At 40.3% G+C, this 144,179-nt stretch overlaps 1 protein-coding gene across 2 annotated transcripts; it reads left to right on the plus strand.

Annotated features, from left to right (window-relative positions):
* The first annotated feature begins 28,598 nt into the window (after positions 1-28,598).
* On the plus strand, positions 28,599-109,617 carry NDUFB7 (NADH:ubiquinone oxidoreductase subunit B7). Of its 2 annotated transcripts, XM_053715511.1 has the most exons (4): positions 28,599-28,758; positions 55,639-55,807; positions 57,949-58,010; positions 109,460-109,617. In XM_053715511.1, exons 1-3 carry the CDS (start codon positions 28,662-28,664, stop codon positions 58,007-58,009), a joined length of 327 nt encoding a protein of 108 aa, XP_053571486.1. In that variant the 5' UTR covers positions 28,599-28,661; the 3' UTR covers position 58,010; positions 109,460-109,617. The 2 variants fall into 2 exon arrangements, with proteins under 2 accessions (XP_053571486.1, XP_053571485.1); XM_053715510.1 differs by lacking the exon at positions 57,949-58,010.
* Positions 109,618-144,179: the final 34,562 nt, after the last annotated feature.

Here is a 144,179-nt window from a genome sequence, read left to right on the forward strand (position 1 = left end):
CTGCCTTCCAGCGTGTTTGCCAGGCCCACTTGCCAACTAGTGCCACCACTCATATTTGTTATAACAGTAGTGTAAATATTTAAAAAAAAAATTTGACTGTGAAACATCAGTCTGCTATTGTAATCTAATTGAAGTTGCCTGCCTGCCAGCGTGTCTTCCAGGCCCACTTGCCAAGTTAGTGGCACCACTCATATTTGTTGTAACAGTAGTGTAAATATTTAAAATAAAAACTTTTTGACTGTGAAACATCAGTCTGCTAGTGCAATCGAATTGCAGTTGCCTGCCTGCCAGCGTGTGTGCCAGGCCCACTTGCCAACTAGTGCCACCAATCATATTTGTTATAACAGTAGTGTAAATATTTAAAAAAAAAAAAACTTTTTTGACTGTGAAACATCAGTCTGTTAGTGTAATCTAATTGAAGTTGCCTGCCTGCCTGCCAGTGTGTGTGCCAGGCCCACTTGCCAAGTTAGTGGCACCACTCATATTTGTTGTAACAGTAGTGTAAATATTTAAAATAAAAACTTTTTTGACTGTGAAACATCAGTCTGCTAGTGCAATCGAATTGCAGTTGCCTGCCTGCCAGCGTGTGTGCCAGGCCCACTTGCCAACTAGTGCCACCAATCATATTTGTTATAACAGTATTGTAAATATTTAAAAAAAAAAAACTTTTTTGACTGTGAAACATCAGTCAGCTAGTGTAATCTAATTGCAGTTGCCTGCCTGCCAGCGTGTGTGCCAGGCCCACTTGCCAACTAGTGCCACCAATCATATTTGTTATAACAGTATTGTAAATATTTAAAAAAAAAAAAACTTTTTTGACTGTGAAACATCAGTCTGCTAGTGTAATCTAATTGAAGTTGCCTGCCTGCCAGCGTGTGTGCCAGGCCCACTTGCCAAGTTAGTGGCACCACTCATATTTGTTGTAACAGTAGTGTAAATATTTAAAAAAAAACTTTTTTGACTGTGAAACATCAGTCTGCTAGTGTAATCTAATTGCAGTTGCCTGCCTTCCAGCGTGTTTGCCAGGCCCACTTGCCAACTAGTGCCACCACTCATATTTGTTATAACAGTAGTGTAAATATTTAAAAAAAAAATTTGACTGTGAAACATCAGTCTGCTATTGTAATCGAATTGAAGTTGCCTGCCTGCCAGCGTGTCTTCCAGGCCCACTTGCCAAGTTAGTGGCACCACTCATATTTGTTGTAACAGTAGTGTAAATATTTAAAATAAAAACTTTTTGACTGTGAAACATCAGTCTGCTAGTGCAATCGAATTGCAGTTGCCTGCCTGCCAGCGTGTGTGCCAGGCCCACTTGCAAACTAGTGCCACCAATCATATTTGTTATAACAGTAGTGTAAATATTTAAAAAAAAAACTTTTTTGACTGTGAAACATCAGTCAGCTAGTGTAATCTAATTGCAGTTGCCTGCCTGCCAACGTGTGTGCCAGGCCCACTTGCCAACTAGTGCCACCAATCATATTTGTTATAACAGTAGTGTAAATATTTAAAAAAAAACTTTTTTGACTGTGAAACATCAGTCTGCTAGTGTAATCTAATTGAAGTTGCCTGCCTGCCAGCGTGTGTGCCAGGCCCACTTGCCAAGTTAGTGGCACCACTCATATTTGTTGTAACAGTAGTGTAAATATTAAAAAAAAAACTTTTTTGACTGTGAAACATCAGTCAGCTAGTGCAATCTAATTGCAGTTGCCTGCCTTCCAGCGTGTTTGCCAGGCCCACTTGCCAACTAGTGCCACCACTCATATTTGTTATAACAGTGGTGTAAATATTTTTAAAAAGTCTGCTAGTGTTATTTAATTGCAGTTGCCAGACCAGCCTGCCACTAGTGCCAGCCTGTGTGTCAGGCTCCCAGCATATACTGTGCCTACTTCCATCCTCAGTGCCACCACTCATATCTGGTGTAACATTAGTGTATCTTTTTTAAAAAACATTTTTACATCAGTCTTCTAGTGTTATTTAATTTTAGTTGCCAGGCCAGCCTGCCACTAGTGCCAGCCTGTGTGTCAGGCTCCCAGCATATACTGTGCCTACTTACATCCTCAGTGCCACCACTCCTATCTGTTGTAACATTAGTGTAAAAAATTTTTTAAATTTTTTTTTACATCAGTCTGCTAGTGTTATTTAATTGCAGTTGCCTGCCTGCCAGCGTGTGTGCCAGGCCCACTTTCCAACTAGTGCCACCAATCATATTTGTTATAACAGTAGTGTAAATATTTAAAAAAAAAAACTTTTTTGACTGTGAAACATCAGTCTGTTAGTGTAATCTAATTGAAGTTGCCTGCCTGCCAGCGTGCGTGCCAGGCCCACTTGCCAAGTTAGTGGCACCACTCATATTTGTTGTAACAGTAGTGTAAATATTTAAAATAAAAACTTTTTTGACTGTGAAACATCAGTCTGCTAGTGCAATCAAATTGCAGTTGCCTGCCTGCCAGCGTGTGTGCCAGGCCCACTTGCCAACTAGTGCCAAGAATCATATTTGTTATAACAGTATTGTAAATATTTAAAAAAAAACTTTTTTGACTGTGAAACATCAGTCTGTTAGTGTAATCTAATTGAAGTTGCCTGCCTGCCAGCGTGCGTGCCAGGCCCACTTGCCAAGTTAGTGGCACCACTCATATTTGTTGTAACAGTAGTGTAAATATTTAAAATAAAAACTTTTTTGACTGTGAAACATCAGTCTGCTAGTGCAATCAAATTGCAGTTGCCTGCCTGCCAGCGTGTGTGCCAGGCCCACTTGCCAACTAGTGCCACCAATCATATTTGTTATAACAGTAGTGTAAATATTTAAAAAAAAAAAAACTTATTTGACTGTGAAACATCAGTCTGCTAGTGTAATCTAATTGAAGTTGCCTGCCTGCCAGCGTGTGGGCCAGGCCCACTTGCCAAGTTAGTGGCACCACTCATATTTGTTGTAACAGTAGTGTAAATATTTAAAAAAAAAACTTTTTTGACTGTGAAGCATCAGTCAGCTAGTGCAATCTAATTGCAGTTGCCTGCCTTCCAGCGTGTTTGCCAGCCCACTTGCCAACTAGTGCCACCACTCATATTTGTTATAACAGTAGTGTAAATATTTTTAAAAAAAATTTCACTGTGAAACATCAGTCTGCTATTGTAATCTAATTGCAGTTGCCTGCCTGCCTGCCAGCGTGTGTGCTAGGCCCACTTGCGAACTAGTGCCACCAATCATATTTGTTATAACAGTATTGTAAATATTTAAAAAAAAAACTTTTTTGACTGTGAAACATCAGTCAGCTAGTGTAATCTAATTGTAGTTGCCTGCCTGCCAGCGTGTGTGCCAGGCCCACTTGCCAACTAGTGCCACCAATCATATTTGTTATAACAGTAGTGTAAATATTTAAAAAAAAACTTTTTTGACTGTGAAACATCAGTCTGCTAGTGTAATCTAATTGAAGTTGCCTGCCTGCCAGCGTGTGTGCCAGGCCCACTTGCCAAGTTAGTGGCACCACTCATATTTGTTGTAACAGTAGTGTAAATATTTAAAAAAAAACTTTTTTGACTGTGAAACATCAGTCAGCTAGTGCAATCTAATTGCAGTTGCCTGCCTTCCAGCGTGTTTGCCAGGCCCACTTGCCAACTAGTGCCACCACTCATATTTGTTATAACAGTGGTGTAAATATTTTTAAAAAGTCTGCTAGTGTTATTTAATTGCAGTTGCCAGGCCAGCCTGCCACTAGTGCCAGCCTGTGTGTCAGGCTCCCAGCATATACTGTGCCTACTTCCATCCTCAGTGTCACCACTCATATCTGGTGTAACATTAGTGTATCTTTTTTAAAAAACATTTTTACATCAGTCTTCTAGTGTTATTTAATTTTAGTTGCCAGGCCAGCCTGCCACTAGTGCCAGCCTGTGTGTCAGGCTCCCAGCATATACTGTGCCTACTTCCATCCTCAGTGCCACCACTCCTATCTGTTGTAACATTAGTGTAAAATTTTTTTAAATTTTTTTTTTACATCAGTCTGCTAGTGTTATTTAATTGCAGTTGCCTGCCTGCCAGCGTGTGTGCCAGGCCCACTTTCCAACTAGTGCCACCAATCATATTTGTTATAACAGTAGTGTAAATATTTAAAAAAAAAAAACTTTTTTGACTGTGAAACATCAGTCTGTTAGTGTAATCTAATTGAAGTTGCCTGCCTGCCAGCGTGCGTGCCAGGCCCACTTGCCAAGTTAGTGGCACCACTCATATTTGTTGTAACAGTAGTGTAAATATTTAAAATAAAAACTTTTTTGACTGTGAAACATCAGTCTGCTAGTGCAATCGAATTGCAGTTGCCTGCCTGCCAGCGTGTGTGCCAGGCCCACTTGCCAACTAGTGCCACCAATCATATTTGTTATAACAGTAGTGTAAATATTTAAAAAAAAAACTTTTTTGACTGTGAAACATCAGTCTGTTAGTGTAATCTAATTGAAGTTGCCTGCCTGCCAGCGTGCGTGCCAGGCCCACTTGCCAAGTTAGTGGCACCACTCATATTTGTTGTAACAGTAGGGTAAATATTTAAAATAAAAACTTTTTTGACTGTGAAACATCAGTCTGCTAGTGCAATCAAATTGCAGTTGCCTGCCTGCCAGCGTGTGTGCCAGGCCCACTTGCCAACTAGTGCCAAGAATCATATTTGTTATAACAGTATTGTAAATATTTAAAAAAAAAACTTTTTTGACTGTGAAACATCAGTCAGCTAGTGTAATCTGATTGCAGTTGCCTGCCTGCCAGCGTGTGTGCCAGGCCCACTTGCCAACTAGTGCCACCAATCATATTTGTTATAACAGTAGTGTAAATATTTTTAAAAAAAACTTATTTGACTGTGAAACATCAGTCTGCTAGTGTAATCTAATTGAAGTTGCCTGCCTGCCAGCGTGTGGGCCAGGCCCACTTGCCAAGTTAGTGGCACCACTCATATTTGTTGTAACAGTAGTGTAAATATTTAAAAAAAAAACTTTTTTGACTGTGAAGCATCAGTCAGCTAGTGCAATCTAATTGCAGTTGCCTGCCTTCCAGCGTGTTTGCCAGCCCACTTGCCAACTAGTGCCACCACTCATATTTGTTATAACAGTAGTGTAAATATTTTTAAAAAAAATTTCACTGTGAAACATCAGTCTGCTATTGTAATCTAATTGCAGTTGCCTGCCAGCGTGTGTGCTAGGCCCACTTGCCAACTAGTGCCACCAATCATATTTGTTATAACAGTAGTGTAAATATTTAAAAAAAAAACTTTTTTTACTGTGAAACATCAGTCTGCTAGTGTAATCTAATTGAAGTTGCCTGCCTGGCAGCATGTGTGCCAGGCCCACTTGCCAAGTTAGTGGCACCACTCATATTTCTTGTAACAGTAGTGTAAATATTTAAAAAAAAAAAAACTTTTTTGACTGTGAAACATCAGTCTGCTAGTGTAATCTAATTGCAGTTGCCTGCCTTCCAGCGTGTTTGCCAGGCCCACTTGCCAACTAGTGCCACCACTCATATTTGTTATAACAGTAGTGTAAATGTTTTAAAAAAATTTTTTGACTGTGTAACATCAGTCTGCTCTGACACTATATTTACCCTATAAGTATTATAAGCAGATGACATAGAATAGGACACAAGGGCACTATATAGCCATCTGACACTGTCACTATATAGCCATCTGACACTGTCACTGTATAGCCATCAGACACTGTCACTATATAGCCATCTGACAATTTCACTATATAGCCATCTGACACTGTCACTATATAGCCATCTATTAGAAATTGTCACTATATAGCATATATTAGACACTGTCACTATATAGCCATCTGACACTGTCACTGTATAGCCATCTGACACTGTCACTATATAGCCATCTGACACCTTCACTATATAGCCATCTGACACTGTCACTATATAGCCATCTGACACTGTAACTGTATTGCCATCTGACACTGTCACTATTTAGCCATCTGACACTATATTTACCCTATAAGTATTATAAGCAGATGACATAGATTAGGACACAAGGGCACTAAATAGCCATCTGACAATGTCACTATATTTACCCTATAAGTATTATAAGCAGATGACATAGAATAGGACACAAGGGCACTATATAGCCATCTGACACTGTCACTATATAGCCATCTGACAATGTCACTATATTTACCCTATAAGTATTAGAAGCAGATGACATAGAATAGGACACAAGGGCACTAAAATAGCCATCTGACAATGTCACTATATAGCCATCTGACAATGTCACTATATTTACCCTATAAGTATTAGAAGCAGATGACATAGAATAGGACACAAGGGGACTATATAGCCATCTGACAATGTCACTATATAGCCATCTGTCATTGTCACTATATAGCCATCTGACAATGTCACTGTATTTACCCTATAAGTATTATAATTAGATAAACAAGGGCACTATATAGCCATCTGACACTGTCACTGTATAGCCATCTGACACTGTCACTATATAGCCATCTGACACTGTCACTATATAGCCATCTGTCACTCTCACTGTATTGCCATCTGACACTGCCACTATATAGCCATCTGACAATGTCACTGTATTTACCCTATAAGTATTAAAATTAGATAAACAAGGGCACTAATATAGCCATCTGACAATGTCACTATATTTACCCTATAAGTATTATAATTAGATAAACAAGGGCACTATATAGCCATCTGACAATGTCACTATATTTATCCTATAAGTATTATAATTAGATAAACAAGGGCACTATATAGCCATCTGACACTGTCACTGTATTTACCCTATAAGTATTATAATTAGATAAACAAGGGCACTATATAGCCATCTGACAATGTCACTATATTTACCCTATAAGTATTATAATTAGATAAACAAGGGCACTAATATAGCCATCTGACAATGTCACTATATTTACCCTATAAGTATTATAATTAGATAAACCAGGGCACTATATTTACCCTATAAGTATTATAATTAGATAAACAAGGGCACTATATAGCCATCTGACACTGTCACTGTATTTACCCTATAAGTATTATAATTAGATAAACAAGGGCACTATATAGCCATCTGACACTGTCACTATATTTACCCTATAAGTATTATAATTAGATAAACAAGGGCACTATATAGCCATCTGACAATGTCACTATATTTACCCTATAAGTATTATAATTAGATAAACAAAGGCACTATATTTACCCTATAAGTATTATAATTAGATAAACAAGGGCACTATATAGCCATCTGACACTGTCACTGTATTTACCCTATAAGTATTATAATTAGATAAACAAGGGCACTATATAGCCATCTGACACTGTCACTATATTTACCCTATAAGTATTATAATTAGATAAACAAGGGCACTATATAGCCATCTGTCACTGTCACTATATTTACCCTATAAGTATTATAATTAGATAAACAAAGGCACTATATAGTCATCTGTCACTGTATTTACCCTATAAGTATTATAATTAGATAAACAAGGGCACTATATAGTCATCTGACAATGTCACTATATTTACCCTATAAGTATTATAATTAGATAAACAAGGGCACTATATAGCCATCTGACACTGTCACTATATTTACCCTATAAGTATTATAATTAGATAAACAATGGCACTATATAGCCATGTGACACTGTCACTATATACCCGTCTGACACTGTCACTATATAGTCATCTGACACTGTCACTATATAGCCATCTGACACTGTCACTATGTAGCCATCTGTCACTGTATTTACCCTATAAGTATTATAAGCAGATGACATAGAATAGGACACAAGGGCACTAATATAGCCATCTGACACTGTCACTATATAGCCATCTGACACTGTCACTATTTAGCCATCTATCACTGTATTTACACTATAAGTATTATAAGCAGATGACATAGAATAGGACACAAGGGCACTGTATAGCCATCTGACACTGTCACTATATAGCCATCTGACACTGTCACTATTTAGCCATCTATCACTGTATTTACCCTATAAGTATTATAAGCAGATGACATAGAATAGGACACAAGGGCACTAATATAGCCATCTGACACTGTCACTATATAGCCATCTGACACTGTCACTATTTAGCCATCTATCACTGTATTTACCCTATAAGTATTATAAGCAGATGACATAGAATAGGACACAAGGGCACTGTATAGCCATCTGACACTGTCACTATATAGCCATCTGACACTGTCACTATTTAGCCATCTATCACTGTATTTACCCTATAAGTATTATAAGCAGATGACATAGAATAGGACACAAGGGCACTGTATAGCCATCTGACACTGTCACTGTATTGCCATCTGTCACTGTATTTACCCTATAAGTATTATAATTAAACAATGGCAATATATAGCCATCTGACACTGTCACTGTATTTACCCTATAAGTATTATAATTAGATAAACAATGGCACTATATAGCCATATGTCACTGTATTTACCCTATAAGTATTATAATTCGATAAACAATGGCACTATATAGCCATCTGACACTGTCACTATATAGCCATCTGACACTGTCACTATATAGCCATCTGACACTGTCACTGTATTTACCCTATAAGTATTATAATTAGATAAACGATGTCACTATATAGCCATCTGTCACTGTATTTACCCTATAAGTATTATAATTAGATAAACAATGTCACTATATAGCCATCTGTCACTGTATTTACCCTATAAGTATTATAATTAGATAAACAATGTCACTATATAGACATCTGACACAGTATTTACCCTATAAGTATTATAAGCAGATGACATAGAATAGGACACAAGGGCACTGTATAGCCATCTGACATTGTCACTGTATTTACCCTATAAGTATTATAATTAGATAAACAATGGCACTATATAGCCATCTGACACTGTCACTGTATTTACCCTATAAGTATTATAATTAGATAAACAATGTCACTATATAGCCATCTGTCACTGTATTTACCCTATAAGTATTATAAGCAGATGACATAGAATAGGACACAAGGGCACTGTATAGCCATCTGACACTGTCACTGTATTTACCCTATAAGTATTATAATTAGATAAACAAGGGCACTATATTTACCCTATAAGTATGATAATTAGATAAACAAGGGCACTATATTTACCCTATAAGTATGATAATTAGATAAACAAGGGCACTATATTTACCCTATAAGTATGATAATTAGATAAACAAGGGCACTATATTTACCCTATAAGTATGATAATTAGATAAACAAGGGCACTATATTTACCCTATAAGTAATATAATTAGATAAACAAGGGCACTATATTTACCCTATAAGTATAATTAGATAAACAAGGGCACTATATTTACCCTATAAGTATTATAATTAGATAAACAAGGGCACTATATTTACCCTATAAGTATTATAATTAGATAAACAAGGGCACTATATTTACCCTATAAGTATGATAATTAGATAAACAAGGGCACTGTATTTACCCTATAAGTATGATAATTAGATAAACAAGGGCACTATATTTACCCTATAAGTATTATAATTAGATAAACAAGGGCACTATAACTATATTTACCCTATAAGTATTATAGTTAGATAAACAAAGGCACTATATAGCCATCTGTCACTGTCACTGTATTTACCCTATAAGTATTATAATTAGATAAACAAAGGCACTATATAGCCATCTGACACTGTCACTATATAGCCATCTGTCACTGTATTTACCCTATAAGTATTATAATTAGATAAACAAAGGCACTATATAGCCATCTGACACTGTCACTGTATTTACCCTATAAGTATTATAATTAGATAAACAAAGGCACTATATAGCCATCTGACACTGTCACTATTTAGCCATCTGTCACTGTATTTACCCTATAAGTATTATAAGCAGATGACATAGAATAGGACACAAGGGCACTGTATAGCCATCTGACACTGTCACTGTATTTACCCTATAAGTATTATAATTAGATAAACAAGGGCACTATATAGCCATCTGACATTGTCACTGTATTTACCCTATAAGTATTATAATTAGATAAACAAGGGCACTATATAGCCATCTGACACTGTCACTGTATTGCCATCTGTCACTGTATTTACCCTATAAGTATTATAATTAGATAAACAAGGGCACTATATTTACCCTATAAGTATTATAATTAGATAAACAAGGGCACTATATTTACCCTATAAGTATTATAATTAGATAAACAAGGGCACTATATAGCCATCTGACACTGTCACTATATAGCCATCTGACACTGTCACTATTTACCATCTGACACTGTCACTATATTTACCCTATAAGTATTATAATTAGATAAACAAGGGCACTATATTTACCCTATAAGTATTATAATTAGATAAACAAGGGCACTATATTTACCCTATAAGTATTATAATTAGATAAACAAGGGCACTATATTTACCCTATAAGTATTATAATTACATAAACAAGGGCACTATATTTACCCTATAAGTATTATAATTACATAAACAAGGGCACTATATTTACCCTATATGTATTATAATTAGATAAACAAGGGCACTATATTTACCCTATAAGTATTATAATTAGATAAACAAGGGCACTATATTTACCCTATAAGTATTATAATTAGATAAACAAGGGCACTATATTTACCCTATAAGTATTATAATTAGATAAACAAGGGCACTATATTTACCCTATAAGTATTATAATTACATAAACAAGGGCACTATATTTACTCTATAAGTATTATAATTACATAAACAAGGGCACTATATTTACCCTATAAGTATTATAATTAGATAAACAAGGGCACTATATAGCCATCTGACACTGTCACTATATTTACCCTATAAGTATTATAATTAGATAAACAAGGGCATTATATTTATCCTATAAGTATTATAATTAGATAAACAAGGGCACTATATTTACCCTATAAGTATTATAATTAGATAAACAAGGGCACTATATTTACCCTATAAGTATTATAATTAGATAAACAAGGGCACTATATTTACATTATAAGTATTATAATTAGATAAACAAGGGCACTATATTTACCCTATAAGTATTATAATTAGATAAACAAGGGCACTATATTTACCCTATAAGTATTATAATTAGATAAACAAGGGCACTATATTTACCCTATATGTATTATAATTAGATAAACAACAAGGGCACTATATTTACCCTATAAGTATTATAATTAGATAAACAAGGGCACTATATTTACCCTATAAGTATTATAATTAGATAAACAAGGGCACTATATTTACCCTATAAGTATTATAATTAGATAAACAAGGGCACTATATAGCCATCTGACACTGTCACTATATTTACCCTATAAGTATTATAATTAGATAAACAAGGGCACTATATTTACCCTATAAGTATTATAATTAGATAAACAAGGGCAGTATATTTACCCTATAAATATTATAATTAGATAAACAAGGGCACTATATTTACTCTATAAGTATTATAATTAGATAAACAAGGGCACTATATTTACTCTATAAGTATTATAATTAGATAAACAAGGGCACTATATTTACCCTATAAGTATTATAATTAGATAAACAAGGGCACTATATTTACCCTATAAGTATTATAATTAGATAAACAAGGGCACTATATTTACCCTATATGTATTATAATTAGATAAACAAGGCAGACATCCCAAGTCTCCCTGAAGTTCAGGGAGTCTCCCTGATTGCAATAGTGGCTCCCTGATGCCAGCAAATGGAATGCAATCTCCCTGAAACTCCAAGTACCATGAGCCAATGTGGCCCAAATCCAGAAAAAGTGCTTCTTTAAGGAATGCCTTTAGTTGCTGGGACGTTATAGAACCCTCAAAGAATGCATCAGTAACCAAAAAGCCCCCACTGATTTTAATAAAATAAAACGCAAATACTACCTTATTTACTGCATGTAATTAAACTTCGCATTATAAAATATTTGAGCATTCAACAAGCGTACGATCACTGGAAAATAGGTTTGTTGTATGTGGTTGTGCAATAAAGGTTTTTTTTTGTTTTTGTTTTAAATGTGACTTTAGTTGGAAGCTAATTTAATAAGTCCCTATCTTATTTAGGGTTTCAAGGTGTCCAATATTATATAACTGGGAGGGGGGGGGGGGGGTGTGGTAGCGCAATAGCGGGAGAAGCCACCTACCTGAAATGAGTTTTTGCAGGTTGGGATGTTTGAACAAGGGCACTATATTTACCCTATAAGTATTATAATTAGATAAACAAGGGCACTATATTTACCCTATAAGTATTATAATTAGATAAACAAGGGCACTATATTTACCCTATAAGTATTATAATTAGATAAACAAGGGCACTATATAGCCATCTGACACTGTCACTATATAGCCATCTGACACTGTCACTATATTTACCCTATAAGTATTATAATTAGATAAACAAGGGCACTATATTTACCCTATAAGTATTATAATTAGATAAACAAGGGCACTATATTTACCCTATAAGTATTATAATTAGATAAACAAGGGCACTATATTTACCCTATAAGTATTATAATTACATAAACAAGGGCACTATATTTACCCTATAAGTATTATAATTACATAAACAAGGGCACTATATTTACCCTATAAGTATTATAATTAGATAAACAAAGGCACTATATTTACCCTATAAGTATTATAATTAGATAAACAAAGGCACTATATTTACCCTATAAGTATTATAATTAGATAAACAAGGGCACTATATAGCCATCTGACACTGTCACTATATTTACCCTATAAGTATTATAATTAGATAAACAAGGGCACTGTATTTACCCTATAAGTATTATAATTAGATAAACAAGGGCACTGTATTTACCCTATAAGTATTATAATTAGATAAACAAGGGCACTGTATTTACCCTATAAATATTATAATTAGATAAACAAGGGCACTATATTTACCCTATAAGTATTATAATTAGATAAACAAGGGCACTATATAGCCATCTGTCACTGTCACTGTATTTACCCTATAAGTATTATAATTAGATAAACAAGGGCACTGTATTTACCCTATAAGTATTATAATTAGATAAACAAGGGCACTATATTTACCCTATAAGTATTATAATTAGATAAACAAGGGCACTGTATTTACCCTATAAGTATTATAATTAGATAAACAAGGGCACTATATTTACCCTATAAGTATTATAATTAGATAAACAAGGGCAATATATTTACCCTATAAGTATTATAATTAGATTAACAAGGGCACTATATTTACCCTATAAGTAATATAATTAGATAAACAAGGGCACTATATTTACCCTATAAGTATTATAATTAGATAAACAAGGGCACTATATTTACCCTATAAGTATTATAATTAGATAAACAAGGGCACTATATTTACCCTATAAGTATTATAATTAAACAAGGGCACTATATTTACCCTATAAGTATTATAAATAAACAAGGGCACTATATTTACCCTATAAATATTATAATTAGATAAACAAGGGGACTATATTTACCCTATAAGTATTATAATTAGATAAACAAGGGGACTATATAGCCATCTGACACTGTCACTGTATTTACCCTATAAGTATTATAATTAGATAAACAAGGGCACTATATTTACCCTATAAGTATAGATAAACAAGGGCACTATATTTACCCTATAAGTATTATAATTAGATAAACAAGGGCACTATATTTACCCTATAAGTATTATAATTAGATAAACAAGGGCACTATATTTACCCTGTAAGTATTATAATTAGATAAACAAGGTCACTAAATAGCCATCTGACACTGTATTTACCCTATAAGTATTATAATTAGATAAACAAGGGCACTATATTTACCCTATAAGTATTATAATTAGATAAACAAGGGCACTATATTTACCCTATAAGTATTATAATTAGATAAACAAGGGCACTATATTTACCCTATAAGTATTATAATTAGATAAACAAGGGCACTATATTTACCCTATAAGTATTATAATTAGATAAACAAGGGCACTATATTTACCCTATAAGTATATAATTAGATAAACAAGGGCACTATATTTACCCTATAAGTATTATAATTAGATAAACAAGGGCACTATATTTACCCTATAAGTATTATAATTAGATAAACAAGGGCACTGTATTTACCCTATAAGTATTATAATTAGATAAACAAGGTCACTGTATAGCCATCTGACACTGTATTTACCCTATAAGTATTATAATTAGATAAACAAGGTCACTGTATAGCCATCTGACACTGTATTTACCCTATAAGTATTATAATTAGATAAACAAGGTCACTATATAGCCATCTGACACTGTATTTACCCTATAAGTGTTATAATTAGATAAACAAGGGCACTATATTTACCCTATAAGTATTATAAATAAACAAGGGCACTATATTTACCCTATAAGTATTTTAAATAAACAAGGGCACTATATATACCCTATAAGTATTATAAATAAACAAGGGCACTATATTTACCCTATAAGTATTATAAATAAACAAGGGCACTATATTTACCCTATAAGTATTATAAATAAACAAGGGCACTATATTTACCCTATAAGTATTATAAATAAACAAGGGCACTATATTTACCCTATAAGTATTATAAATAAACAAGGGCACTATATTTACCCTATAAGTATTATAAATAAACAAGGGCACTATATTTACCCTATAAGTATTATAAATAAACAAGGGCACTGTATTTACCCTATAAGTATTATAATTAGATAAACAAGGGCACTATATTTACCCTATAAGTATTATAATTAGATAAACAAGGGCACTATATTTACCCTATATAAGTATTATAATGAGATAAACAAGGGCACTATATTTACCCTATAAGTATTATAAATAAACAAGGGCACTATATTTACCCTATAAGTATTATAAATAAAAAAGGGCACTATATTTACCCTATAAGTATTATAAATAAACAAGGGCACTATATTTACCCTATAAGTATTATAAATAAACAAGGGCACTATATTTACCCTATAAGTATTATAAATAAACAAGGGCACTATATTTACCCTATAAGTATTATAAATAAACAAGGGCACTATATTTACCCTATAAGTATTATAAATAAACAAGGGCACTATATTTACCCTATAAGTATTATAAATAAACAAGGGCACTATATTTACCCTATAAGTATTATAAATAAACAAGGGCACTATATTTACCCTATAAGTATTATAATTAGATAAACAAGGGCACTATATTTACCCTATAAGTATGATAATTAGATAAACAAGGGCACTATAACTATATTTACCCTATAAGTATTATAATTAGATAAACAAGGGCACTGTATTTACCCTATAAGTATTATAATTAGATAAACAAGGGCACTATATTTACCCTATAAGTATTATAATTAGATAAACAAGGGCACTATATTTACCCTATAAGTATTATAATGAGATAAACAAGGGCACTATATATACCCTATAAGTATTATAAATAAACAAGGGCACTATATTTACCCTATAAGTATTATAAATAAACAAGGGCACTATATATACCCTATAAGTATTATAAATAAACAAGGGCACTATATTTACCCTATAAGTATTATAAATAAACAAGGGCACTATATATACCCTATAAGTATTATAAATAAACAAGGGCACTATATTTACCCTAAAAGTATTATAAATAAACAAGGGCACTATATTTACCCTATAAGTATTATAAATAAACAAGGGCACTATATTTACCCTATAAGTATAGATAAACAAGGGCACTATATTTACCCTATAAGTATTATAAATAAACAAGGGCACTATATTTACCCTATAAGTATAAATAAACAAGGGCACTATATATACCCTATAAGTATTATAAATAAACAAGGGCACTATATTTACCCTATAAGTATTATAAATAAACAAGGGCACTATATTTACCTTATAAGTATTATAAATAAAAAAGGGCACTATATTTACCCTATAAGTATAGATAAACAAGGGCACTATATTTACCCTATAAGTATTATAAATAAACAAGGGCACTATATTTACCCTATAAGTATTATAAATAAACAAGGGCACTATATATACCCTATAAGTATTATAAATAAACAAGGGCACTATATTTACCCTATAAGTATTATAAATAAACAAGGGCACTATATATACCCTATAAGTATTATAAATAAACAAGGGCACTATATTTACCCTATAAGTATTATAAATAAACAAGGGCACTATATTTACCCTATAAGTATTATAAATAAACAAGGGCACTGTATTTACCCTATAAGTATTATAATTAGATAAACAAGGTCACTATATTTACCCTATAAGTATTATAATTAGATAAACAAGGGCACTATATTTACCCTATATAAGTATTATAAAGAGATAAACAAGGGCACTATATTTACCCTATAAGTATTATAAATAAACAAGGGCACTATATTTACCCCTATAAGTATTATAAATAAACAAGTGCACTATATTTACCCTATAAGTATTATAATTAGATAACAAGGGCACTATATTTACCCTATAAGTATTATAAATAAACAAGGGCACTATATTTACCCTATAAGTATTATAAATAAACAAGGGCACTGTATTTCACCCTATAAGTATTATAATTAAATAAACAAGGTCACTATATTTACCCCTATAAGTATTATAATTAGTTAACAAGGGCACTATATTTACCCTATATAAGTATTATAATGAGATAAACAAGGGCACTATATTTACCCTATAAGTATTATAAATAAACAAGGGCACTATATTTACCCTATAAGTATTATAAATAAACAAGGGCACTATATTTACCCTATAAGTATTATAAATAAACAAGGGCACTATATTTACCCTAAAAGTATTATAAATAAACAAGGGCACTATATTTACCCTATAAGTATTATAAATAAACAAGGGCACTATATTTACCCTATAAGTATAGATAAACAAGGGCACTATATTTACCCTATAAGTATTATAAATAAACAAGGGCACTATATTTACCCTATAAGTATTATAAATAAACAAGGGCACTATATTTACCCTATAAGTATAGATAAACAAGGGCACTATATTTACCCTATAAGTATTATAAATAAACAAGGGCACTATATTTACCCTATAAGTATTATAAATAAACAAGGGCACTATATATACCCTATAAGTATTATAAATAAACACATGGGCACTTATATTTACCCTATAAGTATTATAAATAAACAAGGGCACTATATTTACCCTATAAGTATTATAAATAAACAAGGGCACTATATTTACCCTATAAGTATAGATAAACAAGGGCACTATATTTACCCTATAAGTATTATAAATAAACAAGGGCACTATATTTACCCTATAAGTATTATAAATAAACAAGGGCACTATATATACCCTATAAGTATTATAAATAAACAAGGGCACTAATATTTACCCTATAAGTATTATAAATAAACAAGGGCACTATATTTACCCTATAAGTATTATAAATAAACAAGGGCACTATATTTACCCTATAAGTATTATAATTAGATAAACAAGGGCACTATATTTACCCTATAAGTATTATAATTAAACAAGGGCACTATATTTACCCTATAAGTATTATAAATAAACAAGGGCACTATATATACCCTATAAGTATTATAAATAAACAAGGGCACTATATTTACCCTATAAGTATTATAAATAAACAAGGGCACTATATATACCCTATAAGTATTATAAATAAACAAGGGCACTATATTTACCCTATAAGTATTATAAATAAACAAGGGCACTACTATTTACCCTATAAGTATGATAAATAAAACAAAGGGCACTGTATTTACCCTATAAGTATTATAATTAAATAAACAAGGTCACTATATTTACCCTATAAGTATTATAATTAGATAAACAAGGGCACTATATTTACCCTATATAAGTATTATAATGAGATAAACAAGGGCACTATATTTACCCTATAAGTATTATAAATAACAAGGGGCACTATATTTACCCTATAAGTATTATAAATAAACAAGGGCACTATATTTACCCCTATAAGTATTATAATAAACAAGGGCACTATATTTACCCTATAAGTATTATAAATAAACAAGGGCACTATATTTACCCTATAAGTATTATAAATAAACAAGGGCACTGTATTTACCCTATAAGTATTATAATTAAATAAAACACGGTCACTATATTTAACCCTAATAAGTATTATAATTAGATAAACAAGGGCACTATATTTACCCTATATAAGTATTATAATGAGATAAACAAGGGCACTATATTTCACCCTATAAGTACTTATAAATAACAAGGGCACTATATTTACCCATAAGCTATTATAAATCAAACAAGGGCCACTATATTTACCCTATAAGTATTATAAATAAACAAGGGCACTACTATTTCACCCTAAAAGTATTATAATAAACAATGGGCCACCTATATTCTACCCTATAAGTATTATAAATAAACAAGGGCACTATATTTACCCTATAAGTATAGATAAACAAGGGAACTATATTTACCCATCATAAGTATTATAAATAAACAAGGGCACTATATTTACCCTATAAGTATTATAATAAACAAGGGCACTATATTTACCCTATAAGTATAGATAAACAAGGGCACTATATTTACCTTAAGTATTATAAATAAACAAGGGCACTATATTTACCCTATAAGTATTATAAATAAACAAGGGCACTATATATACCCTATAAGTATTATAAATAAACAAGGGCACTATATTTACCCTATAAGTATTATAAATAAACAAGGGCACTATATTTACCCTATAAGTAATATAAATAAACAAGGGCACTATATTTACCCTATAAGTATAGATAAACCAAGGGCACTATATTTACCCTATAAGTATTATTAAATAAACAAGGGCACTATATTTACCCTATAAGTATTATAAATAAACAAGGGGCACTATATATACCCTATAAGTATTATAAATAAACAAGGGCACTATATTTACCTTTAAGTATTATAAATAAACCAAGGGCAACTATATTTACCCCTATAAGTATTATAAATAAACAAGGGCACTATATTTACCCTATAAGTATTATAATAAACAAGGGCACTATATTTACCCTATAAGTATTATAAATAAACAAGGGCACTATATTTACCCTATAAGTATTATAAATAAACAAGGGCACTATATTTACCCTATAAGTATTATAAATAAACAAGGGCACTATATATACCCTATAAGTATTATAAATAAAAAAGGGCACTATATTTAACCCTATAAGTATTATAAATAAACAAGGGCACTATATTTACCCTATAAGTATTATAAATAAACAAGGGCACTATATTTACCCTATAAGTATAGATAAACAAGGGCACTATATTTACCCTATAAGTATTATAAATAAACAAGGGCACTATATTTACCTTATAAGTATTATAAATAAACAAGGGCACTATATTTACCCTATAAGTATAGATAAACAAGGGCACTATATTTACCCTATAAGTATTATAAATAAACAAGGGCACTATATTTACCCTATAAGTATTATAAATAAACAAGGGCACTATATTTACCCTATAAGTATTATAAATAAACAAGGGCACTATATTTACCCTATAAGTATTATAAATAAACAAGGGCACTATATTTACCCTATAAGTATTATAAAATAAACAAGGGCACTATATTTACCCTATAAGTATTATAATAAACAAGGGCACCTATATATACCCTATAAGTATTATAAATAAACAAGGGCACTATATTTACCCTATAAGTATTATAAATAAAACAAGGGCACTATATTTACCCTATAAGTATTATTAAATAAACAAGGGCACTATATTTACCCACTATAAGTATTATAAATAAACAAAGGGGGCACTATATTTACCCTATAACGTATTATAAATAAACAAGGGCACTATATTTACCCTATAAGTATTATAAATAAACAAGGGCACTATAATTTACCCTATAAGTATAGATAAACAAGAGGCACTTTAATTTACCCTATAAGTATTTATAAAATAAACAGGGCAACTATATTTACCCTATAAGTATTATAAATAAACAAGGGCACTATATACTACCCTATAAGTATTATAAATAAACAAGGGCCACTATATTTACCCTATAAGTATTATAAATAAACAAGGGCACTATATTTACCCTATAAGTATTATAAATAAAAAGGGCACTATATTTACCCTATAAGTACTAGATAAACAAGGGCACTATATTTACCCTATAAGTATTATTAAATAAACAAGGGCACTATATTTACCCCTATAAGTATTATAAAAAAACAAGGGCACTATATATACCCTATAAGTATTATAAATAAACAAGGGCACTATATTTACACCTATAGTATTATAAATAAACAAGGGCACTATATTTACCCTATAAGTATTAATAAATAAACAAGGGCACTATATTTACACTATAAGTATTATAAATAAACAAGGGCACTATATTTACCTTATAAAGTATTATAAATAAACAAGGGGCACTATATTTACCCTATAAGTATTATAAATAAACAAGGGCATATATATACCCTATAAGTATTATAAATAAACAAGGGCACCCCATATATTACCCTATAAGTTTTATAAATAAACAAGGGCACTATATATACCCTATAAGTATTATAAATAAACAAGGGCACTATATTTACCCTATAAGTATTATAAATAAACAAGGGCACTATATTTACCCTATAAGTATTATAAATAAACAAGGGCACTGTATTTACCCTATAAGTATTATAATTAGATAAACAAGGTCACTATATTTACCCTATAAGTATTATAATTAGATAAACAAGGGCACTATATTTACCCTATATAAGTATTATAATGAGATAAACAAGGGCACTATATTTACCCTATAAGTATTATAAATAAACAAGGGCACTATATTTACCCTATAAGTATTATAAATAAACAAGGGCACTATATTTACCCTATAAGTATTATAAATAAACAAGGGCACTATATTTACCCTATAAGTATTATAAATAAACAAGGGCACTATATTTACCCTATAAGTATTATAAATAAACAAGGGCACTGTATTTACCCTATAAGTATTATAATTAGATAAACAAGGTCACTATATTTACCCTATAAGTATTATAATTAGATAAACAAGGGCACTATATTTACCCTATAAGTATAGATAAACAAGGGCACTATATTTACCCTATAAGTATTATAAATAAACAAGGGCACTAATATATACCCTATAAGTATTATAAATAACAAGGGCACTATATTTACCCTATAAGTATTATAAATAAACAAGGGCACTATATTTACCCTAAAAGTATTATAAATAAACAAGGGCACTATATTTACCCTATAAGTATTATAAATAAACAAGGGCACTATATTTACCCTATAAGTATTATAATAAACAAGGGCACTATATTTACCCTATAAGTATTCATAAATAAACAAGGGCACTATATTTACCCTATAAGTATTATAAATAAACAAGGGCACCTACTATTTACCCTATAAGTATTAGAATAAACAAGGGCACTATATTTACCCTATAAGTATTATAAATAAAACAAGGGCACTATATTTACCCTATAAGTATAATAAAAAAACAAGGGCACTATATATACCCTATAAGTATTATAAATAAACAAGGGCACTATATATACCCTTATAAGTATTATAAATAAACAAGGGCAACTAATATTGACCCTATAAGTATTACTAAATAAACAAGGGCACTATATATTACCCTATAAGTATATAAATAAACAAGGGCACTATATTTACCCTATAAGTATTATAAATAAACAAGGGCACTATATATACCCTATAAGTATTATAAATAAACAAGGGCACTATATATACCCTATAAGTATTATAAATAAACAAGGGCACTATATTTACCCTATAAGTATAGATAAACAAGGGCACTATATTTACCCTATAAGTATTATAAATAAACAAGGGCACTATATTTACCCTATAAGTATTATAAATAAACAAAGGGCACTATATTTACCCTATAAGTATTATAAATAAACAAGGGCACTATATATACCCTATAAGTATTATAAATAAACAAGGGCACTATATCTTACCCTATAAGTATTATAAATAAACAAGCGGCACTAATATATACCCTATAAGTATTATAAATAAACAAGGGCACTATATATACCCTATAAGTATTATAAATAAACAAGGGCACTATATTTACCCTATAAGTATTATAAATAAACAAGGGCACTATATTTACCCTATAAGTATTATAATAAACAAGGGCACTATATTTACCTCTATAAGTATTATAAATAAACAAGGGCACTATATTTACCCTATAAGTATTATAAATAAACAAGGGCACTATATTTACCCTATAAGTATATATAAACAAGGGCACTATATTTACCCTATAAGTATTATAAATAAACAAGAGGCACTATATTTACCCTATAAGTATTATAAATAAACAAGGGCACTATATTTACCCTATAAGTATTATAAATAAACAAGGGCACTATATTTACCCTATAAGTATTATAAATAAACAAGGGCACTATATTTACCCTATAAGTATTATAATAAACAAGGGCACTATATTTACCCTATAAGTATTATAAATAAACAAGGGCACTATATTTACCCTATAAGTATTATAAATAAACAAGGGCACTATATTTACCCTATAAAGTATTATAAATAAACAAGGGCACTATATTTACCCCTATAAGTATTATAAATAAACAAAGGGCACTATATTTACCCTATAAGTATTATAAATAAACAAGGGCACTATATATACCCTATAAGTATTATAAATAAACAAGGGCACTATATATACCCTATAAGTATTATAAATAAACAAGGGCACTATATTTACCCTATAAGTATTATAATAAACAAGGGCACTATATTCTACCCTATAAGTATTATAAATAAACAAGGGCACTATATTTACCCTATAAGTATTATAAATAAACAAGGGCACTATATTTACCCTATACAGTATTATAAATAAACAAGGGCACTATATTTACCCTATAAGTATTATAAATAAACAAGGGCACTATATTTACCCTATAAGTATTATAAATAAACAAGGGCACTATATTTACCCTATAAGTATTATAATTAGATAAACAAGGGCACTATATTTACCCTATAAGTATTATAAATAAACAAGGGCACTATATTTACCCTATAAGTATTATAAATAAACAAGGGCACTATATTTACCCTATAAGTATTATAAATAAACAAGGCACTATATTTACCCTATAAGTATTATAAATAAACAAGGGCACTATATATACCCTATAAGTATTATAAATAAACAAGGGCACTATATATACCCTATAAGTATTATAAATAAACAAGGGCACTATATTTACCCTATAAGTATTATAAATAAACAAGGGCACTATATTTACCCTATAAGTATTATAAATAAACAAGGGCACTATATTTACCCTATAAGTATTATAAATAAACAAGGGCACTATATATACCCTATAAGTATTATAAATAAACAAGGGCACTATATATACCCTATAAGTATTATAAATAAACAAGGGCACTATATTTACCCTATAAGTATTATAAATAAACAAGGGCACTATATATACCCTATAAGTATTATAAATAAACAAGGGCACTATATTTACCCTATAAGTATTATAAATAAACAAGGGCACTATATATACCCTATAAGTATTATAAATAAACAAGGGCACTATATATACCCTATAAGTATTATAAATAAACAAGGGCACTATATTTACCCTATAAGTATTATAAATAAACAAGGGCACTATATTTACCCTATAAGTATTATAAATAAACAAGGGCACTATATATACCCTATAAGTATTATAAATAAACAAGGGCACTATATATACCCTATAAGTATTATAAATAAACAAGGGCACTATATTTACCCTATAAGTATTATAAATAAACAAGGGCACTATATTTACTCTATAAGTATTATAAATAAACAAGGGCACTATATTTACCCTATAAGTATTATAAATAAACAAGGGCACTAATATATACCCTATAAGTATTATAAATAAACAAGGGCACTATATTTACCCTATAAGTATTATAAATAAACAAGGGCACTAATATATACCCTATAAGTATTATAAATAAACAAGGTCACTAATATATACCCTATAAGTATTATAAATAAACAAGGGCACTAATATATACCCTATAAGTATTATAAATAAACAAGGGCACTAATATATACCCTATAAGTATTATAAATAAACAAGGGCACTATATTTACTCTATAAGTATTATAAATAAACAAGGGCACTAATATATACCCTATAAGTATTATAAATAAACAAGGGCACTATATTTACTCTATAAGTATTATAAATAAAAAACTGGCACTATATTTACCCTATAAGTATTATAAATAAACAAGGGCACTATATTTACCCTATAAGTATTATAAATAAACAAGGGCACTAATATATACCCTATAAGTATTATAAATAAACAAGGGCACTATATTTACCCTATAAGTATTATAAATAAACAAGGGCACTAATATATACCCTATAAGTATTATAAATAAACAAGGGCACTAATATATACCCTATAAGTATTATAAATAAACAAGGGCACTATATTTACTCTATAAGTATTATAAATAAACAAGGGCACTAATATATACCCTATAAGTATTATAAATAAACAAGGGCACTATATTTACTCTATAAGTATTATAAATAAACAAGGGCACTATATTTACTCTATAAGTATTATAAATAAACAAGGGCACTATATTTACCCTATAAGTATTATAAATAAACAAGGGCACTAATATATACCCTATAAGTATTATAAATAAACAAGGGCACTATATTTACCCTATAAGTATTATAAATAAGCAAGGGCACTAATATATACCCTATAAGTATTATAAATAAACAAGGGCACTATATTTACCCTATAAGTATTATAAATAAACAAGGGCACTATATTTACCCTATAAGTATAGATAAACAAGGGCACTATATTTACCCTATAAGTATAGATAAACAAGGGCACTATATTTACCCTATAAGTATAGATAAACAAGGGCACTATATTTACCCTATAAGTATTATAAATAAACAAGGGCACTATATATACCCTATAAGTATTATAAATTAACAAGGGCACTATATATACCCTATAAGTATTATAAATAAACAAGGGCACTAATATATACCCTATAAGTATTATAAATAAACAAGGGCACTAATATATACCCTATAAGTATTATAAATAAACAAGGGCAGTATATATACCCTATAAGTATTATAAATAAACAAGGGCACTATATTTACCCTATAAGTATTATAAATAAACAAAGGCACTATATTTACCCTATAAGTATTATAATTAGATAAACAAGGGCACTATATTTACCCTATAAGTATTATAAATAAACAAGGGCACTATATTTACCCTATAAGTATTATAAATAAACAAAGGCACTATATTTACCCTATAAGTATTATAATTAGATAAACAAGGGCACTATATTTACCCTATAAGTATTATAATTAGATAAACAAGGGCACTATATTTACCCTATAAGTAATATAAATAAACAAGGGCACTATATTTACCCTATAAGTATTATAAATAAACAAGGGCACTATATTTACCCTATAAGTATTATAAATAAACAAAGGCACTATATTTACCCTATAAGTATTATAATTAGATAAACAAGGGCACTATATTTACCCTATAAGTATTATAAATAAACAAGGGCACTAATATATACCCTATAAGTATTATAAATAAACAAGAGCACTATATTTACCCTATAAGTATTATAAATAAACAAGGGCACTAATATATACCCTATAAGTATTATAAATAAACAAGGGCACTAATATATACCCTATAAGTATTATAAATAAACAAGGGCACTATATTTACCCTATAAGTATTATAAATAAACAAGGGCACTATATATACCCTATAAGTATTATAAATAAACAAGGGCACTATATTTACCCTATAAGTATTATAAATAAACAAGGGCACTAATATATACCCTATAAGTATTATAAATAAACAAGGTCACTAATATATACCCTATAAGTATTATAAATAAACAAGGGCACTAATATATACCCTATAAGTATTATAAATAAACAAGGGCACTAATATATACCCTATAAGTATTATAAATAAACAAGGGCACTATATTTACTCTATAAGTATTATAAATAAACAAGGGCACTAATATATACCCTATAAGTATTATAAATAAACAAGGGCACTATATTTACTCTATAAGTATTATAAATAAACAAGGGCACTATATTTACTCTATAAGTATTATAAATAAACAAGGGCACTATATTTACCCTATAAGTATTATAAATAAACAAGGGCACTAATATATACCCTATAAGTATTATAAATAAACAAGGGCACTATATTTACCCTATAAGTATTATAAATAAACAAGGGCACTAATATATACCCTATAAGTATTATAAATAAACAAGGGCACTAATATATACCCTATAAGTATTATAAATAAACAAGGGCACTATATTTACTCTATAAGTATTATAAATAAACAAGGGCACTAATATATACCCTATAAGTATTATAAATAAACAAGGGCACTATATTTACTCTATAAGTATTATAAATAAACAAGGGCACTATATTTACTCTATAAGTATTATAAATAAACAAGGGCACTATATTTACCCTATAAGTATTATAAATAAACAAGGGCACTAATATATACCCTATAAGTATTATAAATAAACAAGGGCACTATATTTACCCTATAAGTATTATAAATAAACAAGGGCACTAATATATACCCTATAAGTATTATAAATAAACAAGGGCACTATATTTACCCTATAAGTATTATAAATAAACAAGGGCACTATATTTACCCTATAAGTATAGATAAACAAGGGCACTATATTTACCCTATAAGTATAGATAAACAAGGGCACTATATTTACCCTATAAGTATAGATAAACAAGGGCACTATATTTACCCTATAAGTATTATAAATAAACAAGGGCACTATATTTACCCTATAAGTATTATAAATAAACAAGGGCACTATATATACCCTATAAGTATTATAAATAAACAAGGGCACTAATATATACCCTATAAGTATTATAAATAAACAAGGGCACTAATATATACCCTATAAGTATTATAAATAAACAAGGGCAGTATATATACCCTATAAGTATTATAAATAAACAAGGGCACTATATTTACCCTATAAGTATTATAAATAAACAAAGGCACTATATTTACCCTATAAGTATTATAATTAGATAAACAAGGGCACTATATTTACCCTATAAGTATTATAAATAAACAAGGGCACTATATTTACCCTATAAGTATTATAAATAAACAAAGGCACTATATTTACCCTATAAGTATTATAATTAGATAAACAAGGGCACTATATTTACCCTATAAGTATTATAATTAGATAAACAAGGGCACTATATTTACCCTATAAGTAATATAAATAAACAAGGGCACTATATTTACCCTATAAGTATTATAAATAAACAAGGGCACTATATTTACCCTATAAGTATTATAAATAAACAAGGGCACTATATTTACCCTATAAGTATTATAATTAGATAAACAAGGGCACTATATTTACCCTATAAGTATTATAAATAAACAAGGGCACTAATATATACCCTATAAGTATTATAAATAAACAAGAGCACTATATTTACCCTATAAGTATTATAAATAAACAAGGGCACTAATATATACCCTATAAGTATTATAAATAAACAAGGGCACTAATATATACCCTATAAGTATTATAAATAAACAAGGGCACTATATTTACCCTATAAGTATTATAAATAAACAAGGGCACTATATATACCCTATAAGTATTATAAATAAACAAGGGCACTATATTTACCCTATAAGTATTATAAATAAACAAGGGCACTAATATATACCCTATAAGTATTATAAATAAACAAGAGCACTATATTTACCCTATAAGTATTATAAATAAACAAGGGCACTATATTTACCCTATAAGTATAGATAAACAAGGGCACTAATATATACCCTATAAGTATTATAAATAAACAAGGGCACTATATTTACCCTATAAGTATTATAAATAAACAAGGGCACTATATTTACCCTATAAGTATTATAAATAAACAAGGGCACTATATTTACCCTATAAGTATTATAAATAAACAAGGGCACTATATTTACCCTATAAGTATTATAAATAAACAAGGGCACTATATTTACCCTATAAGTATTATAAATAAACAAGGGCACTATATTTACCCTATAAGTATTATAAATAAACAAGGGCACTAATATAATGATTAAATCACCCTCAGGAATAAAATAAACAAACCACACAAACAGAATACAAAGCAAGCAAATCATTTTCTTCTTCCTCTCAATATCATTAGTGTCTCCAGCTTGTGATTGGCTGGTTCTATATGAGGGCGGGTCTCGTACACAGCACGCCTCTGCTTATTGGTCACATGACACACCGGAAGTTGCGTTTGACAGTCTGTTGTGACTTCCGTTCTCGGAGGTGACCCGTGTGTCCGCAGATCATGGCTGCTCATCTGCTGAGACGGTACCGGGGAGACCCTGAGCCTGATCCGAATCATATTCCCGGGCCTGAGCCTGGGGAGCGCAGTAAGGAGAGAGGTGAGTTTCCTGCTCAGTGAAGGACTGGCACCAGGGTGTAATATAAATATATATGGGGGGCTGCTGGTACCCAGACCCGGTGGTACCCAGACCCGGTGTGTAATAAATATATATATGGGGGGGGCTGCTGGTACCCAGACCCGGTGTGTAATAAATATATATATGGGGGGCTGCTGGTACCCAGACCCGGTGTATAATAAATATATATATGGGGGGGGCTGCTGGTACCCAGACCCGGTGTGTAATAAATATATATATGGGGGGGCTGCTGGTACCCAGACCCGGTGTGTAATAAATATATATATATGGGGGGCTGCTGGTACCCAGACCCGGTGTGTAATAAATATATATATGGGGGGCTGCTGGTACCCAGACCCGGTGTGTAATAAATATATATATATGGGGGGCTGCTGGTACCCAGACCCAGTGTGTAATAAATATATATATATATATATATATATATATATATATATATAGGGGGGCTGCTGGTACCCAGACCCGGTGTGTAATAAATATATATATGGGGGGGTTGCTGGTACCCAGACCCGGTGTGTAATAAATATATATATGGGGGGCTGCTGGTACCCAGACCCAGTGTGTAATAAATATATATATATATATATATATAGGGGGGCTGCTGGTACCCAGACCCAGTGTGTAATAAATATATATATATATATATATATATATATATATATATATATATATATATATATATATATATATAGGGGCTGCTGGTACCCAGACCCGGTGTGTAATAAATATATATAGGGGGGCTGCTGGTACCCAGACCCAGTGTGTAATAAATATATATAGGGGGGCTGCTGGTACCCAGACCCGGTGTGTAATAAATATATATGGGGGGGCTGCTGGTACCCAGACCCGGTGTGTAATAAATATATATGGGGGGGCTGCTGGTACCCAGACCCGGTGTGTAATAAATATATATGGGGGGGCTGCTGGTACCCAGACCCGGTGTGTAATAAATATATATATATATATATATATGGGGGGGGCTGCTGGTACCCAGACCCGGTGTGTAATAAATATATATATATATATATATATATATATATATATATATATGGGGGGGCTGCTGGTACCCAGACCCAGTGTGTAATAAATATATATATATATGGGAGGGCTGCTGGTACCCAGACCCAGTGTGTAATAAATATATATATGGGGGGCTGCTGGTACCCAGACCCGGTGTGTAATAAATATATATATATATATATATATATGGGGGGGGGCTGCTGGTACCCAGACCCAGTGTGTAATAATTATATATATATATGGGGGGGGCTGCTGGTACCCAGACCCGGTGTGTAATAAATATATATATATATATATATATATGGGGGGGGGCTGCTGGTACCCAGACCCGGTGTGTAATAAATATATATATATATATATATATATATATGTGGGGGGCTGCTGGTACCCAGACCCGGTGTATAATAAATATATATATATGTGGGGGGCTGCTGGTACCCAGACCCGGTGTGTAATAAAAATATATATATGTGGGGGGCTGCTGGTACCCAGACCCGGTGTGTAATAAATATATATATATATATATATATATGGGGGGGGCTGCTGGTACCCAGACCCGGTGTATTATTTATATATATATATATATATATATATATATATATATATATATATATATATATAATACACCGGGTCTGGGTACCAGCAGCCCCCCCCCCCCATATATATATATATTTATTACACACCGGGTCTGGGTACCAGCAGCCCCCCACATATATATATATTTATTACACACCGGGTCTGGGTACCAGCAGCCCCCCACATATATATATATTTATTATACACCGGGTCTGGGTACCAGCAGCCCCCCACATATATATATATATATATATATATATATTTATTACACACCGGGTCTGGGTACCAGCAGCCCCCCATATATATATTTATTACACACCGGGTCTGGGTACCAGCAGCCCCCTCTATATATATATTTATTACACACCGGGTCTGGGTACCAGCAGCCACCCATATATATATTTATTACACACCGGGTCTGGGTACCAGCAGCCCCCCATATATATATTTATTACACACCGGGTCTGGGTACCAGCAGCCCCCCATATATATATTTATTACACACCGGGTCTGGGTACCAGCAGCCCCCCACATATATATATTTATTACACACCGGGTCTGGGTACCAGAATGAATATATATATATATATATATATATATATATATATATATATATATATATATATATATATATATATATATATATATATATATATATATATATATATATATATATATATATATATATATATATATATATATATATATATATATATATATATATATATATATATATATATTCTGGTACCCAGACCCGGTGTGTAATAAATATATATATGTGGGGGGCTGCTGGTACCCAGACCCGGTGTGTAATAAATATATATATGGGGGGCTATGGGGGTACCAGAATATATATATATATATTCTGGTACCCAGACCCGGTGTGTAATAAATATATATATGTGGGGGGCTGCTGGTACCCAGACCTGGTGTGTAATAAATATATATATATGGGGGGGGGCTATTGGTACCCAGGCCCGGTGTGTAATAAATATATATGGGGGGCTGCTGGTACCCAGGCCCGGTGTGTAATAAATATATATATTTTTTATATATATATTTATATATATTTATATAAAAGAGAATCGATATCGGAAGAAATTCAGCGCTACAAATATACCAAATGTAATTGTGTATAAATGATAGTATGTCAAATATATCAAATGTATCAAATATTATTGTGTCAAAAACATATACACAGCGATAAATGTCTCTAAAACGGTGTAGAAAAATGTCCTTGATTACAAAAAAGTAATGCAAATAGTCTATTAGGATAGAGTCTGTTAGATATACGAGTTCCTGGTTATTTTCGCATTTAGGCAAAAAAATATAAAAAAAAATATCAATAGTAGTAATAAAACTGCGACAGAGGGCACTAAAAGACAAGTGGTAGTCCCTTACCAGAGGGTACCTCAATCATATGAGGTAATGTCTGCGCATCTGGTTAAATATCTCCGGTCTGTCTTGGTTTCTCCTCCTGTCTTAGAAGATATCCTGGTATTTGTCTTCCATGCAGACTTGTGTATGGTACTTTCACCCTTGAAGAACTCCCGGTCTTTGGTATTGCTGACTTGGTGAAGAGCCTCTTCATTCCAGATCAGCAATTGGGAAAGAAGCTCCCGCCCTCCCTCCTTGAGAATTTCTTCTAGGGTTCAGTTCCAGTTGGCGGAGTGCTTGCCTGTTTTTAAGGTATCCTTCATTGAATGAGCATCAACGCACTACTGGGCGATAGCTGAACACATTGAGCCAAGATCCTGATTGAGCTACCATACTGCGGGTAGACACCAAGTCAGCAATACCAAAGATATTTGTAGCGCTGAATTTCTTCCGATATCGATTCTCTTTTATGTAATTTTTCAAACAGTGTCAGGGGTACACTGAATCGTACATTCATGCAGCTCAATACCTACACCCATCAAGTCTAAAGAGTTCGCAGGGAACATTTTATATCCCACATTTTCACACTTCTTAGACAGGCACAGAAATCTACCTACAACACCTATAACAGGTGCTACATTTGGTTATATTGGTTATTTTTGGTGGTACGACTGAGCGCTGGTAACACTTCTATCTGAATGAATTAAATATTCTAATGAAATACTTTGTTCTTTACATAGTTGAATGTGCTGACAACAAAATCACACAAATTAAAAAATGCAAATCAAATTTTTCAATCCATGGAGGTCTGGATTTGAAGTCACACTCAAAATTAAAGTGAAAAAACACACTACAGGCTGATCCAACTTTGATGTAATGTCCTTAAAACAAGTCAAATGAGGCTCAGTAGTGTGTGTGGCCTCCACGTGCCTGTATGACCTCCCTACAACGCCTGTGCATGCTCCTGATGAGGTGGCGGATGGTCTCCTGAGGGATCTCCTCCCAGACCTGGACCTAAAGCATCTGCCAACTTCTGGACAGTCTGTGGTGCAACGTGAAGTTGGTGGATGGAGCGAGACATGATGTGCTCAATTGGATTCAGGTCTGGGGAATGGGCGGGCCAGTCCATAGCACTCAATGCCTTCGTCTTGCAGGAACTGCTGACACACTCCAGTCACATGAGGTCTAGCATTGTCTTGCATTAGGAGGAACCCAGGGCCAACCGCATCAGCATATGGTCTCACAAGGGGTCTGAGGATCTCATCTCGGTACCTAATGGCAGTCAGGCTACCTCTGGCGAGCACATGGAGGGCTGTGCGGCCCTCCAAAGAAATGCCTCCCCACACCATTACTGACCCACTGTCAAACCGGTCATGCTGGAGGATGTTGCAGGCAGCAGTATGTTCTCCACGGTGTCTCCAGACTCTGTCACGCCTGTCACATGTGCTCAGTGTGAACCTGCTTTCATCTGTGAAGAGCACAGGGCGCCAGTGGCGAATTTGCCATTCTTGGTGTTCTCTGGCAAATGCCAAACGTCCTGCACGGTGTTGGGCTGTAAGCACAACCCCCACCTGTGGACGTCGGGCCCTCATACCACCCTCATGGAGTCTGTTTCTGACTGTTTGAGCAGACACATGCACATTTGTGGACTGCTGGAGGTCATTTTGCAGGGCTCTGGCAGTGCTCCTCCTGTTCCTCCTTGCACAGGCGGAGTAGCGGTCCTGCTGGTTTGTTGGCCTCCTCCACATCCACAGCATGTGACATTGATTGTCACTCAGTATCTATCTATCTATTGGGTTCTTGTAAAGCGTGGCTATTCACCCGTGAGGGTCTCAAGGCGCTGAGGGTTGCAGTTTAGTCGAAGAGCCAGGTCTTGAGGTCCTTTCTGAACTTAGTTAGGGCGGTAGCTTGTCTAAGGTGCAGCAGGAGGGTGTTCCAAGTCTTGGCAGCCAGGTGAGAGAAGGATCTGCCTCCCGCTGTGGTTTTCCTGATGCGGGGGATGACAGCGAGGGCTTGGTCGGCCGATCGAAGTTGTCTGGCAGGGGTGTAGAAGGTAACGCAGTGGTTCAAGTATTCGGGACCAATGTTGTGGAGGGCCTTGTATGCGTGGGTGAGTAGCTTGAAGGTTATTCTTTTGTTGATGGGGAGCCAGTGCAGGTCCCGCAGGTATTTGGAGATGTGGCATTGACGAGGGATGTCAAGGATTAGTCTGGCCGAGGAGTTCTGGATGCGCTGTAGTCTCTTTTGGAGCTTGATGGTGGTGCCGGCGTAAAGTGCGTTACCATAGTCCAGTCGGCTGCTGACGAGGGCGTGAGTGACAGTCTTCCTGGTCTCGGTTGGGATCCATTTGAAGATCTTTCGCAGCAGGTGAAGTGTGTGGAAGCATGCAGAAGAGACGGCGTTGATTTGCCGGTCCATGGAGAGTGATGAGTCCAGGATGACGCCTAAATTTCGTGCATGGTCGGTGGGGGTTGGAGGGTGTCAGAGGGCTGTGGGCCACCAGGAGTTATTCCAAGCGGATGTGGTGGGACCGAGGAGGAGGACTTCGGTCTTGACTGCGTTCAGCTTTAGGCAGTTGTAGTTCATCCAGGTGGCGACTGCTGTCAGCCCTTTGTGGACGTTTCTCTTGGCGGTGGTGGGGTCACTGGTGAGTGAGATGATTAGCTGGGTGTCGTCGGCATAGGAGACGATGTTGAGGTCGTGTCGTTGGGCGATGGCGGAGAGAGGGGCCATGTAGATGTTGAATAGGGTGGGGCTCAGAGATGAGCCTTGGGGTACACCGCAGCTGATTTCTGTGATCTTGGAGGTGAAGGGTGGGAGTCTAACTTTCTGGGTTCTGCCGGTGAGGAAGGAGGTGATCAATTCCAGGGCTTTGTCGCGTATGCCGGCATTGTGTAGTCGGTTGCGGAGGGTGAGGTGGGAGACAGTGTCGAATGCTGCTGAGGTCTAGGAGAATGAGGGCGGCGGTCTCTCCTCGGTCGAGTAGGGCGAGGATGTCGTCTGTGGCGGCGAGCAGGGCGGTCTCGGTGCTGTGGTTGCTCCTGAAACCGGATTTGGAGGGGTCCAGGATGTGGTTGGCTTCGATGTAGTCAATGAGTTGCGTATTGATGGACTTCTCGATGACTTTGGCCGCAAAGGGGAGCAAGGAGATTGGGCGGTAGTTCTTTGGATCATTGGGGTCAGCCGTGGGTTTTTTCAGTAGGGGTTTTAATTCTGCGTGCTTCCAGTCATCCGGGAAGGTGCTGGTTTCGATGGAGCAGTTGATGGTGCTGCAGTGTTGCTTCCTAAGTGGACAGTTTGATTTCACAGAAGTGTGATTGACTTGGAGTTACATTGTGTTGTTTAAGTGTTCTCTTTATTTTTTTGAGCAGTGTATATGGGGGGGGGGGGGCTGCTGGTACCCAGACCCATTGTGTAATAAATATATATATGGGAGGGCTGCTGGTACCCAGACCCGGTGTATAATAAATATATGGGAGGGCTGCTGGTACCCAAACCTGGTGTATAATATATAAATATATAGGCTGCTGGTGCCCAAACCTGGTGTATTATTTATATATATATATATATATATATATATATATATATATCTCTATCTATCTGGTGCCCAGACCCGGTGTGTAATAAATATATAAGTAATTGCAATACAGGAGTCCCCGGACTAATCCGTAAACTCATGTAACAGAGATCAGCTATATACGGATTATTTTTGTCCCAGAAAGTTATAGTTATCCTGGACTGAAAGTCTTAAGTAGCAATAGAGTGTCCTTTATCTCCCCCCCCCCCCCAAGCATACCTCTGCTTCTGCCTATATATGTAAAAACTCTGCAAGGTGATGGTATAATCTGATACCTGTAGATTGGTCAAGCTCCTTATTGCTGCTGTCACTTTCCACAAAGTTCTGGGTAATCAGTGGGATGCCAGGACTCACTATGGACTTCTGTTCCAAACAAATGATGAAACCCTTTCGGGAGCAGTTCCGGTCTGTTTGTCCTCTGTTAGGCGTGCTGATTGCAGTGAGCGTGTTGACAGTCGAAAGCTTCCTGGTGCGATGATAGGCTATTGGTAGGAGGAAGGCTCGTCACTTAGAGGAAAAGAGTTCCAGGTAGTCATTCAGTGGACCAAAAAACAGTATTCCCAACCGTATTGAATATAGAAAAATAAAGCAAATAGTAGTCACGCTTGAACAAGGAGAGTCTTATGAACAAGAAAAAGGTTTATTGGATATTAGTACTGCTGGGGCGTGTGTCTGGGGTGTCCTTGTGGTATATAACTGATATATTAGTACTGCTGGGGCGTGTGTCTGTGGTGTCCTTGTGGTATATAACTGATATATTAGTACTGCTGGGGCGTGTGTCTGGGATGTCCTTGTGGTATATAACTGATATATTAGTACTGCTGGGCCGTGTGTCTGTGGTGTCCTTCTGGTATATAACTGATATATTAGTACTGCTGGGGCGTGTGTCTGTGGTGTCCTTGTGGTATATAACTGATATATTAGTACTGCTGGGGCATGTGTCTGTGGTGTCCTTGTGGTATATAACTGATATATTAGTACTGCTGGGGCATGTGAACGCAGACAAGACTGAAGTCGTCCTCCTCGGTCCCACCACATCCGCGTGGAATAACTCCTGGTGGCCCACAGCCCTCGGACACCCTCCAACCCCCACCGACCATGCACGAAATCTAGGCGTCACCCTGGACTCAACGCTCTCCATGGACCGGCAAATCAACGCCGTCTCTTCTGCATGCTTCCACAAACGTCACCTGCACGAAAGATCTTCAAATGGATCCCAACCGAGACCAGGAAGACTGTCACTCACGCCCTTGTCAGCAGCCGACTGGACTATTGTAACGCACTCTACGCCGGCACCACCATCAAGCTCCAATAGAGACTACAGCACATCCAGAACTCCTCGGCCAGACTAATCCTTGACATCCCTCGTCAATGCCACATCTCCAAATACCTGCGGTACCTGCACTGGCTCCCCATCAACAAAAGAATAACCTTCAAGCTTCTCACCCACGCATTCAAGGCCCTCCACAACATCGGTCCCGAATACTTGAACCACCGCGTTACCTTCTACACCCCTGCCAGACAACTTCGATTGGCCGACCAAGCCCTCGCTGTCATCCCCCGCATCAGGAAAACCACAGCGGGAGGCAGAACCTTCTCTCACCTGGCTGCCAAGACATGGAACACCCTCCCGCTGCACCTTAGACAAGCTACCGCCCTAACTAAGTTCAGAAAGGACCTCAAGACCTGGCTCTTTGACTGAACTGCAACCCTCAGTGCCTTGAGACCCTTACGGGTGAATAGCTGCGCTTTACAAGAACCCAATAGATAGTGTCTGTGGTGTCCTTGTGGTATATAACTGATATATTAGTACTGCTGGGGCGTGTGTCTGGTGTTCTTGTGGTATATAACTGATATATTAGTACTGCTGGGGCATGTGTGTCAGTGGTGTTCTTGTGGTATATAACTGATATATTAGTACTGCTGGGGCATGTGTGTCTGTGGTGTCCTTGTGGTATATAACTGATATATTAGTACTGCTGGGGCATGTGTCTGTGGTGTCCTTGTGGTATATAACTGATATATTAGTACTGCTGGGGCGTGTGTCTGTGGTGTCCTTGTGGTATATAACTGATATATTAGTACTGCTGGGGCGTGTGTCTGTGGTGTCCTTGTGGTATATAACTGATATATTAGTACTGCTGGGGCATGTGTCTGTGGTGTCCTTGTGGTATATAACTGATATATTAGTACTGCTGGGGCGTGTGTCTGTGGTGTTCTTGTGGTATATAACTGATATATTAGTACTGCTGGGGCGTGTGTCTGGTGTTCTTGTGGTATATAACTGATATATTAGTACTGCTGGGGCGTGTGTCTGGTGTTCTTGTGGTATATAACTGATATATTAGTACTGCTGGGGCATGTGTGTCTGTGGTGTTCTTGTGGTATATAACTGATATATTAGTACTGCTGGGGCATGTGTGTCTGTGGTGTCCTTGTGGTATGTAATTGATATATTAGTACTGCTGGGGCATGTGTGTCTGTGGTGTCCTTGTGGTATATAACTGATATATTAGTACTGCTGGGGCATGTGTCTGTTGTGTCCTTGTGGTATACAACGGATATTTTAGTACTGCTGGAGCCGGGGCATGTGTCTGTGGTGTTCTTGTGGTATATAACTGATATATTAGTACTGCTGGGGCGTGTGTCTGTGGTGTTCTTGTGGTAAATGACTGATATATTAGTTCTGCTGGGGCATGAGGGATTTTATTTGGGCCAATAGCTCCATAACTGGTTAAGGACCGTGTACGTACATGTAACTGCCTGGGGCTTTAGAAATGGTATTTCTCTTGTAAGGTGTATCCAGTCTACGGATTCATCCATTACTTGTGGGATATTCTCCTTCCCAACAGGAAGCTGCAAGAGGATCACCCACAGCAGAGCTGTCTATATAGCTCCTCCCCTAACTGCCACCTCCAGGCATTCTCTTGCAGCTCTCGACAAGGGAAGTAGCTAGAGAGATGTGGTTAATTAATGTAGTTTATCTTCAATCAAAAGTTTACTATTTTCAAATGGTACCGGAGTTGTACTATTTTAGCCTCAGGCAGAAAGTTGAAGAAGAGTCTGCCTGAGGTTTTTGATGATCTTAGCGGTTTGTAACTAAGGTCCACTGCTGTTCTCACACATAACTGAAGAGATGGGTAACTTCAGCTGGGGGAATAGCGTGCAGGGTTTCCTGCTCTGAGGTATGTACAGTTTAAATTTTTCTAGAGAGATGAAATGCTAGAAAATGCTGACAGTGCTTGATTTATTCAAGGTAAGCCTGATTACAGTGATTTAATAACGACTGGTATCATGCTTGCTGTAAAGGGTAATATTTTTGTTATTTACTCTCATTACTTAATAGATATAACGTTTGCTGATGTATATAAACGTTAATTACAAATGATGATAAAACTTTATGCTGGGGCCCAGTTTTTCCACATGGCTGACTAGATTTTGCCTAGGGATAGTTTTTTAAGGCCCTCTCGCTGTGAGTACATGTTGGGAGGGGCCTGTTTTCGCGCCTTCATTGCGCAGTAGTTTTTGCAGCTTGAGACATCCAGCTTCCCTGAAGGAGTCCCCTGACATATAGGACCCCTCTAAAGGGTTTTTGTGCCTTCCTAAGTCGTTGTATGGGCAGGTAGGAGCCACAGTAGAGCTGTGGCAGTTGGTTGTGACTGTTTAAAAACGGTTATATCGTTTTTTTGATCCGGTTTTGAAACTAAGGGGTTAATCATCCATTTGCAAGTGGGTGCAATGCTATTTCAGTCTATTATACACACTGTAAAAATGTCGTAGAATTTACTGCTTTTTTTACTGTTTTGCAGTTTCTGTGATTGTTTTTTTCTCTTAAAGGCACAGTACCGTTTTTATTTTTTGCTTGTTCAGTTATTTGTGTTTTCCAAGCTTGCTGGTCTCATTACTAGTCTGTTTAAACATGTCTGACATAGAGGAAACTCATTGTTCATTATGTTTAGAAGCCATTGTGGAACCCCCTCTTAGAATGTGTACCAAATGCACTGATTTTACTATAGATTACAAAGACCATATTCTGGCTTTAAAAAATTTATCACCAGAAGAAATTGACAAGGAGGAAGTTATGCCGTCTAACTCTCCCCACGTGTCAGAACCTATAACTCCTGCTCAGGGGACGCAAGTACATCTAGCGCGCCCATTGCGTATACCTTACGAGACATGGTGGCAGTTATGAATCATACCCTTACAGAGGTATTATCTAAACTGCCAGGATTGCAAGGAAAGCGAGACAGCTCTGGGACTAGAATAAATACAGAGCTCTCTGACGCTTTAGTGGTTTTGTCTGATACACCCTCACAATGTACTGAAGCAGGGGAGCTTCAACCTGTGGGTGATTTTTCTGATTCAGGGAAGATACTTCAACCTGATTCTGATATGTCTACATTTAAATTTAAGCTTGAGAACCTTCGCATATTGCTCAGGGAGGCCTTAGCAACTCTGGACGACTGTGACGCTATTGTAGTCCCAGAGAAATTATGTAGATTGGATAAATACTATGCAGTACCTACTTACACTGATGTTTTTCCAATCCCTAAGAGGTTTTCTGAAATTATTACTAAGGAATGCGATAGACCAGGTGTACCGTTCTCTCCCCCTCCTGTTTTTAAAAAGATGTTTCCTATAGACGCCGCTACACGGGACTTGTGGCAGACAGTCCCTAAGGTGGAGGGAGCAGTTTCTACTCTAGCTAAGCGTACTACTATCCCTGTCGAGGACAGTTGTGCTTTTCTAGATCCAATGGACAAAAAAATTAGAGGGTTACCTTAAGAAAAATTTTATTCAACAAGGTTTTATTCTCCAGCCTCTTGCATGCATTGCCCCAGTCACTGCTGCTGCGGCTTTCTGGTTTGAGTTTCTAGAGGAGGCTCTACAGGTTGAAACCCCGTTGGAAGATATTATTGACAAGCTTAAGGCCCTTAAGCTAGCCAATTCATTTGTTTCTGACGCCGTTGTTCATTTAACCAAGCTAACAGCTAAAAATGCAGGTTTTGCTATTCAGGCGCGTAGGGCGCTATGGCTTAAATCCTGGTCAGCTGATGTGACTTCAAAGTCTAAACTTCTCAACTTTCCCTTCAAAGGACAGACCCTATTCGGGCCTGGACTGAAGGAGATCATTTCTGATATCACTGGAGGAAAAGGTCACGCCCTTCCTCAAGACAGGTCCAACAAATTAAGGACCAAACAGTCTAGTTTTCGGCCCTTTCGAAACTTCAAGAGTGGCGCAGCTTCAACTTCCTCCAACACAAAACAAGAGGGAACTTTTGCCCAGTCTAAGCCGGTCTGGAGACCTAACCAGGCTTGGAACAAGGGGAAACAGGCCAAAAAGCCTGCTGCTGCCTCTAAGACAGCATGAAGGAGCAGCCCCCGATCCGGAAACGGATCTAGTAGGGGGCAGACTCTCTCTCTTCGCCCAGGCTTGGGCAAGAGATGTCCAGGATCCCTGGGCATTGGAAATTGTGTCCAAGGGTTATCTTCTGGAATTCAAAACCTCTCCCCCAAAAGGGAGATTTCATCTCACGTTTATCTGCAAACCAGATAAAGAGAGAGGCATTCTTACATTGTGTTCGAGACCTCCTAGTTATGGGAGTGATCCACCCAGTTCCGCAGGAGGAACAGGGGCAGGGCTTCTATTCAAAACTGTTTGTGGTTCCCAAGAAAGAGGGAACATTCAGACCAATCTTAGATCTCAAGATCTTAAACAAATTTCTCAGAGTCCCATCCTTCAAGATGGAGACTATTCAAACCATCCTTCCTATGATCCAGGAGGGTCAATATATGACTACCGTAGACTTAAAGGATGCCTATCTTCACATCCCGATACACAAAGATCATCATTGTTTTCTCAGGTTTGCCTTTCTAGACAGGCACTACCAGTTTGTGGCTCTTCCATTCGGGTTGGCCACGGCACCAAGAATCTTTACGAAGGTTCTAGGGTCCCTCCTAGCGGTCCTAAGGCCGCGGGGTATAGCAGTAGCCCCTTACTTAGACGACATTCTGATACAGGCGTCGACTTTTCAAATCGCAAGGTCCCATACGGACATTGTTCTGGCATTTCTGAGGTCCCATGGGTGGAAGGTGAACAAAGAAAAGAGTTCTCTATCACCTCTAACAAGAGTTTAATTCCTTGGGACTCTTGATAGATTCGGTAGAAATGAAGATTTACCTAACGAAGGCCAGATTGTCAAAACTTCTAGACTCTTGCCGTGTTCTTTATTCCACTTCTCGTCCTTCAGTGGCTCAGTGTATGTAAGTAATCGGTTTAATGGTAGCGGCAATGGACATAGTACCGTTTGCCCGCCTACATCTCAGACCGCTGCAACTTTGCATGCTCAGTCAGTGGAATGGGGATTACACAAATTTGTCCCCTCTACTAAATCTGGATCAAGAAACCAGGGATTCTCTTCTCTGGTGGCTATGTCAAGTCCATCTGTCCAAGGGGATGAGCTTCCGCAGGCCAGATTGGACTATAGTAACGACAGATGCCAGCCTTCTGTGCTGGGGTGCCGTCTGGAACTCCCTGAAGGCTCAGGGCTCGTGGACTCAGGAGGAGGCACTCCTTCCGATAAACATTCTGGAACTAAGAGCTATTTTCAATGCTCTTCAGGCGTGGCCTCAGCTAGCTGGGGTCAGGTTCATCAGATTTCAGTCGGACAATATCACGACTGTAGCCTACATCACCCATCAAGGGGGAACAAGGAGTTCCCTAGCAATGTTGGAGGTTTCAAAAATAATTCTATGGGCAGAGGTTCACTATTGCCAGCTATCCATATCCCAGGCGTAGAGAACTGGGAGGCGGATTTTCTAAGTCGGCAGACTTTTCATCCGGGGGAGTGGGAACTCCATCCGGAGGTATTTGCACAGTTGATTCAACTTTGGGGCAAACCAGAACTGGATCTCATGGTGTCTCGTCAGAACGCCAAGCTTCCTTGTTACGGATCCAGGTCCATGGATCCCAAGGCAGCGCTGATAGATGCTCTAGCAGTGCCTTGGTCCTTCAACCTGGCTTATGTGTTTCCACCGTTTCCTCTGCTCCCTCGTCTGATTGCCAAGATCAAGCAGGAGAGAGCTTTGGTGATTTTGATAGCACCTGCGTGGCCACGCAGGACTTGGTATGCAGATCTGGTGGACATGTCATCCTGTCCACCATGGACCCTGCCGCTGAGGCAGGACCTTATACTTCAGGGTCCTTTCAACCATCCAAACCTAATTTCTCTGCGTCTGACTGCTTGGAGATTGAACGCTTGATTTTATCAAAGCGTGGTTTCTCTGAATCGGTCATTGATACCTTAATTCAGGCTCGAAAGCCGGTTACCAGGAAAATCTATCATAAGATATGGTGTAAATATCTTCATTGGTGTGATACCAAGGGTTACTCATGGAGTAAGGTCAGTATTCCTAGAATATTATCTTTTCTCCAAGAAGGATTGGAGAAGGGATTGTCGGCTAGTTCCTTAAAGGGACAGATTTCTGCTCTGTCTATCCTTTTGCACAAGCGTCTGGCTAATACTCCAGACGTTCAGGCGTTTTGTCAGGCTTTAGTTCGAATCAAGCCTGTGTTTAAACCTGTTGCTCCGCCATGGAGTCTAAATTTAGTTCTTAAAGTTCTTCAAGGGGTTCCGTTTGAACCTTTGCATTCCATAGATATCAAGCTGTTGTCTTGGAAAGTTCTGTTTTTGGTAGCTATCTCCTCGGCTCGACGAGTTTCGGAGTTATCAGCTTTACAATGTGATTCTCCTTATCTCATTTTCCATGCTGATAAGGTAGTGTTGCGTACCAAACCTGGGTTTCTTCCTAAGGTGGTATCTAATAAGAATATCAATCAGGAGATTGTTGTTCCTTCACTATGTCCTAATCCTTCTTCAAAGAAGGAACGTCTATTACACAATCTTGATGTGGTCCGTGCTTTAAAATTCTATTTACAAGCCACTAAAGACTTTAGTCAAACATCTGCTTTGTTTGTGGTTTACTCTGGACAGAGGAGAGGCCAAAAGGCTTCGGCTACTTCTCTTTCCTTTTGGTTAAGAAGCATAATCCGCTTTGCTTACGAGACTGCTGGCCAGCAGCCTCCTGAGAGAATTACAGCTCATTCCACTAGAGCAGTAGCTTCCACATGGGCTTTTAAAAATGAGGCTTCTGTTGAACAGATTTGTAAGGCGGCAACTTGGTCTTCGCTTCATACCTTTTCTAAATTCTACAAATTTGATACTTTTGCTTCTTCGGAGGCTGTTTTTGGGAGAAAGGTCTTACAGGCAGTGGGGCCCTTCGTTTAAGCGCCTGCCTTGTCCCTCCCTTCATCCGTGTCCTATAGCTTTGGTATTGGTATCCCACAAGTAATGGATGAATCCGTGGACTGGATACACCTTACAAGAGAGAACCAAAATTTATGCTTACCTGATAAATGTATTTCTCTTGTGGTGTATCCAGTCCACGGCCTGCCCTGTCATTTTAAGGCAGGTGTTATTTATTTTTTAAACTACAGTCACCACTGCACCCTATAGTTTCTCCTTTCTCTTGCTTGTCTTTGGTCGAATGACTGGGGATGGCAGTTAGGGGAGGAGCTATATAGACAGCTCTGCTGTGGGTGATCCTCTTGCAGCTTCCTGTTGGGAAGGAAAATATCCCACAAGTAATGGATGAATCCGTGGACTGGATACACCACAAGAGAAATTTATCAGGTAAGCATAAATTTTGTTTTTGTATATAAATGTCTAGAATGTCATTAGATATATAATAAAACAATGTGTATTTCCTTCGTAAGATAGGGAGAGTCCACGGCTTCATTCCTTACTGTTGGGATAAACAACACCTGGCCACCAGGAGGAGGCAGACACCCCAGCCAAAGGCTTAAATATCCCTCCCACTTCCTCATTACCCCAGTCATTCTTTGCCTTTCGTCACGTTAGGAGGTGGCAGAGAAGTGTCAGATTCAGAGAATCCTAAAAAAGGGTATTTGCCCTTCGAAGTAGTCATGTCAACCTCTCAGTGAGAGTATTGATGAAAGTTAGTCTGGAGATGCCGGGAAAGTTTTTTTTTTTTTTTTTTTTTTTTTTTTTCTGCGAAACCATCCAGACTACTGCTAACAGCTCCTAAGCAATCAGTGTTGACTAGTTTCACTGCCTGCTTTCTCTCACTCAAGTCCATGTCTGGAGCGCTGCTATAAGACTGTCACACCTGAGAGGCTGTGTTCTGTTTCATAGTATGGATCCTGGAGGTAAGACTGTTTAAATTTTTACACATAAAACGCTACAACAGGGTCACAGTGTGGCTCCTTTATACCTTGATAGGATCCAGGGTTAATATTCTCTGAAGGGGGTTTATTGAACAGTTGGGGTTAATTAATCTGTGTATTCATTATTTACATACTGCTTTGTGTGGTGATTTTTTTTTTTTTTTCCTGGGCTGATAGACTGTGTTCCTTTGACTTTTCCGGTGCCGGTTAAGATGGCGAACATTATTAAGAACAAATAGGAAAGAATTGGTTCTTCCTTTCCCCCCTCATCTACTTTTTAAAAAGTTGTTCCCAGACTCTCAACTGGATTTGTGGGGCTCCATTCCTAAGGTGGATGGTGCTATCTCTACGCTTCCTAAATGTACTACTACACCTCTTGAGGATAGTTCTTCGTTCAGAGAGCCAATGGATAAGAAAATGGAAACCTTTCTTAGAAAGATGTTTCAACATACAGGATTTTTGTCTCAACTGGCGACTGCAGTTGCCGGAGCGGCTACCTACTGGAACTAATTGAGGTGGAGTCTCCCCTCGAGGATATTCAAGATAGAATTAAAGCTCTGAGAATTGCTAATTCTTTTATCTGTGATGTGAACATGCAAATTATTCGCCTAAATGCAAAGGCCTCTGGCTTTGCGGTCCTAGCCCACCAGGTGCTCCGGTTGAAGTCTTGGTCTGCGGATATGACTTCTTACTGCAAACTCCGTTCTCTTCCCTTCAAGGGAAAGATTTTATTTGGCCTGGACTCCATTATTCCTACGGTTACCGGAGGCAAGGGTGCCTTCCTACCGCGAGATAAGAACAAGTCTAAGGGGCGACAATCTTCTAATTTTTGTTCTGACAAATCCCAACGACAACAATCCTCTTCCAAGCCCTAGCAAGCCAAGAGTACTTTGAAGCTGGCTCAGTCCCGTAATAAATCCAAGCAGACTTAGAAGCCCACCGAACAAACAAATCGGCATGAAAGGGCGGCCCCCAATATCGGATCGTGTAGGGGGCAGACTGTCTCTTTTTTTCAGACGCCCAGTTCAAGGTTGTATAGGATCCGTGGGTCCTGGAGGTGTTATCTCAGGGATACAAGATGGGCTTTAAATCTCATCCGCCATGGGGCAGATTCCTTCTCTTGAATCTGTCTACCAGATCAGAAAAGAGGGATGCCTTTCTAGGGTGCGTTCGAGATCTATCCTCCTTAAGAGTTGTTGTCCCGGTGCCTATCGAAGAAAGAGGTTTGGGGTTTTATTCAAAACTTTTCATGGTCCCAAAAAAGGAGGAAACTTTCTGCCCAACTCTGGGCCTAAAGTGCTTAAACAAATTTCTCAGTGTCCCTTCAAGATGGAAACGATAAGGTCCATCTTTCCTTTAATTCAGGAAGGCAAGTTTATGACCACTTTTGATCTGAAGGACGCTTACCTTCATATTCCAAGCCACAGGGAACACTTTCAGTTCCTGAGGTTTGCATTTCTGGACCAGCACTTTCAGTTCATTGCCCTTCCGTTTGGCATAGCTACTGCTCCAAGAATCTTTACGAAGGTTCTTGAGGCCATTCTAGCCGTTGCCAGAACTCATGGTATTGCAGTAGCCCCATACTTGGATGATATTCTGGTGCAAGCACCATCCTTTCGTCTTGTGGAAGAATTCTCGGAGTCCCTTCTCAGTCTTCTTCGATCACATGGATGGAAGATAAACTTGGAAAAGAGTTCTTATCCCAAGTACCAGGGTGGAATTCCTGGGTACTATAATAGACTCTATATCCAGGAGGATATTTCTAACAGACCAGAGATGTTGTAAGCTAACTTCGGCATGCCTTACCCTCCGGACCTCCTTGAGTCCCTCTGTGGCTCAGTGTATGGCGGTGATTTGTCTCATGGTGTCCTGCATGGACATCATTCCTTTTGCCAGGTTCCGTCTCAGACCTTTTACAACTGTGCATGCTGAGGCAGTGGAACGGTGATCATTCAGATCTGTCAACGTTTGATAGAATTGCTCTCTTGGTGGCTCTGTCCAGATCATCTGTCCCGAGGGACATGCTTCTTAAGACCATCCTGGGAGATTGTGACTACGGACTCAAGCCTATCCGGATCAATATTTTGTAACTACGGGCAAGCTTCAAGGCCTTGAAGGCTTGGCCACTTTTGGGTTTGTCCCAGTTTATCAGATTCCCATCAGACAATATAACCTCGGTGGCTTACATCAGCCATCAGTGGGGACCGAGAAGTTACTTGGCAATGAAGGAAGTATCTCAGATTCTGGAGTGGGCGTAGGCCCACAGCTGTTCGCTATCAGCGATCCACATTCCGGGTGTGGACAACTGCGAGGTGGATTTTCTCAGCAGGCAATCCTTCCATCCACGGGAATGGTCTCTCCATCCCGTGTTTGCAGAGATATGCAGCAAGTGGGGGACTCCGGAGAGAGATCTCATGGCATCCCGTCTCAATACCAAGCTTCCCAGGTACGGGTCGAGGTCAATGGATCCCCAAGCGGATCTAATAGATGCACTAGCAGTTCCCTGGATGTTCAAACTCATATATTTTTCCTCCATTACCGCTTCTTCTTCGAGTGGTGGCCCGCATCAAGCAGGAGCGGGTATCAGTAATCCTGATTGCTCCATCGTGGCCGCGAAGGACCTGGTTCGCGGATCTAGTGGAGATGTCCTAATCTCTTCCATGGAAGTTACCTTGTCGCAGAGACCTGCTGATACAAGGTCCATTTGTTCATCAAAAGCTAGATTCTCTGAGGCTGACTGCGAGGAGATTGAACGCTTAATCTTAGCCAAGAGAGCTTTCTCTGAGAATGTCATTGATACTATTATTCAAGCTCGTAAACCAGTTACTCGGCGTATCTACCACAAGGTGGGAAGGACCTACTTATTCTGGTGTGAATAGCGTGGTTTTTCCTGGCACAGAGTTAAGGTTGCCAGGATCTTATCTTTCTTTTACAATATGACGAGTCCACGGATTTCATCCTTACTTGTGGGAATTTAACCTCCTGCTAGCAGGAAGTGGCAAAGAGCACCACAGCAGAGCTATATATATAGCTCCTCCCTTCCCCTCCCCCCCCAGTCATTCTTTGCCTGTGTTAGTGAAAGTAAGAGACAAAGTGAGGCGTTGGTTATAGATTCTTCAATCAAGGGTTTATTATTTTTTAAAGTAGTGCTACAGTGTGCTACTTTGTTTTGGGGTATAGCCTAGACCAAATCACTCTCTTCAATACTAAAAGAGAAGCATTTGGTGGCTTCAAAGCAATGGGAACTTGTGGGACATATTCTCACTGCGCCTCCCATAGATGTTTGCTGCCCTGCTTGTATAAGTCTGAGGGAGTGAAACTCAGTACTTTTTGTTTCCGCTGGCCAATGTGAAGAGGATGAAAGTTCTTCACAAGCCAGGTGAGATGCCTTTCTGCCGGGCAGACAAAGTATAAGGTAAGTGCTAATCTTTTTTCTGGGGACACGCATGCATAAATGAATTCGCACCTTATTTATGGACTATCCCTAGGGTTTTTTTTTAAAGGCAGTTCAGTACCTCCCAAACCACACTCCCAGCAGCTTATTGCTACCTTGTCAGCCGGAGGAGAGATTTATCCTATTTTCTATACTAAGTTTTATATAGGATTTTTGTAATATATGTGAGGTTACTTATCCCTGTGTCTTCCGCTTTTAATACTGACAGACAGGGTGCTAACTTTAGGTTCCAATGTGTTATTCGGCAAGACATAACAAGTGGAACTGACTGAGAACTTTATCTTAACAGCAGCATGGAGTAACAGATGCAATTTCTGAGACGACTGTTTGTGTAATGCTGACCCTGGTCACTTCGGCTTAGACGAGGCATTGTGTTCCTCAGCCGACAGGGAAATTTCTGTGGCCCATTTATATGAAATGTACTGGGATGACACCCGACAGTGTGTTAGTTCTGACTAAAGGACTCCCGACGGCGCCATTTTTTTGCCGCGCTATGGAGTTTTAGCTCGACACGCCCACCACGGGCGGAGCCTTGTTACGCGCCATTGTGTGCATGCATTTATCTCCGTATTGAGCGGCTTCATTTTTTCCTCGCTCTAGACATACTCCCGCGAAGGGGCAGAGGGTTGTTGGGAACAGTGTGCGTGCGTTTGGACTCAATTCTCTAACGAGTCGCACGGTGCCTCCCGGCTGGTTTTCAAAAGAACAAATTTCAGCTGGGAGGTTTTTCTGGCTGTCTTTAGAGAGTCTGCTAGTGTTTTTAAAGGTGGCACATTTTTCCAAATAAAGAGAGAATAATTGGAGGTGCAGCTAATATGTTACATTTCATACATTTTGACCCTTAATGTGCAAAACATTCTCAGATGGTGTAGTTCCGCATACATTTTGACCCTTAATGTGCAAAACATTCTCAGATGGTGTTGTTCCACATACATTTTGACCCTTAATGTGCAAAGCATTCTCAGATGGTGTTCCACATGGGTTATGAGAACTACTTTCAGTCTTGTTTTCTATAGGCAGCATTTGAATTCCAGGCAATTTTTTATGTGGATCTTGCCTCTATATTGTCTTACATAACTTATACATGCTGTGGCAAGTTTTCTTTGCATAGAGAACTCTGCTCAGGGACTTAACCGATTCTTTTTGCTGGTTACTTTCTGAAGGGTCTCTGAGTGATGCAATATTAAGTGAGACTGTAACAGAGTTTTTACTTTATTACTGTTTATTGGTGTGTACACCATCCCTTGTGAATGGCACGCACGCGCTCAACTATATTGTTTTTTCCTTTACATTTGAGCTTTATTTGGCTTTTTAGTTTATTACAGCTGCTCCTTTGCTGATTACAAATCCAAGGAGCTGAGTTGATCCTGGAAAGCGTTCCCTAAGGAGGGAGCTATCTCTTCCCTAGCTAAGTGTACGACTTCCTATTGAGGACAGTTGTGCTCCTAAGACCCCATGGAAAAAGGGTTGGAGGGTCTTCTCACAAAGACTATTGCAACTGACGGGCATTGTGACTGTCACAACTTCGGCTGGTTTTTAATTTAAGAATGGGTCTTTTATGACTGAGACTTCTTTAGGGGAGATACCGAATAGAATTGGGACCCTTAGGTTGGCTAATTCTTTGGTTTCGGATGCCGCATTCAGTTCGCCACAATGGAGGCTAAAGAATGCAGGATGTTCCGTTTGAGCGCACAGAGTATTATGATTAAAATCTTGGTTTGCGGATGTATCCTATACACCAAACCTTTGTCTATTCCTTTCAAGGGGTTGATCCTATTCGGACCTGACTTGAAAGAGACTTGAAAGAGATAAAACATCTACACCAGTGATTTTTAACCTTTTTTTTGCCGTGGCACACTTTTTTACATTAAAAAATCCTGTGGCACACCACCATCCCAAAATTGAAAAAAAATCACACATTGTAGCCTAATACAGTGTGTATATATATATATATATATATATATATATATATATATATATATATATATATATATATATATATATATATATATATATATATATATATATATATATATATATATATATACACAAACACACACATACTGTATGTATTGTGCTGTTATGCCATGCCTCCTACAAACTACCCCTGCACTGGGAGTAAAAAACAGGCAAAGTTTAAAAAATATGTCACACTGTTGTCAGTCTGCCGTGGCACACCTGAGGATCTCTCACGGCACACTAGTGTGCCACGGCACACTGGTTGAAAAACACTGATCTACACAGTGGGGTAGACAGAGTAATCTTCATTCCTTTCGAAAATTCAAGGGACTCCCCTCTTCCGCTAAACAGGAAGGGAATTTTACACAAGCCAAGTCCACCTGGAGACCCAACCAGGCTTGGATCTAGGGTAAACAACCCAAGAAGCCCGCTGCTGCTCCCAAAACAGCATGAAGGGGCGACCCCCGATCCGGGACTGGATCTAGTAGGGGGCAGAATTTCTCTCTTTGTCCAGGCTTGGATAAGAGACGTTCAGGATCCTTTGGACAATGGAAGTTGTGTCTCAAGGGTATCAGCTGGCGGTCAAAAGCTCTTTCCCAAGGGGAAGATTTCTTCTTTCTCGATTGTCTGTAGACCAGATAAAGAGAGGCGTTCTTACGTTGTTGAGTAGAAAACGGGGGGCTGAGGGCTAGTGGGTTAAGAGTAGATAAAAAGTTATAGGGAAAAAATGATAAAGAATTATAAATATATTAGCCCTATAATTTAAGAGAGAGACAGGAAGGATACATATGGATGTACCATTAATTGCGAAGACAAGAAGAAATCTTGCAAGAAAAGGGATAGGCCTGTCTGACTCTAAAGAGTAAGAGACCTCTCCACTATGGGAGTAATCTGTCCCGTTCCAATACAGGAGCAGGGTGGAGACCATTCGGACAATCCTTCCATTGATTCAGGAGGGTCAATTTATGACTACAGTGGACTTAGGATGCATATCTGCATATCCCTATCCACAAAGATCACCAATTTCTAAGGTTTGCCTTCCTGGACAAATATTTTCAGATCGTGGCTCTTCCTTTCGGGCTGGCCACGGCACCCAGGATCTTCATGAAGGTTCTAGGGTCTCTGCTGGCGGTTCTCAGACCGCGGTGCGTCTTATCTGGACGATATTCGGACCCAAGCGTCGTCTTATCAACTGACAAGAACTCGTCAGACATGGTTCTGTCCTTCCTAAGGACTCTCGGGTGGAAGGTGATTCTAGAAAAGAGTTCATTAATTCCGCATACAAGGGTTCCTTTCCTGGGAACTCTAATAGAGCTATATCCATGAAATACATGCCGAGCCCTTCAGTCCAATCCTCGGCCATCAGTGGCTCAGTGCATGGAGGTAATTGGATTGATGGTGGCGGCAATGGACACCATTTCGTTTGTTCTGTTCATTTCAGAACGCTACAACTGAGCATGCTCAGGCAGTGGAATGGAGATTATGCAAATTTGTGTCCTCAGATAGATCTGGATCAGGAGATAAGAGACTTTCTTCCTTTTGTGGTTGTCAACGTATCATCTGTCCCAAGGGACGTGCTGCCGCAGACTCTCATGGGTGATAGTGACAACGGACGCCAGTCTACTAGGTTGGGGTGCAGTCTGGAATTCCCTGAAGGCTCAAGGTGTGTGGACTCAGTCGGAGTCTCTACTTCCATTCCATATCTGGAATTGAGAGCGATATTCAATGCGCTTCAGGATTGGCATCAGTTGGCTTCGGCCTAATTCATCCGTTTTCAGTCGGACAATATCACAACGGTGACTTACTTCAATCATCAGGGAGGAACAAGGAGTTCCTTAGCGATGAAAGAAGTATCCAAAATAATTTGGTGGGCGGAGGCTCACTCTTGTTATCTGTCAGCAATATACATCCCAGGAGTGGACAACTGGGAAGTGGATTTTTTGAGCAGACAGATGTTTCTTCCGGGGGAGTGGGAACTCCATCCAGAGGTCTTTGCCACCCTGATTCTCAGATGGGGCCGATTGGGGATTTTATGGCATATCGTAGGAATACCAAGCTCCCAAGTTACGGAACCTGGTCCAGGGATCCTCAGGCCGAACTGATAGATGCCTTGGCAGTGCCTTGGTCGTTCAACCTAGCTTATGTGTTTCCACCGTTTGCTCTCCTCCCCCGAGTGATCACTCGGATCAAACAGGAGAGGGCTTCAGTGATTCTCTTCGCTCCTGCGTGGCCTCGCAGGACTTGGTATGCCGATCTGGTGGACATGTCCTCTCTGTCACCATGGAAGCTTCCATTAAGGCATGACCTTCTCATTCAGGGACCCTTCCAACACCTAAATCTAGTTTCCCTGCAACTGACTGCTTGGAGATTGAACGCTTGATTTTATCTAAGCGGGGTTCTCTGATTCGTTCATTGATACTTTGATTCAGGCACGTAAGCCTGTTCCTAGAAAGATCTTCCATAAGATATGGCGTAAATCTATTGGTGCGAATCCAAGGGCTACTCATGGAGTAGAGTTAGGATTCTCAGGATTTTATCTTTTCTCCAAGAGGGATTGGAGAAGGGGGTTATCAGCAAGTTCCTTAAAGGGACAAATTTCTGCTTTTGTCGATTTTACTACACAAAAGTTTGGCAGATGTTCCAGACGTTCAGTCTTTTTGTCAGACTCTGACCAGTATCAAGCCTTTGTTTAGACCAATTGCTCCACCCTGTAGTTTGAATTTAGTTTTTAACATTCTTCAAGGGGTTCCGTTTGAACCCATGCATTCCATAGATATTAAGTTATCTTGGAAAGTTTTATGTTTGGTTGCTATTTTCTTCTGCTCGTAGAGTTTCTGAGCTTTCAGCGTTACAATGTGACTCACCTTATCTTATCTTCCATTCTGATAAGGTGGTTTTACGTACCAAACCTGGTTTCCTTCCTAAGGTTATTTATAATAAGAATATTAATCAGGAAATTGTTGTTTCTTCATTATGTCCTAATCCTTCTTCTAAGAAGGAGCGTCTGTTGCATAACTTGGACGTGGTCCGTGTCCTGAAGTTTTATTTGCAGGCGACTTAAGAATTCAGACAATCATCTTCATTATTTGTTGTTTTTTCTGGAGAGCGTAGGGGCCAGAAAGCTACGGCTACCTCTCTTCCTTCTTGTCTGAGGAGTATCATCCGTCTGGCATATGAGACTGCTGGACAGCAGCCTCCTGAAAGAATTACGGCTCGTTCCACTAGGGCTGTGGCTTCCTCATGGGCATTTAAAAATGATGCTTCTGTTGAACAGATTTGCACGGATGCAACTTGGTCGTCTCTTCACACTTTTTCCAAATTTTCCAAATTTGATACTTTTGCCTCGGCCGAGGCTGTTTTTGGGAGAAAGGTTTTACAAGCAGTGGTGCCTTCCGTTTAGGTTCCTGTCTTGTCCCTCCCTTTCATCCGTGTCCTATAGCTTTGGCAGGACTAAAAATTTCAGGTCGTAAGCTACTAGCCAGGCCAAAATGTTACTCAACACTTCTGGTACCACCCACTACCTGCCAACACCCACTACTCCACCCCTTCTATGCATATGTTTAGGCATTGTGAAACATTATTTTTTTTTTATTTTATACCTTAACAAATGAAATAATGCTACATTCAGTAATAGATTAACAAAAATAAGTGCATAGAAGTAAGCAACATCAGCTTGGTGATTTTGGGTAAGACAACAACTGGATAGAAAAAGGAAGTTGGCTTAAGTGAGAGAAAGCAGAGTGCTGACAGTCATGGAGGGTCATAGCAGACCTGGGGATTTTCTTTTAATAATTATCTCTCCCTTAACTATATTTCTTCCCTCCTCTCTTCATTCTCTCTTGTTACCCTCTCCCTTATATCTCAACATTCACTCACTAACTTTCACTCACCACCATTACATTTCCACTCACCAAAGGCTAGTAAAGAGTGGAAATTTTAAGCCCTGGCTTTGGTATTGTATCCCACAAATAAGGATGAAATCCGTGGACTCGTCATATCTTGTAAAAGAAAAGGAAATTTATGCTTACCTGATAAATTTATTTCTTTTAAGATATGACGAGTCCACGGCCCACCCTGTCATTTCTAAGACGGGTATTTATTTTTTATTAAACTTCAGTCACCTCTGCACCTTTTTGGCTTTTCTTTTCTCTTCCTAACTTCGGTCGAATGACTAGAGGGGGAGGGGAAGGGAGGAGCTATATATACAGCTCTGCTGTGGTGCTCTTTGCCACTTCCTGCTAGCAGGAGGTTCAATTCCCACAAGTAAGGATGAAATCCGTGGACTCGTCATATCGTAAAAGAAATAAATGTTTCAGGTAAGCATAAATTTCCTTTTTCTCCAGGATGGGCTGGAGTAGGGCCTTTCTGCTAGTTCCCTGAGGGGACAGATTTTGGCACTGTCGGTGTTATTGAACAAGAGACTGGCTGAGCTTCCAGACGTGCAGTCCTTTAAGGCTCTGATTATGATCAGACCTGTGTTTAGATCTGGGGCTCCTCCTTGGAGCCTAAATCTAGTTCTTCGGGTTTTGCAACAGGTTCCGTTTAAGCCTCTGCATTCCATTGACATTAAGTTGTTATCTTGGAAGGTTCTCTTTTTATTGGCTATTGCCTCTGCGCGCAGAGTTTCTGAGATCTCTGCTTTGCAATGTGAGCCCCCTTCTCTGATTTTTCATGCAGATAAGACAGTTTTACATACTAAATTAGGTTTTCTTCCTAAGGTTGTTTCAGATCGCAACATCAATCAAGAGATTGTGGTTCCTTCCTTGTGTCCTAATCCTTCTTCATCGAAGGACCGCTTACTTCAAGGTGCGAACCACATCCAAATTGTGAAGTTCTATCTTCAGGCTTCTAAGGAGTTTAGACAATCTTCCTCTTTGTTGTCTATTCGGGGAAGCGTAAGGGGCAGAAGGCTACTTCAACTTCCCTATCTTTTTGGTTAATGAGTGTCATCCACTTAGCTTACTAGACAGCGGGACATCGTTCTCCTGAGAGGATAACGGCTCATTCCACTAGAGCAGTGGCTTCCTTTTAGGCCTTTAAGAATGAGGCCTCTATGGATCAAATTTGTGGTCCTCCTTTACATACTTTTTCCAAATTTTACAAGTTTGATGTTTTTGCCTTGGCTGAAGCAGCTTTCGGGAGAAAAGTTTTGCAGGCTGTAGTTCCCTCAGAATATGGTCCGCCTCTTCCTTTTTGTTCCCTCCCGTTATTCATTCAGTGTCCTCTGGAGCTTGGGTATAGTTTTCCCAACAGTAAGGAATGAAGCCATGGACTCTCCCTATCTTAGGAAGGTAAACCTTCCGGATAGGGAGAATCCACCGCCATGTTCGTTTTTTTCTTGTCTATGGGCGGTCCCCTATGATTTATTTTATTCTTCTGGCACCATTTATAACCTAACGTTTCTCCTACAAAGAATGACTAGGGTAATGAGGAATTGGGAGGGATATTAAGCCTTTGGCTGGGGTGTCTTTGCCTCCTCCTGGTGGCGAGGTGTTGTATTTCCCAACAGTAAGGAATGATGCTGTGGACTCTCCCTATCTGGAAGGAAATGAATTTATCTGGTAAGCATAAATTGTTTGTTTGTTTTTTCATATATGCCCTAGCAGAGTGTAATAGTGCTCTTTATCCTTACAGTAATGGTTGCCTCTCAGGAGCAGATGAATCTGGCACAGCTGCCTTTGGAGCAGAGAGATTACTGTGCACACCACCTTATCAAGCTTATGAAGTGTAAGAGAGACATGTGGCCTAACTTCCTGGCTTGTAAACATGAACGCCATGAGTGGGACTTGTGCCAGCACCAAGAGTGAGTACATATTCAGTGTGTGAGTGAGCATTCTCTGCACGTCTGTTCTGTGTGTTACTTAGTGTCAGTCACAAGAGGGTTGCAATGCTAGTAGACACTCGCACAGATAGGCTCTTACAAGGTGCAACATGATCAGCTGTTCTGCCCCAGCTAGCAAGTGTTTATTCGCTGTGTCTGTCTGATGTATTTCTAAGGCTAGAGCTAAAGGTCTGTGAGAGTGACTAGATATGGAATACTATGCAACCAGAATTGTCAGCATATAAACCACACAATCTAACATTTACACTGTCTGAGCCAGTAGTCTCTTTATCAGTTCTAATATAAGGTTGTTAACCCTTGTGCAACCGACATCACGGTAAGAAACATTTATTATTGTTTTATATAGGTGGCAAGAGTTCATGAGCGGTTAAGTATGGAATATACATTCCTACTAGGAGGAGGCAAAGTTTCCCAAACCTCAAAAGCCTATAAACCCCCCACCTACCTTAAACATACCTCAGTTTTTAACTGCCTCAGTTGGAGGTGGTTGAAGCATGATGATGTGCTTGATTTCTTCAGTGAAAGGCGCTTCAGAGCATATTGAATACAGTGCTTGTCAGAGGGAAGTAAAGCGAGTATTGCCTCATGACACCATGTTTTCGCCTCACGGGAAATCTTTTCATGGGCTCTTTGTAAATTCGGTCGCAGTGATTCATTTTCTGCCTCCCTTCACAGATCGACATTATACTCCTATTCCATAACCTCTGCTGGTATGTTTCAGTACTTGTTTGGCTGTCTGCTATTAGTGGATGAGTATGTATGGGTATTTTATTAAAATAGACACTCACAGGGTGTGTCTTGACCGCGGCCATGATCAGCAACAAAATTGGGAAGCTCCTCAAGCAACTAGTACAACTCGTTGTTTATCTCCTCTCAAACTTGACATCCTGCTTTGCAACTTATCAAACTAACCGCTAGATTTAGAGTTCTGCGGCCAAAGGGGTGCGTTAGCTACGCGTGCTTTTTTTCCCCCGCACCTTTTAAATACCGCTGGTATTTAGAGTTCACAGAAGGGCTGCGTTAGGCTCCAAAAAGGGAGCGTAGAGCATATTTACCGCCACTGCAACTCTCAATACCAGCGTTGCTTACGGACGCGGCCAGCTTCAAAAACGTGCTCGTGCACAATTCACCCATAGGAAACAATGGGGCAGTTTGAGCTGAAAAAAAACCTAACACCTGCAAAAAAAGCAGCGTTCAGCTCCTAACGCAGCCCCATTGTTTCCTATGGGGAAACACTTCCTATGTCTGCACCTAACACCCTAACATGTACCCCGAGTCTAAACACCCTTAACCTTACACTTATTAACCCCTAATCTGCCGCCCCCGCTATCGCTGACCCCTGCATATTATTTTTAACCCCTAATCTGCCGCTCCGTACACCGCCGCAACCTACGTTATCCCTATGTACCCCTAATCTGCTGCCCCTAACATCGCCGACCCCTATATTATATTTATTACCCCCTAATCTGCCCCCCCCCCCCAACGTTGCCGCTACCTACCTACACTTCTTAACCCCTAATCTGCTGACCGGACCTCGCCGCCACTATAATAAATGTATTAACCCCTAAACCGCCTCACTCCCGCCTCAATAACCCTATAATAAATAGTATTAACCCCTAATCTGCCCTCCCTAACATCACCGACACCTAACTTCAAGTATTAACCCCTAATCTGCCGACCGGACCTCACCGCTACTCTAATAAATTTATTAACCCCTAACACTAACACCCCCCTAAGTTAAATATAATTTCTCTTGTAAGGTGTATCCAGTCCACGGATTCATCCTTTACTTGTGGGATATTCTCCTTCCTAACAGGAAGTGGCAAAGAGAGCACACAGCAGAGCTGTCCATATAGCTCCCCCTCTAGCTCCACCCCCCAGTCATTCTCTTTGCCGGCTCTAAGCAATAGGGTCTCTCTCGGAAGGGTAAAGTGAATGTGGTGTTAGATTTGTAGTTTTTGTTCTACAAGCAAAAGTTTGTTATTTTTATATGGTATTGGTTTGTACTATTTACTCTCCAGCAGAAAAGGGATGAAGATTTCTGCAGAGAGGAAAATGATTTTAGCATGTTGTAACTAAAATCCACTGCTGTTCCCACACAGGACTGAGGAGTACCAGAAAACTTCAGTTGGGGGGAACGGTTTGCAGATTAGGCTGCAATAAGGTATGTTCAGTCATTTATTTCTAGACAAGACTGTGATAATGCTAGAAAAGGACTGATAATATCCCCATGAGGGAAGGGTAAGCTTTATTCAGAGACTAAGTATAGAATTAAAAGCTTACATAACAGGGCTAATTTATGCTGGTTGACGCTATTTTATGGGTTGACACTTTTTTATGGCAAACGGTTTTTACTTATAAAGATCGTTTTTGAGACACTTAGAAGCTCCCTTTGGGTTTCTTTCAGGGGATAGATGATGGATTCTACTCAAAGCGCCAAAGGGCACCTATAGGCCTGGAAAAAAGTGAGACCCAGCTCTCACCAAAAATTAGAAATGAACTGCAAAGGGGGGGATTCCCAGGCGCCAACTGATGGAGACTAGGTGTGTAAAACAGGCAATTTATTGGTACAGTATACTACAATAAAAACAATAAATACAATATTATCATGGATCCATGGTACAAAAGTTATACAAAGCACATAAAAAATGACATCAAGCTAGGTTAAAAATCTAAAAACAATATATCACAATTGTCCTTGTAAACGTGGTCCTAGTTAGTCCAGTAAATAGTTTATCTTGTGAACGTTGTATTAGAATGGGCTATCCACTCCAGTGGATTAGGGTGAGATCAGCAGGAGTGTTCCAAATTAATAATAAACCATATGTGTCTTAATGGATTAGGTCCTAGTAATCCAAATGTGAATGTGTTCAGAAAAAACAAGTGTGTCCACAATGCTTCAAAAAAATCCCAAAAAAATATCCCAAAAGATGTGTGTATATATATATAAAGAATGCACAATAAAATCAAACTTCTTAAAATGACTGTGCAAATGATGTGACAAACAAAAATATGTGATGGTTCGCAGACAATTGTAATCAATATAAGTGGTGTCCTCGGCTCAAGAAAAAAAGGAAACACTCATGTGTCATTATAAGAAAAGTTATCCAAAAAAATGTATATATCCAAAAAAATAATCCAAAAACCAATACAAAGTGTGCGGTATCTCAAAAATAAAAATCCTATTGATCCCAAAAAATATATATATAAAAATGTGAAAGAATAAATATATATATATATATATATATATATATATATATATATATATATATATATATATATATATATATATATATATATATATATATATATATATATATATATATATATATATATATATATATATATATATATAAAAAAAATAATAAGTATTAAGTATCTAACAGTGTCTGGGATTAGAGACAGCTGTCTCCTAGGTGCAGGGGGGGGGTCACTTCAGATAGGGAAAAACGGCAAACAGTACCTGCAAAACAAGCAAACAAAATACAATGTGTAATAAAATCAAAATAATGAACTCCCAATGAAATCAGACTCACCAGCTTAGGTCTACGCCTTTCGGCCCTTATAGGCCTTTCTCAAGACTCCAAGAGTCTTGAGAAAGGCCTATAAGGGCCGAAACGCGTAGACCTAAGCTGGTGAGTCTGATTTCATTGGGAGTTCATTATTTTGATTTTATTACACATTGTATTTTGTTTGCTTGTTTTGCAGGTACTGTTTGCCGTTTTTTCCCTATCTGAAGTGACCCCCCCCCCCCTGCACCTAGGAGACAGCTGTCTCTAATCCCAGACACTGTTAGATACTTAATACTTATTATTTTTTTGATATATATATATATTCTTTCTTTCAGGGGATGTTACCCACATGGCTAATATTATAACTCCTAGGAGTGTTTCTTTAGGCCTCACAGCACCGGAGTAAGGTGGGAGGAGCCTAATTTCGCGCCTCAGATGCGCAGTTAGATGGACTAGATCTTCAGGCTGTGTTCACATGGTGGCTCCTGCTACAATTTGAGGACCCATAAGAAGCTTTTTCCCCATAAATCCGACTCCTAAGGGAAGGTAGGGCCACAGCAGAGCTGTGGCAAGGTGCTACATTTGTTTTAACCGGTCTGTTAGCTTACTATTGATCCGGTTTGGGCATTAAGGGGTTAATCTATTTTTTTTGCTAGCTGTGCAATCTTACCAATGCTTTAGGTACATACTGTGAAAATTTCAAAAAGTTTGGTGCATTTTTCACTGTTTTGGAAAATTGTGTGCCTTTTTTAGTTCTTAAAGGCACAGTAACGTTTTTTTGCAAAGTGTGTTTTTGCTTGATTAATGTGATTTCTAAGCTTGTTTGTCTTACTACTAGTCTGTTAACCATGTCTGTCACCAAGGAAAATCCTTGTTCAATGTGTTTAGAAGCCATGGTGGAACCCCCTCTCAAAATGTGTCCCACGTGTACTGATATGTCTATACATTTTAAAGACCATATTGTTGCACTTAAAAATGTGGCCCAAGATGATTCTCAGACAGAAGGTAATGAGGTTAGCCCGTTGACCTCTCCCCAAGTGTCACAACCAGTTACGCCCGCTCAAGCGACGCCTAGCACCTCTAGCGCGTCTAACTCTTTTACCTTACAAGATTTGGCGGCAGTTACGGATAATACCCTCTCAGTATTTTTATCTAAGCTGCCCGTGTTACCTGCAAAGCGTGATAGCTCTGTTTTAAGAACAGATTATGAGCATTCTGACGCTTTAGTAGCCGTATCCGATATACACTCACAACGCTCTGAAATGGGGGCAAGGGATGTGCTGTCTGAGGGAGAAGTTTCCGATTCGGGAAAGGTTGCTCCTCAGACTCAGATACGTTGGCTTTTAAATTTAAACTAGAACACCTCCGCTTATTACTCAGGGAGGTATTAGTTACTCTGGATGACTGTGACCCTTTGGTGGTCCCAGAGAAATTGTGTAAAATGGACAAGTACCTAGAAGTTCCTGTTTACACTGATATGTTCCCGGTCCCTAAGAGGATTGCGGATATAGTAACTAGAGAGTGGGATAGACCAGGTATTCCGTTTGTTCCCCCTCCTGTTTTTAAGAAAACGTTCCCCATATCTGACACCACACGGGACTCGTGGCAGACAGTCCCTAAGGTGGAGGGGGCTGTTTCTTCACTTGCTAAACGCACAACCATACCAATTGAGGACAGTTGTGCTTTTAAAGACCCTATGGATAAAAAGTTAGAGGGCTTACTTAAGAAAAATTTTGTTCATCAAGGTTTTCTTCTCCAACCTATAGCGTGCATTGTTCCTGTAACTACTGCAGCTGCTTTCTGGTTTGAGGCGCTGGAAGATGCGCTCCAGACGGAGACCTCATATGAGGATATTATGGACAGAATTAAGGCTCTTAAGCTGGCTAATTCTTTTATCACAGATGCCGCTTTCCAACTAGCTAAGTTAGCGGCAAAGAATTCAGGTTTCGCCATTCTGGCGTGCAGGGCGCTATGGCTCAAGTCCTAGTCGGCCGATGTGTCGTCAAAATCCAAACTGCTGAACATCCCTTTCAAAGGAAAGACCCTTTTCGGGCTTGAATTTAAAGAGATTATCTCAGAAATCACTGGGGGAAAAGGCCATGCTCTCCCTCAGGACAAGTTCTTTAAGACAAAGAACAAACAAAATAATTTTCGTTCCTTTCGAAATTTCAGGAGCGGTCTCGCTTCATCCTCCCCTGCTGCAAAGCAAGAGGGTAACACTTCACAACCCAGGGCAGCCTGGAAACCTTACCAGGGCTGGAACAAGGGTAAACAGGCCAAGAAGCCTGCAGCTGCCCCCAAGACAGCATGAAGGGGTAGCCCCCGATCCGGGACCGGATCTAGTAGGGGGCAGACTTTCTCTCTTCGCTCAGGCCTGGGCAAGAGACGTACACGATCCCTGGGCCTTAGAGATTGTATCCCAGGGATATCTTCTAGAATTCAAGGACTCCCCTCCAAGGGGAAGGTTCCATATTTCTCGTCTGTCTACAGACACAACAAAGAAAGAGGCGTTCTTACGCTGTGTAGAAGACCTACATACAATGGGAGTGATCCACCCAGTTCCAACAAGGGCTGGGGTTTTACTCAAACCTGTTTGTGGTTCCAAAAAAAGAAGGAACTTTCAGACCAATCCTGGATCTCAAAATTCTAAACAAATTCCTCAGAGTCCCATCATTCAAGATGGAGACCATTCGGACAATCTTACCAATGATCCAGGAGGGTCAATATATGACTACCGTGGATCTAAAGGATGCGTATTTACACATTTCTATCCACAAAGATCATCACCAGTTTCTCAGGTTTGCCTTTCTGGACAAGCATTTTCAGTTTGTGGCTCTCCCTTTCGGGTTGGCCACTGCTCCCAGAATTTTCACAAAGGTACTAGGGTCCCTCCTGGCGGTGCTAAGACCGCGGGGCATAGCAGTGGCGCCTTATCTAGACAACATCTTAATTCAGGCGTCAACTTTCCAAAGAGCCAAGTCTCACACGGAAATCGTAGTGGCCTTTCTGAGGTCTCACGGGTGGAAAGTGAACATCAAAAAGAGTTCTCTCTCCCCCCTCACAAGAGTTCCCTTCCTAGGAACACTAATAGACTCGGTAGAAATGAAAATATTTCTGACGGAGGTCAGAAAGTTAAAACTCTTAACTACTTGCCGAGCTCTTCATTCCATTCCTCGGCCGTCTGTAGCTCAGTGCATGGAGACAATCGGACTAATGGTAGCGGCAATGGACATAGTCCCTTTTGCACGGATACACCTCAGACCACTGCAACTATGCATGCTCAAACAGTGGAATGGGGATTATGCAGATTTGTCTCCCCAAATACAGTTGGACCAGGGGACCAGAGATTCTCTTCTCTGGTGGTTGTCTCAGGATCACCTGTCTCAGGATCACCTGTCTCAGGGAATGTGTTTCCGCAGACCAGAGTGGATCATCGTAACGACCGACGCCAGTCTGTTGGGCTGGGTAGCTGTCTGGGACTCCCTGAAAGCTCAGGGCTTATGGTCTCGGGAAGAAGCTCTTCTCCCGATAAACATTCTGGAACTGAGGGCGATATTCAATGCTCTTCAGGCATGGCCTCAGCTAGCTGTGGCCAAATTCATCAGATTTCAGTCGGACAACATCACGACTGTAGCTTACATCAACCATCAAGGGGGAACAAGGAGTCCCCTAGCAATGATGGAAGTAACCAAAATAATCAGGTGGGCGGAGGATCACTCTTGCCACCTCTCAGCAATTCACATCCCAGGAGTAGACAACTGGGAAGCTGATTTTCTAAGTCGTCAGACATTTCATCCGGGGGAGTGGGAACTCCACCTGGAGGTATTTGCCCAGCTGATTCAGAGATGGGGCACTCCAGAATTGGATCTGATGGCGTCCCGTCAGAATGCCAAACTTCCTCTTTATGGGTCCAGGTCCCGGGATCCCCAGGCGGCGTTGATAGATGCTCTAGCAGAGCCTTGGTCCTTCAATCTGGCCTATGTGTTTCCACCGTTTCCTCTCCTTCCTCGTCTGGTTGCCAGAATCAAGCAGGAGAGGGCGTTGGTGATTCTAATAGCGCCTGCGTGGCCACGCAGGACCTGGTATGCAGACCTTCTACTTCAAGGTCCTTTCAAACATCCAAATCTAATTTCTCTGCGTCTGACTGCTTGAAGATTGAACGCCTAATTCTATCTAAGCGTGGTTTCTCTGAGTCGGTTATCGATACCCTGATTCAGGCCAGAAAGCCTGTCACCAGGAAAATCTACCATAAGATTTTGCGAAAATATCTTTGTTCGTGCAAATCCAAGGGTTACTCATGGAGTAAGATTAGGATTCCCAGGATATTGTCTTTTCTCCAAGAAGGATTGGAGAAAGGATTATCAGCTAGTTCCTTAAAAGGACAGATATCTGCTTTGTCTATTCTTTTACACAAACGTCTGGCAGAGGTACCAGACGTTCAAGCGTTTAGTCAGGCTTTAGTCAGAATCAAGCCTGTTTATAGACCTGTGGTTCCGCCATGGAGTCTGAATTTAGTTCTTTCAGTTCTGCAAGGGGTTCCGTTTGAACCTTTACATTCCATAGATATTAAACTTTTATCTTGGAAAGTTTTGTTTTTGGTAGCTGTCTCTTCTGCTCGAAGAGTTTCAGAGTTATCTGCTTTGCAGTGTGACTCACCTTACTTGGTGTTCCACGCAGATAAGGTAGTTTTGCGTACCAAACCCAGTTTTCTTCCTAAGGTTGTGTCTAATAAGAATATTAATCAGGAAATTGTTGTTCCTTCTCTGTGTCCTAATCCTTCTTCGAAGAAGGAACTTCTGTTACACAATCTTGATGTGGTTCGTGCTTTAAAGTTCTATTTACAAGCAACTAAGGATTTCAGACAAACAACTTCATTGTTTGTCATCTTTTCTGGTAAGAGAAGAGGTCAGAAGGCGACTGCTACCTCTCTTTCCTTTTGGCTGAAAAGCATCATCCGTCTGGCCTATGAGACTGCTGGCCAGCAGCCTCCTGAAACAATTACTGCTCATTCTACCAGAGCAGTGGCTTCCACATGGGCTTTTAAAAATGAGGCTTCTGTTGAACAGATTTGTAAGGCAGCCACTTGGTCTTCGCTGCATACCTTTTCCAAATTTTACAAATTCGATACTTTTGATTCTTCGGAGGCTATTTTTGGGAGAAAGGTTTTACAAGCAGTGGTGCCTTCCGTTTAAGGTACCTGTCTTGTTCCCTCCCTTCATCCGTGTCCTAAAGCTTTGGTATTGGTATCCCACAAGTAAAGGATGAATCCGTGGACTGGATACACCTTACAAGAGAAAACATAATTTATGCTTACCTGATAAATTACTTTCTCTTGTGGTGTATCCAGTCCACGGCCCGCCCTGGCTATTAAGTCAGGTAGATCTTTTTGTTTAAACTACAGTCACCACTGCACCCTATGGTTTCTCCTTTTTCTTCCTAACCTCCGGTCGAATGACTGGGGGGGGGGGAGCTATATAGACAGCTCTGCTGTGTGCTCTCTTTGCCACTTCCTGTTAGGAAGGAGAATATCCCACAAGTAAAGGATGAAGCCGTGGACTGGATACACCACAAGAGAAAGTAATTTATCAGTTAAGCATAAATTCTGTTTTTTATCTAAATAAAATAAATCTTATTAAATAAATTATTCCTATTTAAAGCTAAATACTTACCTGTAAAATAAACCCTAATATAGCTACAATATAAATTATAATTATATTGTAGCTATTTTAGGATTAATATTTATTTTACAGGTAACTTTGTATTTATTTTAACCAGGTACAATAGCTATTAAATAGTTAATAACTATTTAATAGCTACCTAGTTAAAATAATTACAAAATTACCTGTAAAATAAATCCTAACCTAAGTTACAAATACACCTAACACTACACTATCAATAAATTAATTAAATAAAATACCTACAATTATCTACAATTAAACCTAACACTACAGTATCAATAAATTAATTACATACAAATACCTACAATTAAATACAATTAAATAAACTAACTAAAGTACAAAAAATAAAAGAACTAAGTTACAAAAAATAAAAAAATAATTTACAAACATTAGAAAAATATTACAACAATTTTAAGCTAATTACACCTACTCTAAGCCTCCTAATAAAATAACAAAGCCCCCCAAAATAAAAAAAATGCCCTACCCTATTCTAAAATACAAATAGAAAAGCTCTTACCTTACCAGCCCTTAAAAGGGCCTTTTGCGGGGCATGCCCCAAAGTATTCTGCTCTTTTTTGCCTGTAAAAAAAAAACATACAATACCCCCCCCCCCCAAAATTACAACACACCACCCACATACCCCTAATCTAACCCAAACCCCCCTTAAATAAACCTAACACTAAGCCCCTGAAGATCTCCCTACCTTATCTTCACCACGCCGGGTATCACCGATCCGTCCAGAGGAGGCTCCGAAGTCTTCATCCAAGCCCAAGTGGGGGCTGAAGAGGTCCATCATCGGGCTGAAGTCTTCTATCAAGCGGCATCTTCAATCTTCTTTCTTCCGGATCCATCTTCATCCCGCCGACGCGGAACATCCATCCTGGCCGACGAATGACGGTTCCTTTAAATGACGTCATCCAAGATGGCGTCCCTCGAATTCCGATTGGCTGATAGGATTCTATCAGCCAATCGGAATTAAGGTAGGAAAATTCTGATTGGCTGATGGAATCAGCCAATCAGATTGAGCTTGCATTTTATTGGCTGATCGGAACAGCCAATAGAATGCAAGCTCAATCTGATTGGCTGATTCCATCAGCCAATCAGAATTTTCCTACCTTAATTCCGATTGGCTGATAGAATCCTATCAGCCAATCGGAATTCGAGGGACGCCATCTTGGATGACGTCATTTAAAGGAACCGTCATTCGTCGGGAAGTCGTCGGCCAGGATGGATGTTCCGCGTTGGCGGGATTAAGATGGATCCGGAAGAAAGATGCCGCTTGATAGAAGACTTCAGCCGGATGATGGACCTCTTCAGCCGGATGATGGACCTCTTCAGCCGGATGATGGACCTCTTCAGCCGGATGATGGACCTCTTCAGCCGGATGATGGACCTCTTCAGCCGGATGATGGACCTCTTCAGCCGGATGATGGAACTTTTTGAGCCGGATGATGGACCTCTTCAGCCCCCGCTTGGGCTTGGATGAAGACTTCGGAGCCTCCTCTGGACGGATCGGTGATACCCGGCGTGGTGAAGATAAGGTAGGGAGATCTTCAGGGGCTTAGTGTTAGGTTTATTTAAGGGGGGTTGGGTTAGATTAGGGGTATGTGGGTGGTGGGTTGTAATGTTGGGGGGGTATTGTATGTTTTTTTTTACAGGCAAAAGAGCATAATTCTTTGGGGCATGCCCCGCAAAAGGCCCTTTTAAGGGCTGGTAAGGTAAAAGAGCTTTTCTATTTGTATTTTAGAATAGGGTAGGGCATTTTTTATTTTGGGGGGCTTTGTTATTTTATTAGGTGGCTTAGAGTAGGTGTAATTAGCTTAAAATTGTTGTAATATTTTTCTAATGTTTGTAAATTATTTTTTTATTTTTTGTAACTTAGTTCTTTTATTTTTTGTACTTTAGTTAGTTTATTTAATTGTATTTAATTGTAGGTATTTGTATGTAATTAATTCATTGATAGTGTAGTGTTAGGTTTAATTGTAGGTATTTTATTTAATTAATTTATTGATAGTGTATTGTTAGGTTTAATTGTATCTTGGGTTAGGATTTATTTTACAGGTACTTTTGTAATTATTTTAACTAGGTAGCTATTAAATAGTTATTAACTATTTAATAGCTATTGTACCTGGTTAAAATAAATACAAAGTTGCCTGTAAAATAAATATTAATCCTAAAATAGCTACAATATAATTATAATTTATATTGTAGCTATATTAGGGTTTATTTTACAGGTAAGTATTTAGCTTTAAATAGGAATAATTTATTTAATAACAGTTAATTTATTTCGTTAGATAAAAATTATATTTAACTTAGGGGGGGTGTTAGTGTTGGGGTTAGATTTAGCTTTAGGGGTTAATAAATTTAATAGAGTAGCGGTGAGGTCCGGTCGGCAGATTAGGGGTTAATAATTGTAGGTAGGTGGCGGCAACGTTGGGGGTGGCAGATTAGGGGTTAATAAATATTATGTAGGGGTCAGCGATGTTAGGAGCAGCAGATTAGGGGTACATAGGGATAACGTAGGTTGCGGCGGTGTACGGTCGGCAGATTAGGGGTTAAAAATTTTTATTAGAGTGGCGGCGATGTGGGGGGACCTCGGTTTAGGGGTACATAGGTAGTTTATGGGTGTTAGTGTACTTTAGAGCACAGTAGTTAAGAGCTTTATAAACCGGCATTAGCCCAGAAAGCTCTTAACTCCTGGCTTTTTGCTGCGGCTGGAGTCTTGTCGTTAGATTTCTAACGCTCACTTCAGCCAAGACTCTAAATACCAGTGTGAGCAAGATCAAATCGAAAATATAGGATGCGCAATTGACGTAAGGGGATCTGCGGTATGGAAAAGTCGCGGCTGCAAAGTGAGCGTTAGACCCTTTCCTGACTGACTCTAAATACCAGCGGGCGGCCAAAACCAGCGTTAGGAGCCCCTAACGCTGGTTTTGACGGCTAACGCAGAACTCTAAATCTAGGCGTAAGAAAGGAGAAGACACGGAACTGAATGATACCTTCATTTTCCCGATCCCACCAACTAGATCCAAACCGGTCTGGTTGAGGATGTAAGCCGCGACATAATTACACTCATACATCTCCCCCCTCGGTTAACTAAGTAATCGAGTAGAGCAGTGCTTACCTGCTACCATTCTCAGTATTTGACCATAAACGGTTATTACTCGTACCGATACAAGTGAGGAGACTTGGATAAACTACTTTTATCATGGAGACTGACCTTAGAGATCTGATTTCCGTGCTCATAGAACGGGTAGATACCCATACAGCAATAATCACGTCAGCGATCAGATGCGCATTTTCCAATATTACCATAAGGGAACCTATAGCTATACCCCATGCTTGTTGGGATGTCCAGGTGAAATGTGACAAGCCGGGGCGATCGAGATTGGCTAATACAGCCTCACAAGAGAAAAGCAGGACCTACGCTGATTCCTCTTCATCTCAGACGACTGAGGCTCTATATAAGGGCAAGCCAGATAACTGTGCTGATTCTGAAGAGCACATCAGTCTGGCAGAAGACCTCCATTTCCCGAGTAGAAAACGTGGAGTGGCGGGTCAACCTTGTGGGGAGACTTCATCTGGATCTCACCTGTTGGTGATCATGCAACCGCCGTACATCATAGAACAGCAAAGAAGTAGCAATCCTAGCACCTAAGGAGTGGACTGCTCATTGGAGATGGCGGCAGCGGCCAATGTTACTTGCAGGAGAACTGTTGTGGGACCCTGGCGGATGTGCCCCACATATCACTATTCCAGTCGCATGGCCGGGAGGTCTTGTAAAATATAATTTAACGGACCATCATTAGAGCAACTAGTGGGTCTGCAGATTACGTATGACACCTTTTATATATTTTTTTTCTTCTTTGAACTATGCCAATAACGCTGAAACTGTAAGAAGCAGTCCTGGAACATTTTAGTTTTGTTATATGTATTTCTATCTATTAGGAGGAGAGTCCATGGCTTCATTCATTACTTGTGGAAAACACAGTACCTGGTCACCAGAGGAGGCAAAGACTTAAATACCTCCCCCCACTCCTCTCATCCTCCAGTTATTCTTTGCCTTTTGTCTCTTTCTTTTCCTCTTTCTTTTTCTTTCTTTCTTTTTCTTTCTCTCTTTTTCTTTCTCTTTCTTTTTCTTTCTCTCTTTTTTTTTTCTTTCTTTCTCTTTTTTTTTTCTTTCTTTCTCTTTTTTTTTTCTCTCTTTCTCTTTCTTTTTCTTTCTTTCTCTTTCTTTTTCTTTCTTTTTCTTTCTTTCTCTTTCTTTCTCTTTCTTTCTCTTTCTTTCTCTTTCTTTTTCTTTCTCTCTTTTTTTTTTCTTTCTTTCTCTTTTTTTTTTCTTTCTTTCTCTTTTTTTTTCTCTCTTTCTCTTTCTTTTTCTTTCTTTCTCTTTCTTTTTCTTTCTTTTTCTTTCTTTCTCTTTCTTTCTCTTTCTTTCTCTTTCTTTCTCTTTCTTTCTCTTTCTTTCTCACTCTCTTTCTTACTTTCTTTCTCTTTCTTACTCTTTCTTACTTTCTTTCTCTTTCTTACTCTCTTTCTTACTTTCTTTCTCTTTCTTACTCTCTTTCTTTCTTTTTCACTCTCTTTCTTTCTTTCTCTTTCTTTCTCTTTCTTTCTTTCTTTCTCTTTCTTTCTTTTTCTTTTTCTTTCTTTCTTTTTCTTTTTCTTTCTTTCTTTTTCTTTTTCTTTCTTTCTTTTTCTTTTTCTTTCTTTCTTTTTCTTTTTCTTTCTTTCTTTTTCTTTTTCTTTCTTTTTCTTTTTCTTTCTCTTTCTTTCTCTTTCTTTTTCTTTCTCTTTCTTTTTCTTTCTTTCTTTTTCTTTCTTTCTCTTTCTTTCTCTTTCTTTCTCTTTCTTTCTCTTTCTTTCTCTTTCTTTCTCTTTCTTTCTCTTTCTTTCTTTCTCTTTCTTTCTCTTTCTTTCTTTCTCTTTCTTTCTCTTTCTTTCTTTCTCTTTCTTTCTCTTATTAAGAATGAATGGGAGAGACTTGGATCGTCTTTCTCCCCTTCTTAGTTTTAAAAATTGTTCCTTGTTCCAAACTCTCAGCTAGAATTGTTGGGATCTGTCCCTAAGGTGAATCGAGCTATCTCCACGCTCGCTAAGCGCACCATTATCCTGCTTGAGGATAGCTCGTCATTTAAGGAACCCATGGGTAAGAAATTAGAGTCCCTGTTAAGAAAAAATGTTTTAGCACACAGGGTTTGTTTTTCAACCTGCAACCGCGGTTGATGCAGTGGCTGGAGCCACTACCTATTGGTGCGAGACTCAGAAATGATCGAGGTGGAGACTCTCCTCGATGAGATACATGAAAGAATTAAGGCCCTGAGGGTAGCTAATTCATTTGTTTGTGATGCTAATATGCAGATTATTCGCTTGAATGCCAAGACATCAGGCTTTTCTGTTCTGGCCCGTAGGGCCCTGTGGTCTGCTGACATGACGTCCAAATCTAGTTTGCTTTCCCTTCCATTTAAGGGTAAGATTATTTTCGGGCCTGGACTCTTATCATATCCACGGTCACGGGGGACAAGGGTGCCTTTCTACCGCAGGATAAGAAGAATAAGCCTAAGGGTCCTAATTTTCGTCCCTTTCGTTCGGACAAGTCCCAACAGCCACAAAGCAAGAGCAGCCCAAGGGATCTTGGAAACCTTCAGTCTTGAAATAAGGCCAAGCAGTACAAGAAACCCGCCGAGACAAAAGCGACATGAAGGGTCAGCCCCTGATTAATCTCTGGATCTTGTATGGGACAGACTCTCTCTCTTCTCGCCGAGGGCTTGGTTGAGAGATTTTTCAGGATCCTTGGGTTGCCCAGGGTTACAGGATAGGTTTAAAGACTCATCCTCCCAGGGGCAGATTCCTCTTGTCAAATCTATTGTAAAAACCATAGAAACGGGATGCCTTTCTAGAGTGCGTAAGGGATCTCTCCTCTCTAGGAGTAATTGTACCGGTACCTCTAGCAGAAAGGGGTCTAGGGTACTATTCAAACCTTTTCGTGCTACCAAAGAAGGAGGGCATGTTTTGCCCGATTCTAGACCTAAAGTGCTTAAACAAGTTCGGTTCCATCATTCAAAATGGAGATAAGGTCTATACTGCCCCTAGTTCAAGAGGGTCAGTTTATGACTACGATAGACTTGAAGGACGCTTACCTTCGTGTGCCAATACACAAGGATCACTTCAGGTTCTTAAGGTTCACTTTTCTAGATCAGCACTTCCAGTTTGTAGCTCTTCCCTTCGGGCTGGCTACTGCTCCAAGAATCTTCACAAAGGTTCTGGGAGCTCTGCTTGCTTTGGCGAGATCCAGAGGCATATCAATGGCTCCTTATCTGGACGACATCCTGGTCCAGGCTCTGTCCTATCGGCTGGCAGAGGACCATTTGAGAGCTCTTCTGCGATCTCATGGATGGAAGCTAAACTCAGGAAAGAGTTCCCAGTACCAGAGTGGAGTTATACCTTTATTTACATCTTTGTCTTTATTGATTTTAGTATTCTTATTTCTTCTGTTAAGTGTGATCAGTCCACGGGTCATCATTACTTCTGGGATATTACTCCTCCCCAACAGGAAGTGCAAGAGGATTCACCCAGCAGAGCTGCATATAGCTCCTCCCCTCTACGTCACTCCCAGTCATTCTCTTGCACCCAACGACTAGATAGGATGTGTGAGAGGACTATGGTGTGTTATTACCTCTCTGGCAGAGTTTGAAGAAGAATCTACCAGAGTTTTGCTATGATTTTAGCCGGAGTAGTTAAGATCATATTGCTGTTCTCGGCCATCTGAGGAGTGAGGTAAACTTCAGATCAGGGGACAGCGGGCAGATGAATCTGCATAGAGGTATGTAGCAGTTTTTATTTTCTGACAATGGAATTGATGAGAAAATCCTGCCATACCGATATAATGTCATGTATGTATACTTTACACTTCAGTATTCTGGGGAATGGTACTTCACTAGAATTACACTGTAAGAAATACATAAAGCTGTTTAATAACTAGAGATTATGTTTAACGTTTTTGCTGGAATGTAAAATCGTTTTCATTTGCTGAGGTACTGAGTGAATAAATGTTTGGGCACTATTTTTCCACTTGGCAGTTGCTTAATCTGTTTTCTGACAGTTTCTGTTCTCCCTCACTGCTGTGTGTGAGGGGGAGGGGCCGTTTTTTGGCGCTTTTACTATGCATCAAATATTTCAGTCAGCAACTCATTGTATTCCCTGCATGATCCGGTTCATCTCTACAGAGCTCAGGGGTCTTCAAAACTTATTTTGAGGGAGGTAATTTCTCTCAGCAGAGCTGTGAGAATTATAGTTTGACTGAGATAAAAAACGTTTATTCTGTAATTTGTTTCCTGCTTTCAGAATTTGTTATCTTTGCTAATGGGATTAAACCTTTGCTAAAGTTGTGTTGTTTACAAGGATTGAGGCTATAACTGTTTAAATTTATTAATTTTCAACTGTCATAGATCTTCTGTGCTTCTTAAAGGCACAGTACGTTTTAATATTATTCTAATTGAATTGTATTTCCAAGTTGCAATTTTATTTGCTAGTGTGTTAAACATGTCTGATTCAGAGGATGATACCTGTGTCATTTGTTGCAATGCCAAAGTGGAGCCCAATAGAAATTTATGTACTAACTGTATTGATGCTACTTTAAATAAAAGTCAATCTGTACAAATTGAACAAATTTCACCAAACAACGAGGGGAGAGTTATGCCGACTAACTCGCCTCACGTGTCAGTACCTACATCTCCCGCTCAGAGGGAGGTGCGTGATATTGTAGCGCCGAGTACATCTGGGCGGCCATTACAAATCACATTACAGGATATGGCTACTGTTATGACTGAGGTTTTGGCTAAATTACCAGAACTAAGAGGTAAGCGTGATCACTCTGGGGTGAGAACAGAGTGCGCTGATAATATTAGGGCCATGTCAGACACTGCGTCACAGGTGGCAGAACATGAGGACGGAGAACTTCATTTCTCCAACATAGGTGTGTCCGGTCCACGGCGTCATCCTTACTTGTGGGATATTCTCTTCCCCAACAGGAAATGGCAAAAAGCCCAGCAAAGCTGGTCACATGATCCCTCCTAGGCTCCGCCTACCCCAGTCATTCTCTTTGCCGTTGTACAGGCAACATCTCCACGGAGATGGCTTAGAGTTTTTTAGTGTTTAACTGTAGTTTTTATTATTCAATCAAGAGTTTGTTATTTTGAAATAGTGCTGGTATGTACTATTTACTCAGAAACAGAAAAGAGATGAAGATTTCTGTTTGTATGAGGAAAATGATTTTAGCAACCGTCACTAAAATCCATGGCTGTTCCACACAGGACTGTTGAGAGCAATTAACTTCAGTTGGGGGAACAGTGAGCAGTCTCTTGCTGCTTGAGGTATGACACATTCTAACAAGACGATGTAATGCTGGAAGCTGTCATTTTCCCTATGGGATCCGGTAAGCCATGTTTATTAAGATCGTAAATAAGGGCTTCACAAGGGCTTATTAAGACTGTAGACTTTTTCTGGGCTAAATCGATTCATTATTAACACATATTTAGCCTTGAGGAATAATTTATTCTGGGTATTTTGATATAATAATATCGGCAGGCACTGTTTTAGACACCTTATTCTTTAGGGGCTTTCCCAAATCATAGGCAGAGCCTCATTTTCGCGCCGGTGTTGCGCACTTGTTTTTGAGAGGCATGACATGCAGTCGCATGTGAGAGGAGCTCTGATACTTAGAAAAGACTTTCTGAAGGCGTCATTTGGTATCGTATTCCCCTTTGGGCTTGGTTGGGTCTCAGCAAAGCAGATACCAGGGACTGTAAAGGGGTTAAATATAAAAACGGCTCCGGTTCCGTTATTTTAAGGGTTAAAGCTTCCAAATTTGGTGTGCAATACTTTTAAGGCTTTAAGACACTGTGGTGAAAATTTGGTGAATTTTGAACAATTCCTTCATGTTTTTTCGCAATTGCAGTAATAAAGTGTGTTCAGTTTAAAATTTAAAGTGACAGTAACGGTTTTATTTTAAAACGTTTTTTGTACTTTATCAAGTTTATGCCTGTTTAACATGTCTGAACTACCAGATAGACTGTGTTCTGAATGTGGGGAAGCCAGAATTCCTATTCATTAAAATAAATGTGATTTATGTGACAATGACAATGATGCCCAAGATGATTCCTCAAGTGAGGGGAGTAAGCATGGTACTGCATCATTCCCTCCTTCGTCTACACGAGTCTTGCCCACTCAGGAGGCCCCTAGTACATCTAGCGCGCCAATACTCCTTACTATGCAACAATTAACGGCTGTAATGGATAATTCTGTCAAAAACATTTTAGCCAAAATGAACACTTATCAGCGTAAGCGCGACTGCTCTGTTTTAGATACTGAAGAGCATGACGACGCTGATAATAATGGTTCTGAAGGGCCCCTAACCCAGTCTGATGGGGCCAGGGAGGTTTTGTCTGAGGGAGAAATTACTGATTCAGGGAACATTTCTCAACAAGCTGAACCTGATGTGATTACGTTTAAATTTAAGTTGGAACATCTCCGCATTCTGCTTAAGGAGGTATTATCCACTCTGGATGATTGTGACAAGTTGGTCATCCCAGAGAAACTATGTAAAATGGACAAGTTCCTAGAGGTCCCGGGGCTCCCAGAAGCTTTTCCTATACCCAAGCGGGTGGCGGACATTGTTAATAAAGAATGGGAAAGGCCCGGTATTCCTTTCGTCCCTCCCCCCATATTTAAAAAATTGTTTCCTATGGTCGACCCCAGAAAGGACTTATGGCAGACAGTCCCCAAGGTCGAGGGAGCGGTTTCCACTTTAAACAAACGCACCACTATACCCATAGAGGATAGTTGTGCTTTCAAAGATCCTATGGATAAAAAATTAGAAGGTTTACTTAAAAAGATGTTTGTTCAGCAGGGTTACCTTCTACAACCAATTTCATGCATTGTCCCTGTAGCTACAGCCGCATGTTTCTGGTTCGATGAGCTGATAAAGGCGGTCGATAGTGATTCTCCTCCTTATGAGGAGATTATGGACAGAATCAATGCTCTCAAATTGGCTAATTCTTTCACCCTAGACGCCACTTTGCAATTGGCTAGGTTAGCGGCTAAGAATTCTGGGTTTGCTATTGTGGCGCGCAGAGCGCTTTGGTTGAAATCTTGGTCAGCTGATGCGTCTTCCAAGAACAAGCTACTTAACATTCCTTTCAAGGGGAAAACGCTGTTTGGCCCTGACTTGAAAGAGATTATCTCTGATATCACTGGGGGTAAGGGCCACGCCCTTCCTCAGGATCGGCCTTTCAAGGCAAAAAATAAACCTAATTTTCGTCCCTTTCGTAGAAATGGACCAGCCCAAAGTGCTACGTCCTCTAAGCAAGAGGGTAATACTTCTCAAGCCAAGCCAGCTTGGAGACCAATGCAAGGCTGGAACAAGGGAAAGCAGGCCAAGAAACCTGCCACTGCTACCAAGACAGCATGAAATGTTGGCCCCCGATCCGGGACCGGATCTGGTGGGGGGCAGACTCTCTCTCTTCGCTCAGGCTTGGGCAAGAGATGTTCTGGATCCTTGGGCGCTAGAAATAGTCTCCCAAGGTTATCTTCTGGAATTCAAGGGGCTTCCCCCAAGGGGGAGGTTCCACAGGTCTCAGTTGTCTTCAGACCACATAAAAAGACAGGCATTCTTACATTGTGTAGAAGACCTGTTAAAAATGGGAGTGATTCATCCTGTTCCATTAAGAGAACAAGGGATGGGGTTCTACTCCAATCTGTTCATAGTTCCCAAAAAAGAGGGAACGTTCAGACCAATCTTAGATCTCAAGATCTTAAACAAGGTTCCATCGTTCAAGATGGAAACCATTCGAACTATTCTTCCTTCCATCCAGGAAGGTCAATTCATGACCACAGTGGATTTAAAGGATGCGTATCTACATATTCCCATCCACAAGGAACATCATCGATTCCTGGACAAGCATTACCAGTTCGTGGCGCTTCCTTTCGGATTAGCCACTGCTCCAAGGATTTTCACAAAGGTACTAGGGTCCCTTCTAGCTGTGCTAAGACCAAGGGGCATTGCTGTAGTACCTTACTTGGACGACATTCTGATTCAAGCGTCGTCCCTTCCTCAAGCAAAGGCTCACACGGACATTGTCCTGGCCTTTCTCAGGTCTCACGGATGGAAAGTGAACGTGGAAAAGAGTTCTCTATCTCCGTCAACAAGGGTTCCCTTCTTGGGAACAATAATAGACTCCTTAGAAATGAGGATTTTTCTGACAGAGGCCAGAAAAACAAAACTTCTAGACTCTTGTCGGATACTTCATTCCGTTCCTCTTCCTTCCATAGCGCAGTGCATGGAAGTGATCAGTTTGATGGTAGCGGCAATGGACATAGTTCCTTTTGCGCGCATTCATCTAAGACCATTACAACTGTGCATGCTCAGTCAGTGGAATGGGGACTATACAGACTTGTCTCCGAAGATACAAGTAAATCAGTGGACCAGAGACTCACTCCGTTGGTGGCTGTCCCTGGACAACCTGTCACAAGGGATGACATTCCGCAGACCGGAGTGGGTCATCGTCACGACCGACGCCAGTCTGATGGGCTGGGGCGCGGTCTGGGGATCCCTGAAAGCTCAGGGTCTTTGGTCTCGGGAAGAATCTCTTCTACCGATAAATATTCTGGAACTGAGAGCGATATTCAATGCTCTCAAGGCTTGGCCTCAGCTAGCGAGGGCCAAGTTCATACGGTTTCAATCAGACAACATGACAACTGTTGCGTACATCAACCATCAGGGGGGAACAAGGAGTTCCCTAGCGATGGAAGAAGTGACCAAAATCATTCTATGGGCGGAGTCTCACTCCTGCCACCTGTCTGCTATCCACATCCCAGGAGTGGAAAATTGGGAAGCGGATTTTCTGAGTCGTCAGACATTGCATCCGGGGGAGTGGGAACTCCATCCGGAAATCTTTGCCCAAGTCACTCAGCTGTGGGGCATTCCAGACATGGATCTGATGGCCTCTCGTCAGAACTTCAAAGTTCCTTGCTACGGGTCCAGATCCAGGGATCCCAAGGCGGCTCTAGTGGATGCACTAGTAGCACCTTGGACCTTCAAACTAGCTTATGTGTTCCCGCCGTTTCCTCTCATCCCCAGGCTGGTAGCCAGGATCAATCAGGAGAGGGCGTCGGTGATCTTGATAGCTCCTGCGTGGCCACGCAGGACTTGGTATGCAGATCTGGTGAATATGTCATTGGCTCCACCTTGGAAGCTACCTTTGAGACGAGACCTTCTTGTTCAGGGTCCGTTCGAACATCCTGGTTTCATTCTGGTTTCACTCCAGCTGACTGCTTGGAGATTGAACGCTTGATCTTATCGAAGCGAGGGTTCTCAGATTCTGTTATCGATACTCTTGTTCAGGCCAGAAAGCCTGTAACTAGAAAGATTTACCACAAAATTTGGAAAAAATATTCTGTTGGTGTGAATCTAAAGGATTCCCTTGGGACAAGGTTAAGATTCCTAAGATTCTATCCTTCCTTCAAGAAGGATTGGAAAAAGGATTATCTGCTAGTTCCCTGAAGGGACAGATTTCTGCCTTGTCTGTGTTACTTCACAAAAAGCTGGCAGCTGTGCCAGATGTTCAAGCCTTTGTTCAGGCTCTGGTTAGAATTAAGCCTGTTTACAAACCTTTGACTCCTCCTTGGAGTCTCAACTTAGTTCTTTCAGTTCTTCAGGGGGTTCCGTTTGAACCCTTACATTCCGTTGATATTAAGTTATTATCTTGGAAAGTTTTGTTTTTAGTTGCAATTTCTTCTGCTAGAAGAGTTTCAGAATTATCTGCTCTGCAGTGTTCTCCTCCTTATCTGGTGTTCCATGCAGATAAGGTGGTTTTACGTACTAAACCTGGTTTTCTTCCAAAAGTTGTTTCTAACAAAAACATTAACCAGGAGATTATCGTACCTTCTCTGTGTCCGAAACCAGTTTCAAAGAAGGAACGTTTGTTGCACAATTTGGATGTTGTTCGCGCTCTAAAATTCTATTTAGATGCTACAAAGGATTTTAGACAAACATCTTCCTTGTTTGTTGTTTATTCCGGTAAAAGGAGAGGTCAAAAAGCAACTTCTACCTCTCTCTCTTTTTGGATTAAAAGCATCATCAGATTGGCTTACGAGACTGCCGGACGGCAGCCTCCCGAAAGAATCACGGCTCATTCCACTAGGGCTGTGGCTTCCACATGGGCCTTCAAGAACGAGGCTTCTGTTGATCAGATATGTAGGGCAGCGACTTGGTCTTCACTGCACACTTTTACCAAATTTTACAAGTTTGATACTTTTGCTTCTTCTGAGGCTATTTTTGGGAGAAAGGTTTTGCAAGCCGTGGTGCCTTCCATTTAGGTGACCTGATTTGCTCCCTCCCTTCATCCGTGTCCTAAAGCTTTGGTATTGGTTCCCACAAGTAAGGATGACGCCGTGGACCGGACACACCTATGTTGGAGAAAACAGAATTTATGTTTACCTGATAAATTACTTTCTCCAACGGTGTGTCCGGTCCACGGCCCGCCCTGGTTTTTTTAATCAGGTCTGATAATTTATTTTCTTTAACTACAGTCACCACGGTACCATATGGTTTCTCCTATGCAAATATTCCTCCTTAACGTCGGTCGAATGACTGGGGTAGGCGGAGCCTAGGAGGGATCATGTGACCAGCTTTGCTGGGCTCTTTGCCATTTCCTGTTGGGGAAGAGAATATCCCACAAGTAAGGATGACGCCGTGGACCGGACACACCGTTGGAGAAAGTAATTTATCAGGTAAACATAAATTCTGTTTCTGTGGGTGACGGTTCTGATCCCAACAGACTGGATTCAGATATTTCAAATTTTAAATTTAAACTGGAAAACCTCCGTGTATTACTAGGGGAGGTGTTAGCGGCTCTGAATGATTGTAACACAGTTGCAATACCAGAGAAAATGTGTAGGTTGGATAAATATTTTGCGGTACCGACGAGTACTGAGGTTTTTCCTATACCTAAGAGACTTACTGAAATTGTTACTAAGGAGTGGGATAGACCCGGTGTGCCGTTCTCACCCCCTCCGATATTTAGAAAAATGTTTCCAATAGACGCCACCTCAAGGGACTTATGGCAAACGGTCCCTAAGGTGGAGGGAGCAGTTTCTACCTTAGCTAAGCGTACCACTATCCCGGTGGAGGATAGCTGTGCTTTTTCAGATCCAATGGATAAAAAGTTAGAGGGTTACCTTAAGAAAATGTTTGTTCAACAAGGTTTTATATTGCAACCCCTTGCATGCATTGCGCCGATCACGGCTGCAGCGGCATTCTGGATTGAGTCTCTGGAAGAGAACATTGGTTCAGCTACTCTGGACGACATTACGGACAGGCTTAGAGTCCTTAAACTAGCTAATTCATTCATTTCGGAGGCCGTAGTACATCTTACTAAACTTACGGCGAAGAATTCAGGATTCGCCATTCAGGCACGCAGGGCGCTGTGGCTAAAATCCTGGTCAGCTGATGTTACTTCTAAGTCTAAATTGCTTAATATACCTTTCAAAGGGCAGACCTTATTCGGGCCCGGGTTGAAAGAGATTATCGCTGACATTACAGGAGGTAAAGGCCATGCCCTGCCTCAGGACAAAGCCAAAGCCAAGACTAGACAGTCTAATTTTCGTTCCTTTCGTAATTTCAAAGCAGGAGCAGCATCAACTTCCTCTGCACCAAAACAGGAAGGAGCTGTTGCTCGCTACAGACAAGGCTGTAAACCTAACCAGTCCTGGAACAAGGGCAAGCAGACTAGGAAACCTGCTGCTGCCCCTAAAACAGCATGAATTGAGGGCCCCCGATCCGGGATCGGATCTAGTGGGGGGCAGACTTTCTCTCTTCGCCCAGGCTTGGGCAAGAGATGTTCAGGATCCCTGGGCGCTAGAGATAATATCTCAGGGATACCTTCTGGACTTCAAATACTCTCCTCCAAGAGAGAGATTTCATCTGTCAAGATTGTCAACAATCCAGACAAAGAAAGAGGCGTTTCTACGCTGCGTACAAGAGCTCTTGTTAATGGGAGTAATCCATCCAGTTCCACGATCGGAACAGGGACAGGGGTTTTACTCAAATCTGTTTGTGGTTCCCAAAAAAGAGGGAACTTTCAGACCAATCCTGGACTTAAAGATCCTAAACAAATTCCTAAGAGTTCCATCGTTCAAGATGGAGACTATTCGGACAATTTTACCTATGATCCAAGAGGGTCAGTACATGACCACTGTAGATTTAAAAGATGCTTACCTTCACATACCGATTCACAAAGATCATTATCGGTACCTAAGGTTTGCCTTCCTAGACAGGCATTACCAGTTTGTGGCTCTTCCATTCGGATTGGCTACAGCTCCAAGAATCTTCACAAAGGTTCTGGGTGCTCTTCTGGCGGTACTAAGACCGCGGGGAATCTCTGTAGCTCCATACCTAGACGACATTCTGATACAAGCTTCAAGCTTTCAAACTGCCAAGTCTCATACAGAGTTAGTGCTGGCATTTCTAAGGTCACATGGATGGAAGGTGAACGAAAAGAAAAGTTCACTCGTTCCACTCACAAGAGTTCCCTTCCTGGGGACTCTTATAGATTCTGTAGAAATGAAGATTTACCTGACAGAGGACAGGCTAACAAGACTTCAAAGTGCTTGCCGCACCCTTCATTCCATTCAACACCCGTCAGTGGCTCAATGCATGGAGGTAATCGGCTTAATGGTAGCGGCAATGGACATAGTACCCTTTGCACGCTTACACCTCAGACCACTGCAACTGTGCATGCTAAGTCAGTGGAATGGGGATTACTCAGACTTATCCCCTTCTCTGAATCTGGATCAAGAGACCAGAAATTCTCTTCTATGGTGGCTTTCTCGGCCACATCTGTCCAGGGGGATGCCATTCAGCAGACCAGACTGGACAATTGTAACAACAGACGCCAGCCTTCTAGGTTGGGGTGCCGTCTGGAATTCTCTGAAGGCTCAGGGACAATGGAGTCAGGAGGAGAGTCTCCTGCCAATAAACATTCTGGAATTGAGAGCAGTTCTCAATGCCCTCCTGGCTTGGCCCCAGTTGACAACTCGGGGGTTCATCAGGTTTCAGTCGGACAACATCACGACTGTAGCTTACATCAACCATCAGGGAGGGACAAGAAGCTCCCTAGCTATGATGGAAGTATCAAAGATAATGCGCTGGGCAGAGTCTCACTCTTGCCACCTGTCAGCAATCCACATCCCGGGAGTGGAGAACTGGGAGGCGGATTTCTTAAGTCGTCAGACTTTTCATCCGGGGGAGTGGGAACTTCATCCGGAGGTCTTTGCCCAAATACTTCGACGTTGGGGCAAACCAGAGATAGATCTCATGGCGTCTCGACAGAACGCCAAGCTTCCTCGTTACGGGTCCAGATCCAGGGATCCAGGAGCAGTCCTGATAGATGCTCTGACAGCACCTTGGGACTTCAGGATGGCTTACGTGTTTCCACCCTTCCCGTTGCTTCCTCGATTGATTGCCAGAATCAAACAAGAGAGAGCATCAGTGATTCTAATAGCACCTGCGTGGCCACGCAGGACTTGGTATGCAGACCTGGTGGACATGTCATCCTGTCCACCTTGGTCTCTACCTCTGAAACAGGACCTTCTGATACAGGGTCCCTTCAAACATCAAAATCTAACTTCTCTGAAGCTGACTGCTTGGAAATTGAACGCTTGATTTTATCAAGACGTGGATTTTCTGAGTCAGTTATTGATACCTTAATACAGGCTAGGAAACCTGTTACCAGAAAGATTTACCATAAGATATGGCGTAAATACCTATATTGGTGTGAATCCAAAGGTTACTCTTGGAGTAAGGTTAGGATTCCTAGGATATTGTCTTTTCTACAAGAAGGTTTAGAAAAGGGTTTATCTGCTAGTTCATTAAAGGGACAGATCTCAGCTCTGTCCATTCTGTTACACAAACGTCTGTCAGAAGTTCCTGACGTCCAGGCTTTTTTTCAGGCTTTGGCCAGAATTAAGCCTGTGTTTAAAACTGTTGCTCCACCATGGAGTTTAAACCTTGTTCTTAATGTTTTACAGGGCGTTCCGTTTGAACCCCTTCATTCCATTGATATAAAGTTGTTATCTTGGAAAGTTCTATTTTTAATGGCTATTTCCTCGGCTCGAAGAGTCTCTGAATTATCAGCCTTACATTGTGATTCTCCTTATTTGATTTTTCATTCGGATAAGGTAGTCCTGCGTACTAAACCTGGGTTCTTACCTAAGGTAGTTACTAACAGGAATATCAATCAAGAGATTGTTGTTCCTTCTTTATGCCCAAATCCTTCTTCAAAGAAGGAACGTCTACTGCACAACCTGGATGTAGTCCGTGCTCTAAAATTTTACTTACAGGCAACTAAGGAATTTCGACAAACGTCTTCTCTGTTTGTCATTTACTCTGGGCAGAGGAGAGGTCAAAAAGCTTCCGCTACCTCTCTTTCTTTTTGGCTTCGTAGCATAATTCGTTTAGCTTATGAGACTGCTGGACAGCAGCCTCCTGAAAGAATTACAGCTCATTCTACTAGAGCTGTGGCTTCCACTTGGGCCTTCAAGAATGAGGCCTCTGTTGAACAGATTTGCAAGGCTGCAACTTGGTCTTCGCTTCATACTTTTTCCAAATTTTACAAATTTGACACTTTTGCTTCATCGGAGGCTATTTTTGGGAGAAAGGTTCTTCAGGCAGTGGTTCCTTCTGTATAAAGAGCCTGCCTATCCCTCCCGTCATCCGTGTACTTTTGCTTTGGTATTGGTATCCCAGAAGTAATGATGACCCGTGGACTGATCACACTTAACAGAAGAAAACATAATTTATGCTTACCTGATAAATTCCTTTCTTCTGTAGTGTGATCAGTCCACGGCCCGCCCTGTTTTTAAGGCAGGTAAATATTTTTTAATTTATACTCCAGTCACCACTTCACCCTTGGCTTTTCCTTTCTCGTTGGTCCTTGGTCGAATGACTGGGAGTGACGTAGAGGGGAGGAGCTATATGCAGCTCTGCTGGGTGAATCCTCTTGCACTTCCTGTTGGGGAGGAGTAATATCCCAGAAGTAATGATGACCCGTGGACTGGTCACACTACAGAAGAAAGGAATTTATCAGGTAAGCATAAATTATGTTTTTTAGGTATAAAGAGCTGACTTCTATCCATTTGACTAACCTCCATATAGGTTTTTCTAACTACTTTCTTGGGATACTGCCTAGTAATAAGTCTCTTACTTAGGTCCTGATATTCTTGTTGAAAATATTTGAATTGGGTGCAATTACGTCTTGCTCTCATAAATTGTCCCTTTGCAATTCCCTTAAATACATGCCCGGGATGACTACTATGGGAATGTAAAAGGGCATTGCCCAAAATGGGTTTTCTAAAGAGAGTCGATCGTATTTCTTTAGATTGGCCACTGGAAGTCAATGTAACATCCAGGTAATTTATGGAGTTTTTCTTCCACTCGAATGTGAATTTAAGCCCCACTTCATTGGTATTAAGATGATCAACAAAGGCCGAAGCCTGCTGATAGTCTGAAGACCAGATGATTAGCAAATCATCAATGAAGCGCATATATTTCACCAGTGAGGAGGAAAAGATGTTGCTATCTCCATAGACGCTCCCACCACCCCATAAAGAGGTTGGCGTAGGAGGGGGCAAATTTTGTCCCCATCGCGGTTCCACGTCTCTGGAGGTAGCAAACATCATTGAACATAAAGAAGGTGTGCTGCAATAAAAATTCAATTACACGAATCACAAAATTCCTATGTTCTTGAGACAGTGTAGTGTAATGTTCAAGAAAGGAGACTGCCTTGATACCATATACATGTGGTATGTTGGAATACAAAGACACCACATCAATTGTTAGCCAACTATATTCAGGTTCCCAATTAACCTTTTCTAACTTGGACAATGTATGGGCAGTATCTTGTATATAACTGGGCAGATATTGAACTATGGGTTGTAAAAAATCATCTACACATTTTGATAATGGCTCTAGAAGAGAACCAATTCCTGCCACTATGGGCCTACCTTGTAAATTATCCAAGCTTTTGTGAACGTTTGGAAAATGGTGGAAGACGGGCATCACCGGAATGTCCACCAGCAGACAATCAAGGGTCTGCTGATCAATGATGCCCATCTCCACACCATCATCCAAAAGATCCACAAGCAAATGCTTATAGTGAGTAGTAGGATTCCTAGAGAGTACAGTAGTTGGTATGATTTAGGGTCTTGTAGTTGTCTAAGTGCTTCATTTACGTATGCCTGTTTATCCAGAACAACCAGACTGACTGATGACAATATGCTGGTTGTTCTGGAGTTGGACAATGGCATCCCTTTCCCTTCTAGATAAGTTTAAGGATTTACCCTTCTGAGATTCAGAAAGAAGGGTAAGATCTTCAACAACCCTTTTTTTGGAAAACCTCCAAACTTTTCCCTCTAACATGTAGAGGATAAAAGTTAGAGCGGGATTTAAGTGTGTGTTTTACCTGTTCACTGGTCTCATAGGTTTTTGTACTCCCCTCCCCAGATAAATCCTCTAAACTAGTAAGAGCACATACATCCGTAAAGGACATGTTATCATAATTCGGGATGTTTGATATCTCCATTGTACATGTACTGGTTTGAGCATACGCATCTGAGAAATACTTTCTAAGTGTGAGATCCCTCACTAGCCTGTTAACGTCCAGAATGGTTTGAAAGAGGTCAAAATTACATGAAGGTACGAAACCTAAGCCATAGCTTAAACCTTTCAACTCAATATCTGAAAGAGTATATAAAGAGAGATTGATCACTGCATTATCTATTGATAATGGTGTTTCTGTGTTCGTCTGTTCTCTCTCACAGGATATCTCTGTTGTTGTTCTGTTAGTGATGTTAAGGTTCTTTGCATCTGGCCTCTCCCCCCTCCCCTGGGTCGTTTCGGGGCCCAGTGAAAAACCTGAGCCGCTGATTCTATATGATCTGTATCTCTAGGGTTAGTATCTACATAGTACTGGGATCTACCTCTTCCTCTTTGTCTATCCCTTTTAGGGGCCGCTCCTGCATTACGTGGATCTTTTAAGATACTTTTGGGTACCATACCACCTTGATGGGTACCATTTTGGGTACCATACCACCTGATGTTAGCGGTCTAGATGCTTCCTCTCCTTCAGAGCCAGAGTAAGCATCACTCTCAAAGCTAGATGCAAACCTGTCTTCATCTAATAATTCTGGCTCTGAATCAGAGAACGCCACTTTTTTTAGGGGTATTGACTTTAGAGGTTTTGGTGGCAGCACCATTCATTCGATTGTGATGGTTTTGTGTACCTGAGGTGTGGCAACTCTTTCCAGAGGGAAGTGAGTTAGACCAGGACTTACTCCTTTGGCGGCGATGCCATATATATACTGTTCCCTTGGTATAGTCTTTTTTGATCTCTAATAAATTTAAAGTGCTTAACCTGAATAATCAACTTCCTAGACTCTTCAATTGTACTTTTAAGTATGTTATCATATTCAGGGTAAACATCATATCCCTTAAATTTATTCATATCAACCTGTAAAAGACTTATTCGGTTTTTCACCTCATTCAAAAGCATATCTTTATACTCAATAAGCAATGCAATTAGTGTTAAGGAGCAATCTGTTAGTGCCTGATTCCATCTCTCAATAAAGTTTGTATCTTGTATGTCATATGTAGGAAACTTATTAATTCGTAGTCCCCTTGGAATCATTTTCATGACTATGTATTTGGACAATATCCATTTGTCCCACTTAAGTTTTTGTCAATAAAGACAAAGATATAAATAAAGGTATCATGACTAAACCTACTATGATAACTACATACTCCAACCAATACCATCAGGTATGTAATATAGTAAGGAAAAATTTACCTATCCTTAGAGGGGATACTGGGCTGCGCAGAGTCATCAGTGATGGTTGTAATTTCGTATACAAACAAAATTTGACTTTATGCAACCTATTATCGCCAAGTATGCTTTAAAAGGAAAACATTGGTAGCTCATGGCTTCACTTTAATGGTACTTTCAAGTGTGGTAAAAGATCATGTTGATCATGTGATCAAATGAACATATCCACTACGTTCACTTCAGCAAATTCATCGGAAGTATTTGAGACTAAAGGATGCATTAAATGTGGAAGCAAATTTGTTGCGTACCTTAGAGTGCACGATATGTACCCGTCAGTATGTAGGGAGAACCACCAGGGAGGTATCAAGGAACATCTCTCATATGCCACTAATGACCGAGCTGTTTCAGCTCTGTCAAAACATTTTTTGGAAGAACATTATGGAGATCTGCAGTCATTTAGGTGGCAGGCTATTGAGTAAGTTGCGAGTCCTCCACGAGGAGGAGATAAATTTCATATCCTATCTCGTCAAGAAATGTATTGGGTACACAAGCTTGGTAGCCTGCTACCTAGAGGATTCAACTCTGAGTTGGATATAATCAACTATTGGTACAGATAAGATTTCTGTACAGAACGTTTTGATAAGTTAAGTTCTGTGTATAAGAGATATAGCTCTGAGGGTAATTATATGGTAGTATGGTATCACCCACTGGTGCTTGATGAATCTATCCTGCATATTATTAACTATCAGAAGTCTTATGTGCGTAGTTATATCACCCACCAGTGGTTGGTGAGTCTATTCTGTTTTCCATATGTGCCATTTATTTATCTATGATCTCTTGCTCACTTTTGTTCTAAATTATCCATATTCTGAACTATCCACATAGATATATCAACAGCTATATATAGATTTATTAGTATTAATACCGCTAATATTTTCAGCACTAAGCAATCATTGCTTGGCCTTTGTTGATTGTTTCAATGTCTGCAGTTAAGATCGATCTATATAGACCTTTCTTATAATAGTTAAGTTCTGCAGACATGCGATACAGCTCTAAGTGTAATATATGGTAGTATAGTACCACCCTCTGATGGTTGATGAATCTATCCTGTATATTATGTACTATTTGGTCTTTAACGTGCGTAGGCATAGTATCACCCACCAGTGGGTGGTGAGCTTTTTCCTTGTGCTGGAGGTGCTATTCATCTATCCTTTTCATTCGTTTGCTTTAAGTGTTTTACACTATTGACCAGGTGTTAAGATAAAGAAATAGTAACATTTATAGATTTCTCACTATTACCTATATTGCTTGTATCCTTAGCATCAAGAATTATTTGCTCAGGTGATCTATGCATCTATGTGTATATATACTCTCCCATGAATAGCTGTTATATGTAAGCATAAGTTCACTGCCCATCTCCTAAAAGTTGTTTATCTCACTATAGGATTGCTGTGTAAATTTTTTATGTATGTATATTTATATCTAGCACTAGTATCATTCTTTCCTTAGTATTTACTACTTAAGTAACTTTCTCTTGTTAAGTGTATCCAGTCCACGGATCATCCATTACTTGTGGGATATTCTCCTTCCCAACAGGAAGTTGCAAGAGGATCACCCACAGCAGAGCTGCTATATAGCTCCTCCCCTCACTGCCATATCCAGTCATTCTCTTGCAACTCTCAACAAAGATGGACGTAGTAAGAGGAGAGTGGTGTATTACAGTTAGTTTTTTAACTTCAATCAAAAGTTTGTTATTTTTAAATGGTACCGGACTGTACTGTTTCATCTCAGGCAGCATTAGAAGAAGAATCTGCCTGTGATTTCTATGATCTTAGCAGAAGTAACTAAGATCCACTGCCGTTCTCACATATTCTGAGGAGTGAGGTAACTTCAGAGGGGGAATGGCGTGCAGGTTTTCCTGCAATAAGGTATGTGCAGTTAATATATTTCTAGGGATGGAATTTGCTAGAATAATGCTGCTGATACCGGATTAATATAAGTTAAGCCTTAAATGCACTGATAGCGACTGGTATCAGGCTTATTAACAGAGATACATACTCTTATAAAAGTGTAATATAAAACGTTTGCTGGCATGTTAATCGTTTTTATATACGTTTGGTGACAAAACTTATTGGGGCCTAGTTTTTTTCCACATGGCTGGCTTGATTTTTGCCTAGAAACAGTTTCCTGAAGCTTTCCACTGTTGCAATATGAGTGGGAAGGGCCTATTTTAGTGCTTTTCTGTGCAGATAAAAATACTGACAGAGACATTCAGCTTCCCTCTGCATGATACAGGACATCTCTGAAGGGCTCAAAAGTCGTGTTTGAGGAGGGTAATAATCACAGTAGACTGTGGCAGTTGTTGTGACTGTGTTTAAAAAACGTTTTTGTCATTTATTATTCTGTTTTTGTTATTAAGGGGTTAATCATCCATTTGCAAGTGGGTGCAATGCTCTGCTGACTTATTACATACACTGTAAAAATTTCGTTAGTGTAACTGCATTTTTTCACTGTTATTTCAAATTTTGTCAAAATTTGTTTCTCTTAAAGGCACAGTAACGTTTTTTATATTGCTTGTTAACTTGCTTTAAAGTGTTTTCCAAGCTTGCTAGTCTCATTGCTAGTCTGTACAAACATGTCTGAAACAGAGGATACTTGTTCATTATTTTTAAAAGCCATGGTGGAGCCCCATAGGAGAATGTGTACTAAATGTATTGATTTCACCTTAAACAGTAAAGATCAGTCTTTATCTATAAAAGAATTGTCACCAGAGGGGTCTGTCGAGGGGGAAGTTATGCCGACGTGTCGGACCCTTCGCCTCCCGCTCAAGGGACGCACGCTAATATAGCGCCAAGTACATCAGGGACGCCCATAGCGATTACTTTGCAGGACACGGCTGCAATCATGAATAATACCCTGTCAGAGGTATTATCCAGATTGCCTGGGGTTAGACGAGATACAGAGCGTGTAGATGCTGTAAGAGCCATGTCTGATACTGCGTCACAATATGCAGAACCTGAGGACGGAGAGCTTCAGTCTGTGGGTGACGTCTCTGAATCGGGGAGACCTGATTCAGAGATTTCTAATTTTAAATTTAAGCTTGAGAACCTCCGTGTATTGCTTGGGGTGGGGAGGTATTAGCTGCTCTGAATGACTGTGACACAATTGCAGTGCTAGAGAAATTGTGTAGGCTGGATAAATACTATGCAGTGCCGGTGAGTACTGATGTTTTTCCAATACCTAAAAGGCTTACAGAAATTATTAGTAAGGAGTGGGATAGGCCCGGTGTGCCCTTTTCCCCACCTCCTATATTTAGAAAAATGTTTCCAATAGATGCCACTACACGGAACTTATGGCAGACTGTCCCTAAGGTGGAGGGAGCAGTTTCTACTTTAGCAAAGCGTACCACTATCCCGGTTGAGGACAGTTGTGCTTTTTCAGATCCAATAGATAAAAAATTAGAGGGTTACCTTAAGAAAATGTTTATTCAACAAGGTTTTATTTTACAGCCCCTTGCATGCATTGCGCCTGTCACTGCTGCGGCGGCATTCTGGTTTGAGGCCCTGGAAGAGGCCATCCATACAGTTCCATTGACTGAAATTGTTGACAAGCTTAGAACTCTTACGCTAGCTAACTCATTTGTTTCTGATGCCATTGTTCATTTGACTAAACTAACGGCTAAGAATTCCGGATTCGCCATCCAGGCGCGTAGGGCGCTATGGCTCAAATCCTGGTCAGCTGATGTGACTTCAAAGTCTAAATTACTCAGCATTCCTTTCATGGGGCAGACCTTATTCGAAAGAAATTATTGCTGACATTACTGGAGGTAAGGGTCATACCCTTCCTCAGGACAGGGCCAAATCAAAGGCCAAACAGACTAATTTTCGTGCCTTTTGAAATTTCAAGGCAGGTGCAGCATCAACTTCCTCTGCTTCAAAACAAGAGGGAACTTTTGCTCAATCCAAGCAGGCCTGGAAACCTAACCAGTCCTTGAACAAGGGCAAGCAGGCCAGAAAGCCTGCTGCTGCCTCTAAGACAGCATGAAGGAGCGGCCCCCTATCCGACAACGGATCTAGTAGGGGGCAGACTCAATCTCTTCGCCCAGGCGTGGGCAAGAGATGTTCAGGATCCCTGGGCGTTGGAGATCATATCTCAGGGATATCTTCTGGACTTCAAAGCTTCTCCTCCACAAGGGAGATTTCACCTTTCAAGATTATCTGCAAACCAGATAAAGGAAGAGGCATTCCTAAGCTGCGTACAAGATCTCCTTGTAATGGGAGTGATCCATCCAGTTCCGCGGACGGAACAAGGACAGGGGTTTTATTCAAATCTGTTTGTGGTTCCCAAAAAAGAGGGAACCTTCAGACCAATTTTGGATTTAAAGATCCTAAACAAATTCCTCAGAGTTCCGTCATTCAAGATGGAAACTATTCAAACCATTTTACCCATGTTCCAAGAGGGTCTGTACATGACCACAGTGGACTTAAAGGATGCCTACCTTCACATTCCGATTCACAAGAATCATCATCAGTTCCTGAGGTTTGCCTTTCTAGACAGGAATTACCAATTTGTAGCTCTTCCATTCGGGTTGGCTACAGCCCCAAGAATTTTTACAAAGGTTCTGGGCTCACTTCTGGCGGTCCTAAGACCGCGAGGCATAGCGGTGGCTCCTTACCTGGACGATATCCTGATACAGGCGTCAAGCTTTCAAATTGCCGAATCTCATACAGAGATAGTTCTGGCATTCCTGAGGTCGCATGGGTGGAAAGTGAACGAAGAAAAGAGTTCTCTATCTCCTCTCATGAGGGTTTCCTTCCTAGGGACTCTAATAGATTCTGTAGAAATGAAAATTTACCTGACGGAGTCCAGGTTATCAAAACTTCTAAATGCTTGCCGTGTTCTTCACTCCATTCCGTGCCCCAATGTTGGCTCAGTGCATGGAAGTAATCGGCTTAATGGTAGCGGCGATGGACATAGTGCCATTCGCGCGCCTGCATCTCAGACCGCTGCAATTATGCATGCTCAGTCAGTGGAATGGGGATTACACAGATTTGTCCCCTCTACTAAATCTGGATCAGGAAACCAGAGATTCTCTTCTCTGGTGGTTATCTCGGGCCCATCTGTCCAAGGGTATGACCTTTCGCAGACCAGATTGGACAATTGTAACAACAGATGCCAGCCTTCTAGGTTGGGGTGCAGTCTGGAACTCCCTGAAGGCTCAGGGTTCATGGACTCAGGAGGAGAAACTCCTCCCAATAAATATTCTGGAGTTAAGAGCAATATTCAATGCTCTTCTGGCTTGGCCTCAGCTAGCAACACTGAGGTTCATCAGATTTCAGTCGGACAACATCACGACTGTGGCTTACATCAACCATCAAGGGGGAACCAGGAGTTCCCTAGCGATGTCGGAAGTCTCCAAGATAATTCGCTGGGCAGAGACTCGCTCTTGCCACCTGTCAGCGATCCATATCCTAGGTGTAGAGAACTGGGAGGCGGATTTTCTAAGTCATTAGACTTTTCATCCGGGGGAATGGGAACTCCATCCGGAGGTGTTTGCTCAATTGGTTCTCCGTTGGGGCAAACCAGAATTGGATCTCATGGCGTCTCGCCAGAACGCCAAGCTTCCTTGTTACGGATCCAGGTCCAGGGACCCAGAAGCGGCACTGATAGATGCTCTAGCAGCGCCTTGGTTCTTCAACCTGGCTTATGTGTTTAAACAGGAAAGAGCATCTGTGATATTGATAGCGCCTGCGTGGCCATGCAGGACCTGGTATGCAGACCTAGTGGACATGTCATCCTTTCCACCATGGACTCTGCCTCTGAGACAAGACCTTCTAATACAAGGTCCTTTCAATCATCCGAATCTACTTTCTCTGAGACTGACTGCATGGAGACTGAACGCTTGATCCTATCAAAGCGTGGCTTCTCCGAGTCAGTAATTGATACCTTAATACAGGCAAGAAAGCCTGTCACCAGGAAAATTTACCACAAGATATGGCGTAAATATCTTCATTGGTGTGAATCCAAGAATTACTCATGGAGTAGGGTTAGGATTCCTAGGATATTGTCCTTCCTCCAAGAGGGTTTGGACAAAGGATTATCATCTAGTTCTTTAAAGGGACAGATTTCTGCTCTGTCTATTCTTTTACACAAGCGTCTGGCAGAAGTTCCAGACGTTCAGGCATTTTGTCAGGCTTTAGTTAGAATTAAGCCTGTGTTTAAACCTGTTGCTCCTCCATGGAGCTTAAACTTGGTTCTTAAAGTTCTTCAAGGGGTTCCGTTTGAACCCCTTCATTCTATTGATATCAAACTTCTTTCATGGAAAGTTCTTTTTCTGATGGCTATTTCCTCGGCTCGAAGAGTCTCGGAGTTATCTGCCTTACATTGTGATTCTCCTTATCTGATCTTTCATTCAGATAAAGTTGTTCTGCGTACAAAACCTGGGTTTTTACCTAAGGTGGTTTCTAACAAGAATATCAATCAAGAGATTGTTGTTCCATCATTATGTCCTAATCCTTCTTCAAAGAATGAACGTCTTTTGCATAATCTAGACGTAGTCCGTGACTTGAAGTTTTACTTACAGGCTACTAAAGATTTTCGCCAAACATCTAACCTGTTTGTTGTTTACTCTGGACAGAGGAGAGGTCAGAAGGCCTCGGCAACCTCTTTCTTTTTGGCTTCGGAGTATAATCCGTTTAGCCTATGAGACTGCTGGACAGCAGCCTCCTGAAAGGATTACAGCTCATTCTACTAGAGCTGTGGCTTCCACCTGGGCCTTTAAAAATGAGGCCTCTGTTGAACAGATTTGCAAGGCTGCAACTTGGTCTTCCCTTCATACTTTTTCCAAATTTTACAAATTTGATACTTTTGCTTCTTCGGAGGCTGTTTTTGGGAGAAAGGTTCTACAGGCAGTGGTTCCTTCCGTTTAAGTTACTGCCTTGTCCCTCCCATCATCCGTGTACTTTAGCTTTGGTATTGGTATCCCACAAGTAATGGATGATCCGTGGACTGGATACACTTAACAAGAGAAAACATAATTTATGCTTACCTGATAAATTTATTTCTCTTGTGTATCCAGTCCACGGCCCGCCCTGTCCTTTTCAGGCAGGTCTAAATTTGAGTTAAACTACAGTCACCACTGCACCCTATGGTTTCTCCTTTCTCGGCTTGTTTCGGTCGAATGACTGGATATGGCAGTGAGGGGAGGAGCTATATAGCAGCTCTGCTGTGGGTGATCCTCTTGCAACTTCCTGTTGGGAAGGAGAATATCCCACAAGTAATGGATGATCCGTGGACTGGATACACTACAAGAGAAATAAATTTATCAGGTAAGCATAAATTATGTTTTTTTTTATATACACACATTCAGAAAGAAGGGTAAGCTCTTAAACAACTCTTTTATGGAAAACCTCAGAAACGGTCAGACTTTTTCTTGTTTTACATAGTTCACCCTTTTGTATTTTTGGAGTCTGCCTACTTTTTAAATGTGATACAATAAAACTTTCTATGTTTTATCTTAACTCCGGGACACACTGAATTTATTTGACTACATGTTGGATTAGCTCTCTTTGCCCTGGAACGTACTGGATTGTTTTTCAGTTATTAAGCTGGTTGCTCATTCCTGTGAGTGGTTTTTGGGGGATGTGAGCGTGTCAGGGCGGGTGAGTGCCTTTTTGTGGGGTGTGAGCGGGTAAGGGCAGGTGAGTGCCTTTTTGTGGGGTGTGAGTATGATAGGGCGGGTGATTGCGGTTTGGTTGGGGGGGGAGCATCTGGCATTGATACATGGTAGGACAGTGAGCACCAGATCTTTATTTTTAACCTTTTTGTTATAAAAAAAAAAAAAGTTTTAGAAACCTCTAGCCTCATACCGCTCTCCCTGTCCCGCGCCAATCATATGGTGGGTGAGCTAACCGGAGATTTCCTGGTAATCTGTTCTCACTGGATAATTGATGTCGGGTGGGCAGAGCAGTGGATATAGCTGCATGTGGCTAAAGCTTGCAAGGTGGCCACCCATCCCCATGGACCACACTGACTAGTAAAGGCCATGGGACAGTTGTCCTATCCCTCAAATGCTGATTGCCTCTCCCAAGATGCAGCGAGAGGTAATCGGAATATTTGTGATGTACATTAAATTAACTTGCAAGGCATTCTAGAGGTTAAAGGTGCATGAAACCCAATTTCTTTTGCAAGATGTACCGAGTCCACGGATTCATCCTAACTTGTGGGATATTGTCCTTCCTGACAGGAAGTAGCAAAGAGAGCACCACAGCAGAGCTGTCTATATAGCTCCCCCCTTAACTCCACCCCCCAATCATTCTCTTTGCTGGCTCTAAGCAGGAAGGGTAAAGAGAAGAGGTGTTAATTTTATTTTATCTTAAATCAAGAGTTTATTTTAAATGGTACCGGTGTTGTACTATTTACTCTCAGGCAGGACATAGATGAAGATTTCTGCCTGGAGGATGATGATCTTAGCATTTGTAACTAAGGTCCACTGCTGTTCCCACAGAAGCTGAGGAGTACAGGAAAACTTCAGTGTGAGGAATGGTTTCTTGCTATACAGCACTGAGGTATGTTCAGACATTTTTTTCTGCAGAGACTGTGTTTACTCAGAAAGGCTGACAGTGTCCCCATTAGGGGAAGGATAAGCAGTAATCCTAGTGTTATCAGAGGTTTTTACTAGCTTGCATAAAGGGTTAATTTTTTGTGGGCACTCAGTTTATGTGAATTTGGGACAAATGTTTTTGTGTCTGGGAGTAACTTTTTCTGTTTTATGGGACATTTGCTTGAGGGTTCTTTGGGGTTGTTTATAACCCACATGGCTTTCAGGCAGGGTTTGTTAGTTTTGTGTAGGCCCCAGCAACATCGAGTGAGGTAAGCGGGGCCTACATTTACAAGCAGCAAGCAACTTCTCCTGAGGTCCTGAGAGTCTTCTGAGGGACCAATTGAAGCTTTAAACCCCATATTATCGCTTCCTAAGGGCAGGTAGGGCCACAGCAGAGCTGTGGCAAGGTGCTTTAGGGGGTTTTAACCGGTTTTAGACACTTATCAATCCGTTTTTTTCATTTGGTGGTCTATTGCTTTTTTACTTGTGGTGCAATCATTCTAAAGCTTAGTGGGTACACTGTTAAAATTTCGGAATTTTTGAAGCAATTTTAACCTGTTTTGCAGTTTGTGTATGCCTTTTTTTCTCTTAAAGGCACAGTACCGTTGTGCTTTCATTGATCCTATGGATAAAAAGTTAGAGGGTCTCCTAAAGAAAAAAAATTTCATCAGGGTTTTTCTTCTTCAACCTATAGCGTGCATTGTTCCGGTAACCATTGCAGCTGCTTTTTGGTTTGAGGCTCTAGAAGAGGTTCTTCAGATGGAGACCCCACTAGATGATATTTTGGACAGAATTAAGGCCCTTAATTTGGCTAATTCTTTTATTACAGACGCCGCTTTTCATCTTGCTAAGTTAGTGGCAAAGAATTCAGGTTTTGCCATTTTAGCGCGGAGCGTTATGGCTTAAGTCCTGGTCAGCTGATGTGTCATCTAAATCTAAGCTTTTGGCCATCCCTTTCAAAGGTAAGACCCTATTCGGGCCTGCATTGAAAGAGATCATTTCAGACATCACTGGAGGGAAGGGTCATGCCCTCCCTCAAGATAAGTCAAATAAGACAAGGACCAAACAAAATCATTTTTCTTTCATGTAATTAGCAAGAGTCCATGAGCTAGTGACATATGGGATATACATTCCTACCAGGAGGGGCAAAGTTTCCCAAACCTCAAAATGCCTATAAATACACCCCTCACCACACCCACAATTCAGTTTTACAAACTTTGCCTCCTATGGAGGTGGTGAAGTAAGTTTGTGCTAGATTCTACGTTGATATGTGCTCCGCAGCAAGTTGGAGCCCGGTTTTCCTCTCAGCGTGCAGTGAATGTCAGAGGGATGTGAGGAGAGTATTGCCTATTTGAATGCAGTGATCTCCTTCTACGGGGTCTATTTCATAGGTTCTCTGTTATCGGTCGTAGAGATTCATCTCTTACCTCCCTTTTCAGATCGACGATATACTCTTATTTATATACCATTACCTCTGCTGATTCTCGTTTCAGTACTGGTTTGGCTTTCTACAAACATGTAGATGAGTGTCCTGGGGTAAGTAAATCTTATTTTCTGTGACACTCTAAGCTATGGTTGGGCACTTTGTTTATAAAGTTCTAAATATATGTATTCAAACATTTATTTGCCTTGACTCAGAATGTTCAACATTCCTTATTTTTCAGACAGTCAGTTTCATATTTGGGATAATGCATTTGAATTAATCATTTTTTTCTTACCTTCAAAAATTTGACTCTTTTTTCCCTGTGGGCTGTTAGGCTCGCGGGGGCTGAAAATGCTTCATTTTATTGCGTCTTTCTTGGCGCTGACTTTTTTGGCGCCAAAAAATCTTTTCCGTTTCCGGCGTCATACGTGTCGCCGGAAGTTGCGTCATTTTTTGACGTTATTTTGCGCCAAAAATGTCGGCGTTCCGGATGTGGCGTCATTTTTGGCGCCAAAAGCATTTAGGCGCCAAATAATGTGGGCGTCTTATTTGGCGCTAAAAAAATATGGGCGTCGCTTTTGTCTCCACATTATTTAAGTCTCATTTTTCATTGCTTCTGGTTGCTAGAAGCTTGTTCTTTGGCATTTTTTCCCATTCCTGAAACTGTCATTTAAGGAATTTGATCAATTTTGCTTTATATGTTGTTTTTTCTCTTACATATTGCAAGATGTCTCACGTTGCATCTGAGTCAGAAGATACTACAGGAAAATCGCTGTCTAGTGCTGGATCTACCAAAGCTAAGTGTATCTGCTGTAAACCTTTGGTAGCTATTCCTCCGGCTGTTGTTTGTATTAATTGTCATGACAAACTTGTTAATGCAGATAATATTTCCTTTAGTAAAGTACCATTGCCTGTTGCAGTTCCTTCAACATCTAAGGTGCAGAATGTTCCTGATAACATAAGAGATTTTGTTTCTGAATCCATCAAGAAGGCTATGTCTGTTATTTCTCACGTAAAAAATCTTTTAAAACTTCTCTCCCTACAGATGAATTTTTAAATGAACATCATCATTCTGATTCTGATGACTCTTCTGGTTCAGAGGATTCTGTCTCAGAGATTGATGCTGATAAATCTTCATATTTATTTAAAATGGAATTTATTCGTTCTTTACTTAAAGAAGTACTAATTGCTTTAGAAATAGAGGATTCTGGTCCTCTTGATACTAATTCTAAACGTTTAGATAAGGTATTTAAATCTTCTGTGGTTATTCCAGAAGTTTTTCCTGTTCCTAATGCTATTTCTGAAGTGATTTCCAAAGAATGGGATAAATTGGGTAATTCATTTACTCCTTCTAAACGTTTTAAGCAATTATATCCTGTGCCGTCTGACAGATTAGAATTTTGGGACAAAATCCCTAAAGTTGATGGGGCTATTTCTACCCTTGCTAAACGTACTACTATTCCTACGTCAGATGGTACTTCGTTTAAGGATCCTTTAGATAGGAAAATTGAATCCTTTCTAAGAAAAGCTTATCTGTGTTAAGGTAATCTTCTTAGACCTGCTATATAATTGGCTGATGTTGCTGCAGCTTCAACTTTTTGGTTGGAAACTTTAGCGCAACAAGTAACACATCATGATTCTCATGATATTATTATTCTTCTTCAGCATGCTAATAATTTTATCTGTGATGCCATTTTTGATATTATCAGAGTTGATGTCAGGTTTATGTCTCTAGCTATTTTAGCTAGAAGAGCTTTATGGCTTAAAACTTGGAATGCTGATATGGCTTCTAAATCAACTCTACTTTCCATTTCTTTCCAGGGTAACAAATTATTTGGTTCTCAGTTGGATTCTATTATCTCGACTGTTACTGGTGGGAAAGGAACTTTTTTACCACAGGATAAAAAATCTAAGGGTAAAAACAGGGCTAATAATCGTTTTCGTTCCTTTCGTTTCAACAAAGAACAAAAGCCTAATCCTTCATCCTCAGGAGCAGTTTCAGTTTGGAAACCATCTCCAGTCTGGAATAAATCCAAGCCTGCTAGAAAGGCAAAGCCTGCTTCTAAGTCCACATGAAGGTGCGGCCCTCATTCCAGCTCAGCTGGTAGGGGGCAGGTTACGTTTTTTCAAAGAAATTTGGATCAATTCTGTTCACAATCTTTGGATTCAGAACATTGTTTCAGAAGGGTACAGAATTGGTTTCAAGATGAGACCTCCTGCAAAGAGATTTTTTCTTTCCCGTGTCCCAGTAAATCCAGTGAAAGCTCAAGCATTTCTGAATTGTGTTTCAGATCTAGAGTTGGCTGGAGTAATTATGCCAGTTCCAGTTCCGGAACAGGGGATGGGGTTTTATTCAAATCTCTTCATTGTACCAAAGAAGGAGAATTCCTTCAGACCAGTTCTGGATCTAAAAATATTGAATCGTTATGTAAGGATACCAACGTTCAAGATGGTAACTGTAAGGACTATCTTGCCTTTTGTTCAGCAAGGGCATTATATGTCCACAATAGATTTACAGGATGCATATCTGCATATTCCGATTCATCCAGATCATTATCAGTTCCTGAGATTCTCTTTTCTGGACAAGCATTACCAGTTTGTGGCTCTGCCGTTTGGCCTAGCTACCGCTCCAAGAATTTTTACAAAGGTTTTCGGTGCCCTTCTGTCTGTAATCAGAGAACAGGGTATTGTGTTATTTCCTTATTTGGACGATATCTTGGTACTTGCTCAGTCTTTACATTTAGCAGAATCTCATACGAATCGACTTGTGTTGTTTCTTCAAGATCATGGTTGGAGGATCAATTTACCAAAAAGTTCATTGATTCCTCAGACAAGGGTAACCTTTCTGGGTTTCCAGATAGATTCAGTGTCCATGACTCTGTCTTTAACAGACAAGAGACGTCTAAAATTGATTTCAGCTTGTCGAAACCTTCAGTCACAATCATTCCCTTCGGTAGCCTTATGCATGGAAATTCTAGGTCTTATGACTGCTGCATCGGACGCGATCCCCTTTGCTCGTTTTCACATGCGACCTCTTCAGCTCTGTATGCTGAATCAATGGTGCAAGGATTACACAAAGATATCTCAATTAATATCTTTAAACCCAATTGTTCGACACTCTCTAACGTGGTGGACAGATCACCATCGTTTAATTCAGGGGGCTTCTTTTGTGCTTCCAACCTGGACTGTAATTTCAACAGATGCAAGTCTCACAGGTTGGGGAGCTGTGTGGGGATCTCTGACGGCACAAGGAGTTTGGGAATCTCAGGAGGTGAGATTACCGATCAATATTTTGGAACTCCGTGCAATTTTCAGAGCTCTTCAGTTTTGGCCTCTTCTGAAGAGAGAATCGTTCATTTGTTTTCAGACAGACAATGTCACAACTGTGGCATACATCAATCATCAAGGAGGGACTCACAGTCCTCTGGCTATGAAAGAAGTATCTCGAATTTTGGTTTGGGCGGAATCCAGCTCCTGTCTAATCTCTGCGGTTCATATCCCAGGTATAGACAATTGGGAAGCGGATTATCTCAGTCGCCAAACGTTGCATCCGGGCGAATGGTCTCTTCACCCAGAGGTATTTCTTCAGATTGTTCAAATGTGGGAACTTCCAGAAATAGATCTGATGGCGTCTCATCTAAACAAGAAACTTCCCAGGTATCTGTCCAGATCCCGGGATCCTCAGGCGGAGGCAGTGGATGCATTATCACTTCCTTGGAAGTATCATCCTGCCTATATCTTTCCGCCTCTAGTTCTTCTTCCAAGAGTAATCTCCAAGATTCTGAAGGAATGCTCGTTTGTTCTGCTGGTAGCTCCGGCATGGCCTCACAGGTTTTGGTATGCGGATCTTGTCCGGATGGCCTCTTGCCAACCGTGGACTCTTCCGTTAAGACCAGACCTTCTGTCGCAAGGTCCTTTTTTCCATCAGGATCTGAAATCCTTAAATTTAAAGGTATGGAGATTGAACGCTTGATTCTTGGTCAAAGAGGTTTCTCTGACTCTGTGATTAATACTATGTTACAGGCTCGTAAATCTGTATCTAGAGAGATATATTATAGAGTCTGGAAGACTTATATTTCTTGGTGTCTTTCTCATAATTTTTCTTGGCATTCTTTTAGAATACCGAGAATTTTACAGTTTCTTCAGGATGGTTTAGATAAGGGTTTGTCCGCAAGTTCCTTGAAAGGACAAATCTCTGTTCTTTCTGTTCTTTTTCACAGAAAGATTGCTAATCTTCCTGATATTCATTGTTTTGTGCAAGCTTTGGTTCGTATAAAGCCTGTCATTAAGTCAATTTCTCCTCCTTGGAGTTTGAATTTGGTTCTGGGGGCTCTTCAAGCTCCTCCGTTTGAACCTATGCATTCATTGGACATTAAATTACTTTCTTGGAAAGTTTTGTTCCTTTTGGCAATCTCTTCTGCCAGAAGAGTTTCTGAATTATCTGCTCTTTCTTGTGAGTCTCCTTTTCTGATTTTTCATCAGGATAAGGCGGTGTTGCGAACTTCTTTTGAATTTTTACCTAAAGTTGTGAATTCCAACAACATTAGTAGAGAAATTGTGGTTCCTTCATTATGTCCTAATCCTAAGAATTGTAAGGAGAAATCGTTGCATTCTTTGGATGTTGTTAGAGCTTTGAAATATTATGTTGAAGCTACTAAGTCTTTCCGAAAGACTTCTAGTCTATTTGTTATCTTTTCCGGTTCTAGAAAAGGCCAGAAAGCTTCTGCCATTTCTTTGGCATCTTGGTTGAAATCTTTAATTCATCTTGCCTATGTTGAGTCGGGTAAAACTCCGCCTCAGAGGATTACAGCTCATTCTACTAGGTCAGTTTCTACTTCCTGGGCGTTTAGGAATGAAGCTTCGGTTGATCAGATTTGCAAAGCAGCAACTTGGTCCTCTTTGCATACTTTTACTAAATTCTACCATTTTGATGTATTTTCTTCTTCTGAAGCAGTTTTTGGTAGAAAAGTACTTCAGGCAGCGGTTTCAGTTTGAATCTTCTGCTTATGTTTTTCATTAAACTTTATTTTGGGTGTGGATTATTTTCAGCAGGAATTGGCTGTCTTTATTTTATCCCTCCCTCTCTAGTGACTCTTGTGTGGAAAGATCCACATCTTGGGTAATCATTATCCCATATGTCACTAGCTCATGGACTCTTGCTAATTACATGAAAGAAAACATAATTTATATTCATTCATAAATTCATGATAAATTCATTTCTTTCATATTAGCAAGAGTCCATGAGGCCCGCCCTTTTTTTGTGGTGGTTATGATTTTGTATAAAGCACAATTATTCCAATTCCTTATTTTATATGCTTTCGCACTTTTTTATCACCCCACTTCTTGGCTATTCGTTAAACTGAATTGTGGGTGTGGTGAGGGGTGTATTTATAGGCATTTTGAGGTTTGGGAAACTTTGCCCCTCCTGGTAGGAATGTATATCCCATATGTCACTAGCTCATGGACTCTTGCTAATATGAAAGAAATGAATTTATCAGGTAAGTTCTTACATAAATTATGTTTTTCCTTTCGAAACTTCAAGGGTGGTCCCGCTTCTTCCCCTGCTGCAAAGCAAGAGGGGAACTTTGCTCAATCCAAGCCAACCTGGAGACCTAACCAGGCTTGGAACAAGGGTAAACAGGCCAAAAAACCTGCTGCTGCCACTAAGACAGCATGAAGGGGTAGCCCCCGATCCGGGACCGGATCAAGTAGGGGGCAGACTTTCTCCCTTTGCTCAGGCCTGGGCAAGAGACGTTCAGGATTCCTGGGCCGTAGAAATTGTAACCCAGGGGTATCTCCTAGATTTCAAAGATTCTCCTCCAAGGGGGAGGTTCCATCTTTCTCAATTATCTGTAAACCAGACAAAAAGAGGGGCGTTCTTACGCTGTGTAGAAGACCTTTTTACCATGGGAGTGATCTGCCCAGTTCCGAAAACAGAACAGGGGCACGGTTTCTACTCCAATCTGTTTGTGGTTCCCAAAAAAGAGGGAACCTTCAGACCAATTCTAGATCTCAAGATCCTAAACCAATTCCTAAGAGTTCCATCCTTCAAGATGGAGACCATTCGGACTATTTTACCAATGATCCAGGATGCGTATCTACACATTCCTATCCACAAAGATCACCACCAGTTCCTCAGGTTTGCCTTTCTGGACAGGCATTACCAGTTTGTGGCTCTTCCCTTCGGGTTGACCACGGCGCCAAGAATCTTCACAAAGGTGCTAGGGTCCCTTCTGGCGGTCCTAAGGCCGAGGGGCATAGCAGTGGTGCCTTATCTAGACGACATCTTAATTCAAGCGTCGACTTTCCAACTTGCCAAGTCTCACACGGACTTAGTGTTGGCCTTTCTAAGATCTCATGGGTGGAAGGTGAACGTGAAAAAGAGTTCTCTTATTCCTCTCACAAGAGCTCCATTCCTGGGAACTCTAGATTCGGTGGACATGAAAATATTTCTGACGGAGGTCAGGAAATCAAAGATTTTAACCACCTGCCGAGCTCTTCATTCCATTCCTCGGCCGTTAGTGGCTCAGTGTATGGAGGTAATTGGACTTATGGTAGCGGCAATGGACATAGTTCCGTTTGCTCGCTTGCATCTCAGACCACTGCAACTATGCATGCTCAAACAGTGGAATGGGGATTATGCAGATTTATCTCCTCAGATAAATCTGGATCAAGAGACCAGAGACTCTCTTCTTTGGTGGTTGTCACAGGATCACCTGTCCAGGGGAATGTGTTTCCGCAGGCCAGCGTGGGTTATTGTGACAGACGGCAGCCTACTGGGCTGGGGTGCAGTCTGGAATTCCCTGAAAGCACAGGGTTTGTGGACTCAGGAGGAGGCCCTCCTACCGATAAATATTCTGGAATTAAGAGCGATATTCAATGCTCTTCAGGCGTGGCCTCAGCTGGCTTCGGCCGGATTCATCAGGTTTCAGTCAGACAACATCACGACTGTAGCTTATATCAATCATCAGGGGGGGAACAAGGAGTTCCTTGGCGATGATAGAATTTTCCAGGATAATCCGATGGGCAGAAACTCACTCTTGCCATCTATCAGCGATCTATATCCCAGGGGTGGAGAACTGGTAGGCAGATTTTCTAAGTCGTCAGACTTTTCATCCGGGGGAGTGGGCGCTCCATCCGGAGGTGTTTGCTCAACTGGTTCAGCTATGGGGCACACCAGAATTGGATCTGATGGCGTCTCGTCAGAACGCCAAACTTCCTTGTTACGGATCAAGGTCAAGGGATCTTCAGGCAGCACTGATAGATGCTCTAGCAGTACCCTGGTCGTTCAACCTGGCTTATGTGTTTCCACCATTCCCTCTCCTTCCACGTCTGATTGCCAGAATCAAACAGGAGAGAGCTTTGGTGATTTTGATAGCGCCTGCGTGGCCACGCAGGACTTGGTATGCAGACCTGGTGGACATGTCATCTCTGCCACCATGGACTCTGCCACTGAGATGGGACCTTTCTTTCATGTAATTGGCAAGAGTCCATGAGCTAGTGACATATGGGATATACAATCCTACCAGGAGGGGTAAAGTTTCCCAAACCTCAAAATGCCTATAAATACACCCCTCACCCCACCCACAATTCAGTTTTACAAACTTTGCCTCCTATGGAGGTGGTGAAGTAAGTTTGTGCTAAGATTTCTACGTTGATATGCGCTTCTCAGCATTGTTGAAGCCCGATTCCTCTCATAGTACAGCGAATGTCAGAGGGACGTGAAGGGAGTATCACTTATTGAATACGACCTAACGGGGGTCTATTTCATGGGTTCTCTGTTATCGGTCGTAGAGATTCATCTCCTACCTCCCTTTTCAGATCGACGATATGCTCTCAAATTACCATTACCTCTACTGATAACTGTTTCTGTACTGGTTTGGCTATCTGCTATATGTGGATGGGTGTCTTTTGGTAAGTATGTTTTTTATTACTTAAGGCACCCCAGCTATGGTTTGGCACTTTATGCATTTATATAAAGTTCTAAATATATGTATTGTACTTATATTTTCCATGAGTCAGGTTCATGTATTTCCTTCTGCAGACTGTCAGTTTCATATTTGGGGAATATAAACATCTTTTAAAAATGAAATTTATTTCTTACCTGGGGTTTAGTCTTTTTTTCAATTGACTACTTCTTACAAATTGTGGGCGGTATTAGGCCCGCGGGTGCGAAAAATGCTAAACTTTATTGCATCATTTTTTGTCGCGAAAATTTTTTGGGCGCGAAAAGGTACGTCTATGACACAAGTTCGTCATTTCCGGCGTCATACTTGACACCGAGACCTTTCACACGGTTGCGTCATTAGTGACGCAAGTGTGTCATTTCCGGTTATTTTTTAACTAAACTTTTTTGGCGCCAAACTTTTTCATTATTTCAATACCCCATTGATGTTTGCCTCTTGATTTTTTCTCTATCAGAGGGCTATGCTATTTGCATTTTTTCCCATTCCTGAAACTGTCATATAAGGAAATAGATAATTTTGCTTTATATGTTGTTTTTTCTCTTACATTTTGCAAGATGTCTCACTTTGACCCTGCCTCAGAAGCTTCTGCTGGAACATTGCTGCTTGACATCGGTTCTACCAATCTAAGTGCATTTGTTGTAAAGTTGTAGAAATTATGTCGCCGAATGTCATTTGTAATAGTTGTTTTGATAAACTTTTACATGCAGATAATGTGTCCATCAGTAATAGTACATTGCCGGTTGCAGTTCCTTCAACTTCTAATGTGCATAATATATCTGTAAATTTTAAAGAATTTGTTTCTGATTCTATTCTGAAGGCTTTGTCTGCATTTTCACCATCAAATAAATGTAATAGGTCTTTTAAAACTTCTCATTTAGTTGATGAAATTTCAAATGACCAACAATATGATAATTTATCCTCTTCTGAGGAGGATCTATCTGATTCAGAAGATCCTCCTCAGACATTGACACTGACAAATCTACTTATTTATTTAAAATTGAGAATATGCGTTCTTTATTAACCCCTTAAGGACCAGCGACGTACCCTGTATGTCATTGGCCTTTTTTTGGGACTTGATTGTTTTATAGTGCGGTCTTGCCACCAGCATTGAGACTGCTCTATTCCACAAAGCCTGCTGGAGGGAGGGCATTAATAGTGTGTTCTTGCTAGACTTGTGCTATTATGTCCTAAAAAACCCTTAACAACCAGTGACATACAGGGTACATTGTGGTCATTAAGGGGTTAAGAAGTGTTAATTACTTTGGATATTGAGGTAACCAGTCCTCTTGACGTTCAGTCTAATAAACGTTTAAATGCTGTTTTTAAACCTCCTGTGGTTTCTCCAGGAGTTTTTTCCTATTTCTGATATGATTCTAAGGAATGGAATAAGCCAGGTACTTCTTTTATTCCTTTTTTTAAGGTTTAAAATATTGTATCCTTTGCCAGCAAAATTTATAGAGTTTTGGGGAAAGATCCCCAAAATTGATGGGGCTATTTCTATTCTTGCTAAACGTACTAATACTTCCTTTAAGGATCCTTTAGATAGGAAGCTTGATTCTTATCTAAGGAAGGCCTATTTATATTCAGGTCATCTTCTCAGACCTGCAATTTCTTTGGCTGATGTTGCGGCTGCATCAACTTTCTGGTTGGAGAATTTAGCCCAACAAGAATTGGATTCTGACGTATCTAGCATTATTTGCTTACTGCAACATGCTAATCATTTTATTTGTGATGTTAGATCCATGTCTTTAGCTATATTAGCTAGAAGAGCTTTGTGGCTTAAATCTTGGAATGCTGATATGACATCTAAATCTAGATTACTATCTCTTTCTTTCCAAGGTAATAATTTATTTCGTTCTCAGTTGGATTCTATTATTTCAACTGTTACTGGGGGAAAAGGAGTTTTTCTGCCTCAGAATAAAAAACCTAAGGGTAAATCTAAGGCTTCTAACCGTTTTCGTTCCTTTTGTCAGAATAGGGAATGAAAACTCTATCCTCCCCCCAAGGAATCTGCCTCCAATTGGAAACCTTCCTCAAATTGGAATAAATCCAAGCCTTTTAGGAAACCAAAGTCAGCCCCTAAATCCGCATTAAGGTGCGGCCCTCATTCCAGCTCAGCTGGTAGGGGGCAGATTAAGGTTTTTCAAGGATATTTGGATAAAATCTGTTCAAAATCAATGGATTCAGAGCATTGTCTCTCAAGGGTATCGAATAGGATTCAGAGTAAGACCTCCTGTGAGAAGATTTTTTTTCTCTCACGTATCCCAGTAAAATCCAGTAAAAGCTCAGGCTTTCCTGAACTGTGTTTCAGACCTGGAGTCTTCAGGGGTAATCATGCCAGTTCCTCTTCTGGAACAAGGTTTGGGGTTTTATTCAAATCTATTCATTGTCCCAAAGAAGGAAAATTTATTCAGACCAGTTCTGGATCTGAAAATTTTGAATCGTTATGTTAGATTACCAATTTTCAAGATGGTGACTATAAGGACTATTCTGCCTTTTGTTCAGCGAGGACATTATATGTCTACAATTGACTTGCAGGATGCATACCTTCATATTCTGATTCATCCAGAACATATTCAGTTTCTGAGATTCTTTTTTCTAGACAAGGTCAGAAGGCCTCTGCTATTTCCTTGGCCTCTTGGTTAAAGCTTTTGATTCTTCAAGCTTATTTGGAGTCGGGTCAAGCCCCGCCTCAGAGAATTATAGCTCATTCTACTAGTTAAGTCTCCACTTCGTCGGCTTTTAAGAATGAAGCTTCAGTTGATTGGATTTGCAAAGCAGCGACTTGGTCCTCTTTGCATACATTTACTAAATTCTACCGTTTTTATGTATTTGCTACTTCGGAAGCAGTTTTTGGTAGAAAAGTTCTTCAGGCAGCTGTTTCAGTTTGATTCTTCTGCTTTTGATTTAAGTTTTTTTTCTTTCAAAAATGAAAATAAACTTATTTTTTGGGGTTGTGGATTATTTTTTCAGCGGTATATGGCTGTTTTTATTTTATTCCCTCCCTCTCTAGTGACTCTTGAGTGGAAGACTCCACATCTTGGGTATTGATATCCCATATGTCACTAGCTCATGGACTCTTGCCAATTACATGAAAGAAAACATAATTTATGCAAGAACTTACCTGATAAATTCATTTCTTTCATATTGGCAAGAGTCCATGAGGCCCACCCTTTTTATGGTGGTTATGATTTTTTTGTATAAAGCACAATTATTTCCAAATTTCCTTTGTTGATGCTTTCTACTCCTTTCTTTATCACCCCACTGCTTGGCTATTTGTTAAACTGAATTGTGGGTGTGGTGAGGGGTGTATTTATAGGCATTTTGAGGTTTGGGAAACTTTGCCCCTCCTGGTAGGATTGTATATCCCATATGTCACTAGCTCATGGACTCTTGCCAATATGAAAGAAATGAATTTATCAGGTAAGTTCTTACATAAATTATGTTTTTGATTCAAGGTCATTCAAGCATCCAAATCTAATTTCTCTGCAACTGACTGCTTGGAGATTGAACGCCTGATTTTATCAAAGCGGGGTTTCTCTGAGTCAGTCATAGATACCTTGATTCAGGCTCAAAAGCCTGTCACCAGGAAGATCTATCATAAGATATGGCGTAAATATCTTTTTGGTGTGAATCCAAAGGCTACTCATGGAGTAAGATCTGGATTCCTAGGATTTTGTCTTTTCTCCAAGAAGGATTGTCTGCTAGTTCCTTAAAGGGACAGATATCTGCTTTGTCTATTCTGTTGCACAAGCGTCTGGCAGATGTCCCAGACGTTCGGGCTTTTTGTCAGGCTTTATTTAGAATTAAGCCTGTGTTTAAACCTGTTGCTTTGCCATGGAGTCTCAATTTAGTTCTTAAAGTTCTTCAGGGGGTTCCGTTTGAACCATGCATTCCATAGATATTAAGCTTGTATCTTGGAAAGTTCTGTTTCTAGTTGCTATCTCTTCAGCGTGAAGAGTTTCTGAACAATCTGCATTACAATGTGACTCGCCTTATCTTGTTTTCCATGCTGATAAGGTGGTTTTGCGTACCAAACCAGGGTTCCTCCCTAAGGTTGTTTCTAACAGGAATATCAATCAGGAAATTGTTGTTCCTTATCTGTGTCCTAATCCTCCTCCTAAGAAGGACCGTCTGTTGCACAACTTGGACGTGGTTCGTGCCTTGAAGTTTTATTTGCAGGCAACCAAAGATTTTCGCCAATCATCTTCTTTGTTTGTTGTCTATGCTGGAAAGCGTAGAGGTCAAAAGGCTACAGCTACCTCTCTTTCCTTTTGGCTGAAAAGCATCATCCGTTTGGCTTATGAGACTGCTGGACAGCAGCCTCCTGAAAGAATTACAGCTCACTCCACTAGAGCGTTGGCTTCCACATGGGCTTTTAAAAATGATGCTTCTGTAAGGCTGCGACTTGGTCTTCGCTTCATACCTTTTCCAAATTTGACAAATTTGATACTTTTTGCTTCTTTGGAGGCTATTTTTGGGAGAAAGGTTTTGCAAGCAGTGGTGCCTTCCGTTTAGGTTCCTGTCTTGTCCCTCCCTTCATCAGTGTCCTAAAGCTTTGGTATTGGTATCCCACAAGTTAGGATGAATCCGTGGACTCGGTACATCTTGCAAAAGAAAACAGAATTTATGCTTACCTGATAAATTTCTTTCTTTTGCGATGTACCGAGTCCACGGCCCACCCTGTCTATTCAAGACAGATAGTATTTTTTATGTAAACTTCAGTCACCTCTGCACCTTATAGTTTCTCCTTTTCTTCCTTGGCCTTCGGTCGAATGACTGGGGGGTGGAGTTAAGGGGGAGCTATATAGACAGCTCTGCTGTGGGTGCTCTCTTTGCTACTTCCTGTCAGGAAGGACAATATCCCACAAGTTAGGATGAATCCGTGGACTCGTTACATCGCAAAAGAAAGAAATTTATCAGGTAAGCATAAATTCTGTTTTTTTTTCATGATTCACATAGAACCATTTTAAATAACTTTCCAATTTATCTCTTATAAAATGTGCTTCATTCTCTTGGTATCCTTTGTTGATGGAGCAACAATGCACTACTGGGAGCTAGCTGAGCGGATTATTTGGTGGACTTTAGTATCCTTTGCTGTTGCAGAGGCATCACCTGCTCCACTGAATTTTATGGCAGATTGCTCCCGTTTGGGGTGAACACAGATCCTTAAAATGAGGCTGCTAATAATATACTGGGTTTTTACATACAACTAGTAACTGCTGCTAATAATGATCTTAAAGGGAGAGTCTACTACAAAACTGTTATTGTTTAAAAGATAGATAATCCCTTTATTACCCATTCCCCAGTTTTGCACAACCAACACTGTTATATTAAAATACTTTTTACAGTTGTGATTACCTTGTTTCTAATCCTCTGCAGACTGCCCCCTTATTTCAGTTCTTTTGACAGACTTGCAATCAGTGCTGACTCCTAAGTAACGCCACGGGATTGAGCACACTGTTATCCATATGGCACACATGGGTGGGTTTGGTGACGTACCTTTTATATTGTCTGATCATTTCAATGTTTTTTTGTTGTTGTTTTTTTAATAGTTATGTGCAGCGGATGAAGCAATATGAACGTGAACGTCGTCTTTTGTTGAGGAGGAGTAAACCAGAACATTTGGAAGCAGCTTGACCTATGTAATGCGTGTGACCCATTCTTCTGTTTGTCTTTTTGCTGCCTGCAATAAAGTTTCCTTTTGCCCTCATCTGGAATCATTAAAGACACGGTCTAATTAAGTGGGCAACACAAACACATTAGGCACATTAGATGTTTAATTCTATAAAATCCACATACTAAGTGTTACAAATATAAACTTTACATTAACACAACTGCAGCAGAACACACAAACTGTTTGAAAAGAGGTAGAACTAGAAAAGGTAAACTATTATGGTTTATAACATTTGTATTGAAAGGCAAAAATGTCAACATGACCACCTGCTCCTGGCTGAGGTTGGCTCTCTTTTTTGCAGCTATTTTTGCAAGCAGCAGAGAAGAGGCGCTCAGATGGTGTTGAGGTGATTGAGATGCATAAGTAGGATTTTGCCAAGGTGGGATAAAATTTATCTTAGTTAGCTCCACCAATGCAAAGTATTTTCCTCCTTGTCAGGGGGTCTCTCAATAAAGTAAGCCTGGATTTCATTCTAACATAAAAAATATCTTGAATATCTATATGCAATGATAAATAACCAGCTATAAGGTTAGGGAAAAATATCTAGTCCACTATAAAAAAAAAAACCAGAAATATACTTATAGAGGTTTAATCTGGTACATGTTATCACAATTTATAAAAATACAAAAAGTCAAAAGTGCTATGGACTTTATATCAATAACAGGACAAAGCCTTACACATTTATCTATACAGTAGCAAGCAATCCGCTAATAATTGTGCAAACAGATAATAGTGCACATCAAGTCAAATAACAAATCCCATCAATCTAGAGGTAGGTGTAAATAACAAGCTCGGCACTATATCATACAAAGCATAGTCCCAAATCGCCTGATTTAATATAAACAATCCAAATGATGACTCCTATTATTTCTGGGTTGCACATAAGCCAGGGGTAGTTGTAAACTTATACTGTCCTGAAAAAGTGAAAAGTAAATGTCTGTAGACGTCCTTTAGGCTAAGGACATAACCATAAAATACAATACCATGTGCAGGAGCTCATCGGAGGGAAGCAGCTGGTGCTGTGCGCAGACCAACTAATTGCAAACCAACTTATCGATTATGAGATTCGTTGACAACTGTTTTCATAATCGATTTATTATGGATTATAACGATTAATTGTTGCAGCTCTAGTGTCTTTTGTGTCAGCTGACCTTGGTGCATACACGATGACCCATATCTTTATATACGCTGATTCTCACAGCTTCGGAATGTGGCTCTAATGTGTTCTAACAGATGCACTTTTTATGTCTCTTATAATTAACCTCTTTAATCCCCTGAAAACTTCCTCACAACCAGAAAGGAATATTTAGATGATTAGATTTAATTTGCTTCAAGTTTTATAACTTAAGTCTGAACGAACAACAATGTCTTTAACAGGTCCAAGGTGTAGAATCAGAAACTACAAACCTTTTGAACAGTTCTAACCCATTTATCTAACGATTTGGAATATTTTTGAATTTGTAAACTGTGTAATACGTAACCCCATGCCCTTCTATCTCAATTGCACCCCAATGTAGTGAATGAAAGCAAAACCGTTTATAAATATAGAAAGGCTATTAATATATGCATGGCAGCAGCGGCCTAATGCTTATCTCCTTATCTTTTCCTTTCTTCCTTAGGCTAAACTTTACATTATTCTTTTTTCATTTATGACATTTTCTCTTGATTTAACAAATTCTAAACTATGTGTGCAGCTTACACAAGGACCTGAAATATTAATCAGGAAATTGTTGTTCCTTCTCTATGTCCTAGTCCTTGTTCTCATAAAGAACGTTTGTTGCACACCTTCAACGTTGTGTGTGCTTTAAAATTTGATTTCCTTCTAAATACAAGGAGAGTCCACAGCTGTATTCATTACTTGTGGGAATACAGAACCTGGCCACCAGGAGGAGGCAAAGACACCCCAGCCAAAGGCTTAAATACCTCTACCACTTCCCTCATCCCCCAGTCATTCTTTGCCTTTCATCACAGCAGGTTGGCAGAAAAGTTTCGGAAGTTTTTTTCAGAGTAGTTCCTTATGAGGGGTATCTGCGCCCTTCAGGATGGAACTGGAGTTTTAAGTAGTCTTGTTAGCCTCTCCGGGAGAGCATTGATGAAAGTTAGAGTCTGGAGGTGCAGGGAGAGTCTTTCTGCGAAATCATCCAGACTCAGATTAACAGCTCCTATAAGCAATCGGCATTGACGAGTTTCACTGCCTGCTTTCTTCACTTAAGTCTATGTCACAGGCGCTGCTACTATCTGTCAAACTTGAAGAACCGTGTTGCTGTTCCACGGATTGGATTCCGGTAAGATTGTTTCATTTTGCACACACATGTTAACAATAGAAGACAGGGTCTCAGTGGGACTCCTTTATCTTTATGGAATCAAGGGTTAATATCTCCTGAGGGGGGTTATTGAACAGTGGGGTCTTGTTAATCATGTTTATGTGATTTTGACTGCGTATGTGTAGGAGACATTTTAGGCTCTTAGGCTGATACGGAACATACAGGTTATAGAACTGCGCAGTTTTATTAAGCTGGCACGATTTTTCTTAGCAGGGGCGGTCCTGCATGAGGCACCATGTGACTGGGAGTAGTCACGTCTGGTTTCCCATTTCCGATTCCTGGCTGAGTGGCTGCGGTGAAGAGTTCATTTCTCTTCCTGTCAGGGTACTAGGAGGTGGTGAGTGCCCCAGCCATTGGGGGTTTAAGGTGCCAGTTGTTTTGTCAAAGCTCTTATTTAGAGTTATGGAGGATTCCTCTGATAAAGATTTTGATATCTGCGTATGTTGTGAGGAGGACCAGGTAGACCAGCCTGCTCAATTATGTATGTATGTATTGGGTACTTGTAAGGGTCTCAAGGCGCTGCTCATTTTTTTTTTTTTTTTTTTTTTTTTTTTTTTTATAAATATTTTTTATTGAAGTCAAAAACCAATACAGAGTATAGAGTATGTCTCAAAACAGTCACGAGACAATGTGTACAGAACATAATTAGGAGACAATACATACAACTATCTCAAACATTTCCAAAAAGAATATGGGCTATCACATAAAGAGACTTCAGTTTTGTTTTAGAGTATAACAAATGTAATATAAACAAACAAAAATTATCCTCTCCTAGCTATATGTATAGAGAAGCAAGGTAACCAATCAAGTAAGGGTAAGACTAGGGAGGAGGTGACTCTATAGTTATATAGGGAAGAGGGATGCAGCGGGCAAGAGCCGCTCAAAATATAATAGGGAGGGTAGGGGGGGGGGGGGGGATGGGGGGGCGGAGCCAGTTAGTAAGTCAACACCAGGGACAAATTTAGGTTGGGCTAGAGTATTATTACTTAGTATAAATAAATCACACTCATCTAAACCCTTGTATTCTTAAAAAGGGGGCCTAGAATCATATAATATATTATCAAGTGGAGGGGGGACGTGAGAGTAGTTGGAAACTGGGGGGCTTGGGGAACTTCTAGGTGAGCCCCTCTCCTAGGGAAGTGCCACCTATAGGCGATGCTGGAAAAGGAAAAGAGATATGACCCGCAGGCATAAGTACCGGCGGGAAAGGGAGGAGAGGGGCTCAATCAATACAACTATTATGTGCTAGTGAAATGAGAAAGAACACATATAGATTAGAAGTAACAGTCGTATAGGCACAGAAAATGATAGCCTGTAACAAATAATATAAATATAACACAACCTTTAGGCCAAAGAGAGGTCACGTACACCCATATAAACAACAATAACCATTACATACATTATAGAGAACCGGAATATACTAGGGAGAGTCTGGCTCACATATATACTCAATAACATTACTATGGATATTATGGGGAGCAGAATATATTGATGAGATAAAATAAACCATGAATCTACTAGTGGGATGCAGTGTATATGCGCCATGCAAACTATCCACCTAAAGAAATAGGTAAGATGAGACCCAAAAGCACTAGTGTATAGTGATATATATGTTCCATAAGAGCTAATTATCCACAAGAGGAGACATGAAACCTAGAAAATACTAGAGCAATGTGAAATAGCTGTGCCATGGAAGAGAAATATCTAAAAGAGGTGATATAGAGCGTAAGACTTTAAACTATACATCATCCTAAGAGGTACAATGTCAACAATAAGCTTTGTAAAGCTAGATAACTCTATTTAGTGATAAATTTATCCTACATCTCATACTACAACATATGTCCAGCACACTGCAGAGAGAGCCCATGCGTCTAACTAAAGAAAGGATGAAAACTCATATGCCAGACCGTGCCTTCCCAGTTAGCACCGCCCAGCAATATCCAGTGATGCCTGCATGGAAGCACCGCAGCGACCAGATGAAGTATCTCTGAAATTAAGGGGGCTGTTTGGTAACATCAAAGCTCTAAATATTTCACTAAAAAGCAGACCAACTTTCTATCTAACTGTGGTTTGTATAATAATGTGTTTCTATACAGTGGGGAGCTTTAAAGGAAAGCACAACTATTACCCACATAAGAAAAGTAAGGGGGGTATGGTTTGTGGAATATTTACGGTAGGCAAAATACAGCAAAAGGAGGTATGACAGGGTGTCAGAGTGACAGTGACTCACTATCTAAAGTAAATATTGAAATTATGGTCATAAACTATGTTTGCCTGTCTTATCTGAGCTAACCTTGTAAGCGACCTCATAGGTACTTATTATTCCACAGCTTCATATACAGGATAGACAATGGGTGACCAGATGTTAGTAGGTGCTAATACGGAATGGCACTTATACAGTCGCAAACAATAATAGTATATGACATATAGAATAACAATAACACAACACTTAGGCAACAATAAGAGATACCCATACAACTGGAGATATTGGAGTATAAGGTAGATGGTAAATACCTTTACCCTAAGGCAGACCCAAAAAAAAAAAACCTGCATATCTAAGTGACTAGATACATTTCGGTGGAAGTATTTTGTTAAAATACAGGGATTATGTCTAATGACTCTAGTGTAGGGATCTACTTGCATATGTCTGAGCATTTTCCCCTCAATAGCATAAATTAAAGGAAGATATAAACACAGTAAGGGGTTAAGATAAATCACTAAGTAACAGTAAGAATTAGAGCACAGAGAGAAAACCTGTTGTAGAATGAGCACAGTCCCATGTATGTTGGTGTACTCTAGGGATGTGGTTCTAATGTAAATGATACTCTAAATGGGGCTTAGGAGGGTCTTCCGCTGCCTGGGTGTTTCCTTCTTAAATAGAAATTTTATAGTCTAAGAGAAATGTACACAGCGTTAGCTAGAGGGGCTGTGTATTAAGATCCTGCTTTGCTAGGGATATCTAGGAAGGATACGTTAAAAATTAAATTAGGTCTTCTATCAGAAGGAGCTCCTAAAATACAGTATAACTTACAGTAAAATATTCGAATGTAAAAGCTAATGAACAACCTGTTATTTTCCAAGAGAGACAGGTGAATGAAAACATATACATTAATATGAAGCATTGAACAAAACAATGAACAGTAAAATCATATAACTGCCAGACACACAGTTTCCAAACTAATGCCCAAAACTGTTTACTTGCGGAGTAATTAGGAGAGTGGCGTGTAAATGTTAAGAGTGTTCCTTAGTAAGATTCAACAGATGAATGGCAGATATGCCGGGGACTCTGCAATTAACCTACTCCTCTCCTTAGGGGCTGCTCACGTCCAGACAGGTGTTTAAAGAGGGACCGGTGTATGTGGACATTAGGTTCTAACCAGACCTGTCCCGTAACCCACAATAACTCTGATAGTTCATTCGGAGCACTAGATATAATACCGTTAGCACAGAAAGCACTCCAAAAAGGTGCATCACTAGAGCAGGCAGTGATCAAGCTTTTTCTAATCCAAGTGTTAATTTGCTGCCCGTGGTTGATGTATGTAGGGCGGTCTTTCACTGCATGCGACACTAGTCCTGAGCCGATGTTTCTTCTCTTCACATGCCGGTGTGAACCGCTGCGCTGTGGCAAGGAGCTGACAGGTGGCTGGGAGAAGTTTCTGGTGAGTAGCTCTGTCAAGAATAGGTGTAGGGGAACAACGTTCCGCAGCGTTGCCGCTCTCGCCCCTACATATCGAAAGGGATCATGTGGGCCAGATTCTATGTGGGCCGGTGGCACAATCACTCTCCGCTCTAAGGAACCGCTTTCATCAGCTCCCCTCACGGACGATGAGAGTCGCAGATTCTGTACCTCAGGTTTTAAAGGATCTCGTTCCTGGTGAAAACCGACCGGCTCAGGAGATAGTTCACTTGTATTGAGCCATGAGGACTCACCGATCTCTTCAGGGTCTATACAGATCGCCATTTTGAGTGTTAAGTTTTGCTCCATAGCACACTGGTCTCTGAGTGTGAGCGTTAAATCAGCAAAATTATGATCCATTTTCCCCTCTAAATTGTCCAGCAAGGCTTTAATCTGTCTGTATAAATCCAACATAGTCAGATAGTAGAGAGTTCTATATAAGTTAGGCTATAGGATACAGAGATGTTTCAGCCTCATGATAAATTCAGCTGGTGCAGGGCCAAGTATATACCTCCGTGAATGTATGAACTTTGTCAATTTAGACTGCTGAAGGGCTGCTCCTCTACTTCATGCATATAGATTAGCGTTTTAGGTTAATAGCATATATTATACTCTCCAAAAGTCTTGATATTCTTTGATTTTGCAGGAGCTCAGGAACTGTGCGTCCTATCTCCTCAGTAGTTGGCTCCGCCCCTCCGGCGCTGCTCATTTTATCGAACTCGGAAGGATGAAAGGCTGGGTGGACCTCACCAGGGATCAAACTTGCAACCCTTGGGTTACTACAGAGCTCTTCAAACAATGTTGAGATGTTAGAGACCACTGAGCTGTCGACTTCTGAGGATTCCTCATCCTGTGAGGTGCGGTCCCTAGAATCTTACCCTACACATGCAGTTCTCCTAAGTGGCATTACTCTTTTGTCTGAGGGAGACTTTTTTCCACCAGAGGTTACTACGCGTTTTCGCATGGCCATCTCTATGGCTCTAGCGAGTTTACCTCTTCCTGCTACGGGCAAGCGAAGGGTTAATCTGCTCTCCTACACATGAGCCATCGTGTAAAATGACTATTGTGCCCGATCAGTCATCTGGGGGTGCGGTTCCCTCTGAGGCTTCAGAGGTAGAATCTCCTGGGTTGGTGTCGCCTGATTTGTCTCCTCCGACTGAGGAGGATTTGGCATTTAGGCTTAGAGTGACACGCCTGCATTTCCTTTTAAGAGAGATTTTGGCGATGCTAGAGGTTCCCAGTCCTGATCCGTCAGGTGGATCTCAGTCCTCTATATCAGATAACGATCTTGAGTAGACAAGTGGAGAGGGTTGGCTCCTCTTATTTATCGTTTATATGTGTATAGTTATAGAACCCCAGTCCCAAGCTCTATGAGGGGTTTGTGTAATAAACAGGCAGAACCTGTTCGTTTTGCACATCCTTTTGAAGTCCCTATTGTGCGTTTTATATTTTTAATCCGTTTTGGATAATTTTTGTTTTAAGAGCTTAGGGTTTTTGTGGAAACTCTTTTGGAGTTTCGTCACTTGGGTTGTTCCTAGTTATATCGACTTTGATGGTCGTGATGGATGGTGTCTTCCGATGGAAGCTTCTAGGTCTCTGTTCGGGGTGATGATTCCCTCAACTTAATAGAGAGGAAAATTTAAGCCTCTGAGCTTATTTTCTTTTTGTTTATTCTCAATTCCTAGCACTGCTGAAACTTAAGATTTTGTTTGTTTTCTTATGACAGACGTGTCGTACCCTTGATGACGGGAAGGACCTGTTTTGGGTAATAGTTAAGTCTGTTCTTCCCTTCTACTCTGGAGAAGGAGCTTGTTCTAGTTATTATGGTCCAGACAGTACAGGTCCATCTATCCCAGAGGACAGGCAGGACCTGTCATCTTAGGTTCTTCTGGATGGGCACTTGATGGTGGATCACATGGGTTCAGGGGTCTTTGGGGCCGGAGTTGAGCTTTTCATTCCATCTTGCTGGACTAGGTGACTTTGGGAGTCTTGTCCCAGTACTCTTCGCAGTGTCATCCACTGTTGGTGACTGGTCCAATAAGTGGAGGGGTTTTCCGTCCTTTTTAGGGCCGATGATTTTAATCAGAGCTTATTAGCTCACTTTGTTCAGAGAGAATATATGGTTCTCTCTACCTGGATTTAGGAAGAAGAATACCTTTTCCTGTATAAAGCAATACAGTGTAGCCTTGTGGTTATCTCTGTGGCTTCGTAACTTGAAGGTTCATAGTTCGAATCCAGCTGCTGTCGCTGGATGTCCATTTAAAACATCCTTGTTTAACGCATCCAAAGGATCCAACCTGGTGCCAACACCAGAACTCGGTCTAGGTCCACCTCTGAGGATGGAACCGGCAGGAAGATGCTTGAAAAAACAGAACTGCCACAACTCGGGAGCCATCGCAACACCTACAAATAGGCTACTGCCACATTAAACCACAGATCCCAAAACTTTTCTTCCGGTACCGCACTTTGATCCTATTTCATCTGTAGATTGTTTTTTTTTCTACATGTCATAATTTCTGGGTTGCATTTTGCAATGCGTTATTCCTTATTCTGGTCTCCCTTCTATTAAGGATATTTTTGAGGGTTTTTTTTTTCTTTTTCTTTTTTTTCTTGTCCATATGGGAAGAGGTTCTTCCTTTTTTGGGGGAATCTTACCCTTAGGTTTCTGTCAGACTTCATCAGAATAGACCGTTTTTCCCTCATGTTATTCATATCGGGGGAGTGCAAGGTTTTGGAAGCTAATTTACTTCCTCCTTGTTGGTGGAGGAGTGTTTTCGCTGGTTCTAGGAGTCTGCGGGACTCGAGCCTCCTCAGAGGTTTATGGCCCAGTTTGAGTTGCAGTGACATCTTTTTGGGCCTCTGACATGAGATCCTATGGTTCTGATTGTTGGGCGGCTGCTTGGTCCTCCTAACATTATTGTTCTTGTTCGTTTTTATTTTTTGCTTCTATCAAGGAAGCCTTCGGGAGTTTGGTTTTCTGCAGGCTGTGGTGCCCTCAGATTGGGTATTATTTCCCACAAGTAATGAATGCAGCTGTGGACTCTCCCTATATTCAGAAGGAAAACATAAATTATGACTTACCAGATAATTTCCTTTCCTCCTGTACAGGGAGACTCCACAGCTCCCGACCGTGCTCTTCGGTGGGTGGCCCTAAATTTATATTGTTTTCTCTTGTTAAGTGTATCCAGTCCACGGATCATCCATTACTTGTGGGATATTCTCCTTCCCAACAGGAAGTTGCAAGAGGATCACCCACAGCAGAGCTGCTATATAGCTCCTCCCCTAACTGTCATATCCAGTCATTCTCTTGCAAGCCTCAACCAAGATGGAGGTCGTAAGAGGAGTGTGGTGTTTTATACTTAGTTTATTCTTCAATCAAAAGTTTGTTATTTTTAAATGGTGCCGGAGTGTACTGTTTATCTCAGGCAGTATTTAGAAGAAGAATCTGCCTGCGTTTTCTATGATCTTAGCAGAAGTAACTAAGATCCATGGCTGTTCTCACATATTCTGAGGAGTGAGGTAACTTCAGAGAGGGAATGGCGTGCAGGTTTTCCTGCAATAAGGTATGTGCAGTTAATATTTTTCTAGGGATGGAATTTGCTAGAAAATGCTGCTGATACCGAACTAATGTAAGTAAAGCCTTAAATGCAGTGATAGCGACTGGTATCAGGCTTATTAATAGAGATACATACTCTTATAAAAATGTAATATAAAACGTTTGCTGGCATGTTTAATCGTTTTTATATGTATTTGGTGATAAAACTTATTGGGGCCTAGTTTTTTTCCACATGGCTGGCTTGAATTTTGCCTAGTAACAGTTTCCTTAGGCTTTCCACTGTTGTAATATGAGTGGGAGGGGCCTTTTTTAGTGCTTTTCTGTGCAGCTAAAAATACTGACAGAGACATTCAGCTTCCCTCTGCATGATCCAGGACATCTCTGGAGGGCTCAAAAGGCTTCAAAGTCGTTTTTGAGGGAGGTAAAAAGCCACAGTAGAGCTGTGGCAGTTGTTGTGACTGAAAAAACAAAGCAAAAAAAAAAGCTTTTGTCTTTTTTTATTCAGTTTTGGGTATTAAGGGGTTAATCATCCATTTGCAAGTGGGTGCAATGCTCTGCTAACTTGTTACATACACTGTAAAAAATTTGTTAGTGTAACTGCCTTTTTTCACTGTTATTTCAAATTTCGACAACATTTGTGTTTCTTAAAGGTGCAGTAACGTTTTTTAAAATTGCTTGTAAACTTGTTTAAAGTGTTTTCCAAGCTTGCTAGTCTCATTGCTAGTCTGTTTAAACATGTCTGACACAGAGGAAACTACTTGTTCATTATGTTTGAAAGCCATGGTGGAGCCCCATAGGAGAATGTGTACTAAATGTATTGATTTCACCTTAAACAGTAAAGATCAGTCTTTAACTATAAAAGAAATATCACCAGAAGATTCTGACGAGGGGGAAGTTATGCCGACTAACTCTCCCCACGTGTCAGACCCTTCGCCTCCCGCTCAGGGGATGCACGCTAATATGGCGCCAATTACATCAGGGACGCCCATAGTGATTACCTTGCAGGACATGGCTGCAATCATGAATAATACCCTGTCAGAGGTATTATCCAGGTTGCCTGAATTAAGAGGCAAGCGCGATTGCTCTGGGGTTAGGAGAAATACAGAGCGCGCAGATGCTGTAAGGGCCATGTCTGATACTGCGTCACAATATGCAGATCATGAGGACGGAGAGCTTCAGTCTGTGGGTGACATCTCTGATTCGGGGAAACCTGATTCAGAGATTTCTAATTTTAAATTTAAGCTTGAGAACCTCCGTGTGTTGCTTGGGGAGGTATTAGCTGCTCTGAATGACTGTAACACAGTTGCAGTACCAGAGAAATTGTGTAGGCTGGATAAATACTATGCAGTACCGGTGTGTACTGATGTTTTTCCTATACCTAAAAGGCTTACAGAAATTATTAGCAAGGAGTGGGATAGACCGGGGGTGCCTTTTTCCCCACCTCCTATATTTAGAAAAATGTTTCCAATAGACGCCACTACACGGGACTTATGGCAGACGGTCCCTAAGGTGGAGGGAGCAGTTTCTACTTTAGCAAAGCGTACTACTATCCCGGTTGAGGACAGTTGTGCTTTTTCAGATCCAATGGATAAAAAATTGGAGGGTTACCTTAAGAAAATGTTTATTCAACAAGGTTTTATTTTACAGCCCCTTGCATGCATTGTGCCTGTCACGGCCGCGGCGGCATTCTGGTTTGAGGCCCTGGAAGAGGCCATCCATACAGCTCCATTGACTGAAATTATTGACAAGCTTAGAACACTTAAGCTAGCTAACTCATTTGTTTCTGATGCCATTGTTCATTTGACTAAACTAACGGCTAAGAATTCCGGATTCGCCATCCAAGCGCGTAGGGCGCTATGGCTTAAATCCTGGTCAGCTGACGTGACTTCGAAGTCTAAATTACTCAACATTCCTTTCAAGGGGCAGACCTTATTCGGGCCTGGTTTGAAGGAAATTATTGCTGACATTACTGGAGGTAAGGGTCACACCCTTCCTCAAGACAGGGCCAAAGCAAAGGCCAAACAGTCTAATTTTCATGCCTTTCGAAATTTCAAGGCAGGTGCAGCATCAACTTCCTCCGCTTCAAAACAAGAGGGAACTTTTGCTCAATCTAAGCAGGCCTGGAAACCTAACCAGTCCTGGAACAAAGGCAAGCAGGCCAGATAGCCTGCTGCTGCCTCTAAGACAGCATGAAGGAACGGCCCCCTATCCGGCGACGGATCTAGTAGGGGGCAGACTTTCTCTCTTCGCCCAGGCGTGGGCAAGAGATGTTCAGGATCCCTGGGCGTTGGAGATCATATCTCAGGGATATCTTCTGGACTTCAAAGCTTCCCCTCCACAAGGGAGATTTCATCTTTCAAGGCTATCTGCAAATCAGATAAAGAAAGAGGCATTCCTACGCTTTGTGCAAGACCTCCTAGTTATGGGAGTGATCCATCCAGTTCCGCGGACGGAACAAGGACAGGGTTTTTATTCAAATCTGTTTGTGGTTCCAAAAAAAGAGGGAACCTTCAGACCAATTTTGGATCTAAAGATCTTAAACAAATTCCTCAGAGTTCCATCTTTCAAAATGGATACTATTCGGACCATCCTATCCATGATCCAAGAAGGTCAGTACATGACCACAGTGGACTTAAAGGATGCGTACCTTCACATACCGATTCACAAAGATCATCATTGGTTTCTAAGGTTTGCTTTTCTAGACAGGCATTACCAATTTGTAGCTCTTCCCTTCGGGTTGGCTACAGCCCCGAGAATCTTTACAAAGGTTCTGGGCTCACTTCTGGCGGTTCTAAGACCGCGAGGCATAGCGGTGGCTCCGCATCTAGACGACATCCTGATATAGGCGTCAAGCTTTCAAGTTGCCAAGTCTCATACAGAGATAGATCTGGCATTTCTGAGGTCGCACGGGTGGAAAGTGAACGAGGAAAAGAGTTCTCTATCCCCACTCACAAGATTCTCCTTCTTAGGGACTCTTATAGATTCTGTAGAAATGAAAATTTACCTGACGGAGTCCAGGTTATCAAAACTTCTAAATGCTTGCCGTGTTCTTCACTCCATTCCGCGCCCTTCGGTAGCTCAGTGTATGGAGGTAATCGGCTTAATGGTAGCGGCAATGGACATAGTGCCATTTGCGCGCCTTCATCTCAGACCGCTGCAATTATGCATGCTGAGTCAGTGGAATGGGGATTTCACAGATTTGTCCCCTCTGCTAAATTTGGATCAAGAGACCAGAGATTCTCTTCTCTGGTGGTTGTCTCGGGTACACCTGTCCAAGGGTATGACCTTTCGCAGGCCAGATTGGACAATTGTAACAACAGATGCCAGCCTTCTAGGTTGGGGTGCAGTCTGGAATTCCCTGAAGGCACAGGGATCGTGGACTCAGGAGGAGAAACTCCTTCCAATAAATATTCTGGAGTTAAGAGCGATATTCAATGCTCTTCTGGCTTGGCCTCAGTTAGCAACACTGAGGTTCATCAGATTTCAGTCGGACAACATCACGACTGTGGCTTATATCAACCATCAAGGGGGAACCAGGAGTTCCCTAGCGATGTTAGAAGTCTCAAAAATAATTCGCTGGGCAGAGTACCACTCTTGCCACCTGTCAGCAATCCATATCCCAGGCGTGGAGAACTGGGAGGCGGATTTTCTAAGTCGTCAGACTTTCCATCCGGGGGATTGGGAACTCCATCCGGAGGTGTTTGCTCAGTTGATTCATCGTTGGGGCAAACCAGAGTTGGATCTCATGGCGTCTCACCAGAACGCCAAGCTTCCTTGTTACGGATCCAGGTCCAGGGACCCAGAAGCGACGCTGATAGATGCGCTAGCAGCGCCTTGGTTCTTCAACCTGGCTTATGTGTTTCCACCGTTTCCTCTGCTCCCTCGACTTATTGCCAAAATCAAACAGGAGAGAGCATCGGTGATTCTGATAGCACCTGCGTGGCCAGGCAGGACTTGGTATGCAGACCTAGTGGACATGTCATCCTTTCCACCATGGACTCTGCCTCTAAGACAGGACCTTCTGATACAAGGTCCTTTCAATCATCCAAATCTAATTTCTCTGAGACTGACTGCATGGAGATTGAACGCTTGATTCTATCAAAGCGTGGCTTCTCCGAGTCAGTCATTGATACTTTAATACAGGCACGAAAGCCTGTTACCAGGAAAATCTACCACAAGATATGGAGTAAATATCTTTATTGGTGTGAATCCAAGACTTACTCATGGAGTAAAGTTAGTATTCCTAGAATATTGTCTTTTCTCCAAGAGGGCTTGGACAAAGGATTATCAGCTAGTTCCTTAAAGGGACAGATTTCTGCTCTGTCTATTCTTTTTCACAAGCGTCTGGCAGAGGTTCCAGACATCCAGGCATTTTGCCAGGCTTTGGTTAGATTTAAGCCTGTGTTTAAACCTGTTGCTCCCCCGTGGAGCTTAAACTTGGTTCTTAAGGTTCTTCAAGGAGTTCCGTTTGAACCCCTTCATTCCATTGATATTAAACTTTTATCTTGGAAAGTTCTGTTTTTGATGGCTATTTCTCCTGTTAAGTGTGATCAGTCCACGGGTCATCATTACTTCTGGGATATTACTCCTCCCCAACAGGAAGTGCAAGAGGATTCACCCAGCAGAGCTGCCATATAGCTCCTCCCCTCTACGTCACTCCCAGTCATTCTCTTGCACCCAACGACTAGATAGGATGTGTGAGAGGACTATGGTGATTATACTTAGTTTTATACCTTCAATCAAAAGTTTGTTATTTTATAATAGCACCGGAGTGTGTTATTCCTTCTCTGGTAGAATTTGAAGAAGAATCTACCTGAGTTTTTACTATGATTTTAGCCGGAGTAGTTAAGATCATATTGCTGTTTCTCGGCCATCTGAGGAGAGGTAAACTTCAGATCAGGGGACAGCGGGCAGATTAATCTGCAAAGAGGTATGTAGCAGCTTATTATTTTCTGACAATGGAATTGATGAGAAAATCCTGCCATACCGATATAATGTAAACTCAGCCTTAAATGCAGTAGCAGCATCTGGTATCAGGCTGTCATGTATGTATATTTTACACTTCAGTATTCTGGGGAATGGTACTTCACTGGAATTGCACTGTGTACATAAGACTTTAGCCTAATTTGCAGGGACTGGCAACAGGCTTTTTAATAACTCTTAATTTATGTTAAACGTTTTTTGCTGGAATGTAAAATTGTTTTCATTTTCTGAGGTACTGGGTGAATAAAATGTTTGGGCACTATTTTTTTCCACTTGGCAGTTGCTTGATCTAATTTATGACAGTTTACTGATCTCTCTCACTGTTGTGTGTGAGGGGGAGTGGCCTTTTTTGGCGCTTTTACTACGCATCAAAAAATTCAGTCAGAAGCTCATTGTATTTCCTGCATGATCCGGTTCATCTCTACAGAACTCAGGGGTCTTCAAAACTTGTTTTGAGGGAGGTAATCCTCACAGCAGAGCTGTGAGATTGTAGTTGACTGTGATAAAAAACGTTTATTCTGTAACTTTTTTTTCTGCTATCAGGGTTAGTTATCCTTGCTAATGGGAACAAGCCTTTGCTAAAATTGTGTTTTTTACAAAGATTTGATGCTATAACCTTTTCAGTTTATTCATTTTCAACTGTCATAACTCTTTCTGTGCTTCTTATAGGCACAGTACGTTTTCATATCATAGTATTTTACTTGAATAGTATTTCCAAGTTGCTAGCTTATTTGCTAGTGTGTTAAACATGTCTGATTCAGAGGAAGACATCTGTGCTATATGTGCTAATGCCAAAGTGGAGCCCAATAGAAATTAATGTACTAACTGTATTGATGCTACTTTAAATAAAAGTCAGTCTGTACAAATTAAACACATTTCACCAAACAACGAGGGGAGAGTTATGCCGACTAACTCGCCTCACGTGACAGTACCTGCATCTCCCGCTCAGGAGGTGCGTGATATTGTGGCGCCGAGTACATCTGGGCGGCCATTACAAATAACATTACAGGATATGGCTACTGTTATGACTGAAGTTTTGGCTAAATTACCAGAACTAAGAGGTAAGCGTGATCACTCTGGGGTGAGAACAGAGTGCGCTGATAATGCTAGGGCCATGTCTGATACTGCGTCACAACTTGCAGAACATGAGGACGGAGAGCTTCTTTCTGCGGCTGACGGTTCTGATCCAAACAGATTGGATTCAGATATTTCAAATTTTAAATTTAAGCTGAAAAACCTCCGTGTATTACTAGGGGAGGTGTTAGCGTCTCTGAATGATTGTAACACAGTTGCAATACCAGAGAAAATGTGTAGGTTGGATAAATATTTTGCGGTACCATCGAGTACTGACGTTTTTCCTATACCTAAGAGACTAACTGAAATTGTTTCTAAGGAGTGGGATAGACCCGGTGTGCCGTTCTCACCCCCTCCGATATTTAGAAAGATGTTTCCAATAGACTCCACCACACGGGACTTATGGCAAACGGTCCCTAAGGTGGAAGGAGCAGTTTCTACTTTAGCTAAGCGTACCACTATCCCGGTGGAGGATAGCTGTGCCTTTTCAGATCCAATGGATAAAAAGTTAGAGGGTTACCTTAAGAAAATGTTTGTTCAACAAGGTTTTATATTGCAACCCCTTGCATGCATTGCGCCGGTCACGGCTGCGGCGGCATTCTGGTTTGAGTCTCTGGAAGAGACCATTAGTTCAGCTACTCTGGATGAGATTACGGACAAGCTTAGAGTCCTTAAGCTAGCTAATTCATTCATTTCGGATGCCGTAGTACATTTAACTAAACTTACGGCTAAGAATTCCGGATTCGCCATTCAGGCGCGCAGAGCACTGTGGCTAAAATCCTGGTCAGCTGACGTTACTTCTAAGTCTAAATTACTTAATATACCTTTCAAGGGGCAGACCTTATTTGGGCCCGGTTTGAAAGAAATTATCGCTGACATTACAGGAGGTAAAGGCCATGCCCTGCCTCAAGACAGAGCCAAACCTAAGGCTAGACAGTCTAATTTTCGTTCCTTTCGGAATTTCAAAGCAGGAGCAGCATCAACTTCCTCTGCTCCAAAACAGGAAGGATCTGTTGCTCGCTACAGACAAGGCTGGAGACCTAACCAGTCCTGGAACAAGGGCAAGCAGACTAGGAAACCTGCTGCTGCCCCTAAAACAGCATGAATTGAGGGCCCCCGATCCGGGATCGGATCTAGTGGGGGGCAGACTTTCTCTCTTCGCCCAGGCTTGGGCAAGAGATGTCCAGGATCCCTGGGCGCTAGAGATAATATCTCAGGGATACCTTCTGGACTTCAAATACTCTCCTCCAAGAGAGAGATTTCATCTGTCAAGGTTGTCAACAAACCAAACAAAGAAAGAGGCGTTTCTACGCTGCGTACAAGAGCTTTTGTTAATGGGAGTAATCCATCCAGTTCCACGGTCGGAACAGGGACAAGGGTTTTACTCAAATCTGTTTGTGGTTCCCAAAAAAGAGGGAACTTTCAGGCCAATCCTGGATTTAAAGATCCTAAACAAATTCCTAAGAGTTCCATCGTTCAAAATGGAGACTATTCGGACAATTTTACCCATGATCCAAAAGGGTCAGTACATGACCACAGTGGATTTAAAAGATGCTTACCTTCACATACCGATTCACAAAGATCATTACCGGTATCTAAGGTTTGCCTTCCTAGACAGGCATTACCAGTTTGTAGCTCTTCCATTCGGATTGGCTACAGCTCCAAGAATCTTCACAAAGGTTCTGGGTGCTCTTCTGGCGGTACTAAGACCGCGAGGAATTTCGGTAGCTCCGTACCTAGACGACATTCTGATACAAGCTTCAAGCTTTCAAACTGCCAAGTCTCATACAGAGTTAGTACTGGCATTTCTAAGGTCGCATGGATGGAAGGTGAACGAAAAGAAACGTTCTCTCTTTCCACTCACAAGAGTTCCCTTCCTGGGGACTCTTATAGATTCTGTAGAAATGAAAATTTACCTGACAGTAGACAGGTTAACAAAACTTCAAAGTGCATGCCGTGTCCTTCATTCCATTCAACACCCGTCAGTGGCTCAATGCATGGAGGTAATCGGCTTAATGGTAGCGGCAATGGACATAGTACCCTTTGCACGCCTACACCTCAGACCACTGCAATTGTGCATGCTAAGTCAGTGGAATGGGGATTACTCAGACTTGTCCCCTTCTCTGAATCTGGATCAAGAGACCAGAAATTCTCTTCTATGGTGGCTTTCTCAGCCACATCTGTCCAGGGGGATGCCATTCAGCAGGCCAGACTGGACAATTGTAACAACAGACGCCAGCCTTCTAGGTTGGGGCGCCGTCTGGAATTCTCTGAAGGCTCAGGGACAATGGAATCAGGAGGAGAGTCTCCTACCAATAAACATTCTGGAATTGAGAGCAGTTCTCAATGCCCTCCTGGCTTGGCCCCAGTTGACAACTCGGGGGTTCATCAGGTTTCAGTCGGACAACATCACGACTGTAGCTTACATCAACCATCAGGGAGGGACAAGAAGCTCCCTAGCAATGATGGAAGTATCAAAGATAATTCGCTGGGCAGAGTCTCACTCTTGCCACCTGTCAGCAATCCACATCCCGGGAGTGGAGAACTGGGAGGCGGATTTTTTAAGTCGTCAGACTTTTCATCCGGGGGAGTGGGAACTTCATCCGGAGGTCTTTGCCCAAATACTTCGTCATTGGGGCAAACCAGACATAGATCTCATGGCGTCTCGACAGAACGCCAAGCTTCCTCGTTACGGGTCCAGATCCAGGGATCCGGGAGCGGTCCTGATAGATGCCTTGACAGCACCTTGGACCTTCAGGATGGCTTATGTGTTTCCACCCTTCCCGATGCTTCCTCGATTGATTGCCAGAATCAAGCAGGAGAGAGCATCAGTTATTCTAATAGCACCTGCATGGCCACGCAGGACTTGGTATGCAGACCTGGTGGACATGTCATCCTGTCCACCTTGGTCTCTACCTCTGAAACAGGACCTTCTGATACAGGGTCCTTTCAAACATCAAAATCTAACTTCTCTGAAGCTGACTGCTTGGAAATTGAACGCTTGATTTTATCAAAACGTGGTTTTTCTGAGTCAGTTATTGATACCTTAATACAGGCTAGGAAGCCTGTTACCAGAAAGATTTACCATAAGATATGGCGTAAATACCTATATTGGTGCGAATCCAAAGGTTACTCTTGGAGTAAGGTTAGGATTCCTAGGATATTGTCTTTTCTACAAGAAGGTTTAGAAAAGGGTTTATCTGCTAGTTCCTTAAAGGGACAGATCTCAGCTCTGTCCATTCTGTTGCACAAACGTCTGTCAGAAGTTCCAGACGTTCAGGCTTTTTGTCAGGCTTTGGCCAGGATTAAGCCTGTGTTTAAAACTGTTGCTCCGCCATGGAGTTTAAACCTTGTTCTTAACGTTTTACAGGGAGTTCCGTTTGAACCCCTTCATTCCATTGATATAAAGTTGTTATCTTGGAAAGTTCTATTTTTAATGGCTATTTCCTCGGCTCGAAGAGTCTCTGAGTTATCAGCCTTACATTGTGATTCTCCTTATTTGATTTTTCATTCGGATAAGGTAGTTCTGCGTACTAAACCTGGGTTCTTACCTAAGGTAGTCACTAACAGGAATATCAATCAAGAGATTGTTGTTCCATCCTTGTGTCCAAATCCTTCTTCGAAGAAGGAACGTCTTCTGCACAATCTGGATGTAGTTCGTGCCCTAAAATTTTACTTACAGGCAACTAAAGAATTTCGACAAACGTCTTCCCTGTTTGTCGTTTACTCTGGTCAGAGGAGAGGTCAAAAGGCTTCTGCTACCTCTTTCTTTTTGGCTTCGTAGCATAATTCGTTTAGCTTATGAGACTGCTGGACAGCAGCCTCCTGAAAGAATTACAGCTCATTCCACTAGAGCTGTGGCTTCCACTTGGGCCTTTAAGAATGAGGCCTCTGTTGAACAGATTTGCAAGGCTGCAACTTGGTCTTCGCTTCATACTTTTTCCAAATTTTACATATTTGACACTTTTGCTTCCTCGGAGGCTATTTTTGGGAGAAAGGTCCTTCAGGCAGTGGTTCCTTCTGTATAAAGAGCCTGCCTATCCCTCCCGTCATCCGTGTACTTTTGCTTTGGTATTGGTATCCCAGAAGTAATGATGACCCGTGGACTGATCACACTTAACAGGAGAAAACATAATTTATGCTTACCTGATAAATTCCTTTCTCCTGTAGTGTGATCAGTCCACGGCCCGCCCTGTTTTTTTACGGCAGGTAAATATTTTTTAAATTATACTCCAGTCACCACTACACCCTTTGGCTTCTCCTTTCTCGTTGGTCCTTGGTCGAATGACTGGGAGTGACGTAGAGGGGAGGAGCTATATGGCAGCTCTGCTGGGTGAATCCTCTTGCACTTCCTGTTGGGGAGGAGTAATATCCCAGAAGTAATGATGACCCGTGGACTGATCACACTACAGGAGAAAGGAATTTATCAGGTAAGCATAAATTATGTTTTCCTCGGCTCGGAGAGTCTCTGAGCTATCTGCCTTACAATGTGATTCTCCCTATCTGATTTTTCATGCAGATAAGGTAGTTCTGCGTACCAAACCTGGGTTTTTACCTAAGGTGGTTTCTAACAAGAATATCAATCAAGAGCTTGTTGTTCCATCGTTTTGCCCAAATCCTTCTTCAAAGAAGGAACGTCTTTTACATAATCTGGATGTAGTCCGGGCCTTGAAGTTTTACTTACAAGCTACTAAGGATTTTCGTCAAACATCTTTCCTGTTTGTCGTTTACTCTGGACAGAGGAGAGGTCAAAAAGCTTCGGCAACCTCTTTCCTTTTGGCTTCGGAGCGTAATAAGCCTAGCCTATGAGACTGCTGGACAGCAGCCCCCTGAAAGGATTACAGCTCATTCTACTAGAGCTGTGGCTTCCACCTGGGCCTTCAAAAATGAGGCCTCTGTTGAGCAGATTTGCAAGGCTGCGACTTGGTCTTTGCTTCACACTTTTTCAAAATTTTACAAATTTGATACGTTTGCTTCTTCGGAGGCTGTGTTTGGGAGAAAGGTTCTTCAGGCAGTGGTTCCTTCCGCTTAATCCTGCCTTGTCCCTCCCATCATCTGTGTACTTTAGCTTTGGTATTGGTATCCCACAAGTAATGGATGATCCGTGGACTGGATACACTTAACAAGAGAAAACATAATTTATGCTTACCTGATAAATTTATTTCTCTTGTAGCGTATCCAGTCCAAGGCCCGCCCTGTCCTTTTAAGGCAGGTCTAAATTTTAATTATACTACAGTCACCACTGCACCCTATGGTTTCTCCTTTCTCTGTTTTCGGTCAAATGACTGGATATGACAGTTAGGGGAGGAGCTATATAGCAGCTCTGCTGTGGGTGATCCTCTTGCAACTTCCTGTTGGGAAGGAGAATATCCCACAAGTAATGGATGATCCGTGGACTGGATACACTACAAGAGAAATAAATTTATCAGGTAAGCATAAATTATGTTTTACTTCTGGCACCTTTTTCACTCTGATATTTCTTCTACTGTTCGTTGTTCCTTTGGTAGAATGACTGGGGTGTGAGGGAAGTGGGAGAGGTATTTAAGCCTTTGGCTGGGGTGTCTTTGCCTCCTCGTGGTGGCCAAGTTCTGTATGCAGCTGTGGACTCTCTCTGTATCGAGGGAAAGGAAATTATCTGGTAAGTCATAATTTGTTTTTCAGGCCACCAAGGATTTTCGCCAGTCTTCTGCCCTGTTAGTTTGTTTCTTGTGGAAACGTTAAGGTCAGAAAGCTTTTGCTACTTCTCTTTCTCTCTGGTTGAGAAGTATAATTAATTTTGCTTATGCGACTGCTGGGCAGCAGCCTCCTGGAAGAATGATGGCTCTTTCCTCTAGGGCTGTCTCCTCTTCTTGGGCTTTCAGAAATTAAGCTTCTGTGCGTCAGATATGCAAGGCTGCAACTCGGTTTACTTTGCATACTCTTTACAAATTTTCAAATTTGATATTTTTGCCTCGGACAAGGCGCCTCTTGGGAGTTGGGTTATTCAAGCGTTGGTGCCTTCTGTTTGGGGCTGCCTGCCTTGTCCCTCCCTATTCATCTGTGTCCTCTAGCTTGGGTATTGGTTCCCAACAGTAATTGATAAAGCCGTGGACTCACCATATCTTAGGAAAGAAAAGAACATTTATGCTTACCTGATAAATTTATTTGTTTTCGGATATGATGAGTCCACGGCCCCGCCCTTTATTTCAAGACTTATTTTTTTGTTAAACCTCAGGCACCTTTACACCTTGTGTTACTCCTTTTTTTTTCTTCATTTCCCTTCGGTCGAATGACTGGGGGTTGTGGGAAGGGAAGTGATACTTAACAGCTTTGCTGTGGTGCTCTTTGCTGCCTCCTGCTGGCCAGGAGTGATATTCCCAACAGTAATTAATGAAGCCTTGGACTCACCATATCCGGAAAGAAATACATTTATCCGGTAACCATATATTATTATTTTTTATGATGTTCCACTCATGATTATTCTTGGCATTCTTTCAGAATTCCTAGGATTTTACAGTTTCTAAAGGATGATTTGCATAAAGGGTTGTCTGCAAATACTTTGAAAGGACAAATCTCTACTCTTTCTTTCTTATTTCATAGAAAGATTGCTAAGCTTCCTGATATTCACTGTTTTTTGTTCAGGCTTTGATTCGTTTCAAACCTGTTATTAAATCTATTTCTCCTCCTTGGAGTCTCAATTTTCGTATTGAAGATTTTACAGGCTCCTGTTTTTGAGCCTATGCATTCTCTGGATATTAAATTACTTTCTTGGAAAGTGTTATTTCTTTTGGCTATCTCTTCTGCTAGAAGTTTCTAAATTGTCTGCTCTCTCTTGTGAGTCTCATCTGATATTCCATCAAGATAAAGCTGTTTTGCGAACTTCGTTGACATTTTTGCCTAAATTTCTGAATTCTAACAGCATTAATAGGTAATTGTTGTTCCTTCTTTGTGTCCTAATCCTAAGAATACTCTTAAAAGATCTTTACATTCTTTGGATGTGGTAAGAGCTTTGAAATATTATGTTGAGGCTACTAAGGATTTCAGAAAGACTTCTAGTCTATTTGTCAGAAAGCCTCTGCCATTTCTCTGGCATCTTGGTTAAAACTTTTAATTCACAAAGCTTATTTAGTGGGGCAGTCTCCGCCTCAGCGAATTACAGCTCATTATACTAGATCAGTTGCCACTTCTTGTGCTTTCAAGAATGAAGCTTTAGTTGATCAAATTTGCAATGCAGCTACTTGGTGGTCTTTGCATACATTTACTAAATTTTACCATTTTGTTGTGTTTGCTTCTTCAGATGCAGCCTTTGGAAGAAAGGTTTTTCAGGCAGCTGTCTGATTCTAGTGCCTTTTTGTTTTGAGTTTTTTTAAATTTTTTTAAGAAAACTTTATTTTTTTGGATTTCATTTCTCAGCGGATACAGCTATATAATTTTATCCCTCCCTCTCTAGTAACTTGTGGACTTCCACATCTTGGGTATTATACCCTATATGTCACTAGCTCACGGACTCTTGCCACTTACATGAAAGAAAACATAATTTATGTAAGTTATGTATTTATTTCATATCGGCAAGAGTCTATGAGATCCACCCTATTTTTTTGTGGTTATGATTTTTTGGTATAAAGCACATTATTTTTCCAGTTCCTCTTTTTGTATGCTTTTTACTCCTCTTTTTTTTTTTCTCACCTCACTTCTTGGCTATACGTTAAACTGAGGTATGAGTGAGGTGTATTGGAGGTGTATTTATAGGCATTTGGGGATTTGGGAAACTTTGCCACCTCCTGGTAGGAATGTATATCCCATACGTCACTAGCTCATGGACTCTTGCCACTATGGAAGAAATTAATTTATCAGGTAAGTTCTTACATAAATTATGTTTTCTCACTTTCTCTCTACAACTACACCTGCTCCAATCCTCGGGGACTTCAACATCCCCATTGATAACCCATCTGCCCCTGCTGCTTCTAAGCTTCTCTCACTCACAAACTCCTTTGGTCTCTCACAATCCACCCTACTCACCACGACGGACACTTGATTGATTGATCTGGTATTCTCTTACCTCTCCCTGACGTCACCTGTCGCTCATTTCCCATCTCAGACCACCATCTGCTCACCTTTAATCTTAATATACAGGCTAAACCTACTTCTCCCCCTCACCAAATACACTACCTGTAAAAATGTTCCCATGCTGCTGAAAGTGCCTGGAGGAAATCCCGCTCTGAACCAGATTTCCTCCACTATAAGTTCATCCTTTATTCTTACTCCTCTGCCCTTCACTTAGCCAACCAAACCTACTTCTCTTCTGTTATATCTACTCGCTCCTCAAACCCTAAACGTCTCTTCTTCATTTTCAACTCTCTCCTCTATCCACCTGCACTACCCCCTTCATCTGCCTGTAGTGCTCAAGACCTGGCAGACTACTTTTTCAACAAAACACTTACCATCCGAAGTAATATCCCAACACAAGATTGCAACCTTCCATTTCTGCCCCCGGCCACCCCCTCCACCACTCTCGGCACCTTCCCCCCAACCACTGAGAATGAAGTGAGTTCCCTATTGTCTTCCTCACATCTCACTACCTGCCCACTTGACCTTCACATCGAATACCTTCTCTGTCTTCTACCCTCACTACAGCTCTTACTCACATATTCAACCTATCCCTTACTACTGGTTCATTCCCATCTTCCTTCAAACATGCAAAGGTCACCCCCATCCTAAAAAAATCCTCCTCCTACGCCAATTATCCTGCAAACTACTGCCCCATATCACTGCTTCCGCTAGCTTCAAAAGTCCTGGAAAAACTAGTTTTCGATCACCTAACCCACTTCTTGTCCTCCAACTCATTGCTTGACCCGTTGCAATCTGGCTTCCATCCCCAACACTCAACTGAGACTACCCTCACCAAGGTTACTAATGATCTTTCTGCTAAAAACAACGGCCACTACTCAATACTTATCTTACTTGACCCGTTTGCTGCCTTTTACCATCCCCTTCTCCTACGGACTCTCAGCTCCCTTGGGCTCTCTGACACTATACTTTCTTACTGGGTAAACTTATCAGTAGTTATGGCTTCAACTATCACCTCTCTGCTGATGATACTCAGATTTACCTATCCACCCCTGCACTCTCCTTCTGTCCTTTCTCACATCAGTGTCTGCTTATGTGGCATTTCTTCTTGGATGGCCTGTCACCACCTAAAATCAACATGTCCAAGACTGAGCTCCTTCTAATCCCTCCCCCCCCCCCCCCCACTAATTCTACCACGGTTTCTAACCTTTTAATCACTGTTGGTGACACCACTATCACCCCAAGTCCGCTGCCTAGGAGTTACACTTGACTTCAATCTGTCCTTCATACCCCACATCCAATTGCTCTCTTCATCCTGTCGCAACCACCTACGTAATATCTCCAAAATTTGTCCCTTTCTGAGTGCTGAAACTACTAAACAGCTAATCCACTCTCTGGTAATTTCCTGACTTGATTACTGTAGTAACCTACAACTGGCCTCCCTCTCTCCTGCCTCTCCCCTCTTCAATCCATTTTAAATGCCTCTGGTAAGCTAATCCACCTCTCCCGACGCTCTGTATCTGCTGCACCTCTCTGCGAGTCCCTTCAGTGTCTCCCAATTCACAGCAGAATTACATTCAAAATTCTTACCCTGACCTACAAAGCCCTTACCAAAGCAGCCCCCCCCACCTGTCCTCATTCATCAACAAATATACTCCAGCCCGCCCCCTAAGATCCAACAATGACCTGCTCCTTGCATATTCTACTATCACCTCCTCCCATGCTAGACTACAGGACTTCTCTCGTGCGGCACCAACTATCTGGAATGCACTTCCTCAAGCTGTCAGACTTTCCTCCTTTAAACGCTCCCTGAAGATCTTTTTGTTCATGGGAAGCCTATCTCAAAATCAGTAACAAATGAATTCCACTTGCCTAATAGCTGCCGCCCTCTAACTCCACAATAACATCATTTTCACATTTGCAGTCCCCTCCTTCTGTTTATCACCCTCCTACCCGTCTAGATTGTAAGTTCTCATGGGAACAGGGCCCTCAATTCCCCCTGTATTTGTTTGTTAAACTTTGTCTGGTGTCTTATATATTGTATTGTACTGTACTTTTATCTTTGTACCCTTGGACAGCGCTGCGGAATCTGTTGGCGCTTTATAAATTAATAATAATAATTTCTTTCATGTAAATGGCATGAGTCCATGAGCTAGTGATGTATGGGATATACATTCCTACCAGGAGGAGGCAACGTTTCTCAAACCTCAAAATGCCTATAAATACACATCCTACCTCACACATACCTTAGTTTCTCTTGTAAGATGTATCTAGTCCACGGATGCAAAAGGATCACCCACAGCAGAGCTGTCTATATAGCTCCTCCCCTAACTGCCACCTCCCAGTCATTCTTTTGCAGCTCTCGACAAGGGAAGCAGCTAGAGAGATGAGGTGTATTAATGTAGTTTATCTTCAATCAAAAGTTTATTTTCAAATGGTACCAGAGTTGTACTATTTTAGCCTCAGGCAGAAAGTTGAAGAAGAGTCTGCCTATGGTCTTTGATGATCTTAGCAGGTTCTCACACATAACTGAAGAGATGGGTAACTTCAGCTGGGGGAATAGCGTGCAGGGTCTCCTGCTCTGAGGTATGTGCAGTTTTAAATTTTTCTAGAGAAATGATAAGCTAGAAAATGCTGACAATACCGGATTTATTTAAGGTAAGCCTGATTACAGTGATTTAATAACGACTGGTATCATGCTTGCTGTAAAGGGTAATATTTTTATTATTTACTCACATTACTGAATAGATATAACGTTTGCTTGAGGTGTATAAACGTTTATTTCATATTGGTGATAAAACTTTATTCTGGGGCCCAGTTTTTCCACATGGCTGACTAGATTTTGCCTAGGGATAGTTTTTTAAGGCCCTCTCACTGTGAGTACAGGTTGGGAGGGGCCTATTTTCCATTAGTTTTTGCAGCTTGAGACATCCAGCTTCCCTGAAGGAGTCCCCTGAACATATAGGACATATAGGACCTCTCTAAGGGGTTTTTGTGCCTTCCAAAGTCGTTGTATGGGCAGGTAGGGCCACAGTAGAGCTGTGGCAGTTTGTTGTGACTGTTTAAAAACGTTTATATTGTTTTTTTTTTATCCGGTTTTGAAACTAAGGGGTTAATCATCCATTTGAAAGTGGGTGCAATGCTCTTTCAGCCTATTATACACACACAAAATTCGTAAGATTTACTGCTTTTTTCACTGTTTTAGCAGTTTCTGTGATTTTTTTTTCTCTTAAAGGCACAGTACCGTTTTTATTTTTTGCTTGTTCAGTTATTAAAGTGTTTTCCAAGCTTGCTGGTCTCATTACTAGTCTGTTTAAACATGTCTGACATAGAGGAAACTCATTGTTCATTATGTTTAGAAGCCATTGTGGAACCCCCTCTTAGAATGTGTACCAAATGCACTGATTTTACTATAGATTACAAAGACCATATTCTGGCTTTAAAAAAATTATCACCAGAAGAAATTGACAAGGAGGAAGTTATGCCGTCTAACTCTCCCCACGAGTCAGATCCTATAAATCCCGCTCAGGGGACGCCAAGTACATCTAGCGTGACCATTGCGTATACCTTGCAAGACATGGCGGCAGTTATGAATCATACCCTTACAGAGGTATTATCTAAACTGCCAGGATTGCGAGGAAAGCGAGACAGCTCTGGGACTAGAATAAATACAGAGCTCTCTGACGCTTTAGTAGCTATCTCTGATACACCCTCACAATATAATGAAGCTGAAGCAGGGGAGCTTCAATCTGTGGGTGATTTTTCTGATTCAGGGAAGATACTTCAATCTGATTCTGATATGTCTACATTTAAATTTAAGCTTGAACACCTCCACGTATTGCTCAGGGAGGTTTTAGCAATTCCGGACGACTGTGACACTATTGTAGTCCCAAAGAAATTATGTAGATTGGATAAATACTATGCAGTACCTACTTACACTGATGGTTTTTCTAATCCCTAAAAGGTTTTCTGAAATTATTACTAAGGAATGGGATAGACCAGATGTACCATTCTCTCCCCCTCCTGTTTTTAAAAAGATGTTTCCTATAGACACCGCTACACGGGACTTATGGCAGATGGTCCCTAAGGTGGAGGGAGTTTCTACTCTAGCTAAGCGTACCACTATCCCTGTCGAGGACAGTTGTGATTTTCTAGATCCAATGGATAAAAAATTAGAGGGTTACCTTAAGAAAAATTTTATTCAACAAGGTTTTATTCTCCAGCCTCTTGCATGCATTGCCCCAGTCACTGCTGCTGCTGCTTTCTGGTTTGAGTCCCTAGAGGAGGCTCTACAGGTTGAAACCCTGTTGGAAGATATTATTAAAAAGCTTAGGGCCCTTAAGCTAGCCAATTCATTTGTTTCTGACGCCGTTGTTCATTTAACCAAGCTAACGGCTAAAAATTTAGGTTTTGCTATTCAGGCGCATAGGGCGCTATGGCTTTAATCCTGGTCAGCTGACGTGACTTCAAAGTCTAAACTTCTCAACATTCCCTTCAAAGGACAGATCCTATTCGGGCCTGCACTGAAGGAGATCATTTCTGACATCACTGGAGAAAAAAGGTCACGCCCTTCCTCAAGACAGGTCCAACAAATTAAGGACCAAACAGTCTAGTTTTCGGCCCTTTCGAAACTTCAAGAGTGGCGCAGCTTCAACTTCCTCCAACACAAAACAAGAGGGAACTTTTGCCCAGTCTAAGCCGGTCTGGAGACCTAACCAGGCTTGGAACAAGGGGAAACAGGCCAAGAAGCCTGCTGCTGCCTCTAAGACAGCATGAAGGAGCAGCCCCCGATCCTGAAACGGATCTAGTAGGGGGCAGACTCTCTCTCTTCGCCCAGGCTTGGGCAAGAGATGTCCAGGATCCCTGGGCATTGGAAATTGTGTCCAAGGGTTATCTTCTGGAATTCAAAACCTCTCCCCCAAAAGGGAGATTTCATCTCTCACTTTTATCTGCAAACCAGATAAAGAGAGAAGCATTCTTACATTGTGTTAAAGACCTCCTAGTTATGGGAGTGATCCACCCAGTTCCGCAGGAGGAACAGGGACAGGGCTTCAAGATGGAGACTATTCGAACCATCCTTCCTATGATCCAGGAGGGTCAATACAGGCACTACCAGTTTGTGGCTCTTCCCTTCGGGTTGGCTATGGCACCAAGAATCTTTACAAAGGTTCTAGGGTCCCTTCTAGCGGTCCTAAGGCCGCAGGCTATAGCAGTAGCCCCTTACTCAGACGATATTCTGATACAGGCGTCGACTTTTCAAGTTGCCAGGTCTCACACGGACATTGTTCTGGCATTTCTGAGGTCGCATGGGTGGAAAGTGAACGAAGAAAAAAGTTCTCTATCCCCTCTCACAAGAGTTTCCTGACTAGGAACTCTGATAGATTCTGTAGAAATGAAGATTTACCTGACAGAGGCCAGGTTGTCAAAACTTCTAAATTCCTGCCGTGTTCTTTATTCTACTTCTCGCCCTTCAGTGGCTCAGTGTATGGAAGTAATCGGCTTAATGGTAGCGGCAATGGACATAGTACCGTTTGCCCGCCTACATCTCAGACCGCTGCAACTCTGCATGCTCAGTCAGTGGAATGGGGATTACACAGATTTGTCCCCTCTACTAAATCTGGATCAAGAGACCAGGGATTCTCTTCTCTGGTTATCTCGGGTCCATCTGTCCAAGGGTATGACCTTCCGCAGGCCACATTGGACAACAGTAACGACGGATGCCAGCCGTCTGGGCTGGGGTGCAGTCTGGAACTCCCTGAAGGCTCAGGGCTTGTGGACTCAGAAGTAGAGGTCAGGTTCATCAGATTTTAGTCAGACAACATCACGACTGTAGCTTACATCAACCATCAAGGGGGAACAAGGAGTTCCCTAGCAATGTTGGAGGTTTCAAAAATAATTCTATGGGCAGAGGTTCACTCTTGCCATCTATCAGCTATCCATATCCCAGGAGTAGAGAACTGGGAGGCGGATTTTCTAAGTCGACAGACTTTTCATCCGGGGGAGTGGGAACTCCATCCGGAGGTGTTTGCACAGTTGATTCAACTTTGGGGCAAACCAGAACTGGATCTCATGGCATCTCGTCAGAACGCCAAGCTTCCTTGTTACGGGTTCAGGTCCAGGGATCCCAAGGCAGCGCTGATAGATGCTCTAGCAGCGCCTTGGTCTTTCAACCTGGCTTATGTGTTTCCACCGTTTCCTCTGCTCCCTTGTCTGATTGCCAAGATCAAGCAGGAGAGAGCTTCGGTGATTTTGATAGCTCCTGCGTGGCCACACAGGACTTGGTACGCAGATCTGGTGGACATGTCATCCTTTCCACCTTGGACTCTGCCGCTGAGGCAGGACCTTCTACTTCAAGGTCCCTTCAAACATCCAAATCTAATTTCTCTGCGTCTGACTACTTGGAGATTGAACGCTTGATTTTGTCAAAACGTGTTTTTTCCGAGTCGGTCATTGATACCTTAATTCAGGCTCGAAAGCCTGTCACCAGGAAAATCTATCATAAGATATGGTGTAAATATCTTCATTGGTGTGAATCCAAGGGTTACTCATGGAGTAAGGTCAGGATTCCCAGGATATTGTCTTTTCTCCAAGAAGGATTGGAGAAGGGATTGTCAGCTAGTTCCTTAAAGGGACAGATTTCTGCTCTGTCTATTCTTTTGCACAAGCGTCTGGCGATTGTTCCAGACGTTCAGGCATTTTGTCAGGCTTTAGTTAGAATCAAGCCTGTGTTTAAACCTGTTGCTCCGCCATGGAGTTTAAATTTAGTTCTTAAAGTTCTTCAAGGGGTTCCGTTTGAACCTCTGCATTCCATAGATATCAAGCTTTTATCTTGGAAAGTTCTGTTCTTGGTAGCTATCTTTTCGGCTCGAAGAGTTTCAGAGTTATCTGCCTTGCACTGTGATTCCCCTTAACTGATCTTCCATGCAGATAAGGTAGTTTTGTGTACCAAACCTGGGTTTCTTCCTAAGGTGGTATCCAATAAGAATATCAATCAAGAGATTGTTGTTCCGTCACTGTGTCCTTATCCTTCTTCAAAGAAGGAACGTCTATTACACAATCTTGACGTGGTTCGTGCTTTAAAGTTTTATTTACAAGCTACTAAAGATTTTCGTCAAGCATCTGCATTGTTTGTTGTCTACTCTGGACAGAGGAAAGGCCAAAAGGCTTCAGCAACTTCTCTTTCTTTTTGGTTAAGAAGTATAATCCGCTTAGCTTATGAGACTGCTGGCCAGCAGCCTCCTGTAAGAATTACATTTCATTCCACTAGAGTGGTGGCTTCCACATGGGCCTTTAAAAATGAGGCTTGAACAGATTTGTAAGGCGGCGACTTGGTCTTCGCTTCATACTTTTTCTAAATTCTACAAATTTGATACTTTTGCTTCTTCGGAGGCTATTTTTGGGAGAAAGGTCTTACAGGCAGTGGTGCCTTCCGTTTAAGCGCCTGCCTTGTCCCTCCCTTCATCCGTGTCCTATAGCTTTGGTATTGGTATCCCACAAGTAATGGATGAATCTGTGGACTGGATACACCTTACAAGAGAAAACTAAATTTATGCTTACCTGATAAATTTATTTCTCTTGTGTGTATCCAGTCCACGGCCCGCCCTGTCATTTTAAGGCAGGCGTTTTTTTTTTATTTTTAAACTACAGTCACCACTGCACCCTATAGTTTCTCCTTTCTCTTGCTTGTCTTCGGTCGAATGACTGGGAGGTGGCAGTTAGGAGAGGAGCTATATAGACAGCTCTGCTGTGGGTGATCCTCTTGCAGCTTCCTGTTGGGAAGGAGAATATCTCACAAGTAATGGATGAATCCGTGGACTGGATACACCACAAGAGAAATAAATTTATCAGGTAAGCATAAATTTTGTTTTTACAAACTTTGCCTCTCATGGAGGTGGTAAAGCAAGTTGTGCTTGATTTCTTCTGTGATAGGCGCTTCTAAGCATATTGAAGCCCAGTTATTCTCAAAGTACAGTGTTTGTCTGAGGGATGTGAAGAGAGTATTGCCTTATGATGCCATTTTTTCACCTATGGGAAATCTGTTCTAAGGCTCTCTGTAAATCGGTTGCAGGGATTCATTTCTGCCTCCCTTTACAGATCGACATTATACTCCTCTACCATTACCTCTGCTATGTTTCAGTACTGGTTTGGCTGTTTGCTATATGTGGATGGGTGTCTTCTGGTAAGTATATATAATTTTTCAGACACTCTCAGCTATGTTTGGTTTTGTGGGCTTGGGCTTGCGATGACGCAGAATGTTACTTTTTATTGCGACATTTTTGGCGTGAAGTTGCGTCTGCCGTGATGTGAGTAGCGCCATGTATTGCGACTTTCTTGACGCAAGTTTTTTTGCAACGAAGTTGCGCCTGTTATGACGTGAGTCGCGTCATTTCACTTCTTAAACTTTGGCGCCAAAAGTTTTTTGTTTTCTCTACATTTGCGCCATTCTTGGCGCCAAAATTTGTTATATTAAGTCTCTCCCTTTTTTTCTCTCTGCTGTCCTTTTGATTCATAGAGGTCTAGGTTGCTTGCTTTTGATTTTACTTTTGTATTAAAATTTTTTTATATATAAACATTTTTTTCTCATTTCTGAAACTGCTATTTTGAGGAAATTGGATATTTTGTTTAAATTTTATTTTTTGTTACATTTTGCAAGATGTCTCAGACTGATCCTGCCTCTGATGTTACTCTAGGAACTAAGCTGCCTGAGCACAATTCTACCAAAGCTAAGTGTGTATGTTGTAAATTAGCTGATCTTTCTACTTCAGCTCAAATATGTGGCACTTGTTATGAAAAAATACTTCATGCTGATAGTTTCTATAAGTACAAATACATCTACTGTTAAACCTTCAGTCTTATGTTTTTATATCTACAGGAATATAATGTACATTATTGATGTAAGAACTTACCTGATAAATTAATTTCTTTCATATTGGCAAGAGTCCATGAGCTAGTGACGGATGGGATATACATTCCTACCAGGAGGGGCAAAGTTTCCCAAACCTCAAAATGCCTATAAATACACCCCTCACCACACCCACAATTCAGTTTAACGAATAGCCAAGTAGTGGGGTGAAAAATGAGTAAAAAAAAAAAAAGCATACAAAATGAGGAACTGGAAATAAAATTGTGCTTTTTATGCAAAAATCATAACCACCATAAAAAAAGAGTGGGTCTCATGGACTCTTGCCAATATGAAAGAAATGAATTTATCAGGTAAGTTATTACATAAATTGTTTTCTTTCATGTAATTGGCAAGAGTCCATAAGCTAGTGATGTATGGGATAAAAATACCCAAGATGTGGGAGACTACAGAAGAGTCGCTAGAAAGGGAGGGATAAAATAAAAACAGCTAATTCCACTTAAAAAAATTTAAATCCACCAAAAAAAGTTTCTTATAAATTTCAAGAATTTAAAAAAAAAAAAATCATAAGCAGAAGGGGGCGGAGCCAACTTCCTATCGCAATGCTTTCATAGAGCTGTGCTATACTAAACATAGTGTACAAGCTACATATTTGCCCTAAATCACTCAACAAACGGTACAGGACTAAGAAGAGCGGGCCTATTTCCTCAGTGGAGGTAGATTGGAGCAGTAAATGGGACCTACAATACCGAGACCCGGTATCTGCCAGAACTAGTCAGCAGCTGCAGAAGTTAGCCAGTCGCACGGATATATTTCCCCTCTGCAGGCGCAACTCTCAGCTACTACTCTGGAGGGTCTGGGTTCCACTCCGGAGGTAAAGCAAGCTCTACAGTGCCAAAAGGGCTGTCTACCTCTTTTAGGAAAGCCGGGGACGGCTATTACCGCACCGTTCCATCCTGCAGCCTTCAACCCATCACGGTGACTGGAAGGTAAGCTGGGTGTTCCCCCTTGCTGATTAGTGCTACGATCTCCTCCTTGCACATGGACACTGGGAGTTTACTGGCTATAGGGGAACCACACTAGCAAGCCCCTATACCCTGCAATAATCATCAGCTGGTGTGACGCGAATCTCCATATTGGGCCCAGGCACTCAGCATAAAACTCCTGCGCTGATCCGGAAACACTTTCAGAGCAGTGTCTGTATAGCGCAGAAGAACATTAACCTAGACACAGCCCTTATTTGAGGGTTCTCTAATAAATTGCCCTCTGGTATGTAGGCAGACAGCTAGCTATTCCTCTTTGCTATACGTGACTGAAACAGTCCTACCCTACCAAGTGCCACTGCCATAGCTGCTCTGCCAGTCATCAGCCCTCCTGCTCATATCTGACCCTCTAGGTCACCTAGTACAGCCAAATACTTCAACTTAGTAGGACTTTACTCCAATTGGGAAGGCTTTTCTGCAAGCACTATAAAAGGCACATAGTTTTCAGTGTACATTAACTCACAACATATAGCTCCCACGTGGAGCAGTGACCTAGTTTCTAGGCCCTCATACCATACTATTAGCATAGCACAGATCAGCTACTAGACTAGAAGGACTACCTGGCCATTGCAGAACTAGAGTCCATTATTTAAGACTGCAATACTCTGCTACATGCTATAGGGGGCTTTGTATTTATCAGCTCACTGTGGCTCCTCTGGGACATTGTGTTTAATAATACATACTTTGAAATCTACCTCAAGGCCTCATAGTTCTAAGTAGGGCATATCAACACCCAGGGGCACCATATCTTCCCCTCTTACCACATTTGAAGGCTCCTAAATTCTAAAATAATAGAATAAACACATCCCATGGCCGCAAGCACCTGCCCAGCACTCAGTGTTTAACTTCTCTACCTTTGTGTTTGTATTACTTGAAGGGATTGGTCTCTGGTCAGTGCACACCCTTCTACCCCAACTAATGGCTGCAACCTGTGCCCGTACCTCATATTGTTCTCCTTAATACTACTTATCTGGTGGAAACATGTTGCACTCACAAAAGAGGAAGAACAGACCGCAATTCCCACCTAAGAAGACTG

The sequence above is a fragment of the Bombina bombina genome, chromosome 5 (genome assembly GCF_027579735.1).
Source record: "Bombina bombina isolate aBomBom1 chromosome 5, aBomBom1.pri, whole genome shotgun sequence".
NCBI classification, from domain to species: Eukaryota; Metazoa; Chordata; class Amphibia; order Anura; family Bombinatoridae; genus Bombina; species Bombina bombina.

Bases quoted from the DNA above. Each gene is read 5' to 3' on its own strand.
- NDUFB7 (XM_053715510.1), top strand. From the start codon at position 28,662: ATGGCTGCTCATCTGCTGAGACGGTACCGGGGAGACCCTGAGCCTGAT. The intron at 28,759-55,638 runs GTGAGTTTCCTG...TTATCCTTACAG, and splicing joins GGAGCGCAGTAAGGAGAGAG to TAATGGTTGCCTCTCAGGAG. The intron at 55,808-109,459 runs GTGAGTACATAT...TTTTTTTAATAG, and splicing joins GACTTGTGCCAGCACCAAGA to TTATGTGCAGCGGATGAAGC.